The sequence below is a fragment of the Physcomitrium patens genome, chromosome 5 (genome assembly GCF_059467195.1).
Source record: "Physcomitrium patens ecotype Gransden chromosome 5, ASM5946719v1, whole genome shotgun sequence".
Classification (NCBI taxonomy): domain Eukaryota; kingdom Viridiplantae; phylum Streptophyta; class Bryopsida; order Funariales; family Funariaceae; genus Physcomitrium; species Physcomitrium patens.
Genome location: NC_143414.1, coordinates 8,871,808 through 9,015,986, shown reverse-complemented (window position 1 = coordinate 9,015,986; position 144,179 = coordinate 8,871,808). Strand labels below are relative to the sequence as shown.

General features: G+C 34.5%; 8 protein-coding genes, 3 long non-coding RNA genes and 1 pseudogene across 29 annotated transcripts; 6 read left to right on the top strand and 6 right to left on the bottom strand.

The window, feature by feature from the left end:
- The first annotated feature begins 3,131 nt into the window (after window positions 1-3,131).
- Window positions 3,132-5,633, top strand: LOC112282407 (3beta-hydroxysteroid-dehydrogenase/decarboxylase). The gene has a single exon (XM_024519951.3). The coding sequence runs from the start codon at window positions 3,499-3,501 to the stop codon at window positions 5,227-5,229; it is 1,731 nt and encodes a 576-aa protein (XP_024375719.1). The 5' UTR covers window positions 3,132-3,498; the 3' UTR covers window positions 5,230-5,633.
- A 658-nt stretch (window positions 5,634-6,291) lies between these two features.
- LOC112282408 (DNA repair protein RAD51 homolog 3) lies at window positions 6,292-10,137 on the top strand. Its single transcript, XM_024519953.3, has 9 exons — window positions 6,292-6,750; window positions 6,945-7,046; window positions 7,218-7,340; window positions 7,501-7,534; window positions 7,734-7,804; window positions 7,929-8,134; window positions 8,467-8,598; window positions 9,079-9,145; window positions 9,296-10,137. The coding sequence occupies exons 1-9, from the start codon at window positions 6,639-6,641 to the stop codon at window positions 9,481-9,483; spliced, it is 1,035 nt and encodes a 344-aa protein (XP_024375721.1). The 5' UTR covers window positions 6,292-6,638; the 3' UTR covers window positions 9,484-10,137.
- Window positions 10,138-56,014: 45,877 nt separating this feature from the next.
- LOC149989262 (putative serine/threonine-protein kinase WNK7 pseudogene) lies at window positions 56,015-56,797 on the top strand (annotated as a pseudogene).
- Window positions 56,798-60,296: 3,499 nt separating this feature from the next.
- Window positions 60,297-75,136, bottom strand: LOC112282444 (uncharacterized). Its single transcript, XM_024520025.3, has 34 exons — window positions 74,604-75,136; window positions 73,756-73,929; window positions 73,388-73,483; window positions 73,054-73,123; window positions 72,693-72,829; window positions 72,028-72,168; window positions 71,664-71,821; window positions 71,078-71,246; window positions 70,813-70,911; window positions 70,478-70,555; window positions 70,302-70,361; window positions 69,843-70,000; window positions 69,510-69,711; window positions 69,133-69,255; window positions 68,896-68,981; window positions 68,690-68,800; window positions 68,461-68,529; window positions 67,948-68,036; window positions 67,627-67,775; window positions 67,297-67,446; window positions 67,022-67,144; window positions 66,682-66,789; window positions 66,407-66,514; window positions 66,079-66,192; window positions 65,653-65,831; window positions 64,974-65,499; window positions 64,617-64,724; window positions 64,366-64,424; window positions 63,804-64,212; window positions 62,687-63,457; window positions 62,162-62,455; window positions 61,459-62,058; window positions 61,090-61,297; window positions 60,297-60,796 (listed from the first exon to the last, which is right to left on the bottom strand). The coding sequence occupies exons 1-34, from the start codon at window positions 74,772-74,774 to the stop codon at window positions 60,714-60,716; spliced, it is 6,180 nt and encodes a 2,059-aa protein (XP_024375793.1). The 5' UTR covers window positions 74,775-75,136; the 3' UTR covers window positions 60,297-60,713.
- Window positions 75,137-77,281: 2,145 nt separating this feature from the next.
- LOC112282420 (U-box domain-containing protein 4) lies at window positions 77,282-81,837 on the bottom strand. Its single transcript, XM_024519986.3, has 4 exons — window positions 81,696-81,837; window positions 80,311-80,427; window positions 78,174-80,060; window positions 77,282-78,017 (listed from the first exon to the last, which is right to left on the bottom strand). The coding sequence occupies exons 3-4, from the start codon at window positions 79,980-79,982 to the stop codon at window positions 77,928-77,930; spliced, it is 1,899 nt and encodes a 632-aa protein (XP_024375754.1). The 5' UTR covers window positions 79,983-80,060; window positions 80,311-80,427; window positions 81,696-81,837; the 3' UTR covers window positions 77,282-77,927.
- A 3,992-nt stretch (window positions 81,838-85,829) lies between these two features.
- Window positions 85,830-88,290, top strand: LOC141045381 (uncharacterized). Of its 2 annotated transcripts, XR_016502946.1 has the most exons (4): window positions 85,830-85,963; window positions 86,210-86,255; window positions 86,940-86,983; window positions 87,724-88,290. It is a non-coding gene; the product is annotated as an uncharacterized LOC141045381 (long non-coding RNA). The 2 variants fall into 2 exon arrangements; XR_016502945.1 differs by having other exon boundaries at window positions 86,940-88,290.
- Window positions 85,862-89,104, top strand: LOC149989261 (uncharacterized). 2 transcript variants are annotated; one of them, XR_016502944.1, is made up of 3 exons: window positions 85,862-87,851; window positions 88,523-88,767; window positions 88,951-89,104. It is a non-coding gene; the product is annotated as an uncharacterized LOC149989261 (long non-coding RNA). The 2 variants fall into 2 exon arrangements; XR_016502943.1 differs by having other exon boundaries at window positions 88,523-89,104.
- A 2,320-nt stretch (window positions 89,105-91,424) lies between these two features.
- Window positions 91,425-92,461, bottom strand: LOC112282232 (putative NADH dehydrogenase [ubiquinone] 1 alpha subcomplex subunit 5, mitochondrial). Its single transcript, XM_024519616.3, has 2 exons — window positions 92,131-92,461; window positions 91,425-91,864 (listed from the first exon to the last, which is right to left on the bottom strand). Exons 1-2 carry the CDS (start codon window positions 92,326-92,328, stop codon window positions 91,658-91,660), a joined length of 405 nt encoding a protein of 134 aa, XP_024375384.1. The 5' UTR covers window positions 92,329-92,461; the 3' UTR covers window positions 91,425-91,657.
- A 749-nt stretch (window positions 92,462-93,210) lies between these two features.
- On the top strand, window positions 93,211-99,599 carry LOC112282231 (uncharacterized). Of its 2 annotated transcripts, none has more exons than XM_024519615.3 (9): window positions 93,211-94,308; window positions 94,564-94,841; window positions 95,106-95,895; window positions 96,232-96,607; window positions 96,909-96,988; window positions 97,188-97,382; window positions 97,740-97,939; window positions 98,045-98,474; window positions 98,769-99,599. In XM_024519615.3, the coding sequence occupies exons 1-9, from the start codon at window positions 94,081-94,083 to the stop codon at window positions 98,907-98,909; spliced, it is 2,718 nt and encodes a 905-aa protein (XP_024375383.1). In that variant the 5' UTR covers window positions 93,211-94,080; the 3' UTR covers window positions 98,910-99,599. The 2 variants fall into 2 exon arrangements, with proteins under 2 accessions (XP_024375383.1, XP_024375382.1); XM_024519614.3 differs by having other exon boundaries at window positions 93,746-93,888; window positions 94,060-94,308; window positions 97,740-98,474.
- A 2,056-nt stretch (window positions 99,600-101,655) lies between these two features.
- Window positions 101,656-103,461, bottom strand: LOC149989260 (uncharacterized). Of its 4 annotated transcripts, none has more exons than XR_016502940.1 (5): window positions 103,146-103,323; window positions 102,941-103,012; window positions 102,753-102,813; window positions 101,996-102,560; window positions 101,656-101,758 (listed from the first exon to the last, which is right to left on the bottom strand). It is a non-coding gene; the product is annotated as an uncharacterized LOC149989260 (long non-coding RNA). The 4 variants fall into 4 exon arrangements; XR_016502939.1 differs by having other exon boundaries at window positions 101,656-102,139; window positions 102,431-102,560; XR_016502942.1 differs by lacking the exons at window positions 102,753-102,813; window positions 102,941-103,012 and having other exon boundaries at window positions 101,656-102,139; window positions 102,431-102,560; window positions 103,146-103,461.
- Window positions 103,462-104,831: 1,370 nt separating this feature from the next.
- Window positions 104,832-109,242, bottom strand: LOC112282748 (putative xyloglucan galactosyltransferase GT20). 2 transcript variants are annotated; one of them, XM_090250425.1, is made up of 3 exons: window positions 108,610-109,242; window positions 107,123-108,528; window positions 104,832-106,945 (listed from the first exon to the last, which is right to left on the bottom strand). In XM_090250425.1, exons 2-3 carry the CDS (start codon window positions 107,369-107,371, stop codon window positions 105,263-105,265), a joined length of 1,932 nt encoding a protein of 643 aa, XP_090106551.1. In that variant the 5' UTR covers window positions 107,372-108,528; window positions 108,610-109,242; the 3' UTR covers window positions 104,832-105,262. The 2 variants fall into 2 exon arrangements, with proteins under 2 accessions (XP_090106551.1, XP_024376568.1); XM_024520800.3 differs by having other exon boundaries at window positions 107,123-108,511.
- A 6,302-nt stretch (window positions 109,243-115,544) lies between these two features.
- On the bottom strand, window positions 115,545-124,123 carry LOC112282479 (uncharacterized). Of its 12 annotated transcripts, XM_090250419.1 has the most exons (15): window positions 123,717-124,119; window positions 122,992-123,164; window positions 122,051-122,467; window positions 121,687-121,786; window positions 121,333-121,540; window positions 120,752-120,852; window positions 120,154-120,269; window positions 119,946-120,037; window positions 119,408-119,525; window positions 118,877-119,031; window positions 118,528-118,700; window positions 118,129-118,268; window positions 117,598-117,695; window positions 116,681-117,430; window positions 115,545-116,536 (listed from the first exon to the last, which is right to left on the bottom strand). In XM_090250419.1, the coding sequence occupies exons 3-15, from the start codon at window positions 122,345-122,347 to the stop codon at window positions 116,434-116,436; spliced, it is 2,451 nt and encodes an 816-aa protein (XP_090106545.1). In that variant the 5' UTR covers window positions 122,348-122,467; window positions 122,992-123,164; window positions 123,717-124,119; the 3' UTR covers window positions 115,545-116,433. The 12 variants fall into 12 exon arrangements, with proteins under 12 accessions (XP_090106545.1, XP_024375865.1, XP_024375861.1 ...); XM_024520097.3 differs by lacking the exon at window positions 122,992-123,164 and having other exon boundaries at window positions 123,910-124,123; XM_024520093.3 differs by lacking the exon at window positions 122,992-123,164 and having other exon boundaries at window positions 123,717-124,122.
- Between the last annotated feature and the right edge of the window lie 20,056 nt (window positions 124,124-144,179).

Sequence of the window (144,179 nt, the reverse complement as noted above, 5' to 3'; positions counted from 1 at the left end):
AAATATATCTAAATTGATATTCAATTCAAATTTATTACTTATAAAAAACTTATAAATATTTTTTAATATATAAGAAGCATAATAGAGAAGCTTTATGGCTTTTTAATTAATTAGGTTTAAATTAAGATTTTTAATTAATTACAATTGATATAACTGCTGTAAAAAATCACCAATGTAATAAAAATATGATTTTAAATTAATTTCATCCTTACAAAGATACTAAGATATTTTTACATATTTATTTAAAATTTATTTAGTAATTTAAGGAATTCTTATAATATATTTTTAGATTTTTGTAAAAGTGATATTATTACTTTGAGAGGCTATTATGAAAGTTTAGAAAAATATTTGAAGGCCCTTTAACATTTTTGAATGATTATGTATGTTTAATAAATCATAGTAAAGTCAAATGTACAAAAAAAAGATGTTTTATAAGTAGAAAATGGAGTGATCAACATTTAGAATAATAGTTGTAAAAATAAAGGTATATATGTATTATATGGGTTGTAGCACATTAGATGTAGGTAGGAAGATACAAAAAAGGCCTCATGGTTTTTTTGAGACACCATAGACAGTACTCATGAGCCTTAGTCAAGTTAAAAACTTTAACTATTTAAGTAAGTTACTTGTAAAATAAAACCAATTGCTTAGATTTTATATACTCTATTGGTTATTTTTAAATTTTTATAACCAATTCATATTAACTCGTATTTATCTATGTCTTTCACAAATTCCTAATTCAAATCATCTTATTATTTGGATTGAGGGAAAAAATTAATCTTCAAAATAACCTTTCTTCAACAAATGTATTAATAGCAATGTTATCAAAGTGTAATATATATCATAACATATAAATAAATAGTATATATTACAGATAATTTTTTCGACAATTAGTAGCTTTATTTCTTAATATGATAGAACACTGATAAAATGTGTATTTGATTAGATTTTAGGAAAAAAAAAAAAAAAAAAAAAAAGAACAAAACAAAAAGAACAAAAAACAAACAAAAAAACTAATAAAAAAAACCTACAGAAAATTAAAATAAATAAATAAATAGCAACAACAAAAAATAAAAGCATAACAAAATTTACAGTGTATATTTTTTATTTTATTATTCAGTAAGTATATATCTAATAAACATATATATATATATATATATATATATATATATATATATATATATATTTGAGCATATTACATCAAAACATCTCTTAAATTATCATCTAAAATTATTATGTTTTTAACACCATTTATATTCAATATTACTTGTCATTTTAAAACTTAACAAAATTTAAGTAATTATTTGGTTTAAAAAATACTACTTTTTTCTAAATAAAAGAGATATAATTTATCATTTATAAAACATAATTTATTCTTATTATTATTTTATAGCTGTAAAAATTTCACATTTTTACTAAAAAATAAAAAAATGTTATTGTTGTTCCTACATTTATTTTACAATTTTATTCAAAAAAGACAATAGAACTTATTATTAAAGTTATAATTGAACTTTGTGATTATTAATTTTTGTAATTTTTCAAGATTAAATATAATTTTTTTATCTTGATGTTTAAACAAACTTATCAATTTTGGTCTAAAGTAATAAGTCTACATCATCAATCATAAAAACTTCTTTAATATATATATATATATATATATATATTTATTTATTTATTTATTTTTTAGACATATATATTTATTATATTTTATTAATAGTCTAAGAAGCATAGTTTTATATAAATATATTTTTTTAATAGGAAATGTTTCAACCAAAATGATATATAATAAATCTTTAAAAACTAAAAATTTCTTGTATATATTATTTAAACAAACACAATTGGTACCAATTTAAAGACATGCAATTTTTGATTAATAAAAAAAATACAATTTTTAATAATAGTAGTTTTATCTTCAAGATCTAATTGAATCAATATATTTGTTGTTTTTACTAAGTTTATAAAACTTAAAATAAAATTTAAAATGACTGACAACACATATTTTCTTTAAAATATTATAATCACTTTAATTTTAAAATTTTATTTATTTATTTAAAGAGTGTTTATTTGTCTCTAACAACTAATTTATTATATTATATTACAAAAAAATAAGACTTTTCTACTACCTGGCATTTTTAGATACAACAAAATATTAGAACTTGTATTTATATTTTTTAAAGAGTTATAGATGTTAAACACTGTTTAAGAAAATATTTTATTATGCAATATATGTCATGGATTGAGAGAAAATCTTCAAGATTAGTTTTATAAAGTTCTACCATAATCAATAATTCTAACACAATCTATGTCCTCTAAGTCAATATATTACATCAAATGTATAGCATTGTCAAGTTTACAATAATAAAATTTTAATAGTAGACTAATTCACCAAAAAGAGTTTTTTTTTTTTTTTTTTTTTTTTTTTTTTTTTTTTTCCCTTTTGCTACAAGACAAAAAAAAATTGAATAAATTTAGTGATTTTTTATTTTTATTTTTATTTTTATTTTATTTTATTTTTTGTTTTTTTTTTGGATTGTCTAATAGCCTTTGACTTGTTAGAACTCCAAAAAGAAGAAAGAGGAAAAGAAATCTAATTAAATCTTAAACCTACACATTGGCTTGTATGTTGCATTCCCTGAACAAGAAAATAGTCAGACCAACCAAGTTAATCAAATATTACAGCAATATTTGAGGTAACACATTAAATACCAAAGAGGTGATTGCACTTCCTGTTTTCGAATTTTCTTGTTGCAACAATATTCATGCCACTCTCTAATTTATACCGTTTCATTCGAACAAAAACTATGCACATAAATTAGATACGTATTAATATTTGAACAAAAAACAAAAATAAACAGAAACAGACATTTTCCACCTTTTCCATAACAATGTCCCAAAATAATAACCCAACTCCAGATTGTCTTCCACCTTTTTTACGCGGGTGATAAAGAAATTCAGAAAATCACATGCAATGCACAGCGGCGCTTCGGTGCTGAGTCTCCATCTCAGCACCTAGAGGAGACTCGAATGCTGAGGTGGAGGAAATGAACTGGGAGCCCACCAACCACGGCGAGATCCGATCCTTATGACGGACGAACGGACGAACGGACGAACGGCGATCCACGTTCCCCCTTAGAGGGGTAGAGGCGGAGAGCGAGAATCCATGGGGGAAGCGAAGACACTCCATCATCTCGCAGCGAGAGTGCGAGAGAGAGTGAGAGAGAGTGAGCGAGAGGGAGGGATCGAGAAACGGGCGCCGCAGGGTGAGAGGGCTATCACTCGTGCGCTTGATTCCGCCAGATCACGCGCACGCTGCTCGCACCCTCACTCGTTGCACATGCGCGCATCCCTCGTTTCCTCTTTTCTCGCTTGAGTCGCTCAGTGTTGTGGTCGTTCGCGGCCTTTTTGAGACACATTTGTGAGGTTTTCGCCACAGGGCGACCGTGAGCAGGGGAGGGAGGATTCGAGGTCGACATCAGCGTGAGAGAGCCGATTGCAGCGATGGGGGACGCAATGGAGACGTGCGTGGTAACTGGCGGGCGAGGGTTCTTGGCCAAGTGCGTCGTACAAAAGCTGTTGGAGGAGGGGCGCTTCGTGGTCCGGATCGTGGATCTGGCGCCGAGCATCCAACTGACACCCGAAGAGGAGGCGGCTGGGGTAATGCGTCATGCGCTGGACACCGGGCGTGTACAGTACGTGTCGTGCGACATTCGGAGTGAGGACCAGGTGGTGGAGGCGCTGCGTGGAGTTTCGGTGGTGTTTCACATGGCTGCACCTAATACTTCCATTAACGTCTTTAAACTGCATTTTGATGTTTCTGTGACCGGGACGAGGAACGTGATCAAGGCCTGTCTGGAATGTGGCGTGAAGAAGCTTGTGTATACGAGCTCTCCTAGCATTGTGTTCGATGGTGTGCATCCCCTTGTTAATGTTGACGAATCTGCTCCGATCTGTGACAAGTTTAATGACTACTACTCCGATTGCAAGGCACAGGGTGAGGCTTTGGTGTTGAGCGCTAATGGAAAAAACGGCCTCCTTACATGTGCCATCCGGCCTAGCGGGATCTTTGGACCTGGGGACAGGCTGACTGTGCCTGCATTTGCGAAGTCTGCGAGAGCTGGGAAACTGAAGTTTATTCTTGGTGATGGTAAAAACATGTTTGATTGGACATTCGTGGAGAACGTCGCCCATGCGCATTTGTGTGCTGAGAGGGCTTTGGTGCCTGTGGAATTCTCTGGAGAGCACGTTGTATCTGGAAAGGCCTTCTTTATCACGAACCAGGAACCAATTCCATTCTGGGATTTTCTGACGAAAATTATTACCGGACTTGGTTACCCTAAGCCGAAGTTCAACATTCCAGCCCCGCTCGTGCTCACCATTGCCGAAGCTTACGACAGCTTAGCGAAGGTGCTGGCCCCTCTTGGCGTGAAGCCGGCGGTCAATTTCAATCCTGTGCGGCTGCGCTTAGTCACTGTAACCAGAACCTTTAACTCCAATCGAGCTGCTCAGCTTCTGGGGTACAAGCCCATCGTATCTTTGGAGGAAGGAATACGGAGGACCATCGAAGCGTATCCAGAACTGAGAGCCGAGGCAGAGGATCCAGATATCGCGGACAGAGAGATCGAAGTGCCATCTAAGATGAAATCGGCGCTCGGGGGTGGTGCCGTGGCTGATGCATTGTTGTGGAAGAATGGCAAGAAGAGCGCTGGACTGTTCTTTGCACTTTTCTTCTTCCTTTACTCCTTCTACAGTTCAGGCACTACTCTGGTCTCTGCATTGACATACAACTTATGTGTAGCATTGATTGCCGTCTTTGTCTACAACCTTCTGCCGGATCCATTTTTCCAGATCTCATTACCCAAGATCCCCTCTTCATCGTTCGAGATATCTGAGGATGGCGTGAAGGTTGTAGCTCTTCAATTTCGATCGCATTGGAATTGTGTCTGCTCGATCCTGGAGAGGATAGTGGTACAACGAGATTTCTCTCTGTTTTTCAAGGTCATGGTTCTGCTGCGTGTTGTGAAATTCTTCGGGAGATTCTCCTTTCAGAGTTTACTCTTTATGGGACTGTTTGCTGCTTTCACCGCGCCCTTTATGTACGAACAGAACGAGGAGGAGTTCGACAAGCTCTGCGCACTCGTATTGGAGACCTTCAACTCTTACTACGGACTTGTCACCAGTAAATTGCCTCCGAGTATTCAAGGGCGGTTGAATTTGAAGAAGGTGCAGTAGTTAAATTGTACCAGCTTCATGTTTTTGATTTCAGCAGATGTAGGAGCGCTTTCTAACAGCTCAAAATTCGCGGTTTAATGTGTAATCTCTGAGGTGTTTTCCACTGAGTGTATGTTATGGACTTGTCGCCTGCAAACCATCAGAGTAGTTTGTGTAGGCGGTTTACCATGCCCAACGAGAACAAGTGGTGTAACCACTCTTAGAAGTGCACATGCATTGCAGTAGAGTGCCCCTATGTAACAATTAGCCTGAATTATTTTTTGTTTCTCATAGCCAGAGATGGTGAGCAGCTTGATGACGAAATAATGTTAGTTACCAATGAGCAAGAAGTCAGGCTAAGATCACTGTACTTCATCAACATGTAATTTTGAATGTCTCTCGTCTATGATGGCACTTGAAATTTATTAATCGATCCAAACATGATCAAAACATAAATTTTGGATGTCTCTCGAACAAGGATACTTCTCTGACACGCATGTGAGGAATATGTTGATTTGAAGTAATTGCAAAGCATTCGTTAGAAGTTATGTAGAGCCTTAATTGAGACACTAAAATTATCGCTGAAATGCTATGCAAGCCCGTGATGGAAAAAAAGGACTGTTAGCGTACTGGCAAGGTATTTCTGCACGAGGAAGCCACCAAGCATAACTAAGCTGTTCTGGTACAAGACCTATAGTAAATTTGCGCCACGCTGTGTAGGAGCTTGGCACTGTAAGCTCAGTCACATGTCGATTGGGTCATGTTTGAGGGTTTCAGAATACCATCACACCCTTGCACGATGCTCACCATTGAACATTCTCACCCTCTGACCAGCCCTACGTACCAGCAAACATTAAACCCGCTTAAGTTAACTCATCGTCGAATAGAGGTGCTTACCTGATTCATACTTGACCTTTTGCTTGCAGCCAACCAGGAAAACAACGAAATACGAATGTTGACTGGCCAATCACGATTGCGCTTGCATATCAAACTCCAACCTCTTTCCTCACAACATATACCACTGCATATGCACTTCATATAAACAACCATAAGTACCAGAATTAAGATCATGACATCACTTTCTGATTTGAAACAGTTTCATCAGGCAATTCCTCACAAAATTTCTTCAACGCCTTAACCCTAGATTGCGATCACGTCGATGTTCTCAGGATAGGTCCATTGACAAAGTTGTCGAAATTATGTGAGCCAGTTTAAACAGAGGATGGATGAACAGAGGATTGAACCTACATAGTCTCAGGCACCCGGTTTTTAGAAGATCCTTCGGAGGTTTAGTGATTTTCGGCAGAAGTGAGTGCTCGTTAGACTTTCTTTCAAGCGTTTGCACGTGGTGGTTTAGTATACCACCCTTGTGAAAATTCTTGCAGTAGTGAAGAAATTGTAATGTTGCTTGGAGCTTTTGCACTGTAGCGATGGACGTGTTGACACTAGCATTGCCACCATCGCAACGATCCAAACTTCTTGCAGCAGGCTTTCATACCACTGCTGCTCTCGTCTCTGTCACACCCTTTCAGCTCTCTCAAGGTGAACTGCACATCTAGGTTTCAAGCATCTTCAGGGATGTAGTATTCCTGTTGTAAAAAAAATTCTTTGGGTTTTGAGAACTTTCTGAAGCTAGGTGTGGAAACGTTGCTTGTTCAAATTTAATCTCCTAGAGTATCCTTTGCTTCTAATTTATCTCATCGAAAAACTGGTGTGGTTGCAATTTGCGTTTGCAGAGGCAAATATTACACTAGAGGAGGCCACGGTTGTGCTGAAGTTGGTGCCACGATCTGACATTGATCATGTTGGCGCTCTTAGTCTTAGTGGTCCTCTAACAGGTACACATTCTCTAGTTTCATACTATGTACAGTTTTTTCGAGGTTGCAATTTTCTTGACATTTCTCTTGCACTTTTATCTCTTCGCAATCTACAATTCTTAAAATTCAATATTTATTTTCCGTGTGCTTTTTTTTTGTACTCAAGTGAGCTTCAATCTTCTCTCTTGTCAGGTTCCACGACAGCGTGGGATCTTTTGATACATGAGAAGAATAGAAGAAAAATTGGGACAGGGAGTACAGAGGTGGATAAAATTCTTGGCGGGGGAGTTTTGTCTAAGGAGCTTACTGAAATTTGTAAGGTTTTATTCTCTGCATGCATCTTAAGTATTCTTTTAAAACTTATGTGTACCTCAGTTTCGCGACAATGTGAGTGTATCCGTTGATATAAAATTTCCAGTGAATCCAGCATTCATTGGAGGTACTAAGGATGGGTATGGTGGTTCTATGGGTACAGGTGGCGTCCCTGGTGTTGGCAAAACACAGTTCAGGTACTGGAATTTTGGATGTCTTCTGCTTTTGTAATTATTGGAGAATATTCAAATCCAAGTTTTCAATTAATTACCAGTTTGTAATTACGATTTAATTTTATTAGGGTTTAGTGTCATGGGATGCTTACGTCTCTTTGTGCTCAGTTTCGTTTTGTGCGAGAGCTTCATCTGACACCTGACTTAGTGTGTTTATTACCAGCATGCAGTTGGCCGTCAATGTGCAAATTCCAGCAGAGTTTGGTGGCGTTGGAGGCCACGCTATTTATATAGGTATGTTAGATTTCATAGTTCGAATGCTAACTGCATGACTACTCCCCTCAACCAAGTAGGTTTCACATCAAATCTCTCGGATGGAAGAAAACTAAATCTCAAAATGTATTGATCTGCATTTCAGATACAGAAGGGAGCTTTATGATGGAACGTGTGTTGCAGATAACAGAGGCCGTCATCGATGATCTTCGGAACAAGTCCCCAGCTTCTGCAGAGGATTTAACTGTTGAAGATTTTCTGTCACATATATACCTTCTCCGGGTCCATGATCCAGTTGAGCAGCTTGCTGTTGTCAACACCTTACCCACTCTTCTAGATGAGCACAAGGAGGTGGGCCTGCCTGTCATATCCAGAATTGAGATGTGGTTTTCAATCAGTGGCTCGAATAGAGACTACAAGTGTGCAGTAAAGCGAAACCCTTTGTTAAGAGGGGCAAGAGACGATTATATTAGACGGATTGTGTACAATGAGAAAATAGCTTGAGTTGTTAGATTTTCTTTAGAATAAATCGAGTATTGGGAACACTAATGTCAAATTATTGGCAGTAGCCACAAACGCTGGCTGGAGATTAGAACTTAGAGTTACTGTAGGAAGTAAATTTTTTGCTGTTTATTGTACATTCTCTCAAACACTGACTGGACGAAGTCGTGTTGATGTGCCAGGTGAGGCTCGTAGTCTTTGATAGTGTAACATTTAACTTTCGTCAGGACTTTGAAGATATGGCAGGAAGAACTCGACTTTTAGCCAACATGGCTCAGAAGCTGATGGCGGTTGCTGAGAATTATGATGTTGCTGTAAGACAGAAGCTGTTCTTTACTTGCCTGATGTTAAGTTGACTTTCTCAAAGTTATAGAATTCCGAATATGAAAAGTAGAGAATTAGTTCAAATGAAAAGTGCTTGGCACCGATCGGATGAATTGCAAAACCTTATCGTCATAAGAGAAATATTACGTTCAAAGGTGGGAGAGACATGTATATCCATTGTTTCTACTCGTATCCTGACTACAGAAGTATCTTCTATTATTGGCTAATAGACTCAAGCCAATATAATTATAGTTTGGTATTTCCATTGACGTTCACTTCGATAAGATGATGTATCTGAATCTGTGAAGTGTGATAAGAGTAGGATCTTATTCCTTGCTGCAAGTTGATGAATAGCAGAGATGCTGTACTGTGGTAAAGTATGTACATATCTCAACAAAATTAACACGTTCCGACCTTCTAGTTTAGATCGGTCTTAGAATGACACTCATGTATGACGTACTGCTGTACAGATCGTTCTCGTGAATCAGGTTACACACAAAGTGACAAGCGAAGGCTCTAGAACTGTTCCAGCCCTAGGTGAGTTCTAGCTCTTTTGTCATAGATGTCACTCCAATATTGCTGGTATTATCAACAAAATGCTTACTTTGCATGCGTATTCATTCAGTGTGATCTGAACCGAAAGCAAAAGCAAAAAATCGTCTGAGGTTGATTGGGCTTTGGTATCAGGAGAGAGTTGGTCTCATGTCTGCACCAATCGGCTGATGGTCTATTGGATGGATGGCCAACGGTATGCTCATCTGGCCAAGTCTCCGTCCTTACCAGTTGGAACAGCACCATATGTGATCACCGAAGAGGGTGTGCGCGATGCCCAGGAGTCTCATAAAAGACCCAAGCTTGTTGAGCCGCATGGCTGATAGAATCGGATTTTGGGCTGGACCGAACCATATTCACAGCTCCTTATTATATAGTCTTCATCAAGGAGATAGTCAAGTTTAGCGTTGCAGAATTCAGATGTTTACATGGAGGACTACTTTAACAGGGGGAGCGAAGGAGGGTATATGATTTCATTCTGTTGCCTAGCTGAAGTTTAACGAAGATCCACGTCTGCCTTGTGTAGGCAGTCTGGTCAACTTTACGCAAGTACGCAATGTAAGACGTCGATACGTGCTATCTATATTCACTAGCCAGTGAGTATCCTCATTTCCACGTTAGGTTCAATGACAGTTATAAACTTTGGGCTTGACCCTTCATAAAATAACTGGATGCTGTACAATTTCATGCATTTACAGCATGAATTTACCAACTGCTTGTTGTTGGGTCTTGGTACAAGATCACAACCTGAACTGATATGTATCTCAGTCCATGCAGATTGCAGTATAGTCATTTCTAAACTCTTAGCATTTTTAATACAATATTGTTAGATAGCAGCGGTAGCAGTTATGCTCTTGAAAGAGCATGTTACTTACCACTAGATTTCTATTACTCTTAATTTTTTTCAAGGGTCTATTTAGGTGAGGTGAGTTCTACTGTTAGTGATCCTGCAAGTAAATTTGGTATTTGCTTTGAAACTTGGAATTTCCGTTCCATGGATGACCATTCTAGGGTGTTTAGGTTGTCATTCATTATGGTGGTCGGGAACCGAAACCTCATATGATATCGCTGATATCGCTGCATGACTTGTGGAGTCTGAACTTCAATGCACAAGTTTTGTAGGTTATAGACTATGAAAGAGTCAAATTGCATTAAATTTTTGCAAGATAAAATACCTTAAGTACATAATCAAGAGTCACATCCTTATGCCAAGGGGCACACTATCATATTATTTGTTAAATACATAAAAAATTACTTGCTACAATAAATATATATGAAATATTCTCACTAGTTCAGTATTTAGTTAAATAATGTTATTTGAAGATAAGTTTTTATTGTATATACTATCTATTATCTTTTTTTTACATATTACGAATTTTGATATTGGATTAATGATATTAAATAAGGCTCTCAATCTAATGGAAGAATTGGAGTTGTTGAATAATAAAATGTAAAGATTATCTTACTCAAAAAACGTGATTTTTTTTTGAATCTTAGGAGTTGGTTGAAAGATAATTTTTTTGGATATTATCATGGATGTAAACTCAAGATCATTCAAAAATTATTGATGTTTTTGCCATAGTAGACTCTTTGTTGAAACATCTACTACCACTTTATTTGTAGATATATATTGGAATTGGACTTGTCTAGATTGTATAGTTTTATGGATAAAGTAATATATTATTTTTATATGTTTTATTTTAGAATAAAAATTTGAATTAAGACTTAAAGATATTGCACTTTAGTTATCAATATAGATTAGTAGGTTCTTTTTGAAAAAATCCTAGATTGTATAATAATCTTTATAACCATACAACTTTAGCACATATCTTAAATAAAGTCATATATGTGGATTTGATACTAGAAAGAGCAATTGAAGTTTGTTTCTTATTAGCCCCAGAGATTACTTTTCTAGCAAGAAGAAAATTGTAGCAAAATGTGAATTGCCATGTATTTTGATTACCAACTCAATCAACATTATAGTAATCATAAAAAAAAATGTTTGATAGATGATTGTTTATTAGTAATACTATAGATTATTGTTCTCTTAATGTATTCTATTTGTTATTTAATTTTTTCCAATAAATAGTTCTAAAATTGAATAAATATTGTAGAAAAATATTAATACTAAATATTATATCAATTTGAGTGCATACTATAGAATGCATTTAACTACCAATTAATTTAAAATAAATAATGCCCATAATTATATCTTTTTTAGCTTGATTAATTAGGAAAAATTCTTTTAATAATTTTCTACTAGCTTTGAGAAGAGTAGAGATTATATTAAAAGTATTCATATGATATTTTTGAAGTACAAATTGTAAATAGTTTTTTAGATTTAAGTCAAGAGTTTTATTAAGCCAACTATAATAAATTTGTAATCCAAGAATGCAATATAATTTTTTCTTTATTCATTTCAAATTCATTATAAATTTCTTTCTAAAGAAATAATGAAGGTAAGTTTATCACTTAAAAATATGTAGTTGTCTACATAGATGGCTATGAAAATTAAACTTATATTTTTACGTTTTATGTAAATATTAGAATTTTCTTTAAAGAGAGAAAATCTATAAAATAAAAGATAATTATATTATTTAATACACCAAGCACATGAAAATTGTTTTAAATTTGAGAAAGATTTCTCTAAGAAAAAAAAAATAATTATTTGAGTTATAAAGAATAACAGTCATGCTATTTGGAATTGTCATGTATAACTTTTTGATTATATTATTATAGAAAAAAGCAGATTTGAAGTTCAATTGATGAAATTTAAGATTATATTGAGTAGCTAATGTAAGTAATAACTCAATTGAAGCCAATTTTAAGTCCAAAAAAAAGCTTAATGTGAAGTCAAGGCCCACTTCTTTTATAAAGTTCTAAGCAAATAAACATGATTTAAATTTATTAATTGAAATATCAAAATTTTATTTAATTTTAAAAATCTACATAAAAATAATAAATTTGCATCTTTTAAAAAGTAAATTTATTTGCTAGTTTTATTTTGAAATAAGAATAAATTTTAGAATCAAGAATTAATTATCATATATTGGCATAACCACTAGCCAAAGCTTGGTTAAAAATAATAAATTTATTAATTTTATTAACAATCAAATGATTATTCTTTAATTTTAGAATTTTCTTTAAAATATTTTATCTTTTTATAGATACAATTAACTATTTACAAAGATTTATTATTTGGTTAAATCTTTGCTTAAGTAATAGATGCCATTGTAAAAGTTCAAAGGAATGTTGTTTTCTACAATGATACATAATTAATAGAATTGATTATATAAATTAATTGGATATATTTTTTTAGTACTATCTTTATTAAGATGCCATGTAGTATTAAAATTAGTGTGCAAATGATAAATCTAATTACTACAAGAAGATTTACTTAGAATAAAGATTGAAGATGAAGAATCACTTGTAATTAGTTTTTTATAAATATTAATAAGAGTATGTAGATTATGTTATGATTTTAATTAGAGATGAAAATATTAAATGTATTCATAACTAATAAAAATAATCCATGATATATTTAAGATACTATAATTGAAATAAAAAAATGAATATATATATATATATATATATATATATATATATATATATATATATATATATATATATATTTAAAATTATTATATTATGGAACTTTTGTAAGTAAGACATGATATAATGTGTTATTAAAGATAGTTTTAAGTAAAATAATAATTTTTTAGTATATTTATTTATTAAATATTATTATTATTTTTTATTATAATTCTAGAAGAATATGTGGTATAATATAAATATCAAGTTTGCAATGCTCTTTGTGAATTAATACAAAGACAATACTTCTAAAAATTATTAAATAAGACAAATTGGATATTTTTTTGGTCTAGACTTTACAAAGAGTGTAACTTTTAATTATTTTAATTAAAGATCTATTTTTTAAATGATTTTTAATAAGAAAGGCCCCACTCCAAAAATATTTAGATAAGACACTATGTTATAGTATGGAAATATTGGCACCAATTAAGATGTGTTTTTTTCTTTCATTAATATCATTTTTATTGAATTAAATCTAAAATTTTATGATAACATTGAATAATATGTTCTTGAAAAAATAAAGATATTTTTTTGACAAAATAAAGAAAATTAGGAATTAATTTTTAAAAGAATTGATTTTTTACAAATAATTTATAATTTAAAAAAATATTATAGATTTTAGATTTATTTTAAGTGAAAATATCATTGTATATTTATAATTTTTATTGATAAAATTTAAGAAACATAAAAATCTAATATGAGTTGATCAATTAATGGATCTACTTAAATCACAATAAATTAGTTCTAACAAATTTACAATACAAATAATTTTGTTGTTGAAAAATGGAGCTTTATGTTCTTTATTAGGAAAATAAGGTTGACATAATAAAAATGTATTGACATTATAATCAACTATTCTAGTACATATTGATTTGAATTGATGAAATTTATGAGTTAAAATAATACTGCCATAATTGATACCTTATTAAATTATACTAGTAATTATTTTATTTTAAATATTCCGAAATTTTTTATTTTTTATCAAAAACTTTACAAAATATCCATCTAAATATTTCAATTTAATTCCAATAATATAAAGAATCAATAAAGCTCCTTTGAGCAATATCATTTATTTCTAGAAGTTTTCATCTATGAATAAATTTTTATTCTTTAATAATAATAATTTATCCTTTAATAAAAAATTATCCAACATACTTTATCCAACTTAAGTTTATATATCATAAGAATTTATCTATTCTTATATTTTCATCAATCATCAAAATTTGTATAGTTTTAACCTCTTCTTATTTGGTTGCATTTGCCTTCTAGTTATCATCTATAAAGGATAGACATCAAAGAAGAATCTTTGATTGATTCTAAATAAGGAGCAATTATAATGGAAATATTGAATAATATCCTCCAAATATTCCAAATAAACAACTAGTCTAATCTACTCTTGGTCCATATAGGTGAGAATACAATTCTTCTATAAGATTGCTCTTAATTCAAAATGATAATCATAATTTAATATTTTTTTTTGTTTTTGTTTTTATTTTTTTTATAGCAGCACAACTTCAACCAATTATTGGCTTATCAATGTACTAGTAGTAGTGTTTTATATAGCACTATGTATTATCTCCCTACACATTAAGCATTCTAGATTCTATATAAGAAAAGTTTCATAAATTCTAAAAAAATCCAGAATATCTAAAGATTAATCTCCAAATATTACTATTATTATATATGAATATTTTTAACTACTAGATTTAAATTATATGTAATTAGGCATCAAGACCAAATTACTTTGTATGTATTAGTACACTACTTCAATTTCTATAATTAAACTCTATTATATCCTATCATATTATAGTTTCTTTCTTCTTGCACTACTTGTACAAGACTTGCAAAGTACCACAATACCCAAATGTATTGCTTGAGTAGTGAAGTATAGCAAGAATAGAACAATGCATACAAATACATGGAGGCAAGCCACAAGCTAAAGTAGAGGCCAATAGAGGTAATGATGATGTGGACAAAGAACAAAAAATTTGAATTGTCAACCAACAATTTAAGAAAACAAAAGCCACATCTTCTTTGATAGCAATTGTTACTTCCACCATTGAAACCTCAACACACTTGAAGAAGATCAAAGCAACATTGAAATAGATACAAGCTAGAAAAAAAAAATACTACAAAAAAAAAAAAAAAAAAAAAAAAAATATAGCTAAGAATAAGTCAATTTATTAAATAATAATAAAATCACTAAAAGATTTTGCTACAATGTTGCCACATTGCTAGTAATAAGAAAATAAATCAAAAATATTGATGTGAATGATAATCAATTGCTTAATAAAGAATTAATATTCAACATCTTGATATTTATATTATAACCTATGAAAAGAAAAAGGAAGGTGGGTGATGAAAGAAATGAAGTCTTTTTATTGCTAGAAAAAATTGCAAATATAGAAATACAAGTAAGGATGAAAAAAGAAATTTGAATGGAGCAATTAAAAGCTAATTAGAAACCTACATCAATCCCACTTGAGGAAGAAATAACTAGCAACCTTATACTACAACATATAAAAAAAAAAAGAGTACAACAAGCAATGTGTCATGGACATACATATTTATTTCAATAATTATTTAAATAAAATAAATAATTAGAAGTAACTAAAAGTAGATTAATTTTAATAATATCTTATAGAAAAGCTTCTTAGAAACTTTATAGATGTGATTTCATCTTTAAACATATTTATAAGTAATAGGTAGATTAAAAGCTTCATCAATAAGTTAGTTATGTATTACATATATTAATAGCTTATAGTATAAGCTAACAATGTGGCATACATATAAGAAACTTGCCTTACAAATTAAGATATATTTCTTATAAATTAGATGCATATTAGAGGTCCAATAGAATATTTCCATATAATTTTTAGATAAATAGTATATACAGAGGTAAGAATGAGGCCTTCTTTATTCTTGTCAATTCCTTTCTTGCTTCTAATCTAATTTGAAGAGTCTTTAGATATCTAGTCTTTGGCAATAGCCATTCTAATTTCTTCTTGAATATATATATATATATATATATATATATATATATATATATATATATATATATATATTATCATTTTTTCATCTCTTTTTGATACTTATCTCATTTTTTTATATATCTTCTTTTGAATTAATTTTCTTAAAAAATTAATAAGAATATATTTATAATATCAGAGATTTATCTTTTGTTAATTAAGATTGAATTATGTCTTGTTTTTGATAAAACATAAATGTATTAGAAGATAGGGATTATCCACTTTTAAATTAATATTATACTTAGAATTTATTTATTTATTTATTTTTTAATTCTTTCTTCTACTTATCTTGAGAGTTATTAGAGATATTTTTTTTTATTATATATTTATGGTAGAGCTTCTTAAAATGAAGAGTGCAATGATACAAATGCAAGAAAAGTTGAAGGAATCAATACTTGCTATGCACCAACTCAATTTACTACCACATGAAGTGACAAGATTGGCAAGTAGTAAAGATATAGAGATGATTAAAGCTACTTTAATATCTATATCAAATCAGGCTACTCTTTCTATAGTGAAATACCATTCAAACATTAGAGAATCCAAAATTGACTTGCTTAAGAAGTTTAATGGCATAAGTTCAAATTTTTGAGGATTTATAAATTAAGTACAATTAGCAATTGAACTTCAATTCTAAATTTATTTAATTCTAAGATTACAAGTTATATTTATTGATATAATTCTTTCAAGTATTATATTATTATAGTTTTTATCTTTTTCTGAATGACATGATCCAATATTAGATAATTTGGAGGTTTTTTTTAATAAAATTTTAATCCATATATAAAAAAACATGATGAAATTTGTGTTGCAACAAACAAGATCTATATTTTGGAATAAGACAATTAATCTATAATATTCTTCATAATTTTAACAACTAATAATTGATATCAAGTGAGATAATGCTACTCTTATTTGTCAATTTTTTTACAAATTATAATATGAGGTAAAGAAATTGATGCTCAATTTATATGATCTTCAAACATTGAGTCAAAAAATTGATTTTTTTCTAAAGTATCACAAATAATTTTTTGACTTTTAATCTAAGAATTGTTCAAGTAGGCCTTAATATTATTATAATTTAATAGCAATATCTATATCTTTTCAATACATACATTTGAAAGTAGAAGATATGCAAATTAATATGATACATTTCAAATCTCTCACGAAGTAAGAAAAGACTAGTTGTCATCAAAAAAGATTGTACTTAAATTGTGGAGAACCTAAGTACACTGCTTAATATTTTCTAAAGAAACGATGCAACTACAAATTGAAGAGTATGTGTGAGTCATCAAATTGATTCACTTATTATTTTAAGATAAAAATATGCATTTAGAATGCTTTAAATCACAAGATATAGTATAGAAATCCTTAGAAAAATAGAAAATTAGAATGTTAGTGGTGGAAATAAAATCTCAGTAAGTCTTAGAAGCAATTATCTTCACTGATTTAGTATTTTTATTTATTTTTGAATATTGAGGATTATTTATTAATAATAATATTTATATTGGTCTTTTATCTATATGTACTACTTATAAAAACTATAAATGTTAGTAGTTAGAAGAAGCATGAAAAAAAACTTCATTTCATTTTAGTTATTGATATAAAAAAATAAGATTTATAGTGGATTTAAATTGATTTATATTATTATCAAAAATTTCTAAGATAAAAAATAGCCTTAAATAGAAATTAGTATTATAAAAATATTATAAAATTTTTAAGAATTTATTTAGAATTTATTTAGAAATTTTAGAAATTTTTAGAGCAATTTTTAAGATCTTGATAAAAATGAGTTTTACCACTTTGGGAGTCTTCATGAAGAAGTTGAGCAAGAATTGAAGGCCACATAAGATTTCCAAGCTAATTGGATATTTTTGAATATCATAGTGAGGTCAAAATTTAAAAAATGTTGGTCCTTCTAGTAGATAATAGGACGACCAGTGGTTAATGTAATCCTCGTGTCAAGGACATGAATCTCAAAGAAAGGGAATCCTCAATACACTCTTCTATTACTGAAGAGAACTAGAAAGTCACTCAAAAGGTGATGTAATATTAACTAGAATGGCTATCGCCAAAAACAAGAAAAATAAAAAGTCTTGAAATAAGACTAAGACTAGAAAGGCATTGAGAAGAGTGAAGAAGGCTTCACTCTTGTCTCTATATATACTATCTAACTAAGAGCTACGTGGCGATGTCTTATAGGACCTCCAACAAGTGTTGACTTTGCTAACTACATGTTTTATCTTGCAAGGCAAGTTATCTATGTATGCACCATGTAGTTCGCTTGTTCCACAAGCTACTACACGGAGGTAACTTATTCCACAAGCTATCAATACATGGTTATCTTTTTGGCCAAGTTTATAACCTAAAAACACATCTAAAGTCAAAATTATATCTATGAAGCTTCTAGGAAGCTTCTCTAGAAGACTTTATGAAATTATTCTATTTTATCTACTTCTACTTAATCATATAAGTAATTATAGAGGTAAATATATATGTCCATGAAATTACCTCCCCCCCCTCTTCTAGGAACGAGTTCCATGAGGAGTGGTCTTCATATGTTGAGAAAGTCCAAGATGCTGTGAATTATATTTACTACATACTCTAATCTTTGCTCTCTTCAAAGATGGTTGATAGGTCCTCTCAACCATCTATAGTGTCCCATACCAAGGCGAGAAGACCACCCTGTTATTTGGTCATTGTTAAGGCCTTTATAACTTCCTTCAAATAAAACATTTGGAACATTGTCAGGAGTAGTTCCTAGCTCTAATAAAATCACTAAACATCAGGATTCTCTTCCAAGGTCGTGATACCAAACACATTGTATCTCGCCATCTATTTGAAGAAGGATATGTCGTTCTTGAGGATCTTCATCTCGATTTCATCATCTTGAAGGTTGTAAAAATTACAATGTCTCATCTGGTAAGTCCGCAAATGAAAGCTCTTGAGTTGAATGTGTTGGTTGTTGGTGCTCCGTGTCATCAAAAATACACAGAAGCTACAATGAAAGATAGAAGGTAGAATGTTATTTTCCTTTGATCTTATTTCTTTTATAGCAAAGGTTTGCTATTCTTCATCTTAGTTTTGATGGATGTCGTTGATGAAAGACTTGGAAGTTTTCTTGGTACTTGGGCTTATGTTTTGATGTAATTATCCTAAAAAGAAATATATTATATATATATATATATATATATATATATATATATAAACTTGATACTTTATATCTTAGACTTGTTTGAGCATTTAGAGGCAGCCAGAAGCCCAACACTTTCTTGAGGCAAACTCTCTCTATCCCAACACTGCGTTAATGAATAAGATATTCGACCCTATTTCGATGCCACCTTGAGTCTAAGACTTCTTCCACCTCAAACTCTTGGTTATTATCTACTTCTATAGGAGGAGGTAGCATTTGTCTTCTTCCCAAGATATTCACTGTCTTATACGGCTGCAAAAGAGACTCGTGAAATGCAGGATGGAACTTCAAAGACTTCGGTAGATGTAATCGATAGGCAACAGAATTGATTTGTTCACAAATAGGAAAAGGTCTAAGCCTATAATAATCTAATTTATCACAAGGACGAGTAGTCTTAATATTACGAGAAAGTAACCATACCTTATCATCCATATTATATTGTGGTTACTCATTATAATAGGCATCTACATTAGTCTTTTTTCATTCTTGAGCTTCTTTTAATTGTATCTTCATTGTTGTATGTAGCTCTAATAAGTAATTTGCTAAATCTTCTACCGCAGGATTATCAACTTTTAAAAAGTCAAAAGTATCAACACGTGGATGATGACCATAATTGACAAAGAAAGGTGTTTGTTGAATGGAAGAATGTACCAAATTATTATATGCAAACTCTGTCAATGGTAAAAGAGTTGTCCAATTATCTTAATGATAGTTGATGGTACATTTCAAATACTACTCGAAAACTTGATTTATCCGTTCTGTTTGTCCATTAATTTGAGGATAAAAAGTTGAAGAAAGCTTTATATCCACCTTTAGAATCTTAAATAAGGTTCTCCAAAATCTTGATACAAATTGAATCTCCCTATCCGATATAATATCCCTTTGGCAATCTATGATAGTGATAGATATTGTTAATGAAAAGCTTAGCTTTTCTTTACCTGTAAAATTTTTGTACATGGTACAAAATGTGCCATCTTGATAAAACAATCTACTATCACAAATATAGAGTCATAAGAAGTTGAGATTGGAAGATCTGTGATGAAATCCATAGAAACAGAAGACCATGGTTGTTCTGGAATAGGTAACAGCTAAAGAAGTCCGTAAGGTCGATGACGATGAGTTTTTGATCTTGAGTAAATATCACAAGATTGTACAAAATCTTTGACTGCCTTCCATATTTGCTGCCACCAAAAATCCCTCGATATTAGTTCCAAAGTTTTATTGTATCCAAAGTGTTCTGCTGCTGGAAAGTCATGACGAGCTTGAAGAATACGTAATCGGGCTTCACCTTCTAGAACATACAGGCGTCCTTTGAAATATAATTGATTATTCTTGAATTCAAACTTGGAAGTATCATGGGACTTAGAAGAAGTATCCTTGATATCCCAAAGAAGAGAATCAAAGGACATGCTTGATTGAATTTGCTTTACAAATATTGAATCAATAGTCAATATTGACTTTATAGCTCAAAGATAAAAATACTCGGGCTTCAAGAGAATTGATCTTTGTTAATCAAAAGATGCATCTCTTTCTTTTGGTCCAAGATAAGAACGTCTAAAAAGAGCATCCGATAGACCTTGTTGTTTTTTGGATCGATAAGTGATCTTAAAATTGAATCTAGAAAAAGACATGCTCCAACGGACTTGATGACGATTTAAGACACGTACTGACGTGAAGTACTCGAGGTTCTTATGGTTTGTATATACAGTAACTGATCTTGAGGTGCCATCTAGATAATAAATCCATTCTTGAAATGAATCCACGATTGCAAGAAGCTCTTTGTCATGGATCTCATAATTAATCTCGAATGCTGAAAATTTCTTCAAATGGAAAGCTATTGGATGGAGTTTGTCATCCGTTCCCATTTGTAGCAACACAACACCTATATCAAAATCTGACGCATCTGTTTCCATAAAAAATAGCTTGGAGAAGTCAATGGAATATAAGATTGGTGCAGAAATAAATTCCTTCTTTAAAACATTAAATTATGCTTCTGCTTCTTTATTCCACTCAAGTTTGTCTTTATAAGTCAAACGTGTAAGTGAAGCTACAACTTGAGAAAAATTCTTGATTAAGATTCGATAGTAATTAGCAAAGCCCAAAAAACATTGCACATCTCATACTGTTCTTGAAATCTTTCAATCTATGATAGTTTGAATTTTCTTGGGATCCATCATTAGGCCTTCATTAGAAATGATGTATCCTACGAAGTCAACTTGAGTAGTGTGGAATATACACTTTTCCAATTTGGCATATAATCCTACATTTGTAAGTTTCTGTAACACGCGACAAACATGAAGCTCATGTTCTTTTATGTTCTTAGAGTAGATTAGAATGTCATCTAAATAGCAAACAATAAAATCATCTAAAAATTCACAAAAAATATCATTCATAAGATGTTGAAAAGCAACCAATGCATTCGTGAATCCAAAAGGCATGACATTATATTCAAAATGTCCATACCTAGTTCAAAAAGCAGTCTTCCATTTATCTCCTTCTTTGATATGAACTAAGTTGTATGCTCTTTGTAGATCTATTTTGGTATAGATCTTTGCTTGATTGATTTGGTCAAGAAGTCTTGAAATCAAAGGCAAAGGATACCTATTTTTGATGGTGATCTTATTGAGTCCTTGATAATCCACACACATTCATAGAGATCCGTCTTTCTTCTTTACAAATAAGATAGGAGCCCCGATTGGAAATTTAGAATGGCGTATGAAGTTCTTTGCCAAATTCTCATCAATGTACTCCTTTAATGCTGCCAACTCATTCTGCGATAAGCTATAGATTGGTCCGAATGGTGGTTGAATTCCTTCTTATAGATCAATTGAATAATCATAAGGTCGATACTCAGAAAGAATATCTGTATTTTTTTTAAAAAAAATGGCTTGGAATTCTCGATATTGCTTAGAAATACCACTCAATGTTGTTTCACCATTAGAAATGGATGTAGCATATATAATAAAAGATGATCCTTCTTTTGTAGCATGCATAAAAGCTTTTATACCTATTTATAAAGGTTTGGATGTACTGGACTTACATACTTTTATTTTGCTAACTTGATCTTGGATTATACTATCAGGAAAGTCAAGATTACGAGAAATCCAATCTATTTGAGGGTTATATTTTTCTAGCCATGGTAATCCTAAAATAATCGGTTTAGAGAGAGATTTTATTACATTAAATACTACTATGCTATTATGAACTTTAATTGCTATATCTAAAGGAATAGTTTCATGGATAACATTTCCAGAAGACAAAAAACGACCATCTATGACTTCTACATGTATGGATTTAACTTTCTTTACTAAAGGTATTTTTTGATTTTTGGTAAAATCTTCGTCTATAAAACATGTTGAGGCTCCTGAATCTAACAAGGCAAAGACTTTGTGATTATTAGGTCCTTAATATACTTTTATTATAAAACAAGGTAAGGGGAATGAGGAGAAGATAGGACCTTTACTAAGTGTTGCACATGATTCCAACTCCACAGTCCCTATTGTAGCTGGAGAAACTCGTTTTTCAACACACTATCTTCTTTGGTAATTGTGCTCTTCATTTTGTAATTGTGTTGCTTCTTTGGACAATATTGAGCAGTGTGCTTAGCTTCTCCATAATATAAATATAATCTCTCTTGGCGACATCGAGTCTTTTCCTACTTCGTGAAAGGTTTAAAACATATCGTATCAATTTGTATTAGTTCCGACTTTGACAAATATGTTTCAAAAAATTTAGAAGCTATCGCCATTACTTGACTTGTTCCTCTCCAACTAAATCTTTGTTCTTGATGCTTTTTAAATAAATGATTATTGCATGCAATAGCTTGAATAATAAATTATTTCAAAGATTCTATTTTCGATATTATTAATAACAAATCTTTGACTCTATCCTTCAATCCATATCGAAATTGATTAATAAGTGCTTTGTCGTTCCAATCCACGTTGCAAGTAAGATTTTGGAATTTGGCAACATATACAGTGGCTGATTATGATCCTTGTCGTAACAATAGAAGCTTGATCTTTGCTACTCGTTCTCGATCACTTTTTTGAAATGTGGCTGTAAACACTTCTAGAAATGAATTCAAATCGTAAATGAGTTGTGAATCTTTTTCTATTAAAGATGCAAACCAAGAGAGAACACTTCCTGATAGTTGTGCGCCTATAAATCCAACTTGGATAAATCCATCAGGATATTGGAAAGGGTGCAACCTTAGATAGAGCTTGATTTGTTGCAAAAATCTTCAAAATTTTGATTTTGTTCCATCAAACTTCTCAAGCATACTAATCATTGTCCTTCTCATACTTATAGAAATAAAACTCCTTGGATTTGGTTGTGACATTGATTTACTTGCTTCTTTCAACTGCACAACTTCTTATCGCAGACTTTGAACTTCTTCCATAGGCGTAGGCATAGTACTTCTATAATTTATGTTGGAAATATGTGAAATTTCCACTCTTAGAGTATTGACAAGCTCATGAAGATCTGTTGTAGTTGCAAATCTATTCTCACTTCCGTTGAGAGTAGCATCCATAATCTTTCCTTCCATAGACAATTCAAAAGAATTCAAAAGTTAAATTAGAGGAGGATAATCCGCAACCTCTAAAAACAAATCCCACAAAGAGGGGTAATCTACTCTCTTTAAGGAAAAGATCAATGTTAGAAAATATATATATTTTTTTAAAGATGGGTGGTCCGCAACCTTCAAAATATAATAACAGAAGTGGAATAATCCACTCACTTCTAGAACAAGACACAAACAATATGTTAGCACTCTTATCAAACTGTCAAGGACCTGAATCTCGAAGAAAGGGAATCCTCAATACATTCTTCTATCACTGAAGAGAATTAGAAAGTCACTCAAAAGGTGATGTAATATTAACTAGAATGGCTATTGCTAAAAACAAGAAGACTAGAAAGTCTTGAAACAAGACCAAGACTAGAAAGGCGTTGACAAGAGTGAAGAAGGCTTCACTCTTGCCTCCATATATACTATCTAACTAAGAGCTATGTTATCATATGGCATGATTTGCTATCTGGGAATACACTGGATATCTAGTTGTAGAGAATTTAGGTTTCACTTGTATATTATGCCTTAGCTCCCAAAAATCCTCTTTGCTTTGTATAAAAACTCAAAATATATTAAAATCCTTCAAAACATTTTTCTTCCCACAAAGACCTTTTTACATCAGAATTTAGGATCTCATATATCTCGATCCAACCGTTAAGTTTGTTTCAAATTTATACATAAGATAGATGCTATTCTTAACCCTTACTACAACAAAAATGAACCGTACATCTATCACCGATCTTTCAGCATCTTAGAAACCCTAGCAGGTGCACAAAACCCTAACTTACAAGCACCCAAAAACTATTTTCCCTATATCTCAAAAATCCAAACTCCAAATTCCACAAAACTTATGTAGAAAGTTTTACAACAAGATTATACACAATCTTGGAAATTTTGAGTCAAAACCTCGTCAAATTGTCTAAGATATAGCTCAAATCACAAGTACAAGTAAATCGGGCTACTTACTACCTTTAGATTCCAAGCGCTGACTTCAACTGCCAATATCTCCTTCATCAAAGTTTGGAATTTGACAAATAGTAGGCATAAATTGTAGCGGAAAAAGTGCTCTCTCCAACTCCAGTCGCCAATCCTCGTTTTCTATCTGTATGCATGCGCAATGCCCCAAAGAGTGACAGTAGGTCCAAAAACTAACACCTTAACTTTGAGCGCCCATAACTTCTTCATAAAAACCCCAAATGACACAAAACTTGCACCAAAACCATAGCCAAAAACCTAAACCTTCTGAACCTAGTCTTCAAAACTCAAATGCCTCGAGATACTAACCCTAATCTCTAATATGGCTTCGGACAGCCTCCTCAAAGCCCATTGGTCATGATTTTTGACCAATAGGAATGGAGATTTTCATTATTCATCTCCATTCATCTTTATTGGTGCCCTAATTACTCCCTTTGCTACCAAAATCCTTCTTCAATCCTTTTTCTTATAAGATTTACATAATTTATGCTCTAAACACCAAATAGAAGAACCAAAAGAAGTTTTCAAAGGTCACCAATGTCTAACAAAGGTGATTCTAAATATTTAGAAGTTACTATCAACCAAAACCAATCTTAAAAGCCACTATCAAAAGGAAATTAAAGTTATTCAAATTCTATAATAATCTTTTTAAACAATCTCTTATCAAGGTAATAATCAAATTATATTCTATAACCAACTAAAATCTACTAACATGGCTCTCACCATGTTACTTAATAAATTATATACTAATTACATAATTACATTATTTTCATATAATAGCCGAACTACAACATGACAACATGGCGATGTCCTATAAGACCTCCAACATGTGTTGACTTTCTTAGCCACATGTCTTATCTTGCAAGGCAAGTTATCTATGTATGCGCCACGTAGTTTGCTTGTCCTACAAGCTACTACACGGAGGTAACTTATTCCACAAGCTACCAATACATGGTTAGCTTTTTGGCCAAGTTTCTAACCTACGAATACATCTAAAGTCAAAACCGCATCTATGAAGCTTCTAGGAAGCTTCTCTAGAAGACTTTATGAAATTATTCTATTTTACCTACTTCTACTTAATCATATAAGTAACTATTGAGGTAAATATATATGTTTGTGATACCTTATAAGAAGGAAAGTGTATAAGTCCCATATGAATTGTAGCACCTTGAAGGTAGTTAGGAGGATAAGACTAAGGCTTTGTGGCCTCTCTCAAACACCCTTATACACTACATGTGAGCCTTGGTGAGGCTGGAACCCTTGATCTATAAGCAAGTTACCTTTGAGGTAAAATATTTTCACTTCACTTTTCAAGTATTTACTTCATATCTTTAAAACTTCATAACTTATTCATAGTAATTCGGATTTATATGTTTTTTATGTCATTGGAAAGATAATAAAATTAAACATCTATAAAAAATACTTTTTATTTTTTACTTTTACTTTTTACTAGATAAAAACATAGTGAACAGACTGTGACTTAGTTTTGGGTATTGTAATTGCTTCATATCATTAATTTCAATTGCTTTGTGGTTGTTTTTTTTTTTTTATTGTGGTTGTTATTTGCTTAGTTCACTTTATACCACCAATTACGAGAAATTCTTAATTGAGACTATCTTGTAACTTGGGTTGAAGAGTGAATTTTTACACTCACATTTTGGTGCATTTGCTAGGAGATGGTGCTTCTAATAGGTGTGTGTGGATGTGAAGTTGCTTGTTGTAATTGATTGTGCTTGGTTTTTTTGAGTGAGCAATTCAAGTAGCTCTTCATCATTGGTAAGTGTTCTACATCTCTTCCTTATTAGTGTAAACAAAGCATTTCTATTTCTTACTTTACAAGATAGTAAAAATTTCATTGTTGAGTTGATTGTTGATTTACTCTCGGGTTTTCGTCAATCAGTTTTTATTTGTTGCGTGTTTCAACTTCAAACTTTTTGAGGTTGTGTATCTTGATGTGAGCTTTCTAAAAAGCTATCACATGTTTGAATTGGACTAAAATTGAATTTTGAGTGGATTTTTGATTAGAAGGGGGTTCACTATCTTGGCAGTTTTGTATACTCCAAGTTGCTCTCAGGTTTTCATCAATCAGTTTTTATATGTTGCATATTTGATAGTGAAACTTTTTGAGATTGTGTATCTTGATGTTAGCTTTTCAAAAAGCTATTTCATGTTCAAATTGGAATTGATACGAATTTATAGTGAGTTTTAGACTAGAAAGGGATTCACTGCCTTGGCAGTTTCATGTATCTCATGTTTAGAAAGGCATCTCTTAGTGCCTGGTGACAATTTAATATTGGAAAATTCTGAGTAGAAGAACCTTCAAGTTGGAATTTTAGTGGTGCAAAATTTGGTGCTATTGTATGAAAATTAAAATTGTGGCGATTTTTAGAGTGGAAAGAGGTTGCTGCCTTAAGTGGAATACAATTGAGGTTAGTGATTTCTATCTTTTCACTCATTTACATTACTGATTTTACGTTATACTTATAAACTTTGTATTTTAAAATTTTTTTTCTTAATTATTAAATTATAATAAAAAATTTAAACTTAAATTGAAAATATAAAAAAATAAAAAATAAAAAATAAAAATAAAAATAAAAATAAATTAAAATATTAAAATAAATTAAAATATTAAAATAAATTAAAATTAATAATATTAAAATAAATTAAAATTAATAATATTAAAATAAATTAAAATTAATAATATTAAAATAAATTAAAAATAATAATATTAAAATAAATTAATTATTTTAATAATTAAAAAAACTAAACTAATATTTAATTTTACTTTTAAGTTTTTTAAAATTATTTTAATAATTAAATTCTTAATTTTAATTTTATTTATTAATATTATTATTTTAATTATTTAATAATTTAATTATTTTTCTTCATGCATGATAGTTTAATATATTGAAGTAAGTTAATATATTTTTTATTTATTCATTAATTAATTTTTTTGTAATAGTGTTATTTCTAATCCGAAGTAGAATTTGAGTAGTTAAATGTTAGTATTAGTAGTGTAGAGGGAATCTCAAGAGAATTTTTCATCAACAAAAGAAGAAGAGATAGTTAGAAAATTTAGCTAGATGGAATTTAGAAAAAACAAAGAAAAAAGAAGAAAAGAAGAAGGAAGAAGTCCAACAAGTTCAAATCATAATCTAAGGTGAGTATCTTTTCAACAAACTTCATTGAATTTAAATTCATTTTGCTAACAAAATTTGTGGTTGAAGCAAAGAAGTACAAGAAAAGAAGGAAAGCATTAATAGCTAGCAACCAAGTAAGTCCTTGAACCTTGTCAATTATTCTTTCTTTGAAATTTTAAAAAATTGCTTGAATACAAAGAGCGAGAGCTAGAAGTTGGAGGATAGAATCTAAGAGGAAGATGCAAGAAACGTAAGTCTCCAATCTCTCTTATAGATGTAGATTGAAGAAAGTAGATAGAACCTTTAATCCATTATCTTTAAGCCTTAAATCATTATTTAGAACGTTTAGTTTGAGATCAGCTAGGAAAGGAGTCACATATTTTGGAAGTTCATTAACAAGTGATAGGTTGACTAAAGATGCAATTAGGTGATTTCTTCTTCAATGTGGTGTGATTTGTTTTCAAAGAATTATTTTTGTAACGTAACTTTTGTTGTTAACTATTATAATAGCTAATCTTTTAATTGTCCTATTGTGAAAAAACAAAAAAAAAATGAGAGTTTGGACTCCTTGCCATCCCAGTACGGAATTCTTTTTCATAACTAAGATTACTTAGGATCACTCTTACACACCAATAGTATTGTGTAGTAATTAAAATTGGAAATATTCTTGCTTGGGGTGATACTTCAGCAAGAACTGATCCTTTCGTTATTTCTTTTTTGTTTCTCTTCCTTGTCAGAAGGTACTAAAATGGATTATAAGTGGAAGAGTCAAAAATTTAAATTGTTGAGAAATTGGGTGGATTAAGAATTGTGCTATCAGGGTAGAGAGAGTTTGCCTCAAGAAAGTGCCGCGCTTCTGGCTGCTACCAAATGCTCAATCAAGTCTAAGATATAAAAGTATCAAGTTTATATATATATATATATATATATATATATATATATATATATGATATTCTCTTTTAAGATACTTACCTCAATATATAAGTCCAAGTACCAAGAAAACACCCAAATATATGATAAAGTATCTTAAAACCTTATATATCCTTATGAGAAATGTTTTCTGAACTTCAACAGTTCATATCTTATGATCGGACCGTCCAAAAAATCCTAAATTTTATATGAAGTAAAAATATACTTTAAAAAACTACCACAAAATAATTTAACTACAAATTCATTACAGATCTTAAGATATCACCAAAATCCTAACAGTAGCTTTAAATCCTAGATTACATACACTTATGTGCTATTTTCTTCATATCTCTCAAAATTAGTACTCAAATACTATGAAATTTTAATCTAAAGCTTTTTAACCTAATAACTCATAATTGTGAAAATTTTGAGCCAAAAATTCGTCCAAAAACTTAAAATATGGCTCTAACCATTACTATCAACAAAATGACTCACTTATTGCCTTTGAATTATATGTGTTGTCTTCAATTCCCTATAACTCCTTCATCTAGATTTAAAATTTATCAAATAGTATATAAAAAGTATTTCTAAGAAAGTGTTCTCTCCAAATCCAGTTGCCGATCTTTCATTGCTCTCTGTACACATATGTTATGCTTTATAGAGTGACCGTAGGTATAAATTTAACACCTTAACTTTGAACACCTATATTTCTTTCATAAAAACTTGAAATCATCCAAATTCTTCATCCAAATTATACCCAAAATCCTAAACTTGCTGATTTTAGCCTCCAAAGCTCGAATGCCTTCGAAAAAAAAACCCTAATCTCTAATAAGGCCTGAGGTAGCTTCTTTGAAGTCTATTGGACATGGTCTTCGACCAATAGGAATGAAGATCTCCATCCCTTGCCTTCATCCAACTATGCCTTGCTTTCATCCCTTCGAATAAGCCTCTTAATAGTTTAGACTTTCATCTTTAGATTCCAACCTTCTCTTAAGTTTTATACTAAATATCTAAATCCTACATTATATAAATACTATAATCAAAATAGATAACTCTCCAAATAAATTTTCCTATATCAATTCTCTTTAAATTTATTTATTAACCACTTTAATCTACATCAAGATTTACAAACATATTATATGTCTTAATTATTTTTTACATATTATAAGCAATTATAGTATGACAATGCTAAGTTGAACGGTATGTCTATAGTCATGTAGGTGCATCATTCTACTAGATTTAAGCAACTCAACCTATCTTCACTTATAGAAAACCTTGGATTTATTGGCCAAAAAAACAAACCAAAGCTCAAACAAGTAGAGATTCAATAATTGGACAAGGAATCCTCACCTCCAATATTAGAAGGCGTTTTTGTTTCAAATCCAATTGAATCAAGTTTGGGGAAAGAAATAAGAGAGAAAGCATTAGATCTTAACTCTCTTAACTTAATTGTAGAGGTAAATCAAGAAAGAGAAGGATCAACGCCTTCTTCTCCTCCAATAGAATATAAAAAAGAATCTATATTGATTCATATATCCATCAATCCCTTGGTTCAATGAAGAGGCTTGTCAATAGTAATTCCTAAAGATTTACAAGCAGCTCCTATGCCCTACAACTCTCCTATATTTAAAAGAACTAGAAATGATGATCCATCAGTACATGTAGAAATACTCATGGAACTTCTTATGATATGTTTAATAATCAATTCAAGTTATTACCTTGTATGGTTTTTAAGTACCTCAAAGGATGGAGCTTATGAATAGTATAGAAGCCACCTTCCTCAAACCTTTAAGAACTAAGACATGATCATGTGAATATTTTTAGAAAAATTTAGGTTAGAAGTAGGGCAAAGTAATGCCCTCACAACCCTTTCTTCTTTGAGACAAAAAAAGAAAAGAAATTAATGAATATATTTGGCAATTTGAACTTGTATTAACTAGATTTGTGGGAATTCTTTTCATGGATGGTATCCTCATCTATTTTTTTATTCAAGGCTTTAATAGTGAGGGAAAAATTTTAGAGATTCTCAAAAGAAGACCAAAAAATTTAGAGGAGGCCAAGAAAATAGCTTGGATAGTAGAAGACATTAACAAGCAACAAGAGTGAATGTGGAGAAAAGAAGACTATAGAATCCCCAGTTTTATTCCTATACATGTTCAAAATATAGAAAAATTTCAAAGACATTCATATGGGAGTCTAGAACTTCAATTTCATTCCATAAACCACTATCTAGTACCCTTAGAGCTTAGACTATCTCCCGTCCTTCCTAAGTTGACATATCTAGAAGACATGAATAGATAAAAGGAAGACTTTAAGAATGAAGTTCTTCAAAGCCAACAAAGATTTCAAAATGAACTTGCACAACAAATGAAGGCTATGCAAGAGTAAATTTCTCTTTTAATTAAGGGTCAAAATTCAAACCAAGCTCCACCTCCTATAGAATTTGGTAGACACATCTCAAGGCTTTGATGTACTCAATATAGCCAGTCAGGGTATACAAGTCAATTTTATTCAAACCAAAAAAATTACTAGCAAAACCAGGGAGGGCCACAATTGTATGCTCTACCTTATAAAAATCATAGTATGGAAAGTTACAATTTCTAATTCCAACCTCAAGAAAATTCTACCTAAGGATTTAAGAACCTACAACAACAATAATATGAGGTGCACCACCTTTGTGGAAAAAGACATCTACTAGGTAGTTGTTGAAAAATAGGATAGTATGTAAAAATTGTGGGAGAAACCATTCTACAAATGTGTATAGGCAATCTCATAAGATGATTCATTTAAAGTTCCCACAAGAGAATTATCAACAACAAGTCTAAGTCCAATTGAGGAGGCAAGACCTTCTAATCTATTTTATGATTATAATAATAATCATCAAATCCAACATCCTCCCCTTAGGTCTAAATATATAGAGAGGATTTATTTCATTAAATGTAGATCAACCTCAATATGGCCAACAAAATGAGAGAAGAAATTCATAAGATATAAGGTATTTGGAAATATCAAGTGAAGAAGAAGGTTCTCAAATTCTTAAAGATCAAACATCCTCTTTTCACACATATTACATCTATCATAAAAAAAGCACCTAATACGAATAAATGTCTTCTTAATATGCCGGCTCTAGTAGTTATGATAGGATCTAGATATACTAATCCTCTTCTCCTTCCTTCAATTGATAGTGAAAATAATTCAGAAGATTCTCTTCATTTCTTAGATTTGAATGAAGCTACAAAGGAGACAATAGTTAATATCAAAGATTCTAAAGAATTGCCTCAAATCCTTGAATTTAAACCAAGTAGATTGCCAAGAAATTCAAAAGAAAATATCGAGATAAAAGAAATTTCTTCTAAGAAAGAGTGAGAAGGCCATAGAGTTTTCAACTTTGAATTTAATTCTCTACTTCAATTTAAAATTGAGAATCAAGTTAGATCATATGATTTATGGGAGGATTGGAAAAATTTAAAAGATACTAAAGATTTAAAACAAAAATTCAAACCAATATTAGAACTATTCAAAAAGCACAAGAAATGAAGGCAATTGAATTAGAAGTATCTATAGTGGATAAAATCATACCTTACACCATTTTTGATGGAAATAGTGATTTATACATTATGCCACTAAGAACTATGAAAAAATTAGGACTTAGTATCACTAGACTTTTTCTATTTGTAATCAATATGGCTAATCAAAGCCAAAAGACACATCTTCAAGTAATAAGTAGTTGTAAGATAATGATGGGAGATAAAGAATATTCTTTCATATTTCATGTGATTCACATACATCCTAATAAATATTCATATCCATTGCTTTTAGAAAAATCTTGATTAAAGATAGTTAATGCAAAAATCTATTGAAGAGGTGAGAAGTCCCATATCATCTACGAGCCACCAAAAAACTTGATTAAAATCCTTATTCAATTTCAAGGATTATTTTTAGCCAAAACTTTATCACACTCTTCAGAAGATAAGATTTTAAGTCCTCAACTACAAAAAAGATTTAAAAAAAAGGTTAGGTTTGCTGATTTGGTAGCAAAAGAGGTGATTCATTCAACTATGGTTCAACCAACTCCACTAAGATATATGGGACTTAGACTATATGATTGGGAAGATAATGGAAAATTCACACAATGGTTGAAGAATCATCCAAGTTTATGTGCGGATAAAGTTGTGAATATAAATTTTATAGAGAGTTTTATCACTTACCAACATGATGATTTAGAAGGAGATTTAATAACCTTAGTTGATGATATAAAAATTGAAGATGTCTTTGAGGTGAACTTTGATAGAACTCAAGTTTACAAGTTTGATGACTTAATAGAGGAAGGCAACCTTACTCCATCCTTACAATTTAAACAAACTTCTAGTGGTCTTACGGCTAAAAATGACATAATTATCTATCCACAAATTTCAAATGATTGATATAAAGGTCCTATAAAATAAGCTCATGTGCACAACCTTGATTACAAATTAATGGATGTGTCTTTGAAGAATGAGGATCTAAAACTCGTCAAAGTAAGGATTCAATTGACAAAGGATGAGTTGACAAGTTATAAGTCGTTAATTATGGTGTATATGGATGTATTTGCATGGTCTTATAAAGATCTTAAGAGCATACCTCTAGAAGTAGCTCAACATAGAATCCCTCTCCTTCCTAATTGAATTCCTATGGGACAAAAAGAAAGAAGAATGAATCCCAATCTGTAATTAATTGTTAAAGTAGAATCAAATATTCTACTAGGATATGTGGTATCAAAAAAGGATAGGGAATCCAATCCACAAAAGATCAAAGTTTTTGTAGAATTAAAACCTCCTTCTATGGTAAAAGAAGTACAAAGGACGTTGAGACACATAGAGTGGTATTGGAAAGTCATACAAGATTATGCTATACTTTCCATGTTCATAACTCGACTAATACAAAAAGATGTGAAGTTTGAATGGGGTGACAAATGCCAAGATGCATTTGATATCCTTAAAGAGAAACTTAGTACCTTTCCTATATTAAGACCCTTCAATTGGTTATTGTCCTTCTATGTACTTTGTGATGCTTCATCTGTAGCTATAAAGAGCATATTGTGTCAAACAAGTAGAGAGAAAGATAACAACTATCTGATAGTTTTTTTTAATAGGCAATTGAATCCTATGGAAAAAAATTATATTACCACAAAATAGGAATGCCTTGCTATGGTTTTTTCCATCAAGAAGTTTAGACATTATCTTCTCTTAAATCTAGTGGTATTTTTTGTGGACCACATGGCAATCAAGTACTTTGTGAATAAGACTGATTTAAGTGTTAGACTTGCAAGGTGGATACTTTTATTAGAAGAATTTGATTATATAGTAGAATGTAAGTTAGGAAGGATGCACAAGCAAGAAAATCATTTATCTAGATTGTCAGACCAAATTGATGAAGCTCTAATTGATAAAATATTAATAGATAAAACCTTGTTTATCGTTTCAACCTTGTCTACTTGGTATGAATTAATTATTAAGTTTCTGACAACTCAAGCCTTACTTATTCATCTTTCTAAAATAAAATGTAAGAATGTAAGAATTAATAGTAGATACTTTGCCATAGTTGGTAGCAAATTATATAGATGTAGAGTTGATGAGATGTTAAGGAGATGTGTAATGGAAGAAAAAATTCCTACAATTCTATCGGCATGTCATGATAGTGCATATGGGAGTCACTTTTCAAGAACCTTAACAGGCCAAAAAATACTTAGAGTAGGTTATTATTGGTCCTTATTATTTCAAGATGCCCATAAATATACTAAGTCATGCGATGCATGTCAACCATGTATTAGGAATGATCTAAAGATGAATTTGCCTCTCTATGTATCTCTATCTTTAGTTTCCTATGAAAAATAGAAAATTGATTATATTAGAGAGGTTCACCTCAATTCCATTAGTGGTATGAAACATATAGTGGTAGCAATTGAATACTTCATCAAGTGAGCTGAGGCAAAGGCAATTTAAGCCAATAATGCCAAATAAGCTATTAAATTTTTCTATGAACAAATCATTACTAGGTTTGGATGTTCAAAAATCCTAAATAGTAATAGAAACAAGCATTTCTTAAATGAAGTGATAGAAGATTTGACCTTTTGATTTAAAATTAACCATATAAAAATTACTCCTTATCACCTTTAAACAAATAGACATACGAAAAGCGTAAATCAAATCTTCATCAATATCTTTAGAAAAATTGTCACAACATCCAAAAGAGATTAAAATATAAATCTCTATGCAACCTTGTCGGCTTATACAACAACGTTTAAAGTGACAACCTAAGCAACTCTATTTTCCTTGGTTTATGGTATAGAAGCTATTTTACCAATTGAATTTGAAATTCCTTCCCTTTGAATTACCTTGAAAGAAAGATTGTCAACTAAAAAATCTTTAATTGATAGATTAGAGTGATTAAAAGGTCTAAATAAAACTAGAAGATGGAGTGCTCAATATATAGAGGCCATCCAAAGAAGAAAAAAAATTGGCTTTAATAAGGAACATAAAGTTAAAACTCTTAAGCTCGGCATATTAGTTCTCTTACAAGATGCTAGGAGATTAGATTTTTCAAGAAAATTTGATGCCATATGATTAGGCCCCTACTTAATTAAAGAAGTCTTTTCGAAAAATTGAATTTGGCTACAAATACTTAACAGGGAAGATTTTCCTATTAGAATATCTGAAAATAGATGTAAAGAATATATAGTGTGATTTTTATCATACACAAAGTCAAATGGCTCATCTTCAAATTCATCCTTATTCAATCCCTTAAATGACAAATTATAAAAACATGGGAGAATTTAGAAGCTAAACCATTGGAGTTTTAGATAAGTGATAGTCACATTTATTTATTTTATCTTCTTTTCAATTTATTTTCTTCACCAAAAAATTAGAGATATTCTAACTAAAAGAGATAAGTACTTGATGAGACTTTCATAAATATATCTATAGATATATATATATATATATATATATATATATTATTAAGAATTGAAAGAATATATCTTAGTAAATATCCAAAGGACATAGAGGGATTGATCAGGTGAAAGATTGTCAAGTGAGTGTCTCGGGTTTGAATGTGATTGGAAAAAATAGGCTATCTTAATGAATTAGTATTAATGCAAGAAAAGACCAACTTTGACAACCAATGGTGTCATAATACGTATTTTCTATCTAAAAATATACTTGGTACCTGACTATAGAGAGCTTATTTTTGATTAAATGGCTTCTTTTTCAACAACCAATTTATCTTCAATAGAGGATGAAAACAAACAACTAAGAAAATAAATTTATATAAATTAATCAAACAAAGCTTTTATATATCATAAACTTTTGTACATAAATTTTATCTATATAATCCAAGAAAAGACTTTATATTCTTAATTACACCTTCAACTTCTTGAGTTTACCAAACTATATTTTAGTTGATAATTACAATTAAAATCATCCAACTTAAATTTTATTTACAGCAATCAATAATTATCAAAACTCTATGAATATAATAATTATAGTTATAACAATAACTATTAAGAGTAACAATAATTAGCGACAGTAACAATAATTGGCTTTGATAATAATAACTAGTAGCAGTAACAATAACAGATAGTGATAATAGTAATTAATAATCAATAATCAATAACAATAATCAATAGTAGTAATAGTAACCAATAGTAATAATAGTAACCAATAATTAGTAATAGTAAGCAATATCTAATAACAATAACCAATAATAATAATAGTAAGTAATAATCAATAATAGTAACTAATAACCAATAATAATAATAATAAGTAATAATCAATAATAGTAACTAATAACCAATATTAATAATCTCTTCAAAATTATAGAACTTTAGAATTTATTTTTTTTCAATCCAACCATTGAATTGAGCTCTTATTGACGAGTAAGATAATATTCTTAAATTCTATTATTCAAAAAATCAACTATAAAATCGTTACCAAATTCTAGATATTGTCTATTCAGTAGCAAGTTTGGTACATATCACCTTTGCAGACATTCATATACTGATTTCACCATATCTCACTAACCCAAAATTAAAATGCCACAAAATTTATACATAAAGTTTAATAACATGAAAATATACATTTTTAAAAATTTTTAGCCAAAATCTTATCAAATTACATAAGATATAGCTCAAAATACAACCACTAGGAATTTAAGTCACTTACTACTCTTTAGATTCCAAGTCTTGACTTCAACTTCTAATATCTCTTTTTTCTAGCTTAGAATTTATCAAACAATATACATAGAGTATAGTCAAAAAAGTGTTCTCTCCAATTTCAATTGTCAATCTTCTGTTGCTTTCTGTATACATGCATTATATCCAAAAGCATGACAGTAGATACAAAATCAATACCTCGACTTTGAGCACCTATATCTCCTTCATAAAAATCCCAATTGATTCAAAATTTATATCAAAACCATAATCAAAACCTTGAACCTTCTGATCTTAGTCTCCAAAAGCTCGAATGGCTCAAAAATATAATCCTAATCCCTAATATGGCCTTAGGCAGCCTCCTTGAAGCCCATTGGTCATGATTTTTGACCAATAGGAATGGAGATTTTCATCATCCATCTCCATTCATCTATATGGAAGCCCTAAATTCTCTTTTTGCTACTAAAATTCCTCTCGAATTTTTCTTTTTTATAAGATTTACTCAATATATTTTCTAAATACCATATAAAAGAAAAAAAATAAGACTTTAAAGGTCACCAATATCTAACAAAGGTGACTCTAAATATTTAAAACTTACTACTAATAAGATCAACTTCAAAGTCACTATCAAAAGAAAATAAAGTTATATAAATTCTAATAGAAGCTCTTTTAAACAACCTCTTTTTGAGCTAATAATCTATCCACATCCTATAACCAACAAAAATCCATTAACATGGCTTTCATCATGTTTTCTATTATATTGTGTATTAAATATATAAATCCATTATTTTCACATAGTAGCCAAACCACAACATGACAATGGATTTCTAGACCTGAGAAGGTTGATAGTAAAATCTTCTCATATTAAAGAAGAATCTAAAAAGTTCACTTTTTTTATTTCTTAGCTTTGATTTTTTATATATATATAATCATTAAGTCTTAGGTTAAATTTAATTTTCTTTGTCTTTCTCCTTTAGATCTATAAAACAAAACCTACTTTATTTCCTTAAAATTAGTAATAAATCACTCATTCTTATCTTTGATAATTGTTAAAATATTTTTGTAGATAATTTTTCTTTTTATTCAATAGTATTTTGAAAAGATAGTTTTAGATTTTTCTCATTTGCAAGTTGTCCCAAATGGTTGCCATGTATGAGTCATCAAATTGACTCACTTATTATTTTAGGATAAAAATATGAATTTAGAATGATTTAAATCACAAGATATAATAAGTAGTATAGAAATCCTTAGAAAAATAGAAAATTAGAATGTTAGTGGTGGAAATGGAATCTCAGTAAGTCTTGGAGGCAATTATCTTTGTTGGTTTAGTATTTTTATTCATTATTGAATATTGAGGATTATTTATTAAGATTGATATTTATATTGGTCTTTTATCTATATGTACTACTTATAAAAACTATAAATGTTAGTAGTTAGAAGAAACATGAGAAAGAGTCTCATGTTATTTTTATTATTGATATAAAACAATAAGACTTATAGTGGATTTAAATTGATTTATATTATTATCAAGAATTTCTAAGGTAGAAAAATATAGCCTTAAATAGAAATTAGTATTATAAAAATATTATAGAATTTTTCAGAATTTATTTAGAATTTATTTAGAAATTTTTTGAAATTTTTAGAGTAATTTTTAAGATCTTGATAAAAATGAGTTTTATCACTTTGGGAGCTTTTATGAAGAAATTGAGCAAGAATTGAAGGCCATACAAGATTCCCAAGCTAATTGAATATTTTTGAACACCATGGTGAGGTCAAAATTTAAAAAATATTGTTTCTTCTAGTAGATAATAGGAGGACCAACAGCTAATGTAGTCCTTGTAAGAAGGAAAGTGCACAAGTCCCATATGGGTTGTAGCACCTTGAAGGTAGTTAGGAAGATAAGACTAAGGCTTTGTGGCCTCTCTTAGACACCCTTATACACTACATGTGAGCCTTGGTGAGGCTGGAATCCTTGATCTATAAATAAGTTACCTTTGAGGTAAAATATTTTTACTTCACTTTTCAAGTATTTACTTCATATCTTTAAAACTTCATAACTTATTCGTAGTAATTCGGATTTATATGTTTTTTACGTCATTGAAAAGATAGTAAAATTAAATATCTAAAATATACTTTTTATTTTTTATTTTTACTTTTTACTAAATTAAAATATAGTGAACAAACTGTGACTTAGTTTTGAGTGTTGTAATTGCTATATATCATTTATTTCAATTGCTTTGTGGTTTTTTTTTCTTTTGTACTTGTTATTTGCTTAGTTTATTTCACACCACTAATTACAAGAAATTCTTAATTGAGACCAACTTGTAACTTGGATTGAAGAGTAAAAATTTACATTCATAGTATGGCTATCAAAGAACATGATATGTCAAAAATTAAATTTGTCCTGCTATAATAGATATTGTGGAATTAGAACCTTGTACAATACCTAGTGAAGGTCCAATTTTTTCTTCAAAATTCTTACTTTGTTTTACAATAGATGTTAGTTTAGAACCTAAATATTATAAAATCTCTATCTTATTAAATTTAAGAGCCTCATGTCAATGACAAGAACTTGATAAAAGTAAATAAATAAGTATAAAAAAATAGAAATAAAGAAGTATGTATATTAAAAAAAAACTAGAATGGCTATTTTTTAAAATACAAGAAAACTAAAAAATCTTCAAATTAAACTAGAAGCAAGAAAGAAATTAATAAGAGTGAAGAGGGCTTTACTCTTGTCTCTATATATACTATCTAGTTAGGAGCTACTAATTAGATATTATATAGGACCTCTAATATTCTATAGGACCTCTAATATATGGTGACTTTGTAGGACACATGCTTTAACTTAGAAGGCAAGTTTTCTATGTGTGGACCACATAGTTAGCTTGTTCTTTAAATTATCAACATATGTGATATATGGCTAACTTATTGACCACGTTTCTAATCTAAAAAGTCAATTATGAATACTTATAAAGTCAAAGCAGTATCTATGAAGCTTTTAAAAAGCTTCAATAGAAGATATTATGAAATTAATTTATTTTTATCTATTTTTATGTAATCATATAGATAATTATTGATTTACATGTATATGTCCAAGACATTATCTCTCCTTCTAGGGACAAGTTCCACAAAGAACGATCATTATATGATGAGAAAATCTAAAATGTGATAAATTATATTTGCTACATACTCTAATCTTTGTTCTCTTTGAAGATAATTAATAGGACCTCTCAACTATTGATAGTGTCTTATATCACGGCAGGAAGACCATCTAATTATTTCATCGATGTTGAAACCTTCATAACTTCTTTAATTTAAAACACCGTCTGGAGTTGTTCCTATTTTTAATAAAATCACCAAACATTGGAAGTTCTTTCCAAGGTCAAGATACCAAATGCATTATATCTCACCATCTATTTGAAAAAAAACATGTCATTCTTGAAGATCTTCATCTCAATTGTATCATCTTGAAAGTTGTGAAAATCATAATATCTTATTCGGAAGATTAGCAAACAAAGGTTTTTGAATCAAATCTGCAGGTTGTTGGTTTGAATCTCCTTAGTATCACATATACAAAGCAATTACAATAAGAATAGATAGTAAAATGTTATCTTGCCTAGATCTTGTTTTTTTATAGAGAAGGTCTTTATCTTAGTTTTGATGGATGTCATTGATGAAAAGCCTCCATCTTCTTTGCTGGCTTCCAAGTGTATTCACTAATATCATATCTGTGCCAATAGACAAGATATTCCAATTTATTTAGGCATTGCCTTGAGTATAGAACTTCTTCCACTTTAAACTCTTTATTATTGTCCATTTCTTTAGGAGAAGGTGGGACTTGTCTTCTTCTTGGTATATTCATTGTCTTGTATGATTTAGAAAAAGACATGTGCAAGATACGATGGATCTTTATTGACTCCAATAGATATAATCAATAAGCAACTAGATTGGTTTGACCACAAACAAGAAAAGATCCAAGCCTACGGTGTTATATTATATGAAGTCTTGCTTGAAAATGGGCTAGGCCTTTAGTTAAGGAAGATAAAAAGAATTTACAACAATAAGTCCTAATCATTCTAATAAAATTATATATAAATTTCTATAAAAGCTTAATAAATATAATCAAGCATCAATTAAGTCTAATAATTATTATTTTATTTTTTATTTTTATTTTTATTTTTAAAATAAATCATTTAAAAAAAATCCTAAATAAACTTAAAGAATCTTAAAAAAATCCTAAAAGAACTCAAAAGAATCTTCAAAGAATCTTAAAAGAATCCTAAAGAAATCCTAAAAAAATCCTAAATAACCTTAAAGAATCCTAAAGAAATCCTAAAGAAACTTAAAGAAATCTTTAAAAAATCCTAAAAAATCTTAAAAAATCCTAAAAAGATCCTAAAAAGATCCAATCCAATCCTAAACCAAATCAAATCTTAATCCTAATAAAATCCTAATCCTATCCAAATTCTAATTCCTAATGGAATTTTAATCCTAATCAAATCCTAATCAATTTTTAAAATCTCAAATAAATTTCTAACAACCTTATAATAGATTTTGAAATTCAAAAACTAATGTTTGAATCATTGATTTTAATTCAATTTTTTTAATTTTTTTACTAATTAAATTGATAATAAGCACAAAAAAAAATGATTAAAATTACCAAATAGAGGATAACCTCAAAAATGTGCTCGGATGTAGGCTGACCTCCTTCTTTGACCTTGGTGCCTATCTCCCAGAGCTAATTACTCTTGATTAATCTATTACTTTTCTTTCAAACTTTATACACTTTTTAAAAATCAAACAAACTACCTTTGTGAAAAATTTTGCTTCAATTTAATTGGCGGATTAATAGATATCTGAAAAAACCCTCACTAGTCTTCAAAATCCTTAATTCTAAGACCATAACCCACAAAGACCTTCAAGCTTTCCAATCTAATTAATTGATCAAATCTAAATTCATAGCACAGATCTAGCGCAATTACATCAACAAATCTGAAAAGTTTTACTTATAGATCTATTACCAAACTCCTAAAATTGCCAAAAATGTCAACCCTATTTTATTTTTAAAAAACCTAGAGTCACTGAAAACAATATTGACTTTGCAAAGCTCATACAAAGTTATTATCCACCCAAAACCTTCAAAATCAATGCCTATAGAAACCCTATCAAGTTTGCTCTCCAATTCTATTTTTTGATCAACCAAAGAACCCTAGAATCATCATCAAGACTTAGTTTTGTATCTCAGGGTCTGATTTTAATCCTAGTTGATAACTGGTCTTCTTTGGATATCAATTTTTGTCCCTTTTGAGGTAAATTCTTTTAAAATCAACTCCTAATTTCCTCATATATATGCCTTTATCTTTTATTTTTCTAATCTATCTTATTTTGCCTTATTTATGGTCCTACAAAGTAAGTAGAAGCCACTTTTCTAAAAATATAGCATTACTACTAAAGTTTTACTACCTTCCTATCTTTTATCCATATTTTTTTATTTTATCTTTAAACTTGGCTCTACTGTAATAAGATCCATATTATTATATTTCAACATGTAGTTATATCATAATACAAAAATGGTAGTCCAACTTATCACAACAACAAGTAGTCTTGATATTTTGACGAAATAGCTATACTTTGTCATATATATTAAATTATGGTTGTTCTTTTTGATAGGCATCCGCATTGATCTTTTGTCATTCTTGAGCTTCTTTTAATTGCTCTTTGATTGTTGTATGTAGCTTAAATAAATGATTTGCTAAATCTTTTGTTGCAGGATTATAAACTTTTAAAAAGTTAAAAATATCAAATTATAGATGATAACCATAATTAGAAAAGAAAGGTATTTATTACATAAAAGAATGCATCTTATTATTATAAGCAAATTTTTCCAATGACAAGAAGATTCTCCAATCATCTTATTGATAATTGATGGTACATCTTAAGTATTACTCCAAAACTTAATTTATACATTTCATCTGTCTATCAATTTAAGGATGAAAGGTCGAAGATGGCTTCATGTCTATCTTTAGAATCTTAAAAAATATTCTCTAAAATCTTAATATGAATTGAGTCTCCCTATCTAATATAATATCTTTAGAGAATCTATGATATTGATAGATATTGTCAAGAAAAAGCTTGACTATTTCTTCACCTATAATAGATTTTGTATATAATACAAAATGTGACATCTTTGTAAAATGATCTACTATTACAAATATAGAATCATACAAACATGAGACTATAAGATCTATAATAAAATCCATAGAATTAGAAGACCATGGTTGTTTTAGAATAGATAATGGCTGAAGAAGTTCTTAAGGTTGATGACAAAGAATTTTTGATCTTAAGCAAACATCACATGATTGAACAAAATCTTTGACTTCCTTTCATATTTGCAGCTATGAAAAATCTTTAGATATCAGTTCTAAAGTTTAATTGTATTCAAAATGACCAATTGTTGGAAAATCATGGCGTACTTGAAGAACAAATAAACATGCTTCTCTTTTTGGAACATATAAGCATCTTTTGAAATAGAATAGGTTTTTTTTTAATTCGAATTTGGAAGCATCATAAGACTTAAAAGAAGAATTCTTGATATCATAAATAAGAGAATCAAAAGACATACTTGATTGAATTTATATGATAAAGGTTGAATCAACATTCAATGTTGATTTCATTATTCAAAGATGAAAATACTCAAGCTCCAAGAGAATTGTTCTTTATTGATCAAAAGATACATCTCTTTATTTCGATGTAAGATAAGAATGTCTAAAAAAAGTGTCTGACAAACCTTATTATTTTTCAAGTCGATATGTGATCTTAAATTCAAATCTTGATCAAGACATGTTCCAATGGACTTGGTGATGAATCAACACTCATATTGACATAAAGTATTCAAGATTCTTGTGATTTTTATATACGATGTCGTATTACATGGCGTTTGGCTTGAGAATTCACTAAGCACCTGGTTATAGAAGATAAAAGGAAAATTGCAACAACAAGTCCTAAAAACTCTAATAAATTCTTAAATAAATTAAAATTAAAGATTAGAAAATATAATCAAACATCAATTAAATTCAATCAAAATTTCAAAGGAATTGTATAAAAAACACAAAGTATTCTTAGAGGTCCTTTAAAGAATCATAAAGAAATAACAAAGAAATTTAAAAATATACTAAAATAAAAACCTTAATAAAATATTAAAATAGAAACCTCAATTAAATCCTAGTCAAAATCTAATCAAATTCTAGTCAAATCCTTGTCAAATCCTAACCAAATCCTACATAAATCCTACTCAAATCCTAAAAAATCCTAACCAAACTCTAATCAAATTCTAGACAAATCTTAACTAAATCCTAATAAAATCCTAAAAAAATTCTAATTAAATCCTAACCAAACTTTAAATAAATCCTAAATAAACTCTAAACAAATCCTAGTAATTCTTACAACAGATTTAAACCTCAATAACTAATGAATGAACTATTGATTTTAACTCAAATTTTGTACATCTCTTAATAATTAAGTTGAAAACAAGCACAAAATTTTTGAAGATCGAATTCACTAAGAAGATCAAATCTAATATTTTCTCGAATGTTGGTCAGCCTCCTTTTCTAATCTAAATGTTAAATTTTTAGTATAAATATCTTCTTATTAAACCATTCAATTGATCTAAAATTTTTCATATATATAAAAGTCCATACAAATCCAAATCACCCTCAAATCAATGCTCAAAGAAACTTCATGAAGTTAGCTCTTTAATTCCATTCTTTGATCTACTAAAGTATCCCAAAATTATTGTCGAGGCTTCGTTTTCTATCTTAGGGTCTGATTTTGACCATGATTCATAAGCGGCCTCTTCAAATATCAATATCTAGTTTTTCTAGATAATTTTAAATAGAAACTACTATTAATTTCTTTTCAAAGGTGCTTATATTATTTATTTTTCTAATCTACCTTATTTTGATCTATTTGTGGTTCTATAAGTGAATAGAAGCCTATTTTGTAAAAAAGAAATATTAGCACCTTTAATTTTTCTATCCCTTCACTATTATCTATTTTTTTAAGATAATTTATTATAATATATTTAAAATAAGATCTTCAAAAAATGATATTTTTTTCACCTTTTCATCTAATAGTCATTTTACATCACAACAATAGTGACTGGACTAGAAGTGCCTTCTAGATAATAATGCCATTCTTAAAAAGAATCCACAATTATAAGAAGCTCTTTGTTGTAGATTTCATAGTTAATCTCGGCTGCTGAAAAGTTTTTGGAATGAAAAGCTATTAGGTAAATTTTATCATCTATTCCCATTTGTGCTAATATGACATTAAAAGAAAAGTTTGATGTTTTTTTTCCATAAAGAATGCTTTAAAAAAGTCAATGTGATACAAGATTAGTACAAAAAAAAGATTATCTTTAAAGCTTCAAATGTTACTTTTTTTTTCTTGATTCTACTGAAGTTTGTCTTTACAAGTCAAACGTATGAATGGAGCTGCAACTTGAAAGAAGTTCTTGATAAAGATCCAATAGTAGGTAGCAAATCCCAAAAAACATTAGACATCTCAAATCATTTTTTAGATCTTTCAATCATTAATAGTTTGAACTTTCTTAGGATCCATCATAAGTCTATCATTTGAAATAATGTAATCTAAGAAGTCAACTTGAATAGTGTAGAATACATACTTTTTTATCTTAATATAGAATCTCATATCTTTTAATTTTTGTAATACATGACAAACATGAAGTTTATATTCTTCTGTGTTCTTAGAGTAGATTAAAATGTTGTCTAGATAACTGACAATAAAATCATCCAAAGACTCTTAAAAAATATCATTCATAAAATATTTAAAACTGTTGGTACATTTGTAAGTCTAAAAGGCATGACATTATATTCAAATTATCTATACCAAGTTCAAAATGTAGTATTCCATTCATTTTCTTTTTTGATGTGTATCAGATTGTATGCTCGTCATAGTTCTATTTTTGTATAGATCTTAGCTTGATTCAAGTGATCAAGAATGTATACTTAATTATACTTAAGTATAATTAAGAATGTATAATTAATTATACTTTTAAAAAATTTGAAAATATAAGAAATCTAATCTACTTAAAGTTTGTATTTTTTTAACCATGATAAGCTTAAAATGATTGGATTAGAAGAAAATCTAATGATATTAAATACCACAAAGCTATTATGACCATAGATTATTACTTTTATAGGAAATTTTTTGTGAATAATATCTCTAGAAGACAATGGATGACCATCTATGACTTCTACATGAACAAGTTTAGTTTTCTTCACTAAAGGTATTCTAAGTCTTTTAGCAAATTCTTTATCAAAAATATTTGTTAAGCCTCCTAAATCTTAGAAGGTAGAAGCTTTATAATATTTAGGTCCTAAAATAATATTTAATATAAAATAAGAAAAAAGGTCTGAGGAGAGAATAGGACCTTCATTAGGTATTATATAAAGCTTCAGCCATATGGTTCCTATTGTAGTTAGACAAACTTGTTTTTTGATATATTATCTTTTTTGACATTTATACTCCTCATTTCATAATTGTGTTGCTTTTTTGGATAATATTGAGTAGTATGTATAGGTTCTCTATAATATAAGCACAATCTTTCTTAATGGCAATGATTTTTTTTTTTTATGCTCAGTAAGAGGTTTAAAATGTACCACATCAATTTGCATATCCTCTACTTCTAAATGTATGTGTTGAGGAGGCATTGGTATTGCCATTGAATTATAATAACATTGAGGCTCACTTATCCAACTCTCAAATCAAAATTCAAAAAATTGATTGTCACACTTCACAGCAAAGTGAATTGCTTAACTGAATGTTTGAAGATAAAGTAAATTGAGCATCAATTTATTTATCTCATATTATAATCCATAAAAAAATTGGCTAATAAGTGCAGTATTATTTTACTTGATATTAATTGTAAGTTGTCAAAATTGTAAAGCATATAATATTATGGATCAATTGCCTTGTTGAAAAATATAGATCTTATTGGTTGTAACATAAATTGTATCATGTTTTTCATATATGGATCAAAAATATACCAAAAAAGTCTCTAAATTATCTAATATTGGATCTCATTCTTCAAATAAAGATGAAAACTACGATAATGTTGAACCTGAAAGAAGTGTACGAATGAATTTAACTTGTGATCTTGGAGTTGGATAGCTTTGACATTGAATTTCAATCATAAGTTGTACTTGATTAATAAATCCTTAAAACTTACATCTTTTGCCATCAAACTTCTCATGCAATGCAACTCTTAGTTTTTTATTGTCGAAAAGATGTTCTGTTGTAGGAGAAGGGATATGATTTGGTGCAAATATTGAAGCTGCTCCAATTATATCAATATCTTCACTTCTTTCCATTCTTGTTATTCCTTATAGTGATACACTGAATTGATGTATTGCAAGCATTGACTCCTTCAATTATTCTTATTTTTGTACCATTGTATTCTTCATTTCAATAAGCTCTGTCATAATAATACTTAAAAGAAAAAAAAAATGCTTAATATTACTAAAGTCAAGCAAAAGAGAGGACTTGAGAATAAAGAAGATACTAAGAATAATATTAGTTTAAAAGAAGGTAATCTATAACTTTTAATATGCTTATGTCTTATCAAGAAAAAAAAAATAATCTACTCTTAATCAAGAAAAGATAAAGCTCTAATATTATAAGTATATTTTTATTAATTTTTCAGGCACAAGAAATTAATAAAAGTAAATAAATAAATATAAAAAAATAGAAATTAAAAAATATATATATTAAAAGGAAACTAAAATGGCTATTTGCTAAAAAATAAGAAAATTAGAGATTCTTGAATCTAAATTAGAAGCAAGAAAAGAATTAATAAGAGTGAAGAGTGCTTCACTCTTGTCTCTATATATACTATCTAATTAGGAGTTACATGGCAATATTCTATAGGACCTCTAATATGTGTTGACTTTATAGGATACATGCCTATATTACAAGGCAAGTTTTTTATGTGTCGCTTACATAGTTATCTTGTTCTTCAAGCTATCAACATGTGTGGCACATAGCTAACTTATTGACCATATTTTTAATATGAAAATTCAATTATAGACACCTATAAAGTCAAAACAGCATCTATGAAGCTTTTAAAAAGCTTCAATAGAAGATATTATGGAATTAATCTACTTTTATCTACTTTTATCTAATCATATAGATAATTATTGATTTACATGTATACATCCATGATACCTCAACTTATTACTTAAGTGAAGAATTTGTTAAAAGATATAAGATATCTTTAGTAAAAAAAATTAAATTTATTCATATAGAAATTATAGATGGTTGTCCATTTTTTTTGGAACATCACTTTGGTGATTGTCCAATTTGTCTTCAAGAAAGAGATTAACTACCATTTGAAAAAAATCTATAATTTATCACAAAATGAATTAGTTAAATTCAAAAAAACATATTAAAGAAAGTATGATCAAGAATATCATATGCCATTTCAAATCTCTAGCAAGTGCTTTAATCTTATTTGTGTAGAAAAAAAATAGATCATTGTAGATATATGTTGATTATCAAAGATTCAATAAGATCACCATCAAGAATAGGTATCCTCTACCTTTGAAATTTGAACTTTTTGCTCAATTGAATCAAATCAAGATCTATAAAAAAATAGATTTATAAAGAGCATATAATCTAGTATACATCAAAAAAGGAGATGAATGAAAGATTGCATTTTGAACCAAGCATGGATATTTTAAATATAATGTCATATCTTTTGAACTCACAAATAGACTAACAACTTTTCAACATCTAATGAATGATGTCTTTTTAGAATTTTTGGATGATTTTATTATTTTTTATCTAAAAAATATCTTAATCTACTCTAAAAATATAAAAAAAAAAAATATGAACTTCATGTTTGTTATATATTACAAAAATTAAGAGATGCAAGACATATATATATCAAGATCAAAAAGTATGTATTTTACACTATCAAAATTGACTTTTTATGATATATCATTTTAAATGATGGACTCATGATAAATTTTAAGAAAATTTAAACTATTATGATTAAAAGATTCTAAAAAAAATAAAAGATATTTGATATTTATTGAAATTAATTAATTACTATTAGATCTTTATTATGTACTTTTCTTAAGTTGTAACTCTACTTACACATTTGACTTGTAAAGGCAATCTTATATAGAATCAAAAAGTATGAACAATATTTGAAGCTTTGAAGAAAGTTTTTGTTTCTGCATCAATCTTATATTGTGTTGACTCTTTCAAGCCATTCTATATGGAAATAAATATATTGGATTTTATTTAAGGTGTTATATTATCGTAAATGGGAGTAGATGATAAACTTTATCTAAAAGCTTTTCATTCAAAAAATATTTCAACAGTATAGATCAATTATAAGATCCACAATAATAAAAAAAAAATCTTATAACTATAGATTCATTTCAATAATGGCGCCATTATGACGAATGTACTTCTAACCTTATCACTATATATATAGGTCACAAGAACCTTGAGTATTTTATATTAGCATGTATTTTGAATCATCACCAAGCTTATTAGAATATGTCATTGTCAAGATTTGAATTTAAGATTATTAATCAATTAAGAAAATAATATGATTTTTCAAATATATTTTTTAGATATTCTTATCTTATACCAAAAGAAAGAAATGCAACTTTTGATTAATAATGGATAATTTTCTTGAAGTCAAAATAATTTCATCATTAAAAAATAAAATATATCTTAATTATTAATTCAATATTTTTTAAGTAAGTTCAATCAAGTATGTCTTTTGATTCACTTGTTCATGATATTAAAAATAATTCTTCAAAATCTCATTATACTTTCAAGTTTGAATTTTTAAAAATCTATTCTATTTTGAAGAGTAATAATTATGTCTTCTTTAAGCTTCTCATGACTTCCTAGCAACATGACATTTTGGATACAACAAGACTTTAGAACTAATATCCAAAGATTTTGGTGGTCTCAAATATAGAAGGCAATCTAAGACTTTATATAATCATGTGATATTTATTCAAGATCAAAAATTCCTTGTTATCAACCTTATGGAATTTTATAGCTAGTATCTATATTATAATGACTATAGTCTTTTGTTTCTATAGATTTTATCATGAATCATCTAACTTCAAGTTTATATGATTCTATATTTATAATAATAGATTGTTTTACTAAGATGGCATATTTTGTACTATGTACAAAACTTATCACTAATAAAAAAATAACTAAACTATTTTTTGATAATATCTATTATTATCATGGATTTCTAAAGAATATTATATCTGATAGAAGAATCCAATTTGTATGAAGATTTTAAAAACCATTTTTGAAGGTGGATATAAAATTATCTTTGACTTTTTATCTTCAAATTGATGGAAAAATAGGATAGATGAATCAAGTTTTAGAATAGTATTTGCAATGTACTATCAACTACTATCAAGATGATTGATCAAATTTTTTTCCATTTATATAATTTTCTTATAATAATATGATAAATTCTTCTATTCATAAAATACCTTTCTATACTAATTATAATTAACATCCATGATTTAATATTTTTGATTTTTTAAAAGTTGATAATCTTATAGCAAAAGATTTGATAAATCTTTTATTAGAACTACATATAACAATGAAGGTACAAGATTATATATATTATCATTTTATTATCTCTCTTTGATATTTATTTCATTTATTTACATATCTTCCTTTGAGTTATTGTCTTTGATATAATAAATGAAAAGAAGTCTCTCAACTAATAGAAAATGACTACTAATATAAAAATACAAACAAGCAAAAAAAGAGAATTTGGACACAACAATCAAAGACAAGTCATAAGATCACCTTGATCCAATATAAGAAAGTAATAATAAAAAGCTTTAAATCTTAATGCATACACTACAACTTGTGAAAAGAAAAGATATTATGGATAGTGAAGGAAATGAAGTTCTTATATTTCTAGAAAATAGTTATTAATAGAAAACATAAATAAAAAAGAAAAAAGAATCAAAAAAAAGGCATTGAAGATAAGTTGAAAAGCTATGATAATACAATCCAAAGAAAAAGTAATCAATAGCATGAATAAAAAATGATAATAAAAAGACAATAGTATTAATCAAAGATAAAAATTTCAATTACTTTGTAGTTTCAATTTATTCCAAAATAAAAATATTACTAAAAATAAGATGAATAATAGCTAAAAATGGATAGATGCCATATTATAAGAATAATAAAAAGAGTAATTAGTGAAGAAATAAAAATAAAATACAAATATAAATCAATGATAAATTTTTAGCTTTACATTCAATAAAAAAGAAGGTAATAAAATATGATTAATGATATTGTTGTCATATAGCCAATGTCAATATGAGGCTACAACAAAATATAGCAAATTCTTCAAATCAATTATGATTTTTGCTAAATACTATTGTAAGGAAAAAAATGTAGAAGAAAAGTCAAATTGATATTGATTAGTAAGAAGATTAGTCAATAGTATGACAACACAATGTCACAAACATACTTATTTACTTAAATAAGATATATTAAGTAGAAAATAAATGAAGATAGATTTGATAATATCTGATGGTGTAGCTTTTTAGAAGCTTCATAGATGCAAATTTGACTTTATATGTGTTTGTAATTGATTAGTAGGTCAGAAACTTGCCCAACAAGTTGGTCACGTGTTACATATATTAGAATCTTATGGCACAAGTTGGCACTGTGGTGCTCATGTAGAAAACTTATCTTACAAGTTAAACATGTATTAGAAGTCCTATCAAACATCACCTTATAACTCCTAATTAAATAGTATATATGGAAGTAAGAGTAAAACCTTCTTCATTCTTCTCAAAGCTTTTTTATTTTTAGACTAGTTTTAAGAATTAATAGTTTTCTTTTTTTCACAATGGACATTTTAGATCTAATATTGTACTACTTTTGAATGAATATCTATTCTTTTTGAGTTCTACAAAAATATATTGAGATTTTTTTTATTTGTAATTTATATCTCTACTAATTGAATTGAAGAAAAAATTGATGAAAGCAATGAAGACTTAAATATCTATACAAAATCCATTTTTTGGAGTGATTGAATAATTCAAAGAAAAATTACTGTTGAAAGATCAACATTCAAATCAGAGAAGGAGGGCTGCCAATGAATGAGAGGTTTTGAGAGCTTTGCTTACTATTAATATGTGCAATCTTTTTTAAATTTTTGTGCTTCTTTCTTACTTAGTTGTTACAAGATACGAAAATTTTAAGTCATAATCAATGGTTCAATTATTAATTATTAAATATTTAAACTACTATAGGATTATTAAGATTTATTTAAGATTTAAGAATTAATTAAAATTAATTAAAATTAATTTAGAGATTAAAATTTGATTAAGGCTTGTTTAAGATTTTGGATTTATTTAGGATTTGGTTAGGATTTAGGATTTTATTAAGATTTTATTAGAATTTGTCTTAATTTTGTCTAAGATTTGATTAGGATTTTACTAAGATTTATTGAGGTTGGTTTAGAATTTAAAATTTTATTAGGGTTTGATCTAAGATTTGATTTAGATTTATTAGGGTTTTGATTAGAATTACAATTAGGATTTGACTTAGGATTGAATTAAAAATCATTGGGATTTTAATAAGGATTAAATTAAGATTTGATTAAGATTTCAATTTTTAGTATTTTTAAATTATTATTTATAATTTATTTAAAATTTTCTATTTTTAATATTTATTTTATCTTATTTTTATTTCTTTAAATATTTTTTTATATTTTTTTAGGATTTTTTTGTTTTTTTTTTTTTAGATTAATTTAGAATTTCTTTGTGTTTCTTTTATAACTTCTTTTAAATTTATTTTGGATTGATTAAAATTTGATTAGGATTATTAAGGATTATTTAAAGTTTATTTAAGATTCTATTACACTTGATATGATTGATGTTGCATTTCTACTTACCTTCTACAACTAGATGCCTAATGCATTCTTAAGCAAGAATACGCATAATACAACACCACTAGCAGTGGTAGTATTCAATCATAGAATATTGAAGGAAAAGTACTAGAAGTATATTAATAGAAATTCTAACCACAATACCATGAAGATAAGCAATAATTTTCACAAAAATATTGATTCTACTCAAAGAGAATCTTCAACTTAAAGCAATAAACCAATATTCGTATAATCCATAGCATATCATAAAATTCAAAGCTAAAAAAAACCTTGTAACTAAAAAAAGCCTTCTAAATCAAGAGCCACTAAACCTTCTTTTATTAAGATTATGTTCAAGAATTTTGAATCTACAACTTATCTTATCAACTTATTGTCTTATCTCCATATATGTAGAAGTTAATGTCATTCATGTTTGACTATGTAGCAATTAACATCAAACAATAGCATATAATAGTATGTTTCATTGTTTTTTTTTTTTTTTTTTTTTTTTTTTTTTTTGCTATAGATATAATTTTTTTTTTATTATTCTCCTTTTTTTCTTAACATTCTTTATATTAGCCAATAGATCCATGACTTTGTCAACTTAAGGATTTTCTATAGTAGGTGTGGCATTATCATCCTCATCAAATCAACTACTTTTTTTCTCCTTCTTCTTCTATTGCTTTTGTTTTGAATTGCTCTGTTGATTGGGGATTTTCTTTCCAATTCTTTGTTAATAATCGAAGAGTCCAATTTTCTAGCATGTAATATAAGCAACCTTGTATGCATATCAGACCAAGCTAGAAAGAGCAGAAGTTCACTTATCTCATAAAATTATAGCATTTAGAAAACACAAAGAAAAGAGCCAAAACATGGAACTTGGCATTGGCAATGCAATCAAATCTATGAGACCAAGGAAAAAAAAAAAAAAAAAAAAAAAAAAACTAGAGCCAAAAATACCAAAGGCTAGAAAAATATAATTACTTTAAAAATTTATAGTAGAATATCAACAATGAGTTATATTTCTACTTTAGAACTAATTTTATCACTTATTTAGAATTTACAATACTAGATTCTTTAGAAATGTGTTTTTTCGCACTTTAAGTACATCTTTTTGTTTGAAGACTAAAATTGAGTAATTTCAATAATTCACAAAGTTGTTCTATATTAAGATGACCTAAGTAATAATACCAAAAATAAATTCTATTGTAGATAAGCAAAAAGAGCAAATATATTAGAACTAAATTTTTTGGTCCTACCAAATTTATATAAATTATTTTTCAATAAAGAAGTAGTAAATATATTTCACCAATACTATTTTTTTAAAGTTCATTTTTTAGTATTAAGCTTTCTAATAGCTTTGTCAAATTATATTATTAGGAATAGGCTTTTAATGAGGCCAAGAATATGTAAAGCATTAGATATTTCTTTTACTTTTATTATTGAGAAGTTTTATTGCAACATCCCTATGACCTTTTATTGCATAGTTAATAATATCACTTACATAATCTAAAAGACCATTTGGCTTTTAATTACAATTTATAAAATGTACTTTATTATAAGACATATGTTGGATGGCACTAATATTTATATACCAATGATAATTAATTTTAGATAATTTATTATTTAAATTAAAAAAGATACTATATATAATTAATTATTTTTTAAATTATTTTAATTTTAAATAAAATTTAATTTATTTTTTTATTACTTTTTATTTGATTATTTTTTATTTGATTTTAAGTAATTTATTTTTTTAATATGATGTCTTAGGATTTTGTAATTGAAGCAAAAAAATATTTTTAATTTATATCTTATATTATTTGCTATTTTTTAAATTAGAATTTTATTCTTATAATTAGAATTTTTTGTAATATTCATTAAAATTAGAATTATATTTGTGAGTATATAAGAGTGATTAAAAATCCATCATATTAATTAGAATATTTATATTATTTATAAAACAAATCTCTTATATAAAGTCAAGAATTAATGAGTAAAGATTTTTATTTTAATTGCCAATGTAAGAAACTCATAAACATATGATACTTTATTAAGACATAAACAAAAAATTTATCTAAAAGCTGATTATTAAGTACAATTAATTGTTGGTTTAATGATCTAAACTTAAGAATGTGATTTTCCATAATGATATTGGATTTTCTTTTTAAAAAGTGCAATTAAATCTTGAAATGCATCTTGGTGGTAATATCTTTTGATTTATAAATTTGGACTAAATTATCTTAAATTACTTTGGCTGCCATATAATTTTATGTAGAATGCTATAATGAGATTTTAACTATTATTATTATAGCAAGAATCATTTTATCATACTCTTTTCAATGAGCTATACTTTTTTATAACTAAAGCAAAGACTCTTGCAATGTTTACAGGAATGTCAATTGCTACAAGTGGTGTAGGATTTAGCTCATCACCATAAACAATGAACCAAAGTTTCTTTGCTTAAAATAACATGCATTATGTGTTTAATTTTTTAAACGAGTTAAAATGTTTATACAAGATTTAGAATCATAGAACATATTTACACATTCTAATCATAAAAAAAGTGCAAAATGTTTTTAGAAGATAAAATTCTAACTTTGATACCATACAACAATACAAAAGAGTCAAATTGAATTATCTTTCACAAGGTAAAATTCCTTAAAAGGATAATCAAGGATCACACTCATGCCAAAGTGGCACACTATCACAATATATATTTAACACACAACTAATTATAGGGTACAATAATATGTATGTATATATATATATATATATATATAACAAGTTATGAGCAAGCCTTGTTTATGAAATGCAAATTCTACACAGTGCAACTCAGTTGCGGAGATTGGATGCTTTCACACTAATGGGTGGAGCGAGGATGTGTCTGCAAACTGCAATTGAGCTTTACTCGTATCTTAGGATATCAATGGGAACATGAGTTAACAGATCAATCAAAACTAAATTCAACATAGAAGCCACATAAGTTTAGAACCAAGTCTGGTTATTTCCAAATTTTATAACCAAGGGAGGATGTGAAGTTACAACTCCACATACAACTGGAGCTGGGAATGGCCCACGAGGCCGCCCTTCAACCCTAATAATTTGCCGATGCACCACTTTTACTTATAGTGATTTCGGAGTCTCCTTCTCTCTCTAGTGATTGATTGCTCTCTCTCTCTCGCAGGACGGGAGAATGTATGTCTCCGATTCACCTTGCCCGTCTCCGTCTGAAGGAATATTTGATTAATTGACTGGCGTGCCCACTCAGCCAGCCCTCGTCATGCATACGGAGATGGAGATGAAAAGCGGCAACCATGACATCAAACCATCCAACACATGCACTACAGGGAGGTCCTGGGGAGGGGCTCTAGCAAGGTGGTGTACTGAGCATTGGTCAGCCAGCAGGGCTCCGAGGTGGCCTGGAATCGGGTCTCTCTTGGTGCTGACCCCAACCCGTTCCAGGTGCACCAGCTTGAGTACAAAATCTACTTCTTGGAGACGTTGTAGCAAACCCAACATAATCAGCTGCACTGCGGTCTGGGTCGACGACCCCAACATGAAAGTGAACTTCATCATGGAGCTGTTCAGTTCTGGAATCCTAGCAAACTACTACAAGCTGCATAGGAAGCATGTGAAAATGGACACGGTGAAGAGCTGGGTGAGGCAAATTCGGTGTGGGCTGAAGTATTTGCACACTCGAAAGCCGCCCATAGTCCACCGAGACATCAAATGTGACATCTTCATAAATGGGAACACGGGCAAGTTAAAAATAGAAGACATGGGATTTGCCAAAGAAATGAGAGAGGCAAGTCTGGACAGGATCTTGGGAACGCCGAAATTCATGGCGCCAGAGATTCTGGACCGGGACTACAACCTCCTGGTGGATGTGTACGCATTGGGCATGAGAGTGCTGGAGATGATAACCAAGGAGTACCCGTACAAGTACTGCGAGAGCACGTGCGAGATCTTCATGAAAGTTAGGGCTAGGAAGTATTCAGACTTGCTGCAGAAGATCAGCAACCCGCAGGCACGAGCATGCATCATGAGATATGTGGAGAGCATTGTGCGAAAATGACACAAGTGGTTGATGTGGCAGGCCGGCCCTCGCATCTGCTTAGGCCGAGATTCTGCATGCTTGCAGCTGAAGTTAACCATAGCACTCATCGCGCACTTCTTCAAGTTTCATTTAGTACCTGGACAAGAGATAACCTACACCACTACTTTGGTCATGCCCATCAAGAATGGGCTCAAGGTCACTCTCTCCCCTCGGCAGCAATACTGATTTTTCGAATCAACTTCATGAGTATTGCGCAAATTGGAGGTGTCCAGGGATTGCTCATGAAGAAAATTGACATAACATTCATGGAGGAGGAGATCAGCACGTGTTTTTTAGTAATAGCCTTGCAAAGCTCATTATTGCTCTAGGAATGAAGCACCGTAATTGTGTTGGCCCAAGGGAAATAGTGTCTCATAAGATCCAGTGGTAGAATTGATGATACACATCCTGCGTTGTTTTACTGTTGTCGGCGAGAGTTCAAATTCGAATTGAAGGGCCTTAAATCGTTTGGGTTAGCTCGTTTAGGGCATGCACCGACGTCATGTTCAGTTCTGTTTTAAGATGTAAGATTAAGTTTGGCTACCAGTTCCCTCAGTTACGCAATCTGATATGTACAGTGGTACCATCCGCTGGTTGAAATGTTCCATTATTCACGATATATTTATATTTTTCCTTATTTTGCTTCGAACACAAGAACTTTGTGGCTGATCACCACCAATAACCAACGATGTATCCCTGAAGCAACGACCATGTTGTCAGTTTCTATTTAGTTCACTCAACTTTCCACATGTGTTTTGCTTCCTCAGCACCTTCAAGTTGGACGCACCCATTCACCTCCAATCAATCACTGACCAAAATCTTTCATTGTTTCATTCATCAATAAACTCGAGATTGTTCAAGTATATTAGTGCACAACCTAACGATAATTAGCAACAATGGCAATGCCTTGGCGAGAGCTCTCTAAGGGTTGGCGGAGGAGGGGAGCAAGCGGATCAAGAGTTGGTATGTTGGAATGGACAGGGCTGAGGGCACAAGATTCTGGAGTTTTGTTTGGCCCTGTCAATAGTGGAAGTGTTCTTGACCTTCGTAGTCATCACTGTCACCACTACCACCACCATCACCACCATCGCAAGTCTCCTCCTCCACCATCTCCCCCACCTCCCCCACCACCACCTCGTGCAATTTTGAGTAGTTTGGAGCTTTCCAACGCGTTCATTCTCGATCCCCCTATCGCCCCATCCATCCACAAGTACACCACAACAGTTGGCGAATACGTCTCCAAAGTTCATATCATAGTTTCTGTGCCTCCAGATATCCAGGTATAAACATGCACGGTTTTTCAACTTGTCACTCCCATTTGTTTTGATTGTACGAGAATTCTGCTACTTCAATTGGGCTCTCGTCATTGAGGCTATCTCTTATGAAATGAGACAAGTAGGTCATAGTATTAGGTGTCGGCGTCACTTGTCGTTCTCATTTCGGATGGTAGCCTTGGTTGAGTATACAGGGATGTTTTTTGAGGAATTGGTGTATGAAGATCGCTTTCTCGATTTGTATCGAAGCCCGGGAAGTGCATTGAATTCCTGATTATGATTTTAGTTATTTGCAGGCGTATAGGCTCACTGTCAATTCATCGAACCTACTCAGTGGGGAGGAGAGCCCTCCGATTGTCATTGGAAATGGAGAGTGGGTGGACGTAGTGGTAACCATATCAGCACCCAGCCACTCATCAAACCGCTACCTAATCTCTATCTATCGACGTAAGGATTCTAACACTTCTTCTACAAACATTTTCTACATTTCTGGGGTTTCTTATGCTCACTTTCTGCCAAGATGTTTAACGTCAGATAGTGCACGACATCTGTGTAAACAGCATTTCAATTGGGTGTTTTTTGGAGGAAACTGTTGGCGCACGTGTCCCACGATCAGATGTTTCCAACTCACTTGAAACCGCCCAAACTTGATATCAATTAATTGCGGCTTTAAATGACATCAAACGCAACTAGATAACAGCCGAGTGGTACTTTTATATAGATTTTTTGACTCTGATGAACTGATCAATTGCTCGTAGTTTTACAAATGCCTTCACAACATGAAGACCAGCCATTCTTGACTTTTGCACGTAAAAGTACTTTGCACATCAGGTTCTCCGTTTGCTCATGCAAATTTTAGGCACATGGGTACTACGATCAGCGTCCTGTTTGTGATGCAGTTGAGAAGTCAAGTCTCAAGTAGAGAATACTGAAGAAGGTCGTCATCGTGACGCTGGTGATTTTGCTAGTACTGGGCATTCTCTACTTCACCTTTTCTTTCTTAAGAGCCTCACAGTGCCTTCGAAAGTACCGTTGGCCATTTAACGGGCACGCTTATCAACAACTCAACCCAAAACACCGAAATCAACCACATCCTTGACAAGGCAGATCAGAAACTCAAGCCCAACACCATGAGATTTTTGATACAGCAGTCCTTCATGTGGGAAGCTTGAGACCTGCACAACTATCCAAGCCTCTTCTACTTCGCCACAGGTACCTATCTGTAAACAAACTTTTCTGCAGTGGAGCTTAATCTGGCAATTTTCACTAAACTAAGCTCGGGTCGGCTGAGCATACGACCGTTTTCTTCTCCTGGAATACGTGACATTGGTTTCATAGAACGATGCATGGGTAAATATATCTGTGCAATCTCGCCACGATTGTCTGTTCTGAAGGCTCCACAAGCAAGCTTGCCACCATCCCCGTCTTCTCCAACAGGTTTAAGAGTTGAGCAGTGCTTCTAGTGGGTAAGACCTCTACAGTAATCGCATTGTTGCAGGTTTTCAATAGCCATTGTTGTTGAATGCTTGTATCCTTATTACAGAGCATTGCTTGTAAAGCTATGTGATTAGATGAGTAGATCCTGACGTCAGTATTGAATAGTGTCTTATTCACAGGAATCAATTATGAAATTTCATTAAAGTGTAAGCTTTAAAAACTCTCAACAATTACATCAAATTATAAATTTGAATTATATATTTTATTTCAATAAATTATTTTAGGTTGATTCTTAAAAGTCAAAGAAAATTTTGTAAGCTCTGTAAGGATCTGAAATTATGTTTATGATAGTTGCTTACAGTACAAAAACATAAAATACTAATTGAATTAATGTTACTTTATTTTGTTTCCCGTTAAGATTTATAATGTTGAATCCATAATCTTCTTAATGAATACAAAAAGATAATACAAGTATCTTCCATCTAATTTTCTATATTTAAAAAATAAAAATAAAATTTACGATATTGAAACACTAGAGCTGAAAAATGTTCATGTATTATATGTGATATTATTTTAGAATATCAATACATATTAAAATTTTAATACTTATTTCTTTGTGATTAAATATTAATTCAATGCTTCATTTTTTCAGAAGATGAGATATATTTAAGGCTACAAATTTGTATACAACATGTATCTCTTCGCCAAATTGTTATCCAATTTCTCCCACAACTCATACACCAGAAAGTCCAAGAGATAGCCCCAGATAAAAAACCGATGAGTTTTACATGTTTTACATTCTGAAATTTATAAGCACAAAATTAGAACAATGCACAACTCTGACACCTGACGGTGCTAAGTTTCTGTTTACGCATGCTGGGAACTTACCCACATCAAGCGTTACCAGCTTCAGAACTCCTACTGTCTTTGTTGTAATCTTCTGAGGAAAACCCAAACGCCTAAAGGAAGCAAAGATTTCTCGACATTCTTCCACACAATTGCTCAACATCAAAGGGCAGCATGGCGGACAACCACAGTAACACCTTGGCTATGTGAAGTATCCTTTCTTATCTGGAACTACACTCCCAAGCCAGAACAGAACCGGTACATGAGTGGTTCTTCATTTCAGTAATAAACTAAGGTTTGTTGCCGAAGCAGCGAAAGTACCACATTCTTGAATACATTCAACTGATTTCGGGAAAAGCTAAGGCCACGACGCGCTTCAAAGATCTCAATGGACGCTCTAGAAACTCAAAATTTTGAGAAGCTGCCAGAACAAATGCAAGAGGTTCACCATCAGATATTACTCGTGCTTAAAAAATCCACTATATTAACTATAACTCAGTAAATTGAGACTCGCTTAATACCATAAACGAGAAAATTTGCTATCTAATCTGAATTCGAATTCAAGATTAGAATCCAAGATTCGAATTCAAGAACAAAGACAATCTCATAGGAATCGTTAAAGTTTCCACATATTCTCTACCGGGAGAGCTTAAACAAACAAACATGGACTTCACATAGCGCCCCGACTGGAACACACCATTGGATGCAACTGACCTGATAGCAAAGCGCGGAACTCTTTCCCAAAGTCGTCAGATCGTAGAGGATGAGGGGTAAGACCACAACTTCTACATACAGCCACACCGAGGTAAAGAGATTTTTCCAAAATACCGAAGAGAAGTAGACAGACATCTTTTACAGCCTCCTGGATCACTTTCCCTTCTCTTGCGCGTAATATATCTATCAGAACGGCCCCAACTTGATCCTGCGACATGCATATTTCCTTTTTTTTCAATATAGATAAGACACATTGATCAAGACCGCCTAAAGTTACATAGCTTCATATGAATAATTGAAAGATCCAACTAAAATCAAGCAAACACGACGCATCCTTTTTATCACCGGGGCAGCAAATATGTAATGTACCTGTAAGTGATAAAGAACCTCCGGAGCAGGAAGCTGAGGAAAATGGCTGTAATCGATTGCCCCTCTATCCTCAAATCTATCAACTGCATGTCGTACTTGTTTGCAATTGAAGTTGAGAAGAAGAAGCACTAGTCTGTACACATTAATAGCAACAAGATCCGAGTACTCTGTATATGTAACGCTGGAGGTAATAGATGGAAGGCTCCCACTTGTAATTAGACCTGACCCTGATAATGAAGAGCTAGACCTTGTGGGAGAAGCGGCTGCTGCCTGAGGTGCAACCTTGGGAGGAGGAGAGGCTGCTCCGTTACTCTCTTTCACTGTAGAGCCTTTGGCACACAGTGCAAACCACCCGGCACAGCTTCCTACAAAAGACGGTCTGCCGTGAGCAATAATTTCTTCCTTTTGTACTGGATGGCACTGGATGCCTACATGGAAGCTATGATAGACTCCAGATCGAACTAAACCCTCTCTGGCAATGTATGCCAACAGGTGCAAACTCATCTCTTCAAATTCAGTAATAGATTCTGGTAACGTCCGCCCCCATGTCAGTTGGTGATTTGCAAGCTCACATATCAAAGACATCACGTGCTGCACTTCCTGCATTCAATACACGGGTCAAATCCCGAGTAAAACTCCAAAATCAGAATGAAAACAGAAATAAATGTATTCTTTGCAGTCAGATAATTATGTATGATCATACCTGCAATGCCGAGATAGTTGTTCTTGGCTGTTGCAGCTTTGCCTTTTTCCTGCCTTGAGTATCCAACCCAGGAACTGGTGCCCGTAAAGATGACAGTAATAACTCTTTCAACGCAGCAACATAAGTGAATGCGCTTTCTACCAGTGATCCCCCAAGAATTTTCTCACCCCCCGAACGTATAAGAGCTGTAACAACAGCCAACTGCAGCCTCCACATGTGTCCTTCTGAAGGCTGGTCTCGATTAGGCCATACACTAAAAGGGCCTTCCATGCTGCTTGAAATAACCTTGTTGTCCTGAGCGTTTCACAAAATTACACTTACTGAGTACAGTAGAGGAAAACCGAACAAACCAAAAAAGAAAGCAAGAAGAGATTAGTTTTTCTGCATCATTTTCAGGGTGGTTTTTAAAAGGTTGATTACAGCACGATATGCAACCACAAACAATAGCCATCATTGTAACCAAAATGTTCAATTGTGATCAACGTTCTTACGAACTTTATGCAAGACGGGAATGGGTGAACCCACCTGCAATTGCTTACTCAAAGTGAGAAGATGAGAAAAGATTCCTGTATTTTGCAGCATCTCTGCGCCCACTCTCATGCGGGCAAGTGAGAGGCATATATTCAATGCAACCCTCGGAGATTCACTGTTTACATCTGCATGTATCCTTCTAATAAGAGATTGAGTTGGAAAGTGATTCTGCAGAATCGGCATCCAAGTAGTTGGTGCAATAAAACCCTTAATTAAGAGGTTTATTCCTGCAAGTGCAAGATTAGCGTACAAAGGGTGTTCAACGGCAGTGCATAGACCAGGGAGAAAACCAAGTCCCATCAGAGTGACATCTGAGAAGGCATCGCCCATCTCATGACCGCCTTCAATCGTCCTCTCCTCAGCATTTTCTGCAGTGCTTCCATTTTGAGTGTAAATAACTTCCAAGGCTATTATAAAGGCTCCTAATAGCTCTTTCACTAGCTCCTCGCCTTGCTGCAGAAAGTCTACATGAGAATCTAACTGGAGTTTCAGACAGCCAACAGTAGTCCGAACGATCTTTGCACAAACAGCCCACAACCGAAGTTTTCGTGATGAAGAAGGGGTGACACGGTTCCACAGCCAACGCGCAAATATCAGGAGCAAATGTGCTTGCATGGCCATGAATGTAGGCAAAAGGTTTGATGTGTCTTTTGCAAGTCCAATGGCTACCACTGCTGACTCTAGTGCCTCACAAAGATCCTCAGTACATCGATACACGTCTTCATCATTCCACTCAAGTTCAGATGCAACTGCTTCGCTTCGGACCTGTTAGAGAAACGTAGCCAACGTAAGTATAAGAGAGAAATAAAAAAGACAAAAAAATAACTAGACCGGGACATTAAACGACATGAATTTTAGGATGACGTAGAAATATTAAGGCTTTGAACTGGTCCAAGTCGATCAATGGCTGAGCACTATTAGTCCAAGTAAATATGAAAAGAACAACGTCGTTGCCTTTGTTCATATGCTACATGTTGGAACATGCACAACATTTGAGCCGAAGCAAAATTCAGATCAAGCATATGTTTCTAATTTAAAACACTTTGTGTTGTGCTAAAACATTGCCACTTCGTACTGACATTAAGACAAGGCTGAGATATAAAAAACTTACTCCTTGCTTATCGAAGATACACACTGTAACCACAGCTGCCCACGCTCTGAGAGCAGACAGCTGCGAGTGTCCCAAGCTAGCCATGGTATTCGCTTGTTCCAAATAGCTAATGGATCTTTCTACTACAGAAGGCGGCAAGATGGCTGTTTCCGTCTGGGACCACCACTCAAGACCTAACTCGGATTCTAAGGCCTTAGTATCATACACATATCCGTTTCCGTATGCAGGATGCAGCCCTTCTAAAATTGGGAATTTACCAATTGAACCCAGAAGTTCCATTTCTTTTGTCAACAGAAATGCCGCTATCCGCTGAAAAGGTCCAGTCGGTAATGGCCTGCCCCCTACTATCTCTCCTTGTAAATGATGATAAAGATCACTCATAAGCATGACCTGCAGCTGGTTTCCATGACTGAAGAATGGAAGCAATTCAGTTCCAAGATTTCAACTAACTTCAACAGAAAAGAAGCAATCAGAATTATATGAACTTCGCCGTATCTTGAAACATGTCTAACAGAACTAAGAAATTGTAATCTTCACCCAAGAGAAACAAATCGAACCATACCTGTAACCTCGTGCGGTGTACTGTACTACAAGTTCTTCAAATGATGAGAGTTGAAACACCTACAGCTCAAACAATGACGAATGTAATACTTAAATAAATCTGGTTTTAGTAATACCATCACGAAATTCTCAAAACATTCGCAATTTATAGTTGGACGTATCTATATCAGAACTCCACACTACACAATATGCATGACTAATCAGAAACATGACCAAATAGCTCAGAGAAATTATGTTAAGTGCAAACCGTACCTGTGTCATGGTCTGTCGCAAGCGCTCAAGAAGAGCAGCACTAATGCCTCTAACATCCCCAGCTAAAACCTTTCTCATCATACCCACAATCAGCACTCGTGCTTCCGCCTGCGGAAATACGATCCATCAATTCCAGTTCTTAACAGAAATCTTCAGTCTATTGGCAAGCACTACACAAATGGGCACATGCTCAGACAATAAAAATATCATTAAAAACATAACACAACCACGACAAATATATCATTAACATCCACGAGAAATAATGGAAACAAGCCCAACAACGATTACGTGTCTCAATAAAACAAACTGATAATTATGTCACAGCATGGAAGAACAAAGCAGGCTATAGAAAAGTACCTTGGCCCTAAGAATAACTTCTTGATCATAAGAACAAAATGTATATGATTTGAGTATGCTGCTCGTAACTGATTTTTTGGCCCATTCGTTGATTATCTCAAATGCACCAGATTTTGAGGAAGGGAGCTTCGCAATAGAGCTTGTATCGCTCCCGACGGTCGCGCTCTCTCCACTTGACGATTTATTGTTGCTTTGTGAAAGACCACTAGTAGTAGGTTCATTGCTTGTTGGGTAAAGCAGACACTTTTGTAGAAACACGTCACAGGCCATAATTGTTAAAATTGACGCTTCACATCTATATCTAAATGCTTGCAATAGGATTTCATGTTTATTTAGGTCGCCCGTATTTTGATGAAGAGTAGGAATTGGACTAGTAGTCAATCCACTTATGAATGACAGACCAGAAGCTAGGTTTCTCCAAAAATTTGGTTTCTGGCGAAGTGTCTCAATAATGCGAAGGTATTCAATGCCCTCTTGCCATATTGAGGCTAAAAGAAAAAGCACTCTCGATAGCATCTGTGGGTGGCTGTGGAAAAAAACAACAATAGGAAACAAGCGATGAGAAATATACAATTCAAGCGGTATTCCTGGACATAAAGAGCAGCTGCTTTATTATCGACGTTTCCTAATCTCTGAACAAGGAAAGATAATTGGAAAAAAATAAAAATAAGTAGCATACCTTTTAACAAGTTCATTAGATTTGAGAATTGTTTTCCATAGCACATCAAGTACTCCGCTTGAATGATCTGCAGATGAAGGACCAGAGTGTGCCGACTGTGCCGCGGAGAGATCGCCAGTTACTCGAATAGTTGACAGAGACTGTTCGGCTGGAAATAAAAACAGTGCCACTAGGGACGGCTGCCAGTTCCCACAATCATGTCAGCACCATCCACGAAGAATGCATCAATTACAAAAATGTAAGGGTTCTTAACACCCAAAATTCACCCACCAGAATCATGCGTCAAGCTGTGTCTCAGTGGCCCGTATGATAAGTTTGCCAAGATAATCTCAGTTTCTTTACTCAAGCGCAATTAATAATTGAAAGATGCAAGTGCGTGATTGTCACATGCGATAGATTATAAACGATACTCGAACATCCACTTACTTGCCATTTTACTGCAGTAGTTAAGAGCTCAATTATTGCGATAAACAACTCCTGATGGGACACCCAGCCTTCTTCCGACAAAAATTGACATATTACATTGCGCAAAACCTTCCTCTACAAGTGAATCGAGAATAATTTGTCAGACTAGAATAAAAATGCAGGTAAACATATATAAGGGAATCTTAAACGACACGCTATGCGACATTTCACTCCACTCGGTCACCCCACAATCTACAGATATAACAAACAGTTGGGTAGTAGTTAAAGTAAAACATCTACAAAACTAGGAAGCACCTTCAAAATGTGAAGGTTTGGAAAGATAACTTACTTGGTCAGGAGAAGAAATGTAGCTCGCTATGCTGACCGAATGAGGCCGTGCTTTCTGAGCTGAAACGCAGAGGCTGGTGAGAGCCCTTACACTTGCTAATTGCATGTCCTGAAAGCTCAGTGAGCAGTCCTAGATTAGGCATAAAGAACAAATATGTACATCATGAACCGAGGCGCTAGACTGACGAAGATATCACCAGCTATGATAGACGGTATTATGACAACAGACTCCAGTTTTAGAAACGGCACGGAAAACAGATCACCAATAGTTCATACCGCATTGCGAGAGAAACTTAAGAATGAAGCAATTATTGCAACTACAGGCAGAGGGCCAGCAAACTTCCGCAAAAGAGACTGCTCCAACAGTGACATTCCTGGATAATCCTGAACCATCATAGAAGAAACGTTAAGAAACACTTTCAGAGCTATGGCATAAAGGTTAGCTGTCCAGCAAAAAACTAAAATATAAAAGGCACACCTTTGTGAAGGGAATGTATTTGTAGGAAGCGTAAACACAAAATTACTTGCTGCTACTGCGCTGCTTGACACTGCAGCATGGTGTTCCAGCAACCTCGCTATCAAACAATACATTTTCAATTTAGGAGAAGGGACTCACTTTTGATGCAGGGCCAACAGTCGCATCAAGAAGGACATGGTGCAGAAGTAAAAGAACTGTATGTAGGGCATACTGTACCCATTCCAGTTCTCTGGGTCTCACTGATCGATTGTAGTGCAGCTCCTGCAGTAGATAAACATAAGTGACTGTAAAAAACTTTACGAATTCGCACCAACACGTTTCATGATATTTAATTGCGCAGTGAAGCTGAACACATGCCACGACTCAACACATTCGAAAACATTTACAAAGTAAATGTATAGAATTGTACTCACCTCTAAAGTTGAACCTATGGACAAAATTTGGAAAATGAAATCTTGGATAATAGAGTCGAAGAGAAAAGTTTCTAGCAACACCCTTCGTAAGTTCCCAGTTGACACTCTTGATGATGTTCCTGTCAGTACTGACAAGCTAACCTGCAATGTCTGCATTGTCAACTCTAAATGTCAGGTACCCAGACTTCAGTAATATCCAATGGCTTGCATCATCTTATGGTATGCACGCCTCTCATTTTCTGTGTTTGGTGTATTTGTACAGGAACATTTTTCTTTGCTACTAAAAACGATGCACTTGCATAAATCACCTAGTAAATCCTGCAAGAACACCTGAGTAGTGATCTGCCACCGTTGATGAGGTTGTTGGTATTTCCAGTTTCCATGGTTCAGAAGTAGCTCCCGCACCATATACATGACGAGAGAAGATAACATTTCGGATTCAACACCTTTCTCAACTATTGTTTTGGTAAAACCAAGGGCTGGCACACATTAAAATAATCAAAATTTAATAATTGCCCAACCTTGTAATAAAGAAAGCTTAAACCTTGGTCAACTACTAGAATCAGGAAACTTCATGAAAAAGAAAAACAAAATTCTGAAGCATGGGAAATCACCAACGTAAATCACAACGATGACTTGAGAAACCAGTACCAGCCAGAGCAAGAGGGTAGTCTCCAATACTCGGCTCTACTTTCTGCAGAAGCATTTGAAGAAGACTTCCAGTAGAGACCCACTCGCCACTGCAATAAACCCAAAATCCTCATTGGAAGAATCCAAGTTCAACAACTATCGCATAACTTAAGTGCTGTGAAAAAGATAAAATGTGGCAGCATAGTACAGCCGAAACAAATAGCAATAGGTTCCTCTTTGCGTGCTGTGACTTTTGGTTCCAGAATCAGAATTTGATGCACGGGTACAATTCTGATAACTGTTAGGGGTGAAGATTAAAAGCTATCAAAGCTTTGGATGAATCAGGAAAAATTAGAACTTGAAATTTACCTTGACTAAGATAATGTCTCTACATAGGAGCACAGAACAAGAAAACATCAGAGGGAAAGAGATATTGCACATTTATGAAACGCAACACATATGCCCAACGTCAAAGCATTTAACTATGAATTAAACCAGGACCAAAACCAGGTGTGAAAGTTGTAATAATGTTACCCAATGGAGCTGCCAAACGGCTGAAGAAGACTCGTTCTCCCAAGCTCCTCCATTACTTGCTCAGGCGAGCTGAACACACAATTCAATGATAAATAGTTTCTTACCACTAACTAAATTTAGAACTTCAGGATAATATTACATTGTGACTCAGAATTGGACAAATCGCCGTGCCACTCGCCGCCATCAGAGGTTGAAAATGAAACGATGGACCAAGATATCAGTTACTTACCAAAGCGCGAAAGAACCAAGTATATGCATGCAGGAGGACAACATGACATAATTACCACGACTTTGAGCCAATCCGTTGATTATGGCACAAATCATAGCCACAACATCAATTCTGCGCGTCACCAATACTTCTCGATTAGTCATCCCACTTCAATCAACCAATGGGGTGCTTAAGAATAAAAAACTTGAGATTGAGAGTTTCCACACCTCAGAAAATCCTCCATGCGTCCATCACGGCGGGCAGTCACAGTTGCCACGGCACCATCCAGGTCCAACAACAACTGAGCTAGAACCTAAAATACCAGGAAATACCGAGAGGTTAATGAGCTTAAAGTTATACTCCCGTCATTAAAAGTACATTCTATTTTCGGTAAATAGGATTCCAGGGAGAATCTTAATATTCTTCAAAATTAACCAAGCCCGAAGATAGTAGGATTGTCGTACCTTGTTAGAAGAGAGCATTTGTTGCAACAGATCAAGGCTAGCATGGACCTCTTCCAACAGGTAACCAGAGGCTGAACGTTGCAGCATGCGTAGCAGAAGAATCAGAATACCACTGTGTTCGCACTGCACTCCCCAAGGAGCAATTCGAAAACAGAAAACCAGAAATTGACTGAGTACTTTAAGAGGACACTCTTTGCTCCAATTGAAGTACAAGACGAAATAAAGCGATAAGAAAAGTAATAAGAACAATAAATTGCAAATTCGAAAGTTAACAAAATCGGTACGATATCCAAAAGGTACTAATACAGAGGCCCAGAGAAACATACGCCCGAACCATTGATTGAACCCAGCTACCGTCAAAAGAAAATAGTCTTTACCTCCCAATGGACAAGACTGACACGTCCATCAATGACTCTCGAGATGCGTCCGTAAGTGCCCCGAGGAATCATTAGACCAGGGGCACCAGGAACTAGAAGAGTAACATTTGTCTGCAAAACACTCCCCTTTTCGCACATAACTGCTCCCTCCGGATGCTGGTAAAGGGAGGTAACTTTTACCATCTTGTAGAGAAAATCGTATCTGCAAAGAATATATATAGATACAAAGAAGTTAAGGGCATACTACTCAAAAAAAAGCAGTACTCAGATATCAAAACTACATTATTGAAAATAGCAACTCGCGAAAGTAAAATGGACAATTAGTACACTTACACACATTCAGCTGGCCATGGTCCTTTGCATTGGGCAGCCAACAGCCGCACTAGCGACAAAGTTTGGTAAGGGAAATCCTCCCGTAGCGTGAATAATAAATTTCGAATGGGCCCATCAATTACACTATCACGATCCCATAGCTCTAAGCAAAGAGATTCCTGTATGACAAGGAGACAGAATTTCATCTCATTCATATTAAGCTGAATCACTAATCATCAACCAATGATGAGAAAGTGTGTTCTACTTCCTCTGACTAGATAACAAATCTACTTCCCGCTTCTGTAAAAAACTAAAAAGCAAACAATTTAAGCCACGGTTTAGGCTAAGGCATAAAAACAATAAAGATTATACAGGTAAAATATGTCTGACAACGAACCACCAAATCAGGCTAATTAGGGAGGTCGAACAATCAGAGTTACGTCATCTGAGTTGGAGAGAGCAAAACAAGACATCACTAACCTGACCACGATAAATTTCGCAAAAAATATTGATGAGGATGTCGTAGCCTTCGTAATCCATCTGCGTAGAAAATAAAAATAAAAAATCATTCTTCCATGTTCCACAGGTCCATACCAGGTGAAGAGACCTTGAACTACTACCTAGAAATTATAAAATATTAAAACCTTAGAAAATACCCGGGTTGCAGAATCGAACGCTGCAAGAAATGCTGCAGCCAATGTTTTCACGACACTTTTATATCCACCCACTTGCACCTGTATAAAACCAGAAACTATAAGCGAATGATTTAACCAGTATTCAAACATGAAGTTTGAAGACGCATGGACGAGCAAAACGTTTACAGCACACCGCATAGGTGATCAGATTCATCTTCCAACAATTAAATACGACAAATAAAATTCCACTGCCAAGACACACAGATACGATACACACGAGCTCTGGTAAAGTTTGCGAAGGTGGCGCAGACTGTCAAAATACCGGCCAGAAGCTTTAAAGTTAAATAATAACTTACATCTGATTCTTGAAAGGAGTCACTTCGGAGCATTTCCAGCAGATAACTGTATGCTCCACCATCATATGCCTGCCGAACGCATGCAGAAAGATCCATTTCCTGACAAACCAGGATAAACTTAAGCGTCAAGGGAGGCATACCAATTCACCGTTGTTTATTGCAACCAAATTGGAGTCGAACTCGGTTAAAATCATCAAATCCAACATCGAGGCTTCAATACGCCTGACTAGTTGATGTCAGTATTATGCAGGTACTGATTGCACACCTGAAAAGGAGCTTGATCACCAGATACTGGCAGGAAGGATACAAGGCAGAGGAAGGTAGCCCAGCCCAACAGAAGAGGTGCATACTCTGGGGCTTCTGATGTGTCGAGATTGCCGATTATACCATCCAGCTCCTGAACCTCTGCCACAGAGAATGTGTGTCCGCCCTGGCTGTTTAAAACCCCACGGTTAAATTCTTGGGAATGTATGGAGACCTATTCTAAATCACTAACCACATACTGTTGCCAAAACTATGCCTTCTTAACTAAATTGTAGAATCCAGAAAGCTGAAGTTAATACTATTGCTCAATAAGAATATGGGGTACTGAATCGAGAAAAGATTATTTATGATATCATGTTAAACCTGGGCGTAAAAACTATAAATACTCAACCACAAGACTTTAATAATTAAAAGAAAAAATAAATCTCTGTAATGCAACAAGACAATTTTTGTTCCTTCCTATTAATTAAATAGGAGGAAAAAAATTGCTCGTCTTCGACTAAGACTTAAATGCATCAACTAGAGATTCCCATGTGCCTTGAAAGAACAAGAAATATAAAATGTGTTTTATGTGATGAAGTGGCAACCTGAAAGGCGTTTCATCATGAACCATTAACAACAAATTCTCAAGGTCTAAAGCTTCAATCAGGATAAGCACTGCTTGCTGTCGTACATGCGCAACGCATCTCGCTGCTTCTGTAGAAAACACAAGCCTTTCACCGTGCCCGCTTCCAAAGACGGTGCCCTGCATAACTCAGAATGATCAGCTCAGAACTACGAACAGAGAGGACGCAACAAGTAAAGTATAAGCCGAAAATACAATCACCATACCTAGCGATCTATAACTAGGATGAATGAGGTGCTTACTAAATTATACCTTAAATACTCCACGCATAAAACTCAAATCTCCAAGATATTGGAGCAAAGTCAACTCGTATTAGAAAAGCATACCTGAAAGCAACTTAGCAGCTCCTTAAATCGAGCTGCTTTGCAAGAATTCAATGGTTCGTAGTACAAAAGAAAGAGAACGTCAAGTAGCAAACTTTGTTCCAAAACGGTCTCTTCAGCCCAAAACACTGTGTATTCTCGATCCTGAGTCATCAAGCTCCTGGTCAGCAAATGAGTTTCCATCCTCGTAGAACAAATTCATCTATGCTAGGATACTTATACATAAAGAACTCAACGCGGAATGACGATGCATTAAGTAGTCCTACAATAGAGGCTACCCCTGAACCTGATTGAAGGACCTCATAGAAAACTAACAAAAATCCTAAACCTTGAACAAAAAATCCAACAATGCATGCAGACCGTCCCCAAAATCGTCTACAACGATTGAGGCTATAAGCTACTCACCCCCTCCCCCCCCCCCAAAGAAAAATATTCTACTATTGCTCCCTCTTGCAAATAATCCGGCTAGTACTAGGAAGTTTTCATAAGTTATCTCACGTAAATGCAGATGACAAATTCGCAATCATAGATACTTCATTAAGATGCTGCTTTTGAAATTCCAGAGATCCCAGATTCATCATTTCGAGCAGTCCGAGCAGGGTGTAATCATCTTTGTCACATGTAATAAAAGCAATGTGAGGGACCAAACAGACAAGCAAGGGCCTTACTAAATGCTGGGGCTGTACAACGGCCAAGCGGTCTTTTAAGTTGGCAAGTGTCTTATCCTCAAAACCATCTTCTAATAGTTGCTTAACCTCCAAGCACATAGCCTTGTAGGAGCTCAGCGATTCACCTTCATCCGCCACTGTGGATGCACAAACAAAAATTACTTGGAAATGCTGAGAAAACCATGTCGTTAGCATACATATGTTAGCAGCTAGAATCCAACAACCACGCACTTCCAAGTATGGAGACGCACTATAGGTGCCTAACAGCGTGTCTGTAGGATACAACGACAGACAAAATAAAACCGAAAAGAAAACACGAGGAATCTTTGGACAATTTCAAAACACTCTACACCGAACATACTTTGAAACGTAAGCAACAGCTGACAACTCTTCAGCAGACATTGGCGCTCCACATAGTAATACAAAGTTATCTGCACTCATCATCAATAAAGAAAAACGCTAGATCAACTTAAGGTTAATCATATGCGACCTGATTTAAATTTGTTGAAAACAAAAACTGATACAACAAAACTTGTGATTTCCAAATAAGTGATCCCGTTTACAACATAAAAATTCTGTTATAAGCTGACTGAACACTAGACTGTAGTAGGTCAAAGAAAAGAAAGGTCTGCAACCTACACAGTCTCTAATGCGCTTCCTAGAATCAGACATAGTAATCATTTGAAGCTACTCACAGCTTGTAAAAATGCTCTGTCGGCAGAAAATGGCACCAGCGCCCCCGACTCTATATGCCTGGACAGCAATATATAAGCTTGCACTTCATCCAGGACCTGTATTAAAACCACCGCAAATCATGATAACCCTTGTTGACATGCGTGTAGAGACCCAAGAGCTACAAAGAGAACAGATATCGACAAGCTTAGTTCACAGCTACACTACCAACATTTATAACTATCCAATAACATCACACCAATATCTTTTGCATGAGAATGAAAAGTAGGAACTGCACTCCTCCATGAAAAACTATCGCTACAATAATCAGAGAAAGCTTGAACTTGTAGAGCCACTAAGGGAAATTCGTCTTGCAGGTGAGGAGACAAACCAGGTGAGTGCTGACTTGGAGAGCAATATCTCTCAACTCGGGTTTAATCTCCAGAGAATGGCTGCCCACATCAATGCGGGATGATGCAAGAGCGCTTTTTGATGCTTCATTCGGCGGCTTGAAAGATAACAGGGTGTTCAAAAGCCACCCATGATTTGCTTTCAGCTTTTCAACCTGCAAAATTAGACAATAACAGGAAATTGTCAAGTTTACGAAATAGTTCGACCTTCAGAAACAGCTATAAATGTTGCCAAAAACTCAAGCAATTTCATAGAACCAGTTACAAGTAGGTGATATTTAAATAGTGAAAGTATATAGCCTGATTTTCAAATGTTGCAGCTAAATCACACACTTCAAATCCAACAGCGTGGAAGTTATATATTTCTACAGATCATAATTGCCAACAGTCAAATTCGCACACACAACCACCCAATGATTTATAATACTTCATCAGATGCTTGTTTGATACTGCATTCCACTTGAACAACTCCACCCGCTTCCCAACTCAAATCCAGTACATACTGGAGTATAGGGTTCAGGGTTTAAGTAATCGGGTCTACATTCTCAAAACCTAAGTCAAGCAATATTGCACAAGTGTTTTACTGGTCTTGCGTCCTTTTTAATACTCAAATGTGACTGGTGACAAAAATTCGACAAAGGAGTGCTCTTGCGTATTGGAGAGGGCAGCCACTGCAGCACTAGCTGATAACCTCTTCGATCGCAACCATGAAGGTCAAAAAGAAATCAAACCATGTTTTCATGACTTAGATCGAATCAATGACGAGCGATACTCTGACCAGCGATCCCCTCACAAGCGTTTCAGAATTTAGGGCATTTGCAAAACTCACCAACTGAGCTTCGCCCTCGGAATTACCCCTTTCCACGCCCACTGTCCCGTGTGCATCAACTAAGCCACAGTTGTCCAACTCGTAAAACACCGTAGTGTGAGGTTCCCACCATAGCTCTCCACTCACCGCTTTCGAAGCTGCTTGCTCAATAGCCCTTGCAACACTCGCCATTGCTCCCCGATAACAGCTCCTTGGGAGAAGCCTCAATCCAAATCCCCTCTCACTCCATCAAACACCCTCTCTCACTCGCACCGTCACGGTGATTGACTAAACCTACCTTTTTACCTACCTATCTACCTTTCTTTCTCCCAAGCTTCTGAATCCAACCTACCGCCACAACAGTCAACACAGCTCCAAATTATCATGGAATGCGAACAATGCGAGAGAACTACAGCCTCACGACGCAAACCAGGAACCAAACCCTATTTCGGTTACCCCTCTCCCTCTCCCTCTCGCTCTCTCACACTCACACACTCACTCACTCACTCCCTTACTTCCTTGCTGCCTGGCTGGTCTGGTTGTGAAATCTAAGAATGGCGCAACTCAACTCAACGCAACTCAAACGAGTAGTCATGGTCAGAAATTAGAAATAATCTGTCTGTCGAAGGAAAAGGAAACGAAAGGAAAGGCTCAAGGGTGAGTGAGATGCAACGCCCCCCGTTTCGACCCCAACACAAAGAGCGGGGAAGGAAGGAATTTCAATACTCTACAACTCAGGAGTACGTTAGTTGTACTTGTGTATTATGTTGCAAGAAAGTTTTGTAAATTGAAGGCTTTCTAAAAGACTTACAAATCAAGGTATTAGAGAAAGCTTCTTGCAATACTAATAATAGTTATAATAATAAACATCATGCAAAACTTGTTGAATAAACTACCAATTAGTTAATATAACTTATTTTTTATACTTTCTTATGAGAATATGTAAAATTTTATTTATTTTTATTCCAAATAATAAGTACGAGAAAATAAGTGATTTTTCAAATTATTTGAAAGTCTATGTATGTAACAAAACTTTGATACCAAATTAATATCATTTCATTCAAAAGCAGTCATTTTGTATAATTTCAAGATATTTAACATTTATTATTATGTTGATTGCTACAAAAACATTAAGGATGAATTGTAAATCCCCTAATTATAATGCCATGACAACATTATCAGTAGTAAATAAATGTTTTTTTTTTTTTTTTTTTCCACAAAACCACTACAAATTAATTTACACAGTTGAATAAAAAAAAATTATTGAAATAGTTGGAACTGCTTAGGAATAAGATTTTAACAAACATAAAGCCTGTTGCTTCAAAATATTAACAAAAAATGAAATAATGGTAAGTTTACAAAATACAGAACAAATAAATAAGATTATCTCTACCTCATTGTATTCATATTAAAAAAGATGTCGTTTTAATCCAATATAATTGGAGCAAACACGATTACACTACACTTGGGATGAATGCAAAAATTATGTTGAATCATAGAAGAAAAAGAGGTATGAATCAAAGTTCAATCAAAGTTCTATGCAACTATTGAAAATTAGATTTTTGTTTTACTTTTTTATTTTTCCTTCCTTTCCCCTTATGTTTTTTCTCTCCAAAATATTTTAATAATTTTTAATAAAAAATTCACCTAGTATTCTACAGCTGCATTGTCACTTCCTATGATAAAAATTCAACAAAACATTTATACTATACATTCTACAACTAAACATGATGTAGTCAACTGAATATTCAATCGACATAAATACATTGACAATTTCAATCTTTGGATGTGAACTCAATTGAATATTTATGAAATGAACTTCAAAAGTGTAGGAATGAAGCTAAGCTCAATTGCAGCCCATAGCCAAAGGTGGACTTCAAGAGTGTAGGTGAAACCTGATATCTTTAATATATGAGACTACCTAAACCATAGTTGAGACACCCAACAAGAGGAATTGCAACACTTCGTGAGCTCGAAAAATATCACAGCACTTGCTGCAAATGACCGATTCCCTGCACCAAATTCCTCACGTTCTCCAATCTGCAAAATTCTGCATCCACCTTCTTCAGCTTCTGCAGACTCAGACAACACTAAGGAACAGAGTGATTTCGCAGATGAGTAACCTGACTGATGTCCACAAAGATAGGCTCGGGAAAAACTGGGTCACCACACGTCACGCATCCAATATCCCCACTCTTGCCTATCATCTTCATGACTTCTCTTCTTGGGATCAGCGACCAAAAAAAACATTTGTGCGCTGCGGATTCGAGCTGCATTGATACTGACTATACGTCGCTTTCAAACCGATGCCAGACATCACCATGACTTGGAACGCCTTACACTAGAAGCACAAGGTTTGTAGTTCCGAGTACTGATGAACACAAGATTTGACAAAAATACAACATTTGTGATAGCAATTTACTTGTCAATACTAATGTTTCCACTTGTCAAACTCATTTATCCAAATATGCAAAAACGGTACAATCACAGGTCCTTGGCATCTAAACCAGCTAATCAACTGCCTCTATCAACATTTTCCTCAACAAATTCCAATTGGATCATGTCGAAACAACGTAAATCGTGTTGGTCACACTACTTGCTTTCATCCCATCGGAGGGTCCACAACCGCTCATTGTAACAACCCTCCACAAGTACGAGAACCACGAACTGCTCAAACCATGCTGATAAGACGACATATCTCTGCGGAACTTGCAAACCCCCTCGTGATTCGAGGAATCTAAAAATAAATATCCAATATACAGCAATCTTGGTGCCATGACTACACATGCAACCCCCAAATGTGGGTCATCCGAACTAATTGTTCCCAACACGCGATAGGCTTCCACTCCCCCACTCTCCAAGACCACCTAACGATTCCTACTCATGACGAACAAAAATTACAATCATCTCCACCTACAGACTTTGACATCTGTCGTATGTAAATCAGTTGATTAAAAAACTATGTCCCAACATCCGAAATGCAACATCTAGAATGTGCCTGGGAGATACCCAGACTACAAAGCAGGGACAACCAGGGAACTCGCCTTGCACCGAAGCCTCCTACTTTCCCCACAAATGACTATAACTTCTACACAATCGTCGAGGCGTGTACAAGAGACATCATGCTAAACGAACGGTGTTTGGATTGCTCACACAAAGCTGGAGCAAACGAATTCTGCATTTGTCCTGTTTCCTCTGCCCGCTTCCAGCGGCCCCGACGCATGAAGCCATAGCTGCAGTCCAACGTCACCATATATATAGTGGGAAGGAGAGAACAACCCCTCTACCCCCTCCCTATTCTGCGATTCGCTTAACTACTTGAGAACCGCCTCCTTAGCGGGGAAATCAGTACCCTGCCATGTGTCTGTCTGGGTTGGATCGCCCTCCCATACCGCCATGTCGTTGCTCCCGAAAATGACGTAATAGAGCTGAGGCCTGCACAATCATACCAATCACCGCAGAGCTCGTCAGCCCATGCCATCCCTAAACACACACTTAATTCATCTTTCATCCGTGGCATGAACAGGTTGCCGAAATCCCACTATGAACGCCCTACTACAAACACGGCACCTGCGAGAGAAAGTTCCCTACCTTCTCCTTAGCACGAGGAGAGCCCGATTGTGACAAAGCTACCAGCGGAGGAATTGCCCCTTCCTGCAAAACCAACGCGCGGTGCCTATGACTGTTCGTGCATAGCTGAAGGAGAGCTGCAGCTGCGTTCTCCTTCCCCCTTAGCGAACCTGCTTCCACCACTTCCACCAGAGCCGGAATACCCTGTTCTTCGCCAATCGCCTGTCTCCCTTCGGTAATCGTCGCCAAATTCGCCAACACCGCAACCGCTTTATCCACCATGCCTGCAGCTGGGTCCGCCATCAGCTCCACCAGCGGTTTGATGGCCCCGGCTTCGACAATCCGTCCTTTGTTCTCATGATAAATAGACAGATTGAAAAGGGCTGTCGCAGCATCCTTCTTACCCCGAGGACTCCCGTTAATGAGAAGATGAACCAAAGGAGGAATGGCACCAGATGATCCTATCGCCACCTTATTATCGTCCATAACCGACAAACTGAACAACGTCGCTGCCGCATTCTCCATCGCCTCTGCATTCCCCACCCGCAGTACGTTCACCAAAGGTCCTATTGCACCGGCGCGAGCTATTTCGGCCTTGTTGTTATCATTGATCGAAAGATTCAACAATGCCGTCACTGCGTTCTCCTGAGTTTTCCCATCCTCAGAGCTCAAAAGCGCAACCAGCGGTTCGATTGCTCCCGAATTGGCGATAGTCACACGATTCTCCATGTTGTATTTTGCCAGCATCCGCAGCTCGCAAGCTGCCTGGCGCTGCGTATCAATGTCCGGCGATTGAAGATCCTGCACCCATTTCTCCAAGTCCGATTGGACTGTGCTGTCAGTTCCCGAAGTATTGTCATGAACAATTCTAGGAAGGCTGGCATCCCTATCCACCCCGCGTCGCCCAAACGTGGACCTCTCTGGTAGCCTTGCTGGTGACCCTGGCTCATCGTTAAAAAAGTTGCCACCGCTGCCACCACTCCCACCCCGGCTGAACGACCCGCTTCCGTTGCTGGACGTCATAGGTCGGGAGTGTCCAGCAATGTCCGGAGTGTCCGGATACCTTTCATGAGCAACCTGGAAAGGGTCCCCCGGAGTGACAGGCAACTGTATTACAGATGCCGTAGGTCCATCTTCCACACTAGAAGCTACACTACAATTTGATCCCGTCCGAGAGTGCGAAGGCGGAAGATAATGTTCAACTGCATGAGCACTTTGAGATCTTTCCAGTGAATTTGTCCCTTCCAAGTCGCCGGTAAGTGCTCTCGGAGGGCTCTGATCGCTCTGGGAAGGTTCCCCCTCGTCCCCGCCTACGCTCAAACTCCTCACCCTGTCAGCCAACTCCCCGGAACCGCGAGCATTGTTCAACCGCGAAGCACCTGACCTTTTCCTCCCCAACCCGCGAAAAGACGAGAAGAGAATCGGCCCTCTACTAGCCCTTGGCGTCATACCCGTCGGACTTGCCAAATCTGAATCCGAGTCTGACTTTCCAGCTGCCCCGGGAGACGGAGGCTGCAGGCTGCTCGAGTAAGCTCTCAACTGCACAGGTCCCGGAGCTGGCACTCCGTATGTCTCACACCAGTTGGCTATCAGAGCTTTCACAGTGTAATTAGGAATCAGGTTCCTGTGAGATAGCTTCTGATGAGTTTTCGGGCAACGTGCGTGCCCTTCATTCAGCCAGTGCTGGATGTAAATCCTTTCGTACGTCTGACCTGACGCCACGATCACCGGATCCGACATCAAGTCTCCCGAGAGAGGACATCTGAAATCAGCAGGAATTTCTAGTCCTTCTACAGCTGCGCCTTCCAATGACCCCTCCATCTGCTTCATCAACTGCAATGATCGCCCGATTAGCTACTCCGATCAATCCTCCTCCACGCTGGCTTCCGCTCTGCTCTTCCCCAAAGCCTGCAACCGCACAATAGTGTTCTGATGCGCACTCGGACGCAATCCCCAAACGCACCTCGGTAGAATCCGATAAATATTTGACTCCAACTCGTGAGTCACTGGTTCCACCCACAAAACATTCTCTCGTGCGTGTAAAGGTTCCCAGCTTATACACTCTAGCCATGCTTCATGTACGTTTAAAGAGAGATACGACTCTAAGCAAAGTGATTTTTTCTAATAAAAACCGAAGTGCACTGGGCAGGGGTTGTACCTGTGGGCACGTGTGATCTGAAACTCGCAGAGACACCAGAGGCAAATTGTTCAATGACTGATAGTTCTCCAAAGTCACGCCCTAGAACTTGCTCAGTAATATTTGAATGCGAATATTCTGCGCATTCAGGGCGCATGTTCCATGAGCCCAAGCCAACAACTAGTTGTGTGGAGGCACGAGAGAGGACTCACACCAAACCATCATAGCATCCAGTTAAATGGGCTACAAAACCGCCAAATGAAACTGATAGGGCCATATAGTTACCCGAATATTGGAAGGCTGTTACAGATATAGGAGAATGTCATTAGTAGATCCCGTAAATCAAAATCGTCAACCAAATCCTCAATCACGTTGCACTCATCCAACCATGCTCAGACCAACAAAAACATTCTGACCGTAAGAAATACATGCAAACTCTTCTGCTGCAGATAATTGTACCACCGTACGGATCAAGACAAGCAAGCCGTAAGAACGTGTAAAAAAAAAACATGTAGGCATCAGTGCTACTCTTTAAAAAAAATAACACCCTGAAAATCTGATCTATCCCGATCCCTTGAACAAGGGTCCTCGTAGCTGGGATGAACCGCTTGAAATCGATGAGGCACCAACAACGACTGCGAAGTAGGAAAAACATCTCACGTCGATGTAAGCGTCCGGCCAAAATGGTGCCTATAAATTCACTACAAAAAGATTGCAGAAGCACGTAATCGGGGAAAAGTTGCTTCAATCCATCGTACGCCTTCACAAAACTTTCCCCTCCCCAAGCAGCATTTCTAATGTGGTACGGTTCAACCCTGATGTGGAAACACAAACCTATGTTTACGGAGGCAAAAAGTGCGAGCACAAGAATCGGGAACTGAGGAATAATCCAACGATAGTAGAAAGTTTCGAGAAGACGCGTCTTCCAACCTTGGGTTTTTGGCACACTCAATTCATCCACATCCAGTAAAAAATGGCATTCTTTCGCAGTTAGTGTCACCACTCAATTAAATCAAGGTGCATCACATGCGCCGAGAAACAAGCATTGAGATAGACTAAGGCGAATACTGTTAACTCTAGTGCGAACCTCACGAGCCCTTTGAGTCTGGATTTTAAAAGATGCGTTTCCACACCACGAGCCTCGCTATTCCGGGAACAAAATCAGATACTTCCGACTTCGCAGAGGAACCGCATGAAGATCCACTAGTTTATAGGGTATCAAAGGTGTCGGGTGTCGGTAACTGGAATCCCCACGCCGGGTCCCAGCATGCCCTCCAATTCCAACCCCGAAACCCCACGGCGCCAATGCCCCGTTCGGTCTGGCATCCAAATCGGCCACATCAACATTCCGTGTTTGGATCGCACGGCCACACCCAGAACCCTAACCCACCCAACCCACGACTCACCATGCAAATCTGGCTCCGGTCGGAACCTGCAGCGCTCAAGCAGAGCCTTCACCACCGCGCTCCACACTGCTCCCAACTCCCACCCGGCCACCGACGTTTCGCAGTCGCGGACCTCATCGAGCAAAGGCTGCGAGAGTCGCAGTCGCTCCAGGGTGCATCAGAGGCAGGTGGCCCACTCGCACGCAACGCGTTCGCCCACCAAAGCGGCCTGGTCGAGGAGCTCAACAAGCGCACTGTACTGATGGTCGACAACTAGATTGATGTGGCTGGTGTGGAAGCAGTGGGACCCCGAGACACGGAAACGGCGTCGGTGCAGCAGAGCACTCCATGGACTAAGGGTAAAGTGAACGAAGGTTGAAGACCGAAGAAGAAGAAGAAGAAGAAGTTTCGAAGATGCACCGCAGAGCTTCCCACTCTTCCGACGCCCCGTCCCACCCCACCCCACCCCTGGCTCGGATTCGGCTGCCCCGAGTCAATCTCGCACGCAGACATAAAACCTCGCACTCGTCGGCCACTCCACTCAACTCTCCCGTCTGCCCCCGTCCCTCCAGGAAATGGTAATGCTGTGTGCACCGTGGGGACTACTGTGCACGGACCCCTCCCTGACTGGGACGACGAGGCCGACGGATGATTCCGACCGCGCTCTCCGTTGGCATTACTGGTGGGGCAAGCAATCATTGGAGCCACCTCCAACTCAAGGACGGACGGACAGACGGATGAACAAACTGGTGGACGGACGAATAGTGGATGACAACTGATTGATGGATGATATACAGACTGGAGGGACGAATGGTCGCTTTTTCATCCGTAAGGCGCGACACCGTGCGTAGATGAACAACGATGAATGTGGACAGGAAACGAAAAAGCGAATGGTCTAATCTTAGACGCAGGCGATTGATTAAGGACGGGTTTAACTGGGTAGAGGTTCATGGAAGCAATGCTTTGAATGTGAATTAACTATACGTAAATGGGCATGGGCAAGGTTCGATGGGCTGTGTGATGCTTTTCACTGCTGTACATTCGTTGTGAGCTTGGGTGGTATTTGTCTTGAATAGTTGTGGGTTTTGCTACGTTTGCACGATTTCAATGGTGAATTTTTCTTAATCTTATTAATTCATCGAGTTTGAAGAAATGGCTGCTAGCTCTTACAAGCTGAAACTGTCATCTTGGAATAACTATGAGATTCTCTGCGTGGTTTCATACCAGTTGGTATATTTTCCTTGTTCACCTAAAGCCGATAAACAATGAAATTATTATTATTATGAGATTGTTAAAAAAAACATGTAAGTTTGTGAGATTGGAAAATGCATTATATTCGTATGACATTGAGTGTGTTCATTTAAATATATAGATAGATAGATAGATAGATAGATAGATAGAGAGGTAGATATTGTTTAGAAAAAAATTGAATCTTTTTCTTCTTCTCAAATCAATTTAATATGTGGACATACATTGGCACAAAGGCAATGTGCAAGCAACATGTTCATGTTGACAAATTGATACTGTATTATCACAACCTTACAATATAATTTTGTTAATGTTTGATTCTATTTGTAAGACTTTTGCCACCTTTCCATAACTGTTTGCAGCTATAAATATGATAAGATTACAATTACCATTATTCTTTAAAAAGTCGTACAAATGTATCATAAAACATTTATAGAACATTTGATAACAAGCATGTATTGAAATGATTTATATTTATATTTTATTTATATTTTATTTTATTTTCTCTCTCTGCTAGTCTTAAAAACAAGTTATATTGGAAGACTTTGTTACAAATAGAGTTTTCGAGAGTTTGGATGGCATGTAATTCCGAGCTAAACTTACAAATAAAAATATTATTTGATTTAAGGTGACACAAAAGGTGTTATCAATTCAATCAACTGGTTTATGAGTCTTGTTTGTTATATGACTCACGAGGAATTTTAAATCTGAGAAAAATCATCAAGGATATATATATAGAGTTGATTTCGGTTATTTCATTTGTCTTCTTTTTTCATTTTTATCTTCTACTGTGATGTCAGAAAAGTATACATTGACATGTAAAACGATCAATTTTTAGTATTTATTTTCCTTTCTTTCTCTCTGTAACATTTTCAAAAATTTCACTATTTGTTGCATTCATGGTGTATACATTGGTTCCAATAATTTCATACACTATATAGACTACATAAATGCTTTTAAAAAAAATATGGATATTTCATTGTATTTCGAATCATATATATACATATTTCATTGTATTTCAAATTATATATATACATATGTATATATATATATATATATATATATATACACATAAAAACTTATAAATATAAATGACATTGAAAAGCTATCATATTTTAATAAATAACAATGAATGGATGAAAAATATTCAAATTGGAACAGAATGTTCAACTCCAAAATTATTGCACAGTAATCATTAGTATTTAAATAAAGTTTTGATGCATGATTCAAATAATATCAACTTGAGGCTTTTTTGTGGTTTTGATGGTAAATATATTGAATACATATGTATTTACTAAAGAGTAAAAAGAATAAAAAGATAAATAAAATTGATATTTAGAAAAGATGCATGATATGTAGCAATAATTTTCTTAGTGTCGTTATAATTTACTTCATGTACAATACATTTTCGCATTTTTATTTCTTTATTTTGCTAGCTTACTTGATGCAGCAACCACACGTTTGACAACATCCAACCCAATATTAGAATTCAAAACATTCAATACTCGATGTCAGCAGCACAACGGAATTATTTATTTAGTTTTTTTTTATTATTTTCATTATATTTATTTATTTAGTTTTTTTATTATTATTTTCATTATATTTATTTATTTTTATCTTGAATATACGTTCTACTAGTAGACTGCGACTCTATTAATTCCTCTTTCAAACGCTTCATAATTGCCTAAGATGAAGGATCCAAAAGCAGCCACAGTGTAGCTTTCGCAACAAATCATTCTAAAAATAATTACCATGAAAACTAGAGGAATCCTAAAAATTCCGCAAAATTCCTTTAAGAAACCTTGAACAGTGCTCACAGTACCCTTCGTAAAAAACTAATAAAATAATAGTAAGGAGAACAATCATTCTCTGAAACCCAAATTTAATGCACCATGCTCAAAGGTAGAAAAAAAAAACATATGAAACAATAAACAATAAACAACAAAAAAATAAAAACGAACCCAAGAACGAACGTACGAACCGACGGAAGGATGAATGAACATAGGATGATCCCATCTAATATTCACATTTATCGTTATTGCCCGGTCAACGGCGGAAACTTCGCCGGTGTGAACGTGCACCGCCGGCGTTGACATGGAAACTGAATGAATCGAGGCACCAGAATCAAACGGTGAAGGTGGGGTGGGGGAATCGCTGCAAAGGTGTAAATTTGACTAGAAAAATTGTCACCCAGTTACGCAGAAGGGCCTCTATTAAGTTACTTGAGATCGGCCCAGTTGCAGTGGCAGATTCACGTGCCATTCTACTTCCTGAATCCTGATTTTTCCCATGCCGAGGAATCGGACCCTGCCGCAGTGAGAGAGTGCCTAAAGGCACAATTCAGACCTAGTCCGCCGACTTCCATCACTCACTAACTCTCACTCTCATTTACTCACTCTCACTCACACACACCAGTTTCCATCTCCAGCTTCTTCATCTCCACAAGCGTGGCGATTCCTCGCCGGTCCACCGGAAGTTTCCATGTTAAGCCCCCAAGGACTGAGAACTGTTCAACACGAAGCTCTGACACGGTAATTGAATTCGTGAATATGCTGATGGGGTGTTGAAGCTGGGTGGGGTCGGGTGTTGGCGAACCCCCGACTAAGGGTATTGCCCACATTAGCCCGTCGCCGGATATCACTGCAGGTTTCATCCTTCCGTTGCTACTGCTTTTCTTATTCTTCTCCTTTCTTTTTTCTTCTATCGGGTAATGAAGCAATCTGTTCTGGGTTCCGGCATTTGGAACAGTTTCGCTTTGACCCACTTTGCGGAGTCGTTGTTCGTGTTGAGTCGGTTATGCAGTGGATGAGTTTTTGGTGTGCAGCGTGTTGAGGTTGTTCTCCTGCCGAGGAAGAGGTTGATCTCAATTATCTTTGCTGTGGTGATGCTTTTTCTTATATCTTTTGTTGAGGTTCACTTCATGGAGCTTATTAAGGAGCTGTATGTTATCCATGATTGAACGTGTGAGACAGTTAGAGTTTTTGTGGATTCTTGGTGCGAAGTACCCCAGAGTACACTCAAGGCAAGTTTGCGAGCTGAAGGTACAGTTTAAGAATCGTAGTGTCGGGTCTGCTGACTGTATCCTTAGCTACAGTCTGTTCTTGAAGCCTTGGAAATGAAGCAGACAACAAATCTCCTGCTTTATATATATATATATATATCTATATCTATATATTTGCATGAGTGTATTTATCGTGGTTGTAGTACCTATATGCACTTTTCAAGTTCTGTAATTTTGGCTATCGCGATGTCGTTTGTCATCTTCTTTGCTACCGGTAATGTTGCAGGAATTGGAGCATACCTCTTATCCTATGCACCAGTTTAGGGCTTCGTGTGAGACCAGCAACATACTTATCTCGTTTCTGTCCTTTTAGAATCTGTATATACTTAAGTTTTTCATTCTTTAATTCATTTGGGTAGATTTTTTGGGATGGGTGGGGTTGTGTGTTTGCAAGAACTAACAACGCTTCGTTTAATGTGCAAATTGAGTGACAATCTGGGACTTGCTTCGTTTATAATCCTGCTTATAGATCTGCGCCAGGAATGTCTGGTGGGTTACATATCCACTTTTCTTCTAGCAATTTAGTTGTTGAGCTAAAACTTTCTCGAAGTACATTCACCAGTAACACAGGTTTACGGATGTTGAGGAAGGGGCAGCAGTTTAAAATCTGGTTTAGATCAATTATGCATAAGAATTTGCTTTTTTCTTATCAGGTTAAAATTTTAATTTAAAGTTCTGTCTGGAATTACTCTGGGGCTTTTTCCACAACCTTTTCATTTGAGGAAACTTGATCCCTTTACAGCTTTGCTTGGGTGTTTGCAGTATGTAGCAGGTTGTTATCTCCTACCAGTTTCTTGCATTGCGGGTACTGCATGTTTGTTAGTATAATTGTGGTACTTACGGGATTTCTAACCACGTTGCAGTTTACCGGGTGCTGCAAATGCAGGTAGCAGTTGAAGTGCTGGTGCTTTAGGCAATGCTCTTCTCTGACTTGAATTGGTCTCTGTGTGCTGTAGTAACTAAGCATGAGAAAGCCTGCAAGGTCACTAGCTATCACAAGGTTTGCTCATTACCAAGTGACCCCTGCTTGTGGTGTATGTTCAAAATTAAGAAAAAAATAACCGATACGGTCAGAAGTCCATTGCTAGCTTCATAACTTGCTGATATGTGGTGTAAATTTTCTCTTAATAATCCTCGTGATGTCATTGTTTAGGGGACTAATTTTTCTAGATGGAATTCCAGGTGAAACTTTATTCTAAACCTAAAAAGCAAATCGTATGAGAACAATTGATGTGAGTATAATCATGGAATTCCAGATGTAAACTATGAAGGGTGAGATGTTGTATTATATTTACTATCAATATACTATTTGAATCTAAAAGTGAGCTAATGTATTCTTTGGTTGACTTTCATTCTGTCTTCGTCGATTCGTTCTGGCTGTGATGATTATCCTTTCTCTAAGTCTTTAACACTGTGTGAACTCACAAGCTGAGCATATTGTTCGCATGCCTCTGTAGCATGCGCTTTGCTATAAGTTGTTGAACTTTAGAAATGATAATGATATTGGAAGTCATGTTGTTTAAGTTCGGTTCTCACAACTGCTAGGCAAACTCAGAGAAAAGCAACTACCCGTCACAGTTGGAAAACACAGACAGATGAGTAGGTTTACTTTGATAAAATGCTTCTATGTAAAGCATGTTAAAAGACATATACATTTGACCTTAGCTTAGAGCAGAGTATGCTATCACCTGCATCGGTCTCGGACTTAACAATTTCCCATTTCTTTACATCCTTGAGCAGCTGTAATCAGGAATAACAGGTTGCCGATGTCTGCTCCAGCATCTGTTCCTGCAGCTGTGGCAGAATCTCAAAATGTCTCTTTGACTGCTTGGAGTGGTGTGACTCGTAGCAACGGGAAATATATTGAGGTTACTTCACCAGCCATTTCCACATCCACTTCTTAAGTCGCTGATTCTCCAAATTAGAGTGGTGTTGTTAGTGTACCATTAGGTCACACATCTGTTGTTGATGCCCAAAGCTTCTCAGCCTTAGCAACTCTGGTCCAGGACGCCGAAGTCAGCATTTGTGCAGTTACCGTCTCCTGTGCTGTATCCGTGAGCACCTCCGTCACTACGTTTTGCAATTCTTTGCTGAATGGACAATTCTCCCTCCATATGGTTTCTTCCGTAAGCAATGATAGCTGTAATGGGCCTGTTATTGAGGATTAGTATTGATAGTGTAAATGCAAAATTTAGAGAACTCGCACGTATACAATCATAAAAGAGGCAGTGTTGTCGTAACGATATCATGATTTTTTTTGTCTGATGTCTACGCTCTCACTATTGTTAAAAGAAGTTCTGTTACCTATCGTTGCTATAAGCTACATTTTGATGAAGGTAGCTTCATACATGGTCATCTGTATTCTTGTTCCAAAAAACTATCAAGTCCATCATCTCAGCTTGAGGGTACACTAGTCTTCTTTTTAAACTGCTTCCATTGCGATTGTCCTGTGGTTTGTCCTATTCAAAGTGAATGAATGCCCATGATTGTTACCACTTCTTGTTGTGACCAAATCTTACTTTCATAACAATGTTTACAGAACATATTCTTGTTGGCCAAGGTTAGGGATAGTGGGGGTCTCTCGGTGCGCCAGGCTCCAGTTACCATGGCTGGATGGGAATTCTTGAGGATGGAAGTGGAGCATACAGGTTTAGGGTTTAGAAGCTCTCTGTGCAATCTTCAGGGCCTCCTGATAAGCTCTCTGTACAGTCACCTCAACAATTGAAGCAGAATCAATGTCCACAGCAGCAATTACCATTCAAACCACACCATCAACAACAGCAGGTACTAAACCATAGCATATTTCACGACTACTTTCTCTAGGGACATCAGCTCTATGCAAAAGTGTGAAGATGGGTTTGTTTTTAATAGGTGTTGTTTATATATTTACGTAAGAATGTATCATTAATCTTCAAGACATGATCGTATTACACTTCTAAATCTATCTGAATTGAGTTTTGTGTTTAGTCACAAATACTGCAATAGCTACAACTGCAAGCACTACAACATGGACTGCAGCACCCACAATTGCAACTTATTCAGGTTTTATGCCAGAGCTTCATGTGATCCTCTATCCTTGTAATAAAAATATGATGGAGGTCAATTTATTTTTCACTTGAAATTGTTTGTATATACAGGTGGAGTCACGTTGTGTATATAAACGCTGTGATTTTTTGTTCACCATATTTTTATGAAGTCTCATTAGATTAAAATGATTTATGTTTAGAAGCAAGCATAAAGACTTTGCTTTCAGCCACGTTCAAAACAATTACAAAAATGCAAGTGTTTTTCACTAAATTTGTTGAACATATTTGTGAAGTTTTGGGGTTAGTATGTTCTTTAAGAAAGTCACATAGGTTTTAAAGTTTTAGTTTTTTAGCATGAGAATATAGATTCAAATATTTCATCATAAACCTTAGTCATAAAAAATGTATTCTAATGTCGCAATCTAGACATAGTAAAATAAAATAAGGACGTTGCTAATGTTATTATAACTTGTTATTGTTAAGGACTAGAATTTGATGAATGCAAATAAACAAATGAGACATTCTTATATATATATATATATATATATATATTATCTAATTATAGATTATTTGGTGATGTTCTATAGGATTTCCAACATGTGTCTCATTTATAAGATAAGTTTTTTATATGTGCATCATATGTCTACTTTGTACCACAAGTCACCAACATGTACAACATGTGACCAACTTGTTGACCAAGTTTTTAAACTATCAATCACCTATAGATGTGTATAAAGGCAAAGTCATGTTGTACTTATGAAGCCTCTCTATAAGATACTATCAATTATTTATTTATTTATTTTATCTATTTTTACTTAGTGATATTATCTTGGTAATTATTAAAGTAAATATGGATATCTGTCATAGTCATCTATTTCACTTATTTTTTTTAGTTTTTTTTTATGATTTTAATTTTTTTGACTAAAATTTGATTGAAAATTTTATAGGATTGTGATAGCAATTGCAAAAGCTGCAGTGGTAGTAGCAATATTTTAAAATACTTCATTATTCTTTTGGTCCACACATGAATTTAAAAAAAATTAAGCATCCAATGTAAAGATCTATATGTAAAAAAACATAAAATTTGTTACTTATGAATATTATAACTAAATTGTGCATGAATTTTATAAATCTCAAAAAAAAAATTATAAATAAATAAATATACATATATGTATATACCTAATATTATTAAATATTCATTAACATAAATACTTATTTTCTTACTTTGTTTCTCAGTATGTTATTTTTAATTTATAATATTTTTGTGGTTTTCTGTTTTGTGAGAATACATAAATAATAAATACATAATTTTCAAACTACTAATTATTTTGGCCATATTTAGTACCAGATAAATAAATGTATGTATATTCTAAAAATTCTTCATTCTGACTTTGTGATAATGGCTTTGACAAGTTGAAAACAGAAATTATAAATGAAATGTAAAAATAGGATGTAAATGCTTCAATTAGTGAAGTAAGTTCACTGAGAATTTGTAATACATGCACGATCCAATTTTGCAATAGATACACACCAAATGTCCATAACGATGGTGAAGTATGATAGATTTGGTGTAAAAAGAAAACCAGATCAAAACCAAAATATTATGTAGAACCGAAGTCTGGAATATAAAAAATATCCCTCACTACTAAAATTGCTGAATTATTGTAGGTAAATATATTGCATTGTTTGAACTATATTTCCCTCAGCAAATGAAGAATAGAGCACAATTTACATTTTTTTCGTTACATCCAAAAATACACTTGGTTACCTCATACAATATCCAAACATAAGAAAAGTTGAAAAGAATCAGTAATATCACCCCGTTCCGACATCAATGACTAATGATTGCATAATAAAATAAGATTATAGTACGTTGCAACTCATCTGTCCAATATCAAAATCATGCATTCCTAGTCTTTCTTCTGATTCCATTGACAAAAACGCCAATCCATTACCTTCAGGACAACTAGGAACCATCCAACACAAAACTATCATACTTCAAATATTTATCTTCCAATCTAACGGAGTTTCATAGGAGAAACGTTTAAGTAGGGTATGACTAAAACGGCGTCAAATGAACACAACATAAGCTAGTTGAAGACTTCCAGGAAACCTAGAGGATTCTAATATTGAAATACAATATCATTCATGGTATGTGCAATAAACACACAATTGTTGGGTGTAGCAGACAAGAGTAATCCATTTGCAGAGGTCAGCAAGTTTCAAAGTTCAAGGAAACCCTAAACCCTAAATCAACTCTACATGTTTCCCAGCGTATTCCTTTATACTATTCAGAGGCACCACAAGGCAGAAGTCAGGTTGGAACCACATGCAAATTGCTCACACTCTACAGTACTACATTTTACACATTCAACAACACAAAGAAAACGTATATGGGATTTATGAGGCGATGAAGAAGAAACAAACTGCCAAAAATGGAATTTATTGAAGTACTTTTGCAAAAATGAACTTCAAGCTGAACATCTCCTACTGAAGAGAGACCTTGAAAGAAAGGGCAGTAAGTAGATGACCTCATCAATGGTCAATTGTAGACGAGTTTTATAAAATGGTTGAGTTCCACCAAATGCTGGATTAACACGTGGAGAGCCAGATCAACAAGAAAATATCACTGCAGAAATGCTCTACCTCTACTTGTGATAGGGTACATGCGACGGTATCGAGTCGTCATCCTCAATAACCTCTACCTTGTAACCCTCAGGGACCTCCCAGGGTTTCCACTCAGCCATCTTTGGGATAAGCTGCAACTCGTCTTTAGCTTGCACAATCAACTCCTCTACTTGCCCACCCTGAATCCTCTTCTCAATGTTTTCCCAATCTTGTTCTTCTTGACAAACCTAAGCAAAAAAAACAACATAAATTAGAAAAGAACGTCTGCTATTTGAATACACTCGCTCCACCCGTCACGCTATGCAAGACGTAGCGAATTCGCGTAAGATTCATGCAATTAGAATAAAGCACTTCTGTGCATGTCAACATCGAACACTAAGAGCACAAATCCAAGTACTATCAATGCACCACATCTCGATCCGGAAAAAATTTAGGAAAGCCACGACGAAGACCCCAAAACCCTAAAAGTCACCAATCCAACATCTGAGCATACCTTGAGCCTGTGATGAGTGAGCGCTTCCACCGACTTCCTGTACTGAGCCGACTCGGGGATGGGCTGCACAGCTTTGAGAGTCTGCTGATAGAGCGTGATGAGAACCTCCCGCGCGTTGGGGACAACATCCAGGCCTACAATGCCTGTGGACTCCTTGACGGAGGCTAGCAGCGGCCCTGCAATGCGCCTCAAAAACATGATGAAGCACCTGGTGAGGCTCCTACCCCGAAATGCGACAAATGCAACTTCTCCTCGTCGTCCTTGTCGTCCTCCTCTCCTCGTGAACCTCCAGCGATCACCCTCTCGCTTCCAACTGCGATCTCTCCCAGCTATGGCACTGCTTCCCCCTCTAGCCTCTCGCACAACACTTGGGCTTCCCTCGGGCAGCCCAGCGCCACCCCTTCGACCTTCCTTAGTCCTGCCCCCTGCCCCGCTTCAGGAACCCCTCTCCTTGTCATTCATCCATTATCGCACCATACATTCACTTAATTCATCCACATTCTGGTTTTCCATCTCGTATCTAACGTTCATCCATGTTCATCCACGGTTCATACATTCGTTTAGACATTTTCTTTTCATCCAGTCAACTATATATTTTTTACGATTTCCGATTTCATTCGTTCACTTCTGAGTTTTCGTGCCAACTTATAATATCTTGTAAACAGCTCATATTGGCATGAACACAACTATTCACAACGCGAGGTTTCGAAGTGATCAACTTCCACCTGAATGTTCATCAGGCGCAGTTCCTTAAAAGTTCTATCATATTCAGTGCATCAAAATCATACATGGACATTATCAAGAGCACTTCTATTGCATAATTAGATTGGAATTACTTGTTAAATATCACGATTCAAGGTCTGGTTTCCAACAATAACTTCATTTCAGCAACAGAGCGTGAGAAATTGACCTCGTGTCAGGACAGCTTCGGGATCTGCTTCAGCACGGGGACGGGTCAGGAATGCGGCACATTCGGGGCGGCAATGGCACGGTATTAGGGCCCAAAGTGAGGTCCCATAAGCGCGACACATGGCCAGGGGCGAACGGGACCGAAGCCTGGGAAGCTTGCAGGGCTGTGTGCAGGCAGCGGAGGCACCGCGTGTCGATTGGCGTTGCCGAATTGCGGAGCCAGACAGAGAATGGAACTGGGTTGCAGGCACAATTTTCCTATAGCTGAAAGGCTTTTGAATTCCTGGGGGAAAATCTGGGGCGACACGAGGCGGAACGCGACGATAGCCTGCCTAACTCGGGGCGATATCTTCCTATAATCCGTCGCCAGAATGGCTTTTTCGCACACTTTTGTTACCCCTGCCTAAAGCACTTCCCATGTTGGATTTGGTAGCGTTTCGACAATTTCGTGATGGGTACATGTAATGGTTGTGTGGGTTGGGTTGTGTTTTTTAGCTGGGCCCCTGCCTATTGTCCCATCCCTACTCGTGTAGATGGTGTGTTTTGCCTGTAGCGGACATTAGCTTGCGCTACGTGCTCGTGTCTCTTTGTCTGGCGGTTTGAGGACTTCGGGTGCTAGACCGAGGTCAATGTGGACTCTGTGATCCGGAGACATGTAGAGCAAGGACTTTTGTGGGATTGGTTCGGTTTGAATTTTAACAATCATGGAGAATGGAATGGGTTTGAGGTGAAGTTCTAGGCGAGTTCGATCTGCTAGTAACGATGGAGGTTGTCTACCTTTTTGACTTCGGTTGGGGTTGGATCGAGGCGGTAATTCAACAAGTGATGGGAGCATATTTGGATTGACATGTATGAATTCAACGCGGTTTGCAATTGCGTAAGGGATACTGAATTGTATACGGAGTTGACTGCCACTTTTGGCTCAAGTTTTGGGTAGCGGTAGATAGGTTGGTGTACAGGGTTTGATCATATATTATATTGGGCTCATTGGGATTTTCATGACATTGCGTTGTGCGACAGACCTGACGTACTGAATTCGTGATGGATCCGTCGAATAACATGTCCACCAACCTAGAGACGCCCAATTGTGGCACGTTCACGTGCTTACCTTCCTTCGTCGCCGGAATCGTGGGTCTAGCTCTAGTAGAATTTGTGCTCGTCCTGTATTTGCTGGGCAAGTTTTTGAAAGTGACGTCAAGACGAAGCACAACCGTAAGCTCGGACTTGAATTTGAATGTAAATTGTGAAGACGGCACTATCAGCCTTCAGGTTAATATTTCTTTACATACACTCTGTTTCGGAGATGTGGAATGTGCACTAGTGGCAATTGTTGGCGGTGCTTTTGGGTTTGCTATGTGCACAAGACGGGAAATCTTCATGCTCTTGTATGTATTTCTTAATTTAATCGGATACTATACACCCGATGCTCTATTTTTGCCTCATTAAGATGCAGGCTTTCAATGTGGTTGAATCTAGTGGAATCGAGTGTTTTGTTCGATATTAAATATGTGAAAATGTTCTTAGGGAAATGCATGGGTAGCCCCGCTTCCTAATGTCGATATAAGAAAAGTAGTCATGAGACAACCTCGAAAAGACAAGGACAAAGATGGCCAAAGAGAGGTTTTAAGAAAGGCTGAGGGCGCGAGAGGGGATTTATTAGAGATTGCTCCAATGCGGAGACGCGCCCATCTGAAGGGCAAAATTTTATTCTTGAGAGCAGCTGATGGGACTGAAGAAGAAGTTTTGCTCGAAGATTGTAAAGTCGTAGCAGTATCAAGTAGTTCAGAACCCAGCCGAAAATGGTATCTATCTTCGTGCCACATATTTACTTATGGTTTACTTACTCTTTTTTAGATCTTATTCAGGATGCGACTGACATCCCGTTGGTCACTTTTGAGGAAGAATAGTTGAGCTTCAGTGATATACACTTCTGCAATTGCTACGTTCCTATTCAGTAGTTTTCTAGGATTGATTGCGTATTTTTGGTCGTCATAATTAAGTTCCAAAAAGTGTTTGTTCTCTGCTGATTTTTGTGCATCTTGGGTGCATATATCCTTCAATTGCAGGGGGAAGAAGTTCCCAATTAAGTTACACCATCCAGACCGTGTTTTATATCGCGGGTGTAATCAGTTTCTATTCTTCTCAGAGACGGGATATGCGAAGGAAGCTTGGTGCGAAGCATTTCGAGCAATGGCCAGTAAGGAAAAAAGCGATTGGACCTTCTCGACGAAAAGGAGGTACAAGGAGTATACTCGCTTGGCTGAAGTAAACATGCCATATTTAATTAAGTTCAATGGGGCAGGTGAAGGTAGGCGTCCGAATGTGAAACAAAAGGAGGAGGTCGAAGGACATTCCAAGAAACGGATGATGTGGAAGAAGTTGACGCGGTACGCTTCATTTGGGAGGGACACCAAGGAGGCAAAATTTGTTGATATCATGGATGAAGTTCAGCGTAGAAAAGAACCCCAACAGCATAATAACAAGAACTGGAGAAACAAAGATGCTGATCTCAGTGACAAAAGCCACAGTGGCACCAACGATCTTTTTCAAGGAAGTGCAGAAGTTACTGATTCCGACATTCTCAGTGGTGATCCTTCTGAGCACCTCGGAAGTTTGGCAAGCAGTGAAACTGATGTGAGTGGTAATGAAGGAAGCAAACGCGGTTCTGAAAGCACACAGAAGGACTGCCGTCATGAGGTGCCTGCAAATCAGGATAAGGTACAGAAATCGAAAAATGAAAGGTCTGGCAAGAAGATCGAACAAGGAGTGCTTTGCCTGAATATGATTATTGCGAGGCTTTACTTTGACTTCAATCAAAATAAACGAGGGCTTGCAATTGTACATCGGTTTTTTCAGGTGCGTTTTTCTAATGTAATACTCTAGTGCGATCTGTTTGTTGCTGAGTATTTCTATTACAATTAATTTATTAAAGCTCTTATCGCATTCTAAGAAAATGCGTGTAGTGTATAGTCATTTATGGTCAAGCTCAACATATCTTGTATCTCCGCATAGATTTGATAAGTGAACAGTCTCTTAATTATCACTAGATTAAAATCTGCATATGGATATGTCCCAGCCTTTGTGGCATTCTTGTTAACGTAATGAACAAATAACCATCTGTCTACTGGACAGTAGTTCTTGGTTACATTACATAGCATGGGTTTCTCATCTTGGAATCCGTTTTATGTTCAGAGACTGATTATGAAGATAAGAATTCCAAGCTATGTTAAGTCACTCAACGTGAAGGAGTTAGACCTCGGGAAGCATCCTCCTTTTGCCACTGCCGTCCGTATGCTTCCCGCAGACGCTGAGGGGACCTTAGCTATGGAGTTAGACTTGGAATGGCATGGTGGAGGTCACCTTACATGTGAGACGCGTTTGGATTTGCGAGATCAGTCCGCACAGGAAAAAATTGCTCTTCAGTTGGCCGAATCAGGTTCAGAAAGCGATACTGCAGCTGCAGTTCTATCCGGTATAAAAGGAGACTTAGGTTTGGCAGATTCTTCAAGTTTTTCAGCTGTTGTGGAGGAGGTCAGACACGCCGATCTTCCTACTAGCTCAAGCACAGGTGCTTGATTTTTCATTTATCTATATTTCTCTGTTTCATCTTTGAACAACCTGTCTTGTTGCCCGAAACACTTGAATATGTTCGAGAAGAATCTGCTACTCTATATACTCTTGGCTGAGCTCCATTGATTCAGACGAATATAAATTTCTCTACAGAATCGACATTGAACATGGATTAAACTGATGAATTTATTGATATTGTATATTAAAGATTATTGGAAACTCGTATTACTACAAGCTTTACAAGTACGTCTTGGAAATGTACTTATGTGTTCTCTAGGTACATTGGCTTCTACTCACAGGTGATGAAGGAAGTTGGAAGGGAAGGTGGATGCAATCAATGAAGTCCGTGATGTCTCGGGTCGCAGTTCAAGTCTCTCAGGTTTGTGACCTCGTGTCTAGCTAGTTTTCATTTTACTATAGTGTACGTACATAATACTTGTGATTTCTGTAAGTCAGTTAGAATTATGTGCAAGTACTAAGACAATTCTAACTGTTAGCCGGAGAGAAGCTATTCTGTAATTCAGCAGACCCTTTCTCTTTTGAACAACTCTCTGAAATTACTGAATTCCACTGAACAGGTGCCCATAACTCTGAAGATCAGATTGGTGTCATTTAAAGGAACTGCTGTCTTGAGGTTGAGAGCTCCACCGTCAGACCGAGTTTGGTTTTCATTCAAAGAAGACCCTGAGATCAACTTTGAGCCAGAGCCATGTATTGGTGACCATCGGATTAGCAGTACTGCCTTGGGAGCATATATTTGTAAACAAATTAAGGTACATTTCAGTCAACAACATGTCATTGCTAGATCTTTATCTGTAACAGAGAAGCATAAGGATCTCCTTTGTGATATTCTCTCAGATTTCAGACAGTCTTCAGTATGAGGTGCTACAGGCTCATGTGAATTGTATATGTCTAGAATTGGCGGTTCTGTCGAGAACCCTGTTTCTGAGCTCATCAACGATGCAATCAGTTGGCTGCGCATCGAATTTATCGCTGTAAATCAGTTTGATTTTGATCGGAAAGTATGTCAACTGCCTGATTCTCTTGTTTGCACATTAGGATGTGTTAAGCATTCCAACTCAGTTCAACAGGTCCCTTTGTATTCTGACGAACTTCTTGTATTTCGGCAGGTTCAAATTAGAAACTCCGTGGTCATGCCTTATTGTGAAAGCTTTCTTCTTGATTGGATGGTGGCTGACAAAGATAACTGGCGGCCTCAAGACGAATTTCCCTTTCCCTTCTTTGTATCACAAGCGTCAGAGGTTGAGCGCAAAACCTCTAAACAGAATTTTGAGAGTACGCGTTCACCATCACGAGACGAGACTTGGAGGTATATTCATCGATCAGTATCTCGTTCACAAAGCATCCGTAATCGCCAAAATAAGCCTCCCAAGGCTCATGCCTCCTATTCTAACCTTAAAAGTGCTATGTCTAGTGGCTCATCCAAACCACAGAAACCTGCAAGTGGTGCTCACCACGAGCAAGCCACGCCATTACAACCCAGTGCGCTTGGTCTGGAGCATCACCAAGAGCCTCGAAGATCAGCCAGTTCAGAACTATATTCTCAAATAGCCACTCCTACATCACCAAGACCTGCTAGTGTACCTCATCTTAAGTATCTCTTATCTGATCCTGCTCAATTGCAAGCATCCGTGATACTTGCTGTAGGATCTGCATCGATTAGCAGAGGAAGTAAGCCTTTGTTAACAGACGAGGAGCGTCCTAGAGGAGAGACTTTGGGATCTATTACAGACTCAGAGCTAGGGGCATCAAGCATGGGGATGCCAGATGCGAAGTCCAAAGACTGTGCATCACATTCGGAGGAATCAAGTTCGGAGAGCGATATGCAGCCCCTACGTATCAAGGTATCTTTGAGACTTCATTCCTCAAAAGAGTCTATTAGATATTAGAGTTGTGATCCATATTCTTGGAAATAAGAACATAAACATGGAATAGTCAATAGCTCTTAATCTTCTCTCTTTTTTTCTTTTTTCTTTTTTATAATAATAATGGGACCTTTGGATTTCACTTGTGTTTCGTTGTTCTTTCGTAAAAATTTCGGATTCGAAAAACCAGTTACAAATCGTAATTGCTAAACCAGGGGCGTTTGATAGGGGATTATATAACCTGTGTATGAGTGACTAACATGCTTGTTACAGGCTACCAGCTCGGGAGAAGCCAAGGAGTCGGATCATGGTTCAAAACTTTCACACCGTGCCAAGATGTTATCCCTGGGGAAAAAAGTGGGAAACAAACTGGATGCAGGACGCCGAAATGTTGTTGAAAAGTTGCATCACTAGATGCTAGAAGATGTAGTTGATGGTTTGACACACTCTCATGCAAGTGGCGGATCGGCGTATGAAGCACCTCATTTTTGAAACCTGTAATTGATCTTCTGTAGTGGTGCGATCACAGAATTAGTATGATGTTCTCCCATCGATTCGAACTATGTTCAAACTCATGCAATGCATCGAACTAGGGTTCAAGAAAGGTAGACGCCAGCCAGGTTTCGAGTTTTGCATCAGCTTGGATCGTTGGAAATGTTTTGCATCAGGGACCAGGCAGATTGGCATGACAGTATATCACTTCAGCGAAGAACGCGGTAATATGTGGCGTGAAAATGAAACTAATTTGAAACTAAGAGAGGTGATTATCATCTGGGCTTCGAGAAGTGAAGCAAATTGATGTAATCATGCTCTCAGTTGCATTTGAAAGGTTTCAAAATAGCCACCTCTACGCACGCGCACTTTGCTGGTTTTCAGTGAGGAAATTGGCGTGCAAGCACGTAGGAGATCAATACTTCAAAGGTGCACCTTGCGTGGGTCTTCCGGGACTAAAAGGATCCGACAACACATTGGAGTGCCAATTTTTATTTGCAGAGCGTTTGTTGTACAAGTACCTTAGTGGGAACTTGCGGAATCAGTGCTCATGTGCTATCTAGTCCACTTTTTCAACATTGGATTTTTTTAATATCATTTTTACCATTACTACCAGCGTGTTGGAATTGTTTTAGCTTGCACTATGTTTAGAGCGTGCAGAGAACGCTTCCATGCAAACTGGGAGAGTGGTGACGCCAAGGGAGTATACTGGCAATATCAATTGTTCTCACATATTATGGAAATGCTTGCGTGTCCAAGGCATATGCTGATTGTAATGATCTGAAAATGTGTCATAGATCAACTTAGGAAACATTTTAAAAGTGCATATTAAGTAACATTGTCTTTAATGCAATGCATCTGCAAAACCCTTAGCAAGGATATGATCTTCTTGAGAATCACCGATTTGGGAAGTATTTTGAGTTTGATTTTAGGCGATGCTTTGCTAAGAATAATACAAAGATTTTATTGAAGCTGCTCGTAGAATTTTCTGCCACTTCAACATACAAACCCCACCTGGAATACTGAAGCACCTCAGTAAAGTGGATAGATTTTATGAGGATATATTTATTAAATGGTCAGAATTATAAGGTTTGGATTTCGTGTACAGGAAACAAGATAGAGCACCAATTGCAGAGAGATCCTGAAGCGTGAAATTCGATAACGGACACGTAACCAGAAAGCTCCTGAAGCCTGCCAGTTGCCGGTTAGCCATATTCGAAGCATTCAGAGCTAATTCTAAGCTGTACACGTACACGATGACCTACTCACATGCAGTGACTTGGCTCGAAGAGTCGAATGACGAAGAATAAAAGTAAGCTATCTGTAGCAGCAGAGAGAAGGGTCATCAGTTATGGTTTTCAGGTACAGAGTAGAATTTGCGACAGAGAACTAGATTTGCAGACAACAGTTGGCAAAACACAGCGATGGGAAACGAAGGGGGCATTCCTAAAGATAAAAGAAAGAGTAACATGTTGCTGAGCGCGGTGCTTGGGGTGGCGGGGCTTGCTCTAGGTTGGGCAGCATTGGAGATCGGCATGGGGTCAATCCAGAATCCTGAACGCGAAAACATTGACCGGTCGCGGAAACCCAAAGTATACGAAGTTGTGGATGAAGAGCCGGGAGTGGTTTTCGTGCAGGAAAGGAGACAAAAAGATGATAACCAAGACAAGGAGGTCGAGTCGCACAAGCAACGAGAGGACATTGAGGCTTGGACAACCGTACCCGCCACATCCTCAGGGATGAGTACAATCGCAGTTAATGATTTTGCTAGAGAAGAATTGCAATTGAGGACTATAGGAGATTAGATTTTGCCTACACTGATAGTGTTCCCCTTTCAATGGTTGCAAAACTGTTGATTCTGTCAATAAAGTCATTTCTAGTTTGCTGCATTCACATCACACCTGCACCAAAACCTTCGTCATTCGACACTAGGTTATTTAGCCATAATCACAAGTGTTATTATTCTGAAGGTTACGGTACCAATCTTCAACACTCTGGTCATAGATTTGAATAACTTCGATCGATCACTCAATACCAACGGCTTCCTCAAGACCTGCACAATGTAACCTGATTCGTACACAGCATCGACATTACTTTTCATGTTCCTAAACTTGGTGATGTGTGATTTCCTTCAATCCTCTCAATTCGTACTCGTGCTTAAATGGACAGCCTTCGGTGCCCAAATCTTGCTTCAAACCAATGGGGGTAGGTCTGGATAATCATCACATCAAGCAGGACTCCATCAAGCATTTCAGATTACCTCGATTCTATAAGCTCGGACAAAAATAAGGAAAAATCAACCACGACCCGGTTTGATGATGCTCTTACACTCACAAGCGTGTTTGTTTGTTCAAAAAGCTTCATTAATACTTACGTGGTCCCCTGATACATTGCCGAAACCCGCCAAGCAGAAGACTTAAAGCTTGGGGGGGGGTTAAGAGCAACAAATCGGGATGAATTTTTTGGGTGAGAAGGTAGAAACAAATCTAAAGATATTCGCAATAAGAACACACCCAAAACAACTGCCCCAAACATGACACTTCTAATTACAAGGTAACAGCACAACACACGACCCCGCCAAACGGATTGTATGACGTTTGTCAAAGATTAATTCTAATTCCCCTTTGTTGTAGAATATTGTAGAGAACGGAGATCGCATGACACACAATAATCTGAATATGTGGCACTCATGCTTCATGAGTAATGCCTTAATATAAATACTGATTGCTCTTCCATAGGGGATACAACCGCCTGAAGGATTCCATCGCGCACTACATTCTTCCAAGAGCCAGAAATAAGATGAAAGCTGGGGGGAGGGGATAGATGGCCCCACTACACTGAAGCAAAAAATATTACAGCTCAGATTCTAAGCATCAACACTCAACTGAATTATGACCATTTGGTGGCGAAAGTGACGTCTACAAGAGATACAAGAAAGATCCTACAACACAGTAAGTTCCAAGAACATCAAGCCATAGCAGTAGAAACCGGTATGTAGAAATCCGCACCTCAGGTACGTATGCAGCAATAGGTGAAGTAAATGTGTGCAAGTTGAACACCATTAATTCCTGGCAACCGACACCAATAGATGGTGCCTTTCAAAAGATCACGTCCACCAAAAATGTGTGCTTCGCTCGTCCCCAACCGACATCCTACTATTTCATCATCATCAGTGAATTGAATGACTGGCCTGACGTAGAGGAACACTGAACCAACACTGCTGGACCTCATCGCCATCCGAGGATCGTGAAAGTAAATCAATATCGTACAACAGACGCTACAATCAAGAGAAGAACGCAACCACCGCGAGGATTTGGAGAGGGACTTGTGGAGTTGCTACAAAACGATAATCCGGTTTTCAAATCTCAGAGTCAAATTCTACTGCTGTCCTTGAGGCTTTTGAAATATCAGCAAATTCTCGCCCAGTGGTGAGAACGCCATACCTCAACACCCACTGCCGGTAGTTGAATAATTCCTCAACCATAGTCTGTATCATAAATAACTACAGCATTTAGTGAAGTTGCTGCTAATCTGCTTCCATCTCGGCTAAAAGGTGATGCACTGCACAGTATCCTGCCCAAGTCCACCCCACCACAACAGTAACACTAAGTTCACCAAACAGAAAATTTACTAAATCTTCCTTTTCTTTCCAGACAACCAGACATATTACAAGTGCATGAAAAAAATTTGACTTCAGCTGTTGTCCATTGAGCACTAGCCTTCGGTTATATTCAGGGTTAATTAGATCCAGCATTGAGATCTTGCCTTCTCATACTTGCAACAAGTTGCCTAGACCCCATCTCCACAATACCATCAGTACCGCGACCTTGCCGATTACAAAGACGATCCATCCTCACATGAATTTGCAACTCCGTCAACCATTGGCCATAATATTGAAAATTGAAAAACACAAACACAAAACTCGAAAACAAGTGAAGGAGACGGAGACTCACTCTCAACTGTAGCTGTAGGCATGCCACTAGATGGCGGTCCAGTACGCAAGGACAGTCCATCTGAACCTCGAACTAAACCCCAATAATTCACATGGATCACCAATACGTACCACAAACCCTAAATCTCGAATTCTGAATACAGGCACATCATCAAGCTGCTAAAACGTTGCAATCAATTGATGAAAGTAGAGAGGATGATCGGTACCAGTGAAATTGAGAGGCGGTGGAGTAGCCATGGCAAGCAGCTCCTACTACCAATCGATCAATTGCACTGCTACCATCCAATGCAATCACCGGCATTGGCTTCAAAGCATGCATGCAACGCGCCCTCCAAGGCCTAAACCCTAATTCTGGAGTGCAGAGAACTCTTGGAGGAAGCAATCTTCCCCGAGTTTCAAGGTTATTGTTTACACATTTTAAAGTTTCTTTTGGCACTAACAGCGAAGAGCAATTGCATTAGTGGTGAAGATGGACACATTATTGTCCTTTGTCCTAACACGGGGAGCTGGATTGTATGATAAATGCTTACAGTCTAAATAACAATGGACCCGGTTGTGCATGGACTATCATGTTGCTGAGCGGGATTTTTGTGTTCCATTGAATAAACGAACCTGCAAGGCCTTTACGACTATGGGCAAGTACTTTGGGAAAGAACATGAAAGGAATTTTTTTTATAATAAAAATAGAACAAGAAGTAATTTTATAAACAGGTGGGACTATTTATGGATGGAAAGGAATATAATATGAAAAAGAGATGGCTAAATAGAGCCCTATACAATTGCTTAATTATATATACATCAAATAGAGATCAATAAAAATAAACAAGTATACTTATGTGGTTTTCTTATGTCTACTTTAAAACTAGAATATTAGACCATTAAAAAGTTGTCGTTTTTCAAATACTTAAACTTATGCTATAAATTTACCTTGTACATGTTAAAGTTTTTGAAAAAGCAAACAAACTTTCAAGGATTCAATAAATTATCCACCTCTAGTATCAACTTTTGAGTTTTCTGTTGAATAGACATCTCACATCTCTTTGCAACTGTGAGTGCAGCAACATCAGAAGAAATGGAGGCACTGTTTATTATTGTGCTGTGCTTCAATCTCAACCTCCCCTGGAGAGAGGGACTGCATGAATGAGCTTGTGACTTAGCAGCCACCACACTACCCAACAGGTAGGACTGGGTCTCCCACTCACAACAGTAATCTATCACCTTTTTCATGCTCATTCATATCAATTGTTCACTTGCACATGGTCTTGCTCTACACATCACATGTGGTGGTGTGCTTTTGGAGGGCATGAAATGAAGTTGAAAGCTTCCCATGCTCTGATGATGGCAACACTTTTTTGTGATGTATTTATATATTTAGTTAGACTTGGGTTTTATATTGCTTGTCTGTTGGTATGTGCTTAACACTAAATGTTGGTGAACAAATTTGCTCCTGAACTGATCTCCTCAGTTCAAGTATTCAGCACATAATACATAATAGTATTTGCTAGAATGAGATTATGGCATGTTGAATTAAGGCAGTGGCCATTCTAAGTGTCACATTTTGTGTATGCTTATTGAAACAAACAAACAAACCAGAACCTTGATTTCCAGAAGAGCAGCCTTCCATAGAACAAAATACTACTGTGAATTTCAGCTGGTGGAGTCTTGGCACTTAAAAAAGGAATACCCATCTGAATTCCAAAGGAAAGGCTTGGATTACATCTTTCGTGTTGCTGTGCAAATAGCAACTGTCGACAGTAAAGAGGGTGCTCAAGGAACAAAGCACATGAGAAATTCTATTGCATAGAAACAACGTGGGAGTAAATGCACATAGAATTTGGCAGCATTCAATCAATGGGTTGAAAATCACCGGCAACACAACTGACAACCTGCAGTGGAATGAATTCGCGGAGAAGGAATGATTAAATGAGCAAGCTGGGCACTGGTGCTGTACATGGAGGACCACACTAGGGCCAGGCCATTGAAACCATGGTTACTGGCTATCGATGCTACAATCCTACAATAATCCCGAGCTGCAAAGCTGGTTTAACCATACTTTTAGAGCTATAACACTAACTCTGGAGGTTTGTCGAAACCATGTTGCTGCTCCATGAGCAACCATGCAGCCTGATCAGTCGGCTGCTGGTTTGGAGTTTCGAGAGACTGCGCACAATCGTACCCACATTCAAACCTTCAGTTTGCTCGATAGATCAGTGTGCAGCAAAACTCTGTGGATATGAAGGATTGAACCCCGCACTCTCATCCGGCTAGTACACGAGATGACTGACCCTTTCGGAGCTAATCATCGATCGTCTTTGGTGCGGGGTTAGTTCTGGGAGAGTTGCTCCAGGTCAGGAGAGTGGGCGGCGCGATACAAGAGATTCTCCAGCACAATGTCAAATGCGTCCTTGAAGGGCGCGATATCCGCACCAGGCTCCCCGTAGATGATTTTGGGAATGATGTCCTTGAGGATCACTCTGCGCATGGCGTCGCGGTCGTGTTTGGAGATTTTTTTCAGAACGTCCATGACGTTCACTTTGCCCGACTTGACGTCGTTCTCGGAGATGTATACCGACCAGGAGGAAGTGTTGCTGGGGAGGTGCCACGGGTACTGCAGGTACGCCGTGCAGGGGTGGAATAAGACAGGAATGCAGCCTGCAACAAGAGAATCGAACACGGAGCGTCGAGTCGGGCTATCCCCGGGTGGTTGCATGCAAAAGTGGGACGTGAGGAAAACCCTGGTAACGTACGCTGGTAGCAAGCACTTGTCGCGCTCGCATTCTAGAAAGAAGCAGTCGTTGTGTGCTGATGCGTTGCGGCACTGGTCGATGAGGGCGCCGCGGACATTGTTCGGATCTAGGTGGCGATCTTTCCCGACAAAGCTTGCGAGGTTCTTCCGGTCTTGGGATTCGACGTGTGTCAGCCAGCGACGGATGTCTGAAGCAGATTTGGGATGGAAGAAAGTGGGATGTGGCACGCCGATGTCGTTTTTGTGCCATGGGTTGCGCTCTATGAGCAGTTTCGTTACCTTCTGCATTTCGGAGAATTCCAGCAGCCTGCTTCCCCAATCCCCCGTGATCTGACGCCGGAAATCCCATGAAATCTTGCCCAACACCAGCACATGGTCGAGTCCCCCGCGCCGATTCCACGACGGCTGGTTCTCAAGCCAGCGCACCAGCTTCCGGCCAAGGGCATCACGCTTCTCATTCGTGGCATTTAGAGCCCAGTGCCAACGGATCACATCAAGTCCACCATAGTACGGAATATAGAACAAGGACGCTTTGCTCTGGTCGTCCGTCCGACACCGATACTTCAGAATCCGAGCATGGGAGACGAGCTCCAAGGAATATTGGTGCGTGTTGAACCATCGCTTGGCAGGCTGTAGAATCTGAGAAGAGTCATTCTTTCCTCCCTCTGGTGCAACAACTCTACCGAATCCTGAGTTCTGGAAGTACTCACAGAGGCCAAACCATGGCAGAAGAGAGTCACACCTTTTCACAAGGTCGACATTGAATTCCGAAGGTAGATCGTAGACGTAAATGTACCTCCCTTTGCAAGAGCCTCCATCTGTGCTCGATGAATTCTCTGAGGGGGGAGCCGAATTAGACCTAATCTCGTCGAGGATTCGCAACGCGTATCTGTCACCGTTCGCATACAAATCGCCAGTTATGCGAGTGTCGCCACCGTGTGCACGCTTCTCACTCTGCATCAGAGCAGCAGAAAGCTCCGTGCGGAGAATGTCCATTTCCTCCATTTCTACTGGTTTGTCAGGCTGGGTGTCTTCTTCATCGTCTTCTTTGGAGAAAGATTTTCTACCTAGGGGTGAATCCTCTGTCTCCACCGTCGCTGATAGAGCTAAATCAGGTACCAGTGTTTTCCTCGGTTTTTTCCCCGCTAGAGCTGCATTCTTGCCACTTCTTGCATCTCCAGCCTTGGAATTTTTGCCAGCAGCTAATTGTGACCTAGTGTCTGCTTGAGGATGCCGACCATCTTGCACGTTGAGACTCTCCTAAAAAGACACAAATCCAAGTGTTCAATCACTGTGAGATTGAAACAGTTGCATGTCAAAAGAATACTGAATGATATTCAAATAGCATGAACATTTTCAGTCTGCATTTAAGTCAACTTCACGATAGCCAAAAATTATTCGTAACAAGAGCAGAGAGAAGGACAATATGTTCCTCACCTTTAATTGAAGAGTTGTAGAACCTCCCACCTCTTCAAGGTTATCTCCTGAAAGTACCGCTTCTGGGGCGCAGGTTGCGCACTGACGCAAGTAAACGCGAGATCCGGGCATGGAGCTGAAAGGTATCAAGCTTGAGGAGCTCCAAACAATGCCGACAACGAGAAGACAAAAGGGTAGCAAAAGCTTCGCTCTGTGCCTGGCCGAGAAAACCTTGTGGGCAAGACCCTGCGGGGCATTCTTGTCTCCCATTGGATATTGCGAATTTTTGTATTGGCAGCGCCAAATCTTATTCTCCTTGAATCCTCTCAACGACGTTTGGGCGACATAGCCATGTAATATAATCACCCCCTAAGTTTGTTTCTTGGATCTGCGCTGCTATTAGTGGTTATTGACATCTACAAAGCTTGAAATTTTGAAGCTCTCACAGGATTATTATCATCGAATAAAAACATTCACCAAAACCAAGAGTAGACAGGCGCCTATGTCCAGTACGCATATAGTTATCGCGTGCTGCCTCACTAAGTCTGGGTACCCATGAACCCTTGAGCCCGAACGGTAGCAGAAGCTAAGTGGTGCTCAATCTAGGCCATTGCGAACTCCTCTTATTACGATTGACGGGTGGCTCGTCAAAGTCCTACACATGACTTCCTTTCATAGAGGTTTTCCGAGACATCAAGAATGCTTTTAAGGTACAACGTAGTGATTGATATACTGTTAAAGGAAGAAAACGAAAAGCGGTAACCACGTCACTACTTAATCAAACTGTTAGACTGCCACTCAAGAATGGCAAGATAAAGAGAGAAGATGGCAGCAGCTGCGATCTCGATACAGACGGAGGAGGGGAAGGAGGAGGTGGTGGTGATGGATGAAAAGAAAACATTAGCGTTACCAGTGCGCTTAATCTTTGGCAGTAACTGCAAAGCCAATCAAGACTCAACTTTGAAAAAACTGTAACGGCACATTGTCCAGGCACGGCATCAGTGGTTCCCCTGCAGTACCTCAGTCAAGCACTCCCAAAAGGAGTTAGTGCTGCAGCAATAGCACTAAGGATATCGCTTGGTACTGCAGTGCACCTTTGATAGAGACGATGTACCGTAAGGCAGGACAATTTCCGGAGCTTCCAGCACCAAGCCTCCACTACACAAGGCTTCCACTCTCCTCAGCCTCAAATATGCTTCCTAATTAAGTAAACTACAGTGACCATGAAACCCCTTCTTAACCCCCCAAACAGCAGCTGGGCTAAATTAGCTCCAAACAACAGCATAGCTCCTCGAAATGAGTCACATTCTCAAATCGTCAGTTCTCGAGGTCCTCACCACACCGGACTCAACCATCCCTTCTCTCATCTGCCCACTCCTCGCGGCCAGCTCGGTAGTGAATCATCCTCCTCTGCAGCAGCGCGACAACTTAACATCCAATGTCAACCATCAGTTTCTCCAACACTGATACTTGTCAACAACACTAGCTTGCAGGCCGGCAACACTCACCTGGAGCTCGCGAAACTCCTAAGCTTGAGATGAATACCAGGCAGCGAGGGAGTAACTGAGTGAGTATGAACAGTGGTCGACAAGTATTACTCACACAGCCGGCTCCCAGAAGCAAGATAAGTTACACTACGCAACGCGTTCGAAGACTACAGTATAAGTTGGTAACCTAACTTCATCATGACAGCATACCACCTGGTCTCCTCGGGTATGGGAAATAGAAAAAGAAGCTCCAGTGCAATGCAATGCGCGGAGGAGGAGGAGCTTTGAAGAGTCTGTCAGGGGACAGACAGTACCGGTGGGGAAAAGGGGGGGGGATGTGTAAGATAATAATACAGCAGTGTGACGGTGACAGTATGATTCATGTGTGAGTGATCGTCGTCATTGCCTGGCTTCTTCTTCTTCTTCTTCTTCTTCTTCTCTTTCTACTTCTTCTTCGAAATAGTGCTGCAGCGTTGCAGTGTGTACTACAGTCACAACCGATTCCAGCAATTGCACTTCCACATCAGGGCAAACGGATGCCAATAATTCCAGACATTTCTTCTGGGGGTTGAAATAGGTTTTCTCTCCCTGATGGTGACGCATTCATGCACCCACTAGCCCTCTGCTTCGTTGTTACACCACTTCTACGAGGAGGACCAGCTAACCTGTGACGACCGGCGTCTCAAAATCAGAGCCCCATTCAATGCAAAATGGGCCCTTCCTCTGCCACCCCCCTCTGCGTCCAGGCTCCAGCTGCCAAGCTTTCCTGCAGGGTACGAGTGTTGGTCAAATCCAACGTAGAAACTAAATAAATAAATAAAGAAAATAATATAAAATAATATAAAAACTCCAGCTTTATTTTTTGTGTACTGTTCTACTGAGTGCTTTTCATATTCAGTACCTCAAAATCAAAAACAAACCCAGATTAAGAGAATCATTTAATGTTCTTCTCCCAAGGAATAGAGCTTATGTTCTCATCATGAAACTTCATCTGAACAACTCAGTGGGAAGAAAAAAAAAAAAAAATCTCATCCATTTCCATATATGTAGAAGCTCTGAAGTTGCAGCATTTACTTCAACTGAGCATGGTCTGTGAGGGTGGCTCCTTGAGTATCTCACACACACACACACACATATATATATATATATATATATAAGCAGCTTCTGCAGACTTCTACCACAAGAGACAGTGTCAACACTGCAGCTGCAGAGAAGCAGTGGCAGCAGGAGCAGCAGCAGCCAGCATCATTTTCCCTGCCAGCAACAGGAAAGCAATGATTCAAGGGTGCAATCCTCAACCCCATCATGTGGTCCAGCTCCATAGCTACCAGAAATTGGTTACTCCTCCTTAAGCTGGATCACATTCCTTTCCTTCTTCATCAATCACACCACCACCACCAATGTCCTCCTTCACTGTTAGAAAAAAAAAAAAAAAAAAAAAAAAAAAACTACCACACACACACACACATTACCACCTGGATGTAATAAAAACCTTCACCCACATACCCATCCATGCATCCATGCATCCACATTCCCATCAATTCTGTATTGGACACACAGTCAGAGAGTGGTGAGAACTGAAGGCCATTGGATCAAAAAGTTGTGCCAGTTAAGCAATTTGGGTTCAGAATTTGTGAGTGGCAATTGCTTTGCAGCTGAAAGGGTTGTGGTGACAACAAATGTGGGCTTGGGGTACACTCTGTGTTTTTTTCTTTCTTTTTTCTTCTTTTCTCAGCACTGTGCCATGTGGATGCATGCTAATTCTTTTGCAAGATTCCCTACTTCTTTGTTCTTTCACAACCCAAAAGGCCAAATAATGAAAGTGATCTTTATTATGCCTCATTCTAGGACTCCTTATCATAGTCACTTGTAACTATATTTTCTATTCCAGTTTTGCATGTTGAGGTGTGTCCTTCATTCTACCAAAGGTGACTCAACCCATTGCAATCAGTTTATACACATTAGAGGTATATTTATTTTTCTTCATGTTTGTGTAGAGTTATTAGATGGAGTTCTTATGAAAACAGGTGTTACTGCACATGTTATTTGTGCTCCATATAATGAATAAAAGATATGTCATATGTTGAAATACAAATTTAAAGTTTTGGAAGTAATTATACTTACTATTGCTCAATAAATAATAATAGGATGTAATCTACGAGAGTCTATAGATAACAAAGTAAAATTATTACAATATATATATATATATATATATATACATACATATAGTATTACTTCTCATAAGTTATCTCCCAATATGTTATAACCCCTGATAAGTTTTGAAAAATTGAAGAAGCAACTTGGTTACATTTTGGTTAAGTTTTAATTCTTATAAATTATCAATTATGATCAAGGAGGAAAAAAAACATAAAGCTATAACTTTGTGGATGGTGTAAACAGTAGGAAACCTAGCTTAGCTAGGAATCAAACATGCTTTGTTGAATGTTGCAAAGGATCTTATGGGTAGTATATTCACCCACATCTCCAACATCTAGCATAGAGATAATCATAGAAAGGCTTCATAACTTCTCCATGTGCATGAAGGACGTTAGTGCATAGTCTTCCTTGAGGGTGTTGTGAACACCTTCACCTTCCTCTATTTGTTGATGACAAACAAGTTCAATAATTTTGTTATCATCTAGCTCGATATGCACACGGTTTTCTTTGATTGGATAGAGCAGGTTTTTTTTATTGATATTAGATTTTATAATAGAAGACTTCAAATTACACCTACCAGCTCTTGTTTGACCATTTCTTTATCATTGATTTTTGTGATTTTATATGCTTATTCAAAAAATCTAGTATGTTGAAAACAATTTTATATTATTATTATTATAGATATTTCTACCCAAGATGCAAGTAACCATTGCATTGCCGTCAATTGGTCAATCTTGTATAAGTTGATTTCATTTTGCTTGTCTTAGTCAATTGCATTCTACAAATAGAAGCATCAATAGTATTGCTTGAATGTCATGATGATTCCAACATCTATTGGCTAGATCTTTAAAGTTGTATTAGAAGGAAGTGCATAGACATCTATGTTGAGAGGAATCTGGTTGTTTGTAATGTGCAATAGTATATTGTCTATAAGGAGCAAGATCCACCAATGCGCCCTCTTCATTTCTTTATTGAGATTTTTGAGCTATTTCTAGAAAAAGACCTCAATCATCTATGTTTTCTTGTTGGATTAATAATAAAAATCTAGTTGTTTGCTTGTGCAATGGTTGGAGCAATGGGCCTTGTAGGTATGGCCAGTATAAAATGATGACAATTTGTAGATTCCATCGACATTGGTTGTGAATGTAATGGTGACTTGTGCAATTTTTTTCTTGTAGCTAGTAATTTATTGTTGAGCAATGGTTTGGTTTGGCACCATATTGTAAAACAATCTTGTTTTATCCATGTTGTACATATCCCACAAATCATAACTTGTAATGTGAGCACACAAAGCAAGCATCACTATATCAATATCAGCTTGATCAGTTGAGTCTACCTCCTCATGCTTTCTCATCACTTTCAACCTGTGGTAAGAGAATATTTTTTTCAAATCAGTTGTTTGAAAACTCCATTTTGTCTATGGAGATTGCAAGCATCTCTACAAAGCATTGATCTTACTCCTTAATGAGCTTTGTTGACAACAACACATTTTGAGATTGCCATTGTAGAATCCACAAAGCAAATGATTCCTCAAGGTCAGGGAAGTGAACCAACCTTGGATGCTTTGCTTGAACTTGGTCCTAGCCCATGACTTTGTATTCATCCCATTTTTCTAAGATTTTGCTAATAGCAACTTGTGAAGGTGCTTTCACAAGCTTAAACTTGATTTTGGCCCAATCTGATAAGTTTTAACCTCCTATAAGTTATATTTTGGGAGGTGAACTAACTCTAAAACTTACAAGAGGTAATACTGTATATATATATACATACATATATACATACTTATACTTATGTTTTTGAAGAGCTTCTTAGATTGGAAAAAATGGTATCAAAGGGGAACAGAAAAAAGCACCTGATGGGAGACAAAGAGCACTATAATCTATGGAAAAAATAAAGAAAAAGGATGCCTTCTAATAACAATATGCGAAAATCATAGAGTCTGACATGTAGTTATCACTGTAATAACAAAAATCTTCATATGTACTTGTACATTAATTACATTACAGATTATCGTTAACACCATTGTACATGATGATTAGTACTTGTACGTACCATGCTGTATGATCTAATTACTTTGAAGCTATTTAAAACTTAGTATTTAGGGGCAAATGATATTTGAAACACATAGTTGAAGATTTAAAATATTCTCTATCAAATCTACAATAAATTACTGGAATTGAAGATGCCTTATTATTTGTTACAAAAAAGAGTGGGTTTATATGCAATAATCTTACATATCAGAGGATTTGTCCTATATCACCTAAAACTTTGTGAAGCAAGCATATTACCTAATCTAACACTTAAGGTTTTTATGATAATTTTTTTCATAAAATGAAAACACAAAATGTTAGTTTTAGGTATCAATATTCTAAATTACAATTGAATTTTTTTTGAACTACTTTTTTTATTAAAACTACTCTAAAAACAAAAATGAGCACAAAAATAAAAATAAAAATAAAAATATTAAAAGTTATATTTTAAATTTACATGCCTCAGATATATGTATATTATCTTGAATATTTTATAAAATAAATATGTAATTAGTTTATCATATGACAAGGATGCATAAGAAATCAGTCGAAACTTAGTGTAATTCAAAATATGTAATATAAAATGAAGGCCTCAGATAAATTAGTATTGGGACTAAATATTAACAAAATACATGCTACATTTGTGACCTTTTGTTTATAATTTCCTTGGATCAAACATTAATTTTTTTACACATAATTATAGAAACTTAGATATTTTCATTAAAATATTATAAATTAAATTTGAAAACTGAATAAATATAACATTCTCTCTCTCTCTCTCTCTCTCTCTCTCTCTCTCTATACATATATATATATATAATTTATTTTAAATTGAGTATGATACATTTATATTTTGATCTTTTGAATCTTTTTACTTTTAAAGTTATAAAAATAAATAAATAAATAAATAATGTGTTCAAGTTTGAGGAACTGATCAACTTAAACAAAAGAGTTAGTTGTTGTTGATGGAACACTATAGTGTTTCCAAACTCTCCTATTTCCACACTAACCCCCCATCACATGGTCTATATATATACATACACACACACAAACCTAATATATATATATATATATATATACACACACACACCTAATAAATAAATAAATAAATATATATATACATATATATATATATATATATATTTCCATTCCTTTTAAATTGCCTACAGATGATGCCTAGGATCATTTTTCTCTCCTCTTTGTTTTCGTGTGTGGTGTTCCAAGGCAGCTTTAATACTAGGAAACTGACACCCCCATTTGGCAAGAGGGATGGAATTTATGAGGGGGATGATAATAATGTACATGGGGGCAAAGTAAGAATTGTTTCATTGAAATCAAAAGTGGGCAGTGAGGAAAGGGGGACAAGGGTGATAGGTCATGTTGGTGGTGGCTTTTGTTGTTTGTTGTTCAGGTGAAAAGGGGTGGTGAGAGGTTGTTGCCTCCCTTCCCATTCTGTACCCAGCACCTGGAAGTAAACAATCATAACTCTCTGCCCTGTTGGATTCTTCCCCATCTCTCACTGTCTCCTCCAATTGTGACCCACCAGGACCACCCTCCCCTCTGCACACTCCACCAAATCCTAACCCTGACCCCTCTTCCACTGATTGTAACCCTAATCCTGTTATTGTTGTAACCCCACCCATATTCTAAGCTTTGGGGTTGTTGTGGCAACAGAAAGCTCAAGCACACAACACACCTTGCACACTTGGGTATGTGTGGGTGTGGGAGTCTGTGCCCATTTAAACTGCATTTGTAAACAAATGTATTAATTGGACAGGGTTTTTGTTTTTGTTTTTGTTTTTTTTTTTCTCACAATGTAGGTGGTTGAAAACCGGGGTGAGAGCAGCATGTTAACTACTCTGGGTTTTGTCCCTTAGGACCCAGTAAGATGGATCAATGTTTTATATGTAGATGAATGATGTGATTGGGGTTGTAATGGAAATGTTGAATTGCATGGGAAGAGAGAGCAATAGCAAAAAAGCTGTCTTCCATGCAGATGCAGTGGGACTATTTCTCATCCACTCAAAAGAGCTATTGCCAATATTATTCTTCCCTCATTTTCTGTGACTCCTTTTGAGTAAATCAAATGCACATGGGTCATGAGAAATGGGCAACGCAGGGAGGTCATGTGCAAGAAGGTGCATGAGATGGATGTGTCACACATAATGAATACAAGTAAGGGATTATTTGTATAAGTGCATGGATGTTTGTTTGTTTGTTTTAGTTGTGACAGGAACAAAGTTAGTGGAGATAAGGGCTTCAGGTGAAGAGGAGGTTTGGGGAGCCCTTTGGTGTAGCTGTTTAGTGTGAGAGTAGATGAGTCAGGTTACAGGATGCCTTTGGTATGGTAATTGCACTCTCTACACCTGGTTCTACAATGCTTAGTACATTGAATGTGGATTTGTTAGTCAGAGAAGTGCAAAGAGCACACACACACACACACACAAACTCAGTGTTTGATTAATTGAAGCAGAAGTAATTGCTATTCACAGTTTGCACACTCTGTTTCAGTATAATTGGTGTGAGTGTCAAGTGTAGGTAGACATATGTGAATGTTAGGAAGAATACGTTCACATGTGAGAATATGTGTGAAGGTAAATTGAAACCATGAGACACCAGAAGTTTGCCCTCATTGCTCTGGGAAAAGGATAATTTTTTTGCACATACATGTACATATATATGTATATATGTAACTATGAGTTTTGAAATCTACCAGGTAAAGTGAAGATGGATTTTCAAAAGCTTCGATGACATTTCCAGAGCACCATGGAATATAATCTCTGAAAACCATCCAGTGCATTTAATATAGCATTATCAGATCAAGTACTGTGACTAAACAATGAAGTGTAAACGGAAATTACGTCGTACGTGTCATTGCTATGATTGAAAAACGTTTCATCCAGTTTCTTCTCGTACTGAAGCAAAGATTTGGGAGTCACTTTTGTGATAGCCCGTGCACTCTATTAAATTGTTCTGTCTCATTTCTTTCACAGAAAGAAAGGTAAGTAATAATGAGGTTCGATCTTTGAAGACATGACAAGAAGATGAATGAGTTGCTTTGTCGATAGGAGGATGAAGAAAGTTGTTCGAATTGCAAACATGCACATGGGTGCATACCTTGAACAGAAGTAGAGCACGTCTTCCTGCACATCAATTTCCGTAGAACAGATCGAGGAGGAAAAAAATCTGAGGCTAATCTACTTATGGTACATTTCCACAGAAGTCACAAGAGCTGACGAAGCACCGACAAAAGTTAAGAATTTTGTCAACCAAATGTGTGAACAGATTCCATGGAGCGGATGCTTGTGGTCTGGTAAGAGTTGCAACCCTTGTTGCAGGATACATATGAAAGGGCAAGGACTGAAGAATAACTGCTGTTCCGACTTGAGATAGGTTGATAATGCTTGAGGTCTGATGCTGATCGTTCTCAAATCAACACAAGGAGATGCAACACGTTGCACATTTCTCTTGCCCCCACCGAAGGCCGGACTCTCTTGTGGACGACCGTCACCAGTAAAGAGGATGTATGACAGCGGTAAAAACACCTGCACCTGGATAAAAGTACTGGTAGTACAGAGAATCTGCACGAAAATGAGAAGCGTACTGATGCAACCATTCTCCAGGTTTCCACGTCATCCAATATCTCCAGATCGTGTAGTTACTCAAAATCAAATGTTGATCGATTTTGCGTAACTATTAAAGGAGTTTGTTTCGAATGACCGAATCTGTCGGAGACGATCGAGCTCAATGCATGCTGACACCTGGAATCAATTCAATAGTTGGCTTGTTGGTAGAATATTGAAGGCTGGCCGAGAAATGAGTTCAGCAGGCGACAGTGACATTTAAAAGAGAAAATCAAGTACACAAACGTTTTCAAGAACGGAGACAGTAGACGAGGAACTTACTTCCACGGCATATGATCAATGAACATTGACGGAGAAATAATGAGATCTAGAAACTCCTTACGATCCGCCACATAAGCCTGGTACGTCGAGTTTTTTTCCGCTCTCCGCAATTTCCAGAATGAGCATCTCTGGGATACTTGTGGGTTCTCCTCCCGCACAATATGTATTACCTTTCCAGGTAGAAGCATTTCATTTTCGGAGGGCTCTTCTTGCTCCTCCCGGACTGGAACGAGTGGAATAAGATCTATGTCGATCGTCACACTCTTGACTTTTTCAGTTAGAATGGGATTGGGTGGAACCAACCTCGTCATCAACTCCCGTCCGTGAATCTCACTTTCGAATTCTGGCACTCTAATCCGACTGTTTCGCTGCTTAGACAAGCATTTTTTATAACGCTCGATCTCGTTGCTGGTAGGAATTGCTTTATGATGTTCAGACATTTTGAACAAACAGATGCGTGTGTACACGCACAAGAATACTATACCTTTTATCATATACAACAACCGTTGCGTCTTACTAAGCTTAGAATATTCGTTCCCATCGTGGCTCTCTGATGAGAAAATTTCAAAAAAAGGGCAACATGACGAGCTTGGTATGTTTGCGCTGGAAAGGGACGAATTTTTAGCTTTCCCATGTTTGTTTACTTCGGACTTGGAAGGAGGGTCGGACAAGGCTCTCAGAGCATTTGTGCGCAAACGCTTTAATGATGTAACAGAAAGACGGGATGAAAATTCGTCGTGATTGACCACGCTGCATTCACCACCATCAAAAACTTATGAGGAAGGTGAGTGGATAAATAGCTGTTACTGAACGCGCTATCAACCAACAGACTCCCAACAATCACATGAAGTTCAATGCGGCACATTCTGAATGTCCGCAACAGACATCTCCACAAACGTTGGGATTTATGGGATAACCTGGTGACGAAGTCTTGGCATGCCTCTGCTATGTCTATGTCCACACATGGTAGGACCCCAAAAGCGTAAACACGCAATTTTGGATAACGCCGGTATAACTGCCACATTCAAAAAAAACTAATGTTTGAGAACATCGTCAAAAAGAAAAATTTTAATTTTCAAAAATTAATTCAATCGTTAAGATCACACGCTGAGACACTGACTATGCAGAAATACGCTTCTCTCCAACATGATTTTCTTCATGAAAGGATAGAATGTCCACAAATGAAGAAAGAGAGAGAGAACCAAAAACTGACAAGTTACCAGAATACGAAAAGGGTACCTCCTAATAGTCACATCCACTCCTATATTGACCGATGAGAACCAGACACAACATCAAGTAATCCAGATACAAGCCATATTTGAGCCAGATAGCCAACAACACATTTATACTGCGACGATTCCCTCTACAACATGTGATAAACTCTAAGACGTATGTAACGTTGACGTATTATTAAAACCAGGGATCTAACCGGTATCTATTGTTCTTACCCTCAAACCTGTGAGAGCACTAATTGCACCTCCTAAAGAGTGTCCCACAAGTCGCAGGTCATAACCTTCACAGACTCCTCGAGAACCCAACAATCTTGAAAGCAACCCTTTACGAGCAACTCCATTAGGCACATTGCCCCCTGGTAACACAATTACGGGGTTACATATTTAATGTAGTGAAAAAAACCTCGGACGATCGAAGAGAACGACTGTCCAGCTCGCCCAACTACTGCATAAGCAGGCCAAAACCAACTCTTTGTACAGGTCCAAGTATACCAATAGGCCTTGCTTGGAAGTGAATTGCTTCATTCCCTCATCAAACAGGCTCATGTGGAAGAAAACCACCATTTCAATTCCTCCACGTGCCTTAAGTCCAAAGAAAATGTACTTTACACTCACCTGTATCGCCATTGATGGAAGCCATGTCAGGAGCAGCCATGCCGTCATCGTCATCCTCCGCCAAATTATCGAGCTGCATTGAGAGCTCACGGGCTGCTTCAATTATTCCTCTGTGTGCATAGTGAGACTTCTCTTTCACCTTCTGCCTCACCTCCTCTGAAATATTTGGTCCTCTACACTTGACAGTAAACGGATTATGAACTAACAGTTGCTAGATCCATCATTCTCGTTCGATGTCATCTATTCCAGCAAATACTCTGTTCTTCACGCGAGAATATTATAAATAAGTACCGACTCCTCTTCAAGAAGGTCACAATCGTACAGATACCAGATGTGAACGAGTTCTTACTTTAAGAGCCATTGTAAATCCGAATCCGTAAGAGGAGTGTCTTCGCTAAGTCCATCTGTAAGCAAATCTTCAGGGGTCTCTGTCCCACGGACTGCCACGAGCACTATTTTAAGTTTTTTCAAAACCACCACAAAATATGCCGACTGCCTTGCCGTCTGCAGTGAATATACATGCGTCATAGAATAAAATTAATACCTAAACAACACTGTAATCCAGTGACATAACCTACTTGTTTTGAGATACGTGTTAGGGCCATCCTTAGAATCCACTCTCTACAGAAGGTTAATTCACCAATAAAAGTTCCAATTGGAAATACTGCTCAGATATGATAACATAGAAGAATTCCACTACTGAAACCACTGTTGGAAGAGTTCTCCCTTTCCAAAGCATGCCTTCATTCCAGTAGATAAGTTCACAACCTGAATCATTGGAGAAGGAAGCGTTTCCTCATTGCGCCAACAATGAGCACAAATGCAAGGAAGACACAATAAATTGACATTGGTACCAACAGGTTATATTGGAAAAACATACCTGCCGTACTCGACCTTTTACAAGATGCGCATCAGTTTCTAAAGGTAATCGTGAATGCCAAAGAAATGCAGCTGCATGTCCCCTCCACCAGTTATCTCCTTCCAGAACTTCTGGACGACTGCAAAGTTGAGAGATTTAGATACGGTAAGCATCTTACAAAGATTGAAACACACTTTCTTTCAATCGTCATTAGAAATCTAATGAATATGTAAATTACTCACGATAGCGAGCACAGAACGATATATTAGAGGAGACGACTTGTGCTTCCTGAACAAGCATCTTACAATCCCATTCGCTGACTTAAAAATATAACAAACAGCATGCTAACTCAATATCATTGATCTGGTAAATGAATACAGTGCCTTAGAACACCGTAGATCACATATTAAGCTTCAGATTCAGTCAACGTTGAGAATTCAAATCCCACAAAAACAACAATGCATAAAATACTGGTACAATGTCCGACAGCGTATGATCAGACAACTTGCTTTGAGAAAAATACCAAGATTCACTCAAGTACTCATGAAATGATATTTACCTGCTTCGTTTCCAGAAGGAAAATAACCCTAGGCTGTAAACCCACGTAAATAGCCAACCAATGGGATTGCGTCCCATTTCTAGCAATGGTCCCTGGAATTATAGAAAGAACAGTTAGGGCAACATAACACGAATATTTACCAGCAGTATTCAGTGAAGAATTCGAAATAATGTGGATAGTACAATGTGAAATTGAAGCAATCACTTACAGTATATGCCGCTACAGCGTATGGATGAAGGACGCTGGCTTCGAGAATTTGATCTTTGGGTGCTAGCTCTCTTCTTGGTCGTTGAATTTTATTTTTGCGACTCAACAAAGACACTCCTGGAAAAGCAAGGAATACGATTATGTGATTGAAGGTGTTCCAAGTTATGGTGTGTGGACATATCTGCGCCTTAATCCGTCTGTTCTATTGATTATGATCTAGGAATGCTACTTCCCAAGCTCAACCAAGAAGAATCACAAATATTAATAACTCTGTAAAATAACCAACTAAGCGACCAGGGCTGCCGACTCGAGAATTGTGAGATGGTCTAAAACTTACAATAACGTTAAAGACTAATTCTCATATTGCAAACATGCTCTACACGTATCAAAGCTGAAGAAACCGAGGAAGCGCTATCAGCTGCATAAGAGTTTCATCTGATTAGCCTCACAGGAGCGTCACATTCATACTTCTCAGATGTCACAGTTTGAACGGTGAAGGAGAAAGGCAATGGCACTTCAGAGAGACTCAAGCCTTCATCACCAGCCAGTAGGGGAGGCCCTAGGTACGTAAATAAATCAAATCAAGAAGAAATTTATACCCGCTATAAGCTCCAAATGGCTGCAACCTTCAGCCCGATAAGAAACTAGCTCACCCAGGAAAGAAGCAATCGAACTTACTTCTTCATTCCGTACATGTTGACTGCAGAACAAAGCACTTTCAGTGTTGCTTTAGGAATAGATGTGAAATTGGACAGAAAATGAAGTACCTGTAACTTGTTGGTACAGAATCAAGCAATCAAAAAGAATGCGGTCTTGTGACTGAAGCAGTACGGTTTTAAGCTTCATTGAGTCAGATAAACCAGCTGCATCAATCGCAAGTACATCATATGCAGTTTGAAAACGGGTAGTGAGACTGCCATTTAGGTCACACATTTTCTTGAATGTGTAGGAAAGTGTGTTTCCATAACCGTGATAATTAATCCATCATGAATCTACTCCTTGGAAAACTTTGCGGAATGATATTGTACCAATGAGAAGAAATTCCAGAATCTGCATGTCGAGCAACAGGCCAACCTAATCTGACAGGAAATATAAATGTACGCTGCTGTTTCTCAAATCATGTATCATACAATCGAGAACAAAAAATACCAGTGGAAAAGTAAAGGGTTATAAAATATACAGGTAACGGATTGGTCCCAGGCAACGAAGAGTATCACGAATGCAGCAACGAAAGACCTCGCTATGATGAGCCCTCCAAGCGTCATCGGTCTTGTAAAATGAACGCCACGATATTATGTCAGGGCCCGTGTGCCAACTCAAGTAGACTACCGTTAAAGTGGCTACTGTTAAAACCTTAAGGAGAATCTGAAGATGCTTCTCATTGCTACCTGCCAGATATATGCAAATTTAGAATCAGAATTCGAAGCTCACCCGACATGTCACCGACTCACAACCCATCCTAATCCATAAAACACCAGAGAATAAAGCATATTCAACTATACTGACAGACAACAGCAACATTGCGGGTACTCACAATAACGTATGTTTCCAAGTATGAAACCCGCAGCCACAACTTGTAAAATCAGCATCAATGTTCCAACGCGGTTCCACCACAGCCACCGCCAGTACCATCGCTGCTTTCCAAGGCCCACAAGCAGTTACAACTCATGCACTTGTCAAACTTAGGTCAAATCTCAACTACTGGGTTTAGATGACTACAGCAAATTCAACAACATTCCAGGTGATGGTCTCAATTCCACAGGGGTTCGCTAGAATTATATATTCGAAAATGGGGTGTGAATGAATATAGCCTAGAGATATGATCACGTTGGGTTCATGACCATATGCCTAGAGTAAGTGGGAAGCAGAGTGGTTATGGTAAAGGTTCGAACGCTCACCCGCCGATCCATTTCAATTGATTTCTTGTCACCAGATTCCGCAGCCATAGCCAATGCCATCTCGACTTGGATATGCCAATTGCAAAATATCCACATAACTCGAATGAACGATACAGCCCCAAGCAAAACTGTGACTCTCGCTACTGCTGCGGGGGATTTTGAATGCAGCTCCTCTCTTGGAGCACATGCGGCGACGAGTGCGACCAAGGTCACATTTATCAGAATAGGTAATATATTTACCTTCTTCACAGCCTTCAGACGTTGAAGCCGTGGCTTCTCTGTTGGAGGCTCTACCATGTTGGGGCATGAGTAATGACTCAACCTGGTGAATTTAACCAAGCTTACATTGACGAGTAGACACACAAGCCTGATGAACAGTTACGCCATCCCCCTCATCCCTAAGTTCATTGTTACAATCTGCGCACACGCGTGTGCTCGTTAGCAAATACTTTCAACGCCAGATAATGTACTTCCCGAGCAGAAATTGAAACTGAATTCAAAGTCTGAAACCGCCATTAACCAAATAGAAACAGTCACCACTGAAAACACATCCTCAAAAATTCTCTGTATTCATGAGCATTACTCAACCGTTACATAGAAGTGTCATAGTGACACGCAAGAAATTGGAATCCGGAAGGATTGGGTGCGTGATGACAGTGAAAGGCGATTATCAAGTGTTCCTTGACATCTATGTGTGTTTCAGTGCCGTAAATCTCACAGTGAACATTCGCGTGACCAAGGTTACGATCTACAGGTAAACCATGACCATAACGACGATTGAGACCCAAATCGGACCAGTTTGAAGCAGAAAATCTTGTCAGGATCCCAACGCGGTACGACAAATTTGCAGCAATACATCCGGAACACGCCCAAGCATATACGTCTAGAAATGATATGCAGCAACACTGTCATGACTCACCCATAGATTCCCCTTCTCCTACCTGCAGCCGCTAATCCACGGCTTTCATGGGAGGAAAGGAGCAATTCGTGCAGCGTGCGTAGATTTCAACCCAAAATCCGCAGTGCATATTGCTACTTTGCATCTTCTCAACCGTTGGCTAATCCTTGCGTTCTTGGAGGGAATAATGAGAACCTCACGGTAGCTTCATATAAACTGGAAATTATATGTTTTCAACATGAACGCGATATCAACCAATCGATTACAAAGGTGCACGCTCCTTCCAAACAAGCATCACAATCACGCAATCACTATCGTAATGCGCAGGAGCAATCTCCACAACCATCACATCTTCACATATCCTGGGAATCTGTTCCAAACCAAACTCGCCAGGAACTTTCGTTTCCAAAAGCCCCCATCACGGAACCCATGTGTACAGCCCAGGTGACACGACTGCCGATAACGTACATCCCTCAGCTCACCTTTGCTCACCATCTTGAGGATCCAAGCATGCAGTAGAAGGCCATGACTGGCTAACACCATGGATATCTGCCGGGTTGAATCTTGAAGTCGCATTCAATGACTACATACTAAACCGCACACTCATCGTCAACCGCTCCGTCGACTCCGCAATCCCAACAAAAGTCATTCCTACATTATCTCACACCATTCCTCACCATTCTACTCACCTTAATCCGTTCGACCACCAACCACCATCAACCAACCCCGAAAACACCCAACTCAACCAACCTGACCAACCCAACTCACCCGCGATAAGGCTGACCCAAAGAACTCATCAAAAGGCCTCGTTCTTCCGTCGATGGACCGTCAAAACTATTGACCAACATCCTCCTCTTCCTCACTCTTGCAACACGGCCATCGCTCACACGGTTCGCTGCGAACATTTGCACATTCTCTTGAGACCACTCTACCATGTCCATCAAACTCCGAGAAGACCCACCTGTGCAAACTTTACCTCTAATATTAGCTGCTGCTCATCTTCCTGTGAAGTTCTGCCCTTCCATAATCACACCTTCACGTGAAATTAAAAACAACAACGTACTAGTAATCGGTACAAAATAACGTTCTGAGCAATAAAAACAATTACACGTCTGTGTTATAGAACTCAATTAGTAGAAGCACTTGCGTCTTCACGATCGCCATCGCCGTCGCAGGCTATTAATGCCGGCTCATGGCATCACGTTGGACAGTTAGACGCTACGCAGAAGTGACTGTGACTTTTTCCCCGCAATAAAACCCTGTAAAACTTCTCCGGTAAATGCATATGAATGTATGTATATATTTTTATATATAAATATAAACTTTCGGGAATGTAGAAAGGTGGCATTCCCCAAAATTCAGGTGGCGCCGCTTCCCTACGAAACATACAAATCACTGGTGCACAAGCTCGGAATCAAGGTTCCCACGTCTCATGAATCGCACAAACTGAAACACCATCAAGCTACCTTGAGCACATCCTCCACCTTCTCGGTACAAGCCAAATCACATATAATCACTACCATTGACAACAAAACGAAACGAAACGAAACATCAAAAACCCACTTCTACTGAAACAGCAAACAAACTCGCCTAAGTAAAAACACTTGTGTGTTCAATGTTGTCACGTCAACTTACAAGTTTCTTAGAACATAAGTGCAAGTAGAAAACAACCCAGAAAATACTTTGACGTTATTCAGATTTGCCTGCATGGGAATTCCACCAGAAAATTTTGATTCCACGTACTAAGTGGACAGTTTTAATAGGCTTGGCAGTCACATTCCCTTTTCTGTTAAACCGTGGAAATGGTGCTTTCAAAATATACCCAGTAAATACCGTTCAATATAAACTCCTAAAACTATTCTAACTATGAATAGGTGCATGTAAACATGCGGTTGCAACGCAGCATGTGGATCATACGTGGTCTTCGTCAGACTCCAGGTACTGCGGTTCTTACAGATTCGGCAATAAATTGGACTTCTAATTTTAATTTTTGGCCTGTAAAGAGAGTTTCCCTCCATCAACAAGAGGGATAATTAATGGACTAGTTAATGAGATCCATAGTGGTAGGGAGGACTATTTTCGTTTTCATCTGCAAGGATTTAGGGGTCACTTTGGAGAGCCCCTTTTCTCATTGCAATGAATATTCTCATTGAAAGAGAATTATCCCTTTACTTCCTTCCTTAGCAGAATAACATTCTGTATTTGGAGTAGACTAGTGGCATTTCATTCTTAGTTAAATTCTTTGAAATCTCTATTCCGTTGCTCATTCTTCTATTCTCGTCGAGCATGTCATAAATACCATAGTTTCAAGATATTATGTGGTTCTCAAGTGTCCTTTGGACAGAATAAGAGAGGCATTTCCTTGTTTACTGAGTTACTAGGTAGATGGTACTTTCACCTTTGAGTTCCGACAATTTTCTATAAATGTTTTACTCGAAATCTATTACGATTGTAATACTAGTCATAACTGGAATAAGAAAAATAATACAACACATTTATAACATAGAGTCAGAGAACATTTGGCTATTATATCCCCAGAGTAGAGTGTCAGCTCACTTTAGTTCTGAATCAATTGCCCTGTGCAGGTTACACAACTCTCACACCCCCTGAAAACTGACACAAACATCATATTTGAAGTAAAAACATATGTATTTTTATCTTTATGTTTATCTAAGGAACTTGTGTATCCCCTTTTCATGCTTCCTCTTCTCAATGTTACTCCTCAAAACATGATTCTACCTCACTGAAAGGCCACAATTCTATCCTTGTTTTATTTTTGAATTGGTTTTTCTTTAATGCTTACATCCATAGCATTCATAAGTGATCATTATCCACCCTCCAACAAGCAGGCTCTCATGAAGTCCACATGACCCAGTCCAGTGACAACAGTTTTGCAGGCTGTCCTTGGAACAATTCCAGCTTCCTCTTGTCTCCATTTTGTTAAGGTGTGAACATCAGAAAGCATGGACTGCCACCACCCATGACTACATCTCCTCTTTGTATTTTCCTTCTTTTTTCCCCTGAACTGCCTGTTCTCAAAAAGACCCACTAGTGTGAAATAAATGATTCACCCAGAACTAACTTAAAAAACAATGTGATACCTTGGAATCTTTTCATGCAAACTAGTCACACTTGGGGTTGAGATTCTATCTTTACGTGAACTTTGAGTAGTTATTTAACACACCCAAATGATTATTATTGAAGGTTGTGCCATGCAAGTCAATGAAATTTCTGACTCTGTACTTTATTTTGGGTATATATATAATGAAAATAAAAACTTATTTAGAGCCTGACCTCCAACATAGTGACTGTAGGTTTGAAAATTTGTTTGACACCAGACAAAGACTTGGTCATTTGCTTAAGATACATCATCATTGTCAAATTTGACAAGTAAGCTTAGCATACATTCCTAGAGCATGAATGGAGTCAATTACTGCTCTAGGCACCTTCTTTAGTGGAAAATACAATAATATCACTGATTTTTGTTCCTATTATACAATGAAATTCCTCACATTGAATATTTCCTTCTAGGCTGAAATCTTAACATGGGGATACCAAACTTTGGAACCTTCTAGTAGGGAAGAAGTTATCTCTTCTGAACCAGTTCATTCCTTGGCAGCTTGGCAACCAATTATTGGGCAACTAATAAACTGCCATTTCATTCTACTTTTAGAATGAAATTTCTGTGAACAAGTGAGTGCAATTTGTATATGTACATATACATACAAATACAAACACAACTGATACTTTTTGAAAACATTGATTAGCCACCAAAATAAGAAATTTCCCATTCATGTCACATGTTCACCATTTTCAAAATTCATTACAAAAATGAAACCTAATTTTTAAAACATGGCCTTTTTTACAAAGACCATGGGTTATCATCACAGCTATTTTCACCAGTGCCCCCCCCCCTCCCTTGAATAGTTGTCATACCAAGCTTTCTTTCCCCCCTGCCCAGGGGCAGTACAACTGTTGAAGGGGGCAGGTCTTTATTTGGGCAGTTTTTTTGTGGATGTGAGGTGGGATTGGAAGGTTCTCTCTGCCTCCACGCACATGATGGAAGGTCACTCTCCCACATTGTGCAAAAAAATCTAAACTGACCATCACTTCGGACCTGGGCACTTCCTTCTGCTTCCCATGATAGAGACTGACCTGGTCAGCTCATGAGAATGTGCTGAGCACTGGATAATTAAATGAAAATAAGGCTGCCCTCGACCAAGAATGGAAAATGTATTATGGGTAATTGCCAAGACTTGGTCTCTCTCTCACACTCTCTATCTATCCAAGGATGCCTATGGCAGAGGTGGTCAAAAAGGCTTTCCTACAAAGGCTGTGTAGTGGGCCTTTTGGTTTCCTTTCAAGGAGGCAGCCGTTCTCATGTGCACTGAACATGTGTAAAGACAAATCGAGCATGGGAACAGGGACACTCATTTAACAGGCCCTTGTGCATTATGTATCAACCCATTTATAGAATTGTGTAGTCTTATTTCACCTTTTCATGTATTCTTTATCTTGTGAGTTGTTGGTGTATTTGGTTAATATTAATTAAGTAGTGGGTAGTATTTATTTTATTTTATTTTATTTTAAATCATTACATAGCTTCATATTGTTGGTTGTTGTTTGGCTGTTGCAGTTTGGTGAAAAATGGCCACATTGGAATTGTTGTGTTTTAAAAAAATAAAATCAAGTCAGTGTCATGCTGCACCATTTTCAATGTCTTTTCCAATTGCTTCATGATTTCTTTAAATTGTGCTTGTGATAAACAAATATTTTATTTTGTATTTTTTTTTTGTTAAACTTCTCTAGAAGCATCTTCAACATAATCTTAATGGTACTCGATTGAGCTTGAATTCAGAAAGAATACTATTTTTTTGTGACAAACTCTTGTCACAGATGTATGAAAATTTGTGGTTTTGAACACTTTTGAAATTGAATTGAGTTGAATTTTCATATTTGTACCACTTTTGTAGATTCAAAAGAACACATTGAAATTCCTAATTTTTTTTATAAGATTGTACTAAAATACTTTAGACTTTCATATCATTCTTTAGATTTTAGAATAACTTCAAGAAGCTTTTATAAGACCCAAATTTTTGTAGTATAAATAATATAATAATACAAACATTTTCTTAATTTTGCTAACATAAGGACTGAAATAATCTAGTGTTATCTTGTTTCTAGTCTTATTTTTAATCTATTAATCTTGTTTATCTTAAACTTTGTAATTATTCTATTTCTTGTCATTGTAAATTTAATAATTTGGTAAGAATATTTATTTTTTATTGATAATTTTTTTGAATAAACACTTAAAGTAACCAGATTACCTTAATTTTTTATAGGATGCAAATTGACTATATTTAAGTTGACCTGATATCTTAGAATTGTATGGTTTTTTTTGGTGTTTTTGGATTTTTGGGTTTTTTATTTTTATTTTTAAATATTTAGGCTATTAGGTTTCAATTATTCTATTTTTTAAACATATATCTATATACATATACATATATATCTAATTTCTATATTATTTTTTTAATAACACAAGAGTAAATTCTCTTCTCAAAGTTTTATCTTGGTTTGTATCATTGACTCTTATATTCTAATATGAGAACCTTACTAATAATATTGTATATTTATATCTTGATTTTATAGACTTTGATAACAAAAAATTTCAGTAAATATTAGTGAAGTAATATCAATAAACATATATATATATATATATAAGATTATATAGAGTTAAGAACTAAAAATTAGATTAGTTTTTACCTTGGATTAAATAAGGTATTAATATAAATAAGATTTATTCTCTAATATCATAATTTAACATTATTATATAAATATTTTTTAGTTGAAATTTGAAACTTCAAAACTCAAAACAATATATACATAAATAATTTGATACTTTGGATTGAAGTCATTCTATTACAACCTATAAAGATAAAGATAAAGTTTAAAAAGAAAACAATTTTGGATAATAGTAAATTTTAATAGTTAAAGATAAATTTATCTTTTTTTCAAATATTGAATAAAAAACATGTGTTAAAAATCTCAAATAATAGTCTTACAGGAATTAATATTATACTTATTGATTAACAACTTCATTCTCAATAGAAAACTAAAGATAACTTCTTACTTTTAAAAATATCAAGAATTAGTCACATTAAGTAAATTTCAAATTTCTAAATAGTGAATGAAAATATTGCTAGAAGATATAATCTAGTTGAATAATATTATTCCTAATGTCAGCAAGATTGTAAAAAGTTCAAAAACCACGATTCCAAATTTATTTTTAGTTATGTTATAATTTTTTAGTATTAAAATTGGTACGTATATGATTAAATTCTAATAAAATTTCAAAATATTATATATAAATTATATTATTATAATAAGTCAATAAATCCAAAAATATTTAGTTATAATTATTAGTTGAATTTATTTTTTTATCATATAGAAAAAATGTTGTATCATGAAAATTATCTTAAAAATAAAATATAAGTGAATATGATATTAAATATTTTGTAATTTTTTAGGAAAGAATTTAAAATTTAATAAATATAAATTAATAGCCTTAAATATATTTTAGATATTTTATTTGTATGAAATAGACCTCTAAAATCTTCCTTAGACTTTAGAATGCTTTAAGGGTCTTTTTAAGCTTTTAAAAAAAATTGATATATGTATTATTTTATTTATTTAGAAATATTTTTAGTCTTTTAAAATTTTAGAAATATTTTTAGTCTTTTAATAAAATATTTAAAAAATCTTAAATTACTTCACTATTGTTTGAATACATTCTAAAATTTTTGTAGAATTTAATTACTAAAATATAAGTAAATAAATAAAACGACAAGAGACACTTCTATCTTGCCAATATAAGTTTTGAAGCAATAAAAGACTTGTCTAGTAGTTTGTCTTATACCTTATTGATATCTTTTATTTTTTATTTTTTATTGTTTGTATTATTTAGTTATTTAGTTTTTTTCTTCAAATTTTTAATGAATAATATTATTTTATTTAAAATTCTCATATTAACTAGAATTTATTTTTAAATTAGGTGACTATTTTTTTATATTTAAATTTTATATTAGTTAGTAAATTTATTTTTTATTTTTTGAATAATTTTCTTTGTAATTTATCCATCATAGATTCTTCTTTTATAATTATTATCAAAGATATTAATTAAGAAAAAAAATTAAAAAAATTTACTCTCATATTATTAAAAAAAATAAAGTAACAAAATAAGAACTAGATATATGATAAATAGAAATTAGAATAGTTATTCTTAATTACAAAGAATTTCAAGAGTCTTGTACTAAGTGTAAAGTACAAGATAAGTATTGGCAAGATTATAAATGGTCTCAACCTTATACATATAAGTTATTAAAACAATCTTGTAGAAGCTTCTTAAAAACTACAAGGCTTGTAGTTAAGTTGACTTATAGATTGATTTTAACTTAAATTTCTAAAAATAAGAAACTTATAAAATAAATTTTAATAGTCTTGTGATATTTCTATAAAAGTCTAAATATCTAATATGCATCTAAAAAACTTCTTTAAATTTTGTTAAGAAAAAATATTGTATATTTAATATTTTAGTATCTATTTGTATTTAATTTTATTTATTAAAATAATTTAGAGGATTTTAATATTTTCTTCTTTTTTATAGAATTTTTTTTATAAATAGGAATTAAATTGTTTCATAAGTTGATGAAGTCTAACATTTGTTGAATTGTGTTAATAACAAATTCTTTTCTAGATTGTGTAAAAGATAGTTAATTGGTTTCTTACCTTTTCAATAATAATCTTCACTAAGTTGAAAAGACAATTGAATCATTTGCTTGTTGTTGAGGCCTTTACCACTACCTTCAACTAACACATTTTGAAATCTATCAAGTACAGTATTTAGTTCAAATGATATCACTAAGAATTGAGAGCTTCTTCAAAAATTGTGGCACTAAATATATTATATCTTACCATCTTTTTTTAGGGAGGAATTGCATGTCTTAAGGATATTTATTCTGATTTTAACATTGTTTAAATTAAAATAATCAAAGTGCTTTATGTGACAATTGTTCAAATAACAACTCTTAAAATAAAGTTGGTAGTTATTAGTTTATTATGTTGCAAAAAAGTTCTATAAGTTGATTATAAATTTTATTTTTTCATAATTATTTCCATCTTATTTTCAATGGATGGTATTTGATTTTAATAGATAATATAAATAAAAAGAAAAAAAAAAGTCTTGATGCATTTACAAGTTTATTAAACAACTCTCAGATGTATTTAATAATATCATATTTTCACCAATGTAGAAGTTATTATAATTTATTTTAGAATTTTTTAAAAACTAAGAATTCTTTTATTTTAATTTTATTTATTTATTTTTAATAATAATAAGAGGTGATTGTATTGTTTTTCTTTCAAATATAATAATTTTAGTATAAAATTGAATAAAAAATATATATAATACATATTTATTTATAATTAGATATGATAATTATAATTGATATGCAACTAAATGAATCTATTTTTTGATATTAAATATGCCAAATCTTCTATAATTTAGCTTGTTAAAAAATCAATAGTCTTAATATTATAATAAAATAATTATAATTTATTACCAATTTTATATATAAATTGATATTTTATAAAAAAATCTTTATTTTTTTTATTATTTCTATGCCTCATTTAGTTATATATTTATTATTACATAAAGTTCTATTTTTTATATTAATTTTTTTATTATTATATTTTTAAAAAATTTAAAATAAAAATGATTAAATCATGGGTAATAATCATAATTAGAAGAAACTAGATTTTATTGAATAGATATCAAAGATATAAATTTCTAAGAATCAAAAGATCAATACACTCTTGTGTCTTTTAAAAAGAGTAGATGTTTACTCAAAGATGGTATAATATTGAATTAGAATGGCTATTGCTAAAGACAAGAATATTAGAGTCTCTTGAAAGAAGACAAGAGACAAAAAAAGTGTTGATAAGAGTAAAGAAGGCTTCACTCTTGCTTTCATATAAACTATCCAACTACAAGCTATATGACAACATTCTATAGGACTTGTAACAGATGTTTAACTTGCAAAGCAATTTTTCTCTATGTGCACCACATAGCCAATTTGTACCAGAAATTACAAGCATATGCAACACTTGTCTATATTATTGGCTAAGTTTCTAATCTACCAATTAACTACAAATATATCTAAAGTCAAATTTGCATCTATGAAGCTTCTACAAAGTTCTTTCACAAGATATTATCAAATCTACTTTCATTTACCTTCTACCTAGTTCTTCTTATTTACATAATTATGTATGTAAGTGATAATAGAAGAATGTATCATATCATCAAATAAAAAGTCTTTTGATGGCAAAAAAGCTGACAAATTTTCTTAGAGATAGTTGATAGTATATTGTAAAATTTTCTCTATTATTCAATTAAAAATCTATTTATTTATTAGATTTAAAAAGAATAGCTAAAGATAATTTTATAGCATTTTTAATATGCTAAAAATAAAATCTATTTTTTTGATAAAACTAAGATATTTGATTAAATATAATTTGACTTAGAAGTCTTAGATGTTAATGAATTTTATCTATTAATAATATAATTTTTTCTTTATGCATATTAATTTTGTATAAGTTACAAAATATGCTATTTTGATTAAACAATCCACTATTACAAAAATAAAGTTATAAAAATATAAGATTGACTTTGTTACAAGCTAAATTAAATATAATATAAAATTAAATCTATTAAAATATATGTCTAAGATTTTTTGTAAATATGTAAGCTATAAAGAAGTCTATAAAATCAATGATATAAAATCTTTGTTTAAAAAATATTTTTATGCATCTAAAATATCCTATTATATAAAAATTATATTATATTTAAAATATGAATAATTGTATTTGAATTCTTAAAATATATAATATTCTTTTACTAATAAATATATTTTTTTAAATAAAATTTTCTAAAGTCATTATAAAATTTATTTTTTATATTAAAACTAAAAATAATTTTAATATACCAAAAAAAAATATATAAAAAATATTCTCAAGTAGAAATTTTGACTTAATAGCTCGAAGATGTAATTTTATTGATTTAAAAAAATTTTCCATTATTAATCAAATACAATATCTTTTTTATATGATACAAGATAAAACTATCTAGACAATACATCTAAATATAGTTGTTATTTTTAAAGAAAGTATACAATATTAAATATAATTTTAAATAAAGACATATTTTAATATACTTAGTAAAAAAATAAGATTAGTATTGACTTAAATTATTTAAGATCATTGTATTTTATATAAATTGTGATTACATAAGAAATATTCACAAGGCAGTTACACCACTCATTGAATAAATTTACAAAAGTAAGATTTTTTTATTATAAATCTAATAATTTATCTTGATTTCTATTATTTTTTATTTAAAAAATAAATTTAAGTCTTATATAAATTTATTTTTAATACAATTACACCTATTACAAATTTTACTTCATTTTTTTTTATAAAAAATATCTTAATTTGTTTTTTAAAAAATAAAATAGAATCTAAACTAAAAAATATTTTTTAACCTTGAGATCTTATTTCTATATTTTAATTTTAGTTTTATATTCTTAAGAAGTTATTTATATAAATAGATCAAGAATTTTAAAGAAAATTTTAATAGATAATTAATAATAGTTTGAAAATCTAAAACAAATTAGACAATACCTACAATTTAAAAAGTAGATCTACTTTATAATTGAATTCAAAAACATTATTATTTAAAATAGGAAGTATGTAAGAATTAATATACTAGAAGAAATTGATAGAATAAGATTAAAATTTTAACAAGTCAAATTCTATCTAAGCTTACATGTTTCTTAATATTTTGATAAATTTACATAAGTTGGATTTATAGGCACACCTCTATTTGAAAGTTCTCTTTTTTGCTTCTAATCTTTGATAGAAAATGATTTATGAATCTTATATAATTTAATCACATTTTTGGAAGTATTTATGGCTTATTTTGAAGAAAATGATTGAATAAAAGTAATAGAGACAAAATTTCTATCTTTACAACAAAGATTACAATTAATTACCATATATGTTGTTGAATTCCAAAATCTTGCTTATCACTAAATTGGAATGATAAAGTCCTATCAAAATTTTTTGCTATGAATAAAAAAAATAATATTAAAGATTTATTATTAATAATATTAACAATAGATTCATTAAAACAATTTATTGCTTAAGCCATTGCATGTCATAATTGACTTTTTAAAAGATGCTAAAAACAAAGATTTGCATAGAAAGAAATAAGTCAAGTCATAACAAAAAATTTTAAGTTTTCAAAAACTTATTTATAATGGCTAAAACATATGCAAATTGATATGATACATTTTAAACCTCTTGTTGAGTAATAAAAAACTTGATGCCATCAAAAATATTTATGCTTGTATTGTAGAGAACCTAAAAACACTACTCACTGCTATGCAATGAAGAAAAAAAATTCAAAATAAAGAATATAATTTCTAAAAAAGACAATATCTTAAATAATAAGTTTGTCTAGCTATAATAAAAATTGTGCCATTAAAATCTCATGCAACATCTAATAAAGATCCTATTCTCTCTTTAGATCCTTTATATTATTTTACAATGTATATTATTTTATGACTAAAATATTACAAAGTCTTTGCCTTGTTAGATTTACGAGACAAAACTCATTTTTACAAGCAAAGTCTTTGTTCAATAATAAGAAATATCTTTAATAAAAAAAAACTAATCTTATGCATTTAAAAATCATAGATGGTTTTTGACTATCTTTTTGAGATGTTATATATAGAACTATTTATATAGATGTAGCAAATAATAATTATAAAAATTTAATAATATATTATATTATTAGATCTTCCTTCAATATAATTATTTTAATTTTATTATAGCTAAAGAAGTATAATCTTCAAATATACTAAATTTCTTATCATTTTTATTTTTTCTATAGTATAATTTAGAATTCTTATTATCCATGTAGGAAGTCACCTTTTGGATTTTCAAATAGAATTCTTATTATCCATGTAATACACCATTTATTTTTTAAAATTTTATAAATGATATTTTTTAAGAATTTTTAGATGTTTTTTTTTTTATTTGTTATCTTGACTACATTTTAATCTATTCTAAAACTATAGAAAAGTATGAACTTTATGTCCATTGTGTATTATAAAAACTTAGAGATACAAAACTATATCCAAAGATGGAAAAGTGTATATTTTATACAACTCAAGTAAAGTTTTTAGAATATATCATTTTGAATAATGGTATTACAATGGATAGTAAGAAAGTTTAGTCTATCATGAATTAAAAGGTTCCAAAGTTAATGAAATATGTTTAATATTTTTTAAAAATTACCAATTACTATTAAATCTTTATTTTTTTTATTTATTTTTATTTTTTTTCAAATTATAACTCTGTTTACATGTTTGATTTATAAAGACAAATTTAAGTAGAATTAAGAATCTGAAGCAAAATTTTAAGTTTTAAAGATAGTTTTTATTACAACTTCTATTTTATATTACATTGATTCTTTGAAGGTTATTTTAAGGAAATAAATGCATTAAATTTTTTCTTTGATGTGGTATTATAAAAATAGAAGTAAATTAAAAACTCTTTTGATAGCTTTTTATTTTAATAAAATTTCAACAGGCAAAATTAATTATGAAATACACAATAAAGAACTTCTTGTTTTTATGGATTGATTTTAAAGACGGTGCTATTATTTGAAAGGTGCCTCTTATTTAATGACTATTTATACAAATTATAAGAATCTCAAGTATTTAAAGTCAATATATATTTTAAATCATTATCATGTGTGTTGAAATAAATTATTAATAAGATTTGAATTCAAGATTATTTATCAATTAAAAAATCAACATTGTAATAAAATATAGATAAGTTATTTATATTGTTGATACATAGGAATAGATAGTTAGAATCATGGAAGTTTTTAGAATTAGGATTAGATTAGTGGACCAAGTAGAATCTACTATAGAATATTTTAGAAAGAATTTAGGGCAGTTATATAGGTAACGCCTACCATAGAATCTTCTGGAAGGAGTTTAAGGTGGTCATCTAAGATCCATCATCTAGAAACATTCTAGAAAGTCCAAGGTTGTAGAACAAAATATTAATAGGACTAGCTAAGGCTTTTTGGAGCATCTGATTAAGTATGATTTTGGACTCTTTTACTTAATACATTTGAATTTTGTATCTTCTTATTTCATTTTATTTTATTTTGTTCCAATTTCAATTATTCAATTTTATCTTCCATGTCCTATTTTATTTAGTTCTATTCACTTTTGTTTTATTTTGTTTCAATTTATCCTACCTAATTGATGAGGTTTTATGTTATTCTAGATTACAAGGATCTTAGATACTTGAAATAGACTGGTCATATTTTTTTGGTATTAAAAAGAATATTAGATTATTTTTTTGGTAATGTATTGATAGTCATCATGTAATCCAAAGTCAATTTTTGTAGTTATATTAGGTATTGTAGTGAGGCTATTACAAGCTACTCTTAAAAAACCAATTTGGAGGTGAGAAGGCATTAAAATAATAGAGTCTAGTAGAAGAATTATAACATGAGAGATATGATGGAGCAATCCGAGATGGAGGCTCAAATTCAGCATCTCTTATGCCAAATAGCTACTTTACAAGGGCAAATAAAAGCCTTGACGATAAAGAAGTGAACATCTAATGGATTGAAATTGAATAAGCATAGTACATACTTTGAGACTTTAACACAAGAAGATGTATGTCAATGGCTCTTCAATATGTGATAAATACCACTGAAAGAATTATATATGAAGCCAGCTATTTGAAAGATGTGGCAGCCATTTGATGGCAACATTGAGTTCAAAGCTATGGAGTTCAATGTAGATTTTGTGATTGAAAGGATTTAGAGACTAAGTTTAAGAATCAATTTTGGCCCATTAATATGGAAAATATAGCACACAATTAATTGACAAATCTTATATAGTCTAGGATGGTACAAGATTATGTCTTCTAATTTAAGTTCTTATATTTCTAAATTGACAATGTTATAGAGGAAGAGATGATGGATTGATTCTTACGAGGTTTGAAATGTGGGATCCAACAAGAGGTGGAACTAAGAAATCTGTAAACATTCAAAGAGGCAATTCGGATTGCAAAGAGAGTAGATGCTATAGATTTCAGAAATCATAGAATGTAATCTATAGTACGAAGTTCTATGCCACTATCTAATACTATGGCACAACAACCAACACTAATGGAGATTGATGTCCTACACAAATTACTGACACCACAAAGACAACAAATATTTGTACAAAAGGAATTATATTTCTATTATTGGTAGCAAAGCTATTAGATCAGAAGTTGTTCAAAAATTCAAAATTTAAGCACCAACAAAATAAGGCAAGTTCACAGTGTTAAAACTCACTAAGTCAATAATGAGATAGAGCAAGAAAAAGGGGCTTTTCAATAAAGACATGAAGCACAAGTACTAGAAATAGCTACTATTTCTTAATATTATGGATATATATATATATATATATATATATATATTTACTTCAATAATTACTTATATGATTAGGTAGAAATAGGTAAATATAGATTAATTTCATAAAGTCTTTTAGTAAAGCTTCCTAGAAGCTTTATAGATATGGTGTCATGTTGTGGTTCGGCTACCATGTAAAAATAATGTGATTATGTATTTAATATATAATTTACTTAACAACATGGTGAGAGCCATGTTACTGGATTTTAATTGGTTGTAGAATGTGGTTAAATTAATACTTTAAAAGGAGGTTGTTTAAAAGGATTAATATTAGAATTTGTATAACTTTATTTTCTTTTGATAGTAGCTTTTGAGATTGATTTTTGTAGGTAGTAACTTTAATTATTTAGAGTCACCTTTATTAAACATTGGTGACACTTGAAGTCTCATTTTGGTTCTTTAATTTGGTGTTTAGACCATAAATTATGTAAATCTTATAAAAAAAAAGGATTGAAGAAGGGTTTTAGTAGCAAAGAAAGTAATTAAGGCACCAATATAGATGAATGGAGATGGATGATGAAAATCTCTATTCCTATTGGTCAAAAATCATGACCAATGGATTTTGAGGAGGCTGCCTGAGGCCATAATATAAATTAGGGTTAGTTTTTCGGAACCATTTGAGCTTTGAAGGCTAGGTTCAGTAAGTTTAGATTTTTGGCTATGGTTTTGGTGCAAATCTTGTATGATTTGGAATTTATATGAAGGAGATATAGGCACTGAAAGTTAAGGTGTTGATTTGGGAGCTACTGTCACTATTTTTGACATAACGCACGCGTATAGTAGGTAATTGAGGATCGATAATTGCGAATAGAGAGAACACTTTTGCGGCTATACTTTTTGCATACTGCTTATTGGATTCTAAATTGAAATGAAGGAGTTATTGGATTTTGAATTTAGCACATGCAATCTAAGGGTAGTAAATGATCCGATTTACTAGTGGTTGTTTCTTGAGCTATATCTTGAGCAATTTGACAAGGTGATGGCTTAAAATTTCAAGAAATGTATAAATTCATGTTAGTAAACTTTTTACATAAGTTTGATGATATTTGAGTATTGGATTCTTGAGATATAAAGAAAATAGTGCTCAAGTGCTTATAAATTAGGGTTTAGAGCATCTGCTAGGGTTTCTTAGATGTCAAAAGATTGGGTGTGAATTTGTGGTTGGTATTTTTTGTAGTAAAATTTAAGGGTGAATTCTACCTATTCTATAAATTTGAGATAAATTTAACGGTTAGATCAAGAGTTATGTATTTCTAAAGTTCAAGAAGAGAAAACTCTTTGCGGAAAAAATATGTTTTGAAGGGATTTTGCTATATTTTGAATTATATGCAAATAAAGGAGTTTTGGAAGCTAAGATAAGATATATATAAAAGTTTAAGCTAAACTCTCTATTGCTAGATATCCAATGTATTCTCAAATAGTAAATTATGCTATACAATAGCAATTTTGACTTTAGATGTATTTGTAGGTTAGAAACTTGGCCAACAAGTTAATCACATGTTGGTAGCTTGTGGAATAAGTTAACTCTGTATAATAGCTTGTAGAACAAGCTAATCATGTGGTGCATATATAGATAACTTGTCTTGCAAGTTAAGACATGTGGCTAATAAAGTCAACATGTTTTGGAGATCCTATAGGACATTGCCACATAGCTCCTAGTTACAAATATATATGGAGGCAAGAGTGAAGCCTTCTTCATTCTTATCAACATTGTTCTTATCTTTAGTCTTGTTTCAAGACTTTCTAGTCTTTTTGTTTTTGGCAATAGCCATTCTAATGAATATTATATTATCTTTTGAGTGACTTTCTAGTTCTCTTTGGTGACTTAAGAGTATACCAAAGATTCTCTTTCTTTGAGATTCATGTCCCTGACAATTTGACAAGAGTGCTAACATATTATTTTTGTCTTATTTTAAAAGTGAATGGATTACTCCACTTCTATTGTTGTATTTTTGAAGGTTGCCGACTATCCATCTTTTAAACAAAAAAATCTTATTTTTTAATACTGATCTTTTTTTAAAGAGAGTGGATTATCCTTCTTTGTAGAATATTTTATTAGAAGTTGTAGATTACCCTCATCTAATTTAACTTTTTGAATTTATTTGAGTTACCTATAGAAGGAAAGATTATGGACTCTACAGCTAGCAAAAGAGAAAATAAATTTCCAACTATTACAGATCTTCATGAGCTTGTCAATACTCTTAAAGAAAAAATCTCACATATTTCCAATATGAATCATGGAAGTACTATGCCTACACCTATAAAAGAAGTTCAGATTCTGTGACAAAAAGTTGTGCAATTGAAGGAAGCAAGTAGATTGACCTCACAACCAAATCTAAGGAGTTTTGCTTCTACAAGTATGATGGAGACAAGGATTAGTATGCCTAAGAAGTTTGATGGAACAAGATCAATATTTTAAGGATTTTTGCAATAAGTCAAGTTCTATCTAAGGTTGCACCTTTTTTAATATCCTGATGGATTTATTCAAGTTGGATTCATAGGTGCACTTTTATTAGGAAGTACTCTTTTTTGGTTTATACCTTTAATGAAAAAAGATTTGTGATTCCTTTATGATTTGAATTTATTCCTAGAAGTATTTACGGTGACATTCGGAGAAAATGATTAAGAACAAGTAGAAGAGATTAAACTCTTATTTTTACAACAAAGATCATGATCAGCCACTACATATGCTGTTGAATTCCAAAACCTTACTTGTAATGTGGACTAGAATGACAAAACACTCATCAATCAATTTTGATATAGATTAAAGGATAGTATCAAAGATTTGTTATTAACAATGTTGAAAACAAAATCTTTGGAATAATTTATTACTCAAGCCATTACATATGACAATCGATTATTTGAAAGGTGTTAAGAACAAAGACTTTGCTCAAGAAGAACAAGCCAAGTAATGGCGATAGCTTCTAAGTTTTTTGAAATATATTCATGAAAGTTGGAACCAATATAAATTGATATGATATATTTTAAAACTCTCATAGAGTAGGAAAAGACTTGACGTCGCCAAGAGGATTTTTGTTTATATTATGGAAAAGCTAAGCTCACTATTCAACATTGCTTAAAGAAGAAACACAATTACAAAATGAGGAGTATAATTTTCAAAGAAGATATTGTATTAGAAAACGAATTTCTTCAGCTACAATTGGAACCATGTGGCTGGAATCATGTGCAACACCTAGTAAAGATCCTATTTTCTCCTCAAACCATTCACCTTGTTTTATAATAGATGTACATTCACGACTTAAAAATCACAAAGTCCTTACCTTATTAGATTCAAGAGCCTTAGCTTGTTTTATAGATGAAGATTTTGTGAAAAATCAAAAAATAGCTTTAGTCAAAAAAATTAAATCCATACATGTAGAAGTCATAGATGGTTGTTTGTTGTCTTCTGGAAATGTTACCCATGAGACTGTTTTTTTAGATGTAAAAATTAAAGATCATAATAGCATAGTAATATTCAATGTAATAAGATCTCCTTCTAATCCAGTTATTTTAGGATTATCATGGCTAAAAAAATTAACTCTTAAATAGATTAGATTTTTTGTAAATTTAACTTTTATAGTAGTATAATCCAAGATTGAGTTAGTGAAGTAGAAGTACAAAAGTCTAGTACTTCCAAACCTTTACTGGTAGGTACGAGAGCTTTCATTCATATTACAAAAGAAGGATTATCTTTTGCTATATATATGCTATGTTTATTTCTAATGGTGAAAAAATGTCAAGTTGTATTCTTAGCCAATATCAAGAATTCCAAGACGTTTTTGAAAAAAAAAATACATATATTCTTCTAAAGCATCGACCTTATAATTGTTCAATTCATTTATAAGAAGAAGCTCAACCACCATTTGGACCAATCTACAGCTTATCGCAAAATGAGTTGGCTGTATTAAAAGAATATATTGATGAGAACTTGGCAAAGAACTTCATACGCCATTCTAAATTCTTAGCTCGAGCTCCTATCTTATTTGTGAAGAAGAAAGATGGATCTCTACAGATGTGTGTAGATTATCGAGGATTCAATAAGATCACCATCAAGAATAAGTATCCTTTGCCTTTGATTTCAGGACTTCTTCACCAATTCAATCAAATAAAGATTTATACCAAAATAGATCTATGAGGAGTATACAACTTAATTTGTATCAAAAAAGGAGATGAATGGAAGATTGCTTTTCAAACTAGATATGGACATTTTGAATATAATGTCATGCCTTTTGGACTCACAAATGTATTGTCTACTTTTTAACATCTTATAAATGATATTTTTCATGAATTTCTAGATGATTTTGTCATGTATTATTTAGACAACATTCTAATTTACTCTATGAATAGAGAAGAACATGAACTTCATATTCATCATGTGTTACAAAAACTTAGAGATGTAGGATTATATGCCAAGTTAAAAAAGTGTGTATTCTACACTACTCAAGTTGACTTTTTAGGATACATCATTTCCAACGAAGGCCTTATGATAGATCCCAAGAAGGTCCAAACTATCATAGATTGAAAGATTTCGAGAATAGTATGAGATGTGCAATATTTTTTAGGCTTTGCTAATTATTATCGAATCTTCATCAAGAACTTTTCTTAAGTTTTAGCTCCACTTAGATGTTTGATTTGTAAAGACAAACTTAAAAGGAATAAAGAAGTAGAAGCAACATTTGTTGCTTTAAAGAAGGAATTTATTTCTACAACAATATTGTATTGTGTTAACTTTTCAAAGGTATTTTTTATGGAAATAGATGTATCAAATTTTGCTATGGGTGCCATGTTGTCACAAATGGAAATGGATGATAAATTCTACCTAATAGTTTTTTATTCCAAAAAATTTTCAACAGTCAAAATTAATTATGACATCAATGACAAGGAGCTTCTTACAAATGTAGATTCATTTCAAGAATGGCATCATTATCTAAAAGGTGCTTCAAGTCTAGGTACTATGTATATGGATTATAAGAACCTTGAGTACTTCATATCAATATGTGTTTTGAATTGTCATCAAATCTATTGGAGTATGTCTTGATCCAGATTCAATTTTAAGATTACTTATTGATTTGGAAAACAACAAGGTCTATCAGATGCCTTTTTTAGATGTTCTTATCTTGCACCAAAAGAAGGAGATGCATTTTTGGATCAATACAAAATAATTCTCTTGAAGCTTGAGCATTTTCATCTTTGAGTAATAAAATCAACATTAACTATTGATTCAACCTTTATCAAACAAATCCAATTAAGTATGTCCTCTGATCCTCTTATTCATGATATCAAAAATCTTTCTTCTAAGTATCATAACATTTCAAAGTTCGAGTTCAAGAACAACCTTCTCTATTTTGAAAGACACCTATATGTTCTAAAAAGAGAAGTGCGTTTACGTGTTCTTCAAGCATATCATGACTTTCTAACAGTAGGACATTTTGGATACAACAAGACTTTAGAGCTTATATCTAGAGATTTTTGGTGGTCACAAATGTGGAAGGCGATATAAGACTTTGTACAATCACGTGATACTTGTTCAAGTTCTAAAACTCTTTGCCGTAGACCTTATGAATTGCAAGAGCAAATATGGTCTTCTATTTCTATGGATTTTATCACAAATCTTCTAGTCTCAAGTTCACATGATTCCATATTTGTAATTGTAGATCACTTCACCAAAATGGCACATTTTGTATCATGTACAAAATCTATTTTATGTGAAGAAATAGTTAAGTTTTTTATTGACAATATCTATTGCTATTATGGATTGTCAAAAGATATTATATCGGATAGGGAGACTCAATTTGTATCAAAATTTTGAAGAATCTTATATAAGATTTTAAAGGTGGATATAAAGCTTTCTTTGGCTTTTCATCCTCAAAATGATGGATAAATAGAATGGATGAATGAAATTTTGGAACAGTATTTGAGGTATACTATCAATTATCATCAAGATGATTGGACAACTCTTTTGCCATTGGCAAAGTTTGCATACAATAATTTAGTACATTCTTCTACTCAACAAATATTTTCTTTTCTAATTATGGTTATCATCCATGACTTGATACTTTTGACTTTTCAAAAGTTGATAATCTTGTAGCAAAAGATTTAATAAATTATTTGTCAGAGTTATATGTAAAAATGAAGATACAATTAAAAGAAGCTCAAAGATGGCAAAAGACCAATATGGATGCTTATTGCATAGACCAATCACAATTCAACATAGGTGATATGGTATGGTTACTTCATTGCAATATCAAGACTAATATCTTTGTGATAAGTTGGACTATTGTAGGTTGGGACCTTTTTCTAGTTGTGAACAAATCAATCATGTTGCTTATCGATTACATCTATAAGAGTTTATGAAGATCCACCCTGTATTTCATGTATCCTTTCTTGAGCCATATAAGACAGTGAATATTTTGAAAAGAAGACAAACACCACCTCATCCTATAGAAGTAGATAATAATGAAGAATTTGAGGTAGAAGAAGTCTTAGACTCAAGGCGGCATTGAAATAGGTTGGAATATCTTGTTCATTGGTAGAGATATGATATTAGTGAATGCACATGAGAGCCATCAAAGAATCTTGCAAATGTAGCAAAGAAAGTTTAAGCTTTTTATCAACAAAATCCATCAAAA

What these genes read in the sequence shown, in the direction of transcription:
- LOC112282407 (XM_024519951.3), top strand. Translation starts at nt 3,499, where the DNA reads ATGGGGGACGCAATGGAGACGTGCGTGGTAACTGGCGGGCGAGGGTTC.
- LOC112282408 (XM_024519953.3), top strand. Translation starts at nt 6,639, where the DNA reads ATGGACGTGTTGACACTAGCATTGCCACCATCGCAACGATCCAAACTT. An exon ending in GTTGGCAAAACACAGTTCAG is followed by an intron (nt 7,535 to 7,733) that starts GTACTGGAATTT and finishes GTTTATTACCAG; the next exon opens with CATGCAGTTGGCCGTCAATG. An exon ending in TAGAACTGTTCCAGCCCTAG is followed by an intron (nt 9,146 to 9,295) that starts GTGAGTTCTAGC and finishes CTTTGGTATCAG; the next exon opens with GAGAGAGTTGGTCTCATGTC.
- LOC112282444 (XM_024520025.3), bottom strand. Translation starts at nt 74,774, where the DNA reads ATGGCGAGTGTTGCAAGGGCTATTGAGCAAGCAGCTTCGAAAGCGGTG. An exon ending in TTGTACAGCCCCAGCATTTA is followed by an intron (nt 72,169 to 72,692) that starts GTAAGGCCCTTG and finishes TTGATGACTCAG; the next exon opens with GATCGAGAATACACAGTGTT. An exon ending in CATGATGAAACGCCTTTCAG is followed by an intron (nt 71,247 to 71,663) that starts GTTGCCACTTCA and finishes GGTTTTAAACAG; the next exon opens with CCAGGGCGGACACACATTCT.
- LOC112282420 (XM_024519986.3), bottom strand. Translation starts at nt 79,982, where the DNA reads ATGAAGCAGATGGAGGGGTCATTGGAAGGCGCAGCTGTAGAAGGACTA. An exon ending in CTCCTCGTGCTAAGGAGAAG is followed by an intron (nt 78,018 to 78,173) that starts GTAGGGAACTTT and finishes ATGATTGTGCAG; the next exon opens with GCCTCAGCTCTATTACGTCA.
- LOC112282232 (XM_024519616.3), bottom strand. Translation starts at nt 92,328, where the DNA reads ATGTTTTTGAGGCGCATTGCAGGGCCGCTGCTAGCCTCCGTCAAGGAG. An exon ending in TCACTCATCACAGGCTCAAG is followed by an intron (nt 91,865 to 92,130) that starts GTATGCTCAGAT and finishes TTTTTTGCTTAG; the next exon opens with GTTTGTCAAGAAGAACAAGA.
- LOC112282231 (XM_024519614.3), top strand. Translation starts at nt 94,081, where the DNA reads ATGGATCCGTCGAATAACATGTCCACCAACCTAGAGACGCCCAATTGT. An exon ending in TCAGAACCCAGCCGAAAATG is followed by an intron (nt 94,842 to 95,105) that starts GTATCTATCTTC and finishes CTTCAATTGCAG; the next exon opens with GGGGAAGAAGTTCCCAATTA. An exon ending in TGCAGCCCCTACGTATCAAG is followed by an intron (nt 98,475 to 98,768) that starts GTATCTTTGAGA and finishes TGCTTGTTACAG; the next exon opens with GCTACCAGCTCGGGAGAAGC.
- LOC112282748 (XM_090250425.1), bottom strand. Translation starts at nt 107,371, where the DNA reads ATGGGAGACAAGAATGCCCCGCAGGGTCTTGCCCACAAGGTTTTCTCG. An exon ending in CTACAACTCTTCAATTAAAG is followed by an intron (nt 106,946 to 107,122) that starts GTGAGGAACATA and finishes GTGTCTTTTTAG; the next exon opens with GAGAGTCTCAACGTGCAAGA.
- LOC112282479 (XM_024520097.3), bottom strand. Translation starts at nt 122,347, where the DNA reads ATGGTAGAGCCTCCAACAGAGAAGCCACGGCTTCAACGTCTGAAGGCT. An exon ending in TGCCAAGACTTCGTCACCAG is followed by an intron (nt 117,431 to 117,597) that starts GTTATCCCATAA and finishes TGGTGAATGCAG; the next exon opens with CGTGGTCAATCACGACGAAT. An exon ending in ATTGATCATATGCCGTGGAA is followed by an intron (nt 116,537 to 116,680) that starts GTAAGTTCCTCG and finishes AATTGATTCCAG; the next exon opens with GTGTCAGCATGCATTGAGCT.